Below are 144,179 nucleotides of genomic sequence, written 5' to 3' on the forward strand. Positions count from 1 at the left end.
GGGCTCTGTGGATGACACACTGTTATGGGGGCTCTGTGGATGACACACTGTTATGGGGGCTCTGTGGATGGCACTGTTGTGGGGATCTGTGGATGACACTGTTGTGGGGGGGGGATCTGTGGGTGACACATATATAGCACCTTATGCTATGTATGTGTCATCCACAGATCCCCCCATAACAGTGTCCCTGTGAGTAAATGATCCCCAATACACTGTGCATGCGCGAAAAAGACGACTTGGCGCAGGCGCAGTAGAGGTTAACAAAATGCAAACAAAAATAAAGGTTAACAAAATGCAAATATCTAGACCTCTTCAGCACCTCTGTGACGTTTAATTGACAGTATTATGTCTATATCATGGAAAATAGTTTTAAGGAAATGAAATAAAGATTTAAAATTTTATATTAGTCAGCACTTCAAGCTAGACGTAATGTAAAACTATCTCCCACGATATAGACATAATACTGTCAAGTAAACGGAACACCGGCATCTGGTGTTGTAATGGCAGCGGGGCCCGGTGCAGTCACTGTATTCTATTACATCGGGCCCCGCTCACTGTAATACTAATATTCATATGTGAACAACTTGAAATCCTCTGCGATCCTCTCCCTCTTCCTCTCTGTACTCACAACCTCAGTAGCAGGCCGGGCGGCAGCGCAACTCACTGACGTCACGCGCCTGCTCCTCCCACTTTATGAATGAAGTAGGAGGAGCAGGCGCGTGACGTCAGTGAGTTGCGCTGCCGCCCGGCCTGCTACTGAGTTTTAGAGATGGGAAGTTCGGATCTTTTTCATGAATCGGATCTTCGGTTCACTTCCTGAGCCGGCAGAAGCAAGTGAACTGAAGATCAATGCGCATGCTCAGTTCATCGAATCTTCGGTTCACTTGCTGAGTCGGCTCTCAAGTGAACCGAAGGTCTGGAGGGACTCGCTCCTGGCAAACACAGCTCTGCTGCAGTGGAGCAGACTGGGATGTAATTACACTGTATAGTTATTGCAGGGATTTAGATAATGGTCTAAGAGTTTATTAGTTAAAAGAATCAAATGAGTCAGAGACTCATTTGATTCTTTGAGTTAAAATAATCCTGTCACCGAGTCCCTGCCAGGCTTCCTGCTCTGCTACATTGCTGCAAGCACCCTGTACACACACAGCTCTGCTACATTGCTGCAAGCACCCTGTACACACACACAGCTCTGCTACATTGCTGCAAGCACCCTGTACACACACAGCTCTGCTACATTGCTGCAAGCACCCTGTACACACACAGGTCTGCTACATTGCTGCAAGCACCCTGTACACACACACACAGCTCTACTACATTGCTGCAAGCACCCTGTACACACACAACTCTGCTACATTGCTGCAAGCACCCTGTACACACACACAGCTCTGCTACATTGCTGCAAGCACCCTGTACACACACAGCTCTGCTACATTGCTGCAAGCACTCTGTACACACACACAGCTCTGCTACATTGCTGCAAGCACCCTGTACACACACAGCTCTGCTACATTGCTGCAAGCACCCTGTACACACACAGCTCTGCTACATTGCTGCAAGCACCCTGTACACACACAGCTCTGCTACATTGCTGCAAGCACCCTGTACACACACAGCTCTGCTACATTGCTGGTGTCAGACGATTCTCTGAGTCCCTGCACGACTCCCCTGTGCTGTGAGTCAGTGCTGGACTGCTGGTTGCCTCTGATTGGTTGGAGGGCGGGGACGGGCGGGGCTAGCTTCCACTGTCGGCTCCTATTACACTGCCTGCCGCTGACTTTGTGAGTACAGAGAGGGAGAGGATCGCAGGGGATATCAAGTTGTTCACATAGGAATATTACTATTAATTACAGTGAGCGGGTGTTATGTTATTCTGGGGCGGGCCCCCAGTTATGTTATTCTGGGGCGGGCCCCCATCCCGACCGGTCAGTCCGCCCCTGCTAAAAGGTTAATCCACTAAAAGGAACATCAGTAGCTACTGCAATAAGTGGCTTCAGGTAGTTCCAATCGTGCAATAAAGTGTCACCACAGTATTAAAGTAGATGTCTTTATCTGGGATACATCGATAGTTGTTGCAATTTTCAGCAGTTCCTGTAATTGCAAGTGATCAAACTGGATGGCAATGTCCGTACTTACAGTTTGATGTTTTCGACCGGAACACAGCCTGGCAGTATCGTAATGCAGCCAAGGATAGCCACTGTGCTACGTGTCTGCCGCTGATGATATTTGTAATCCTGGTATTCAGAGCAGTAGATTTAGTAACATAAATCTACTGCTCTGAATACCAGGATTACAAATATCCTGACCCGAATGTTTTTAAGACTACACACATTGTCATATAACTATTGGATTACATTTTAATCAATATATCCTATATGTGTAAGCTGCATTATTACAGATGAGGTGTGCACAACTATATTATATTCTACATTGACTCTTTTATATAGACTGGGTGTGTCTATATCAGTTGGAGCACCCAATCCATACACAACAGTGCGGTGAGCCACCACAAACCAACATTAACCTCCTTCCTATGTGGGATGCATCCAGGATAGTGGTGGTAGTCGGGTATAAGGTAGTCAAAGTATTCTGGGAGTATTCAGCAAATATTACCAACAGCTGTATACCACCAGACTACAGCATACCGGAGACGAGATCAAAAAGTTTTTAGAACCCCTGCAATAACCGGTTTTAACTGCGGAGCAAAGGGATAGTTTGGAGGCACCTTTGAGTCTGGAAGAACTAGAAGAAGCGGTAAAAGGGCTTCCTAACGAAAAGGCACCCGGGGCGGATGGGATTCCTGGGTGATTCTTGAAAAAATATGGAGATTTTATTTTGCCACAGGTTCTCACGGTGTTCGAACAGGCGGAATTACACGGCACCTTACAAAAATCTATGGGAGAAGCCATTATAATTGTACTGCCTAAACCAGGTTGAGATCCCTTGGATCCGATCTCATATACACCCATATTGCTTTTACGTACAGATGTCAAGCTGCTGGCTAAAGTTTTGGCCAACAGATTGTCTACTGTTATCCTCAACTTGATTCACGGCGACCAAACTGATTTTATGCCTGGTAAGTCAACAGCTATTAATATTAGACGCCCGCAGCTTAACCTGCAGATGTCTAGAGACACGATTGGACATAGGGCGATCCTCTCACTCGACGCGGCGAAGGCTTTCGACAGCGTTGAGGGGAGGCTTCTATGGGAAGTAATAGAGGCTATGGGTTTTGGGCCTCGATATACGAAGTGGGTCCAACTCCTATACAACCAACCGAGGGCACGGGTACGTACTAATGGGTTACTGTCAGAGATAAGTTCATAGAAGAGGGGGGTTGAGACTCACCTGGTCTGTGTTGAAGGAAGATCCGGACATACGCCAGGAACCGGGCGATGAGCAAATGCAAATGCAAATAAAAAGGTAGAATCCAGCTTCTAAACCACGTGTTAAACTTTAATAAATAAGTGCTTTAAAGTCCAACATGTACATCTAAGTCTACGCATTTAAGATCATTCCATACAGATCCTTACTCATGACAAAAAAGGAATGTAAGACTCTGACCCTAAATAAAGGACAGGTCAAACATGTCAGGTGGAAATAATTAGCAACAGCTCCACCTCTGAGATACTAAATCATGTATTAAGAACCAAAAACAATGCATCAGGATCAGTAATACAATATAAGATCGTGTCTATGAGTTAAAACCCATTGGTACACAAGTGTTCATAGAAAAAATCCAATAGGATTCTCTATTTAAAAGAACCCTCCTATGGTCTCCTCCACATTTAGCATAATTAACTCTTTCCACCCCCTGCACAATTAGACCTCTAGTATCTCCTGCATGACAAGCCGCATAATGTGAACTGACCGCAGACACATTTCTTGTTAGCGCATGGGGAATATCAGAGATGTGTCTGCGGATTCTGGTTTTGAGGCTGTTAGTAGTGCAACCTATATATTGCAACCGACATATCGTGCAGGTGATACAGTAAACCACAAAATTTGTGTTGCAGTTAACATATTGTTTGAGTGAAAAGGTTTTTTGATTGGCCAAAGAAACAAGTGTTTGGCCAATTTAAATATAGCTGCAACAAATACAGACTCGATGCCCGCATTTAAAATTACCCTTAACCCCTTAAGTACCGGGCTCATTTTCACCTTAAGGACCAGGCCATTTTTTGCAAATCTGACCAGTGTCACTTTAAGTGCTCATAACTTTAAAACGCTTTGACTTATCCAGGCCATTCTGAGATTGTTTTTTCGTCACATATTGTACTTCATGACACTGGTAAAATGAAGTCGAATTTTATTATTTTTTTTTCACAAAAAAATACCTAATTTACCAAAAATTTGAAAAAAATTAGCAAATTTCAAAGTTTCTCTACTTCTGTAATACATAGTAATACCCCAAAAAATTGTGATGACTTTACATTCCCCATATGTCTACTTCATGTTTGAATTGTTTTGGGAATGATATTTTATTTTTTGGGGATGTTATAAGGCTTAGAAGTTTAGAAGCAAATCTTGAAATTTTTCAGAAATTTACAAAAACTCAATTTTTTTTAGTCACTTTGCGAGGCTTACATAATAGAAACCACCCAAAAATGACCCCATCTAAGAAACTACACCCCTCAAGGTATTCAAAACTGATTTTGCATACATTGTTAACCCTTTAGGTGTTGCACAAGAGTTATTGGCAAATGGGGAGGAAATTTGAGAATTTCATATTTTTGTCAAATTTTTCATTTTAACCCATTTTTTCCACTAACAAAGCAAGGGTTAACAGCCAAACAAGATTGTATCTTTATTGCCCTGACTCTGCCGTTTACAGAAACACCCAATATGTGGCTGTAAACTACTGTACAGCCACACAGCAGGGCGTAGAGTGAAAGGTGCGCCGTTTGGTTTTTTGGAAGGCTGATTTTTATGGACTGTTTTTTTGACACCATGTCCCATTTGAAGCCCCCTGATGCACCCCTAGAGGAGAAACTCCCTAAAAGTGACCCCATCTAAGAAACTACACCCCTCAAGCTATTCAAAACTGATTTTACAAACTTTGTTAACCCTTTAGGTGTTGCACAAGATTTAATGGAAAATAGAGACACAATTTCAAAATTTCACATTTTTGGCAGATTTTCCATTTTAATATTTTTTTTCCAGTTACAAAGCAAGGGTTAACAGCCAAACAAAACTCAATATTTATGGCCCTTATTCTGTAGTTTACAGAAACACCCCATATGTGGTTGTAAACCGCTGTACGGGCACACGGCAGGGCGCAGAAGGAAAGGAATGCCATACGGTTTTTGGAAGGCAGGTTTTGCTGGACTGTTTTTTTTGACACCATGTCCCATTTGAAGCCCCCCTGATGCACCCCTAGAGTAGAAACTCCAAAAAAGTGACTCCATTTTAGAAACTACGGGATAGGGTGGCAGTTTTGTTGGTACTAGTTTAGGGTACATATGATTTTTGGTTGCTCTATATTACACTTTTTGTGCAGCAAGGTAACAAGAAATAACTTTTTTGCCACGTTTTTTTTTTTTGTTATTTACAACATTCATCTGACAGGTTTTATCATGTGGTAATTTTATAGAGCAGGTTGTCACGGACGCGGCGATACCTAATATGTATACAATTTTTTTTATTTATGTAAGTTTTATACAATAACTTCATTTTTAAAACCAAAAAAATGTTTTAGTGTCTCCATAGTCTAAGAGCCATAGTTTTTTCAGTTTTTGGGCGATTATCTTGAGTAGGGTCTCATTTTTTGTGGGAGGAGATGACGGTTTGATTGGCACTATTTTGGGGTGCATATGACTTTTTGATCGCTCGCTATTACACTTTTTGTGACGTAAGATGGCAAAAAATGGCTTTTTTTACACCGTTTTTGTTTTTATTTTTTTACGGTGGTCACCTGAGGGGTTAGGTCATGTGATATTTTTATAGAGCCGGTCGATACGGACGCGGCGATACCTAATATGTATACTTTTTATTTTATTTATGTAAGTTTTACACAATGATTTCATTTTTGAAACAAAAAAAATCATGTTTTAGTGTTTCCATAGTCTAAGAGCCATAGTTTTTTCAGTTTTTGGGTGATTATCTTGAGTAGGGTATGATTTTTTGCGGGATGAGATGACGGTTTGATTGGTACTATTTTGGCGTACATGCAACTTTTTTGATCACTTTTATTACCTTTTTTGGGAAGTAAGGTGGGCAAAATTTCAATTTTCTCATAGTTTTTATTTTTTTATTTTTATGGCGTTCACCGTGCGGGGAAAGTAACATGACCGTTTTATAGATCAGGTCGTTACGGACGCGGCGATACCTAATATGTGTAGTGTATTTTATTTTTTAAATTTTTATTCAGTGATAAATGTTTTTTTTTTATCTTAACTTTTTTCACTTTTTTTTACATTTTTGTGACCCAGACCCACTTGGTTCTTGAAGATCCAGTGGGTCTGATGTCTGTATAATACAGTACAGTACAATATATATTGTTCTGTACTGTATTTTACTTACACTGAACAGATCTATGCTTTTAGCACAGATCTGTTCAGCACCATGGACAGCAGGGCTCTCTGGGGGCTCTCTCCCTCTCCATCGGGGGGCTGCAAAGGCACAGCAGCCCCCCGATGGAGAGGGAGGGAGCTCCCTGACCGATGACAGTTAACTTTTTCCATACAGCGGTCCGTACGGACCGCGGTATGGAAAGGGTTAAACGGCTGACATCTTCACAGATGTCAGCCGTTTATACCAGGGTGCCAGCAATGTGCTGGCACCCTGGTATAACCACTAGAAGCCAACAATCATTCATGGGGAGGCGGGCGGGGGATCGCGATCCCGCCTGCCGCACCGCCCGCCTCCCGCAACGCCCCCACCGCATGCGACACCCCCCGCACCACCCTCTGGCATAAAATCGTGCAGGGGTGCAGGGGGGGGTGAAAAATATTTATTTTAGCCACTCTAAAGTTTCTGATCCCCGCGGTCAGGGACCGCAGCGATCAGAAACTGCAAAAAGCGCAGCAAACCGCAGGTCTGAATTGACCTGCGGTTTGCTGCGATCGCCGATACGGGGGGGTCAAATGACCCCCCCCTGCATTGTTACGGGATGCCGGCTGAATGATTTCAGCCGAAATCCCGTTCCAATTAACCCCTGGGGTGCCGGAATACAGATTTTAAGTCAGGACGTACCGGTACGTCCTGGGTCCTTAAGGACTCGGGAAATAGGGCGTATCGGTACGTCCTGGGTCCTTAAGGGGTTAAAGCGTAGCCAGCTCAGTTGTTTCTGAGGATCATCAAGAAACAAACTAGGGCTGACTCGCTGAGCCAGTGTGGGCGCTCCACGGGCAATGCATTTGACACCCAAATGTACTGTATCCATCCATTGTTCGTCAGCACGCAACAATGACAGATGTTTTTTTAACTATTTGGCAAATCTTCTTATGTTCAAGACTGTAATTAGTAACAAAAACTGGGGCCCTATTCTGGGAGGCCCTACTGGTATTTTTAAAAGTACCTCTAATTCTACTATTAGGAAAAACCAATTTAGTTGATACGAGTGCCCTGGCTTGTTTCAGAAGGTTGTCACTATAGCCACGGACAGCTAAACGGTCCATGACCAGACTCAACTCTTCCTGAAAACCAACTTCGCTAGAACTATTTCTTCTGAGGCGTATGAATTCACCTCTAGGAATAGTGCGAACATGAGCAGGATGACATGATGAAGAAAAAAGCATGCTGTTCCCAGCAGTTTCTTTGCGGTAAGTATGGGTAATAATGGTTGATTCAATGACATCACCCTCTAAGGTGAGATCTAAAAATGAAATAGATGTACAATCAAAATTACTTGTAAATTTCAACTTTAGAGAGTTATCATTCAAATACTTCCCAAACAGTGGCGCGGCAGCATGGTCATCAGACCAAAAAAAACTATAAATCGTCGATATAAGGACCGTACCACTGTAGGAAAGCTGTCCATACATTGTCTTCAGAGAGGAGCTATCGATGTTCCCACCATACCGTATAGATGTTTGCCATGGAGGGCGAGAATTTCGAATGCGTTGTAGAAAAAAGCGGTGGTTGAAGATAAACACATTGTGCTTCAACAAAAAATAAACAACATCACAGATGAAATCCTGGAATTCAATACTATAATCTGCATACATTTTCAAAAACCATCGCAAAGAAGAAATGGCTAAATCATGGGGAATGACAGTATATAAAGTTGTCACATCCGCAGTGATCCAGGCATATTACGATTTCCATGTAAAATTATAAAAAGACTGCAAAACTGTTCTTGTATCTAAAAAGAAACCAGGAATAGTCTGAAGCAATGGTTGTAATAAACTGTCAACCCATGCAGAAAGCCGTTCCGTGAAAGACCCTAAGGAGGGCTCTTTTAAATAGAGAATCCTATTGGATTTTTTCTATGAACACTTGTGTACCAATGGGTTTAAATCGTAGACACAATCTTATATTGCATTACTGATCCTGATGCATTGTTTTTGGTTCTTAATACATGTTTTAGTGTCTAAGAGGTGGGGCTGTTGCTAATTATTTCCACCTGACATGTTTGACTTGCCCTTTATTTAAGGTCAGAGTTATACATTCCTTTTTTGTCATGAGTAAGGATCTGTATGGAATGATCTGAAACGCGTAGACTTGGATGTACATGTTGGATTTTAAAGCACTTATTTATTTAAGTTTAACACGTTGTTTGGAAGCTGGATTCTACCTTTTTATTTGCAATGGGTTACTGTCAGAACCATTTGCCATGGGAAGGGGCACACGCCAGGGCTGCCCGTTGTCGCCGCTGCTTTTTGCGTTGGCTATTGAACCTTTGGCCCAAATGGTGTGTAGAGACCCCCAGGTGACAGGTCTTCGGTACGAAAATATAGAGGAAAAAATCGCACTGTAGGCCGACGATATGTTGATGTTTCTTGATAACATTTTAATTTCAGTACCTTATGTGATGAGGTTGATAGAGAGTTTTGGATTGTATTCGGGACTTTCTATAAATTGGGATAAATCTGTTATGTTGCCCATAGACCCTATATCATAAAATCCTGCCCCTGCGAGTGGATATGTCCTTTAAATATTTCTTACAGGCCACAAGAATATATTGTGTTAAACCTGAACCCATTAATAGATAAAGGGGCACAAAAAATAAATAGCTGGTGTAAACTGCCTCTCTCAATCATAGGTAGGGCCAATTTGGTGAAAATGGTGCTCATGCTGCAGCTCCTGTATGTACTTCCTAACAGTCCAATTTGGATACCGATGAAGTATTTTTATAAAATACAAGGATTATTTAGGTATTTAATTTGGAATAAAAACTCTCCAAGAATTAGGTTAGAAACGCTACAAAAGGGGTAAAGATAATGGGGGGCTTGCAATCCCCAATCCGTGGTTGTATTTTTTGGCATTGCAGGTGCAATAATTCCAATCGTGGGGGAAGGACGGTGCTTTTAATTCAGTGGGTATTTTAGTCTCACACTTAATGGGGGGTAAGCCACCAAATTATATTTAGGAGCTCAGCTCAGATACCCGTCCACCAGACAGTCTGCCGAGTATTTTTTTATTCTGTAAAGTTTGGCAAAAATTTTAAGATATCACAAAAATCTCAGGTTGCAATGCGCTCACCCCGCTATGAAATCATAATGGCTTTGGGAAGTGGTGGGATACAGGAGTGATGTGGCTATCACAATTACCGTATTATTCGCCGTATAAGACACACTTTTTCTCCCCCCAAAAAGGGGGGAAAATTCCCCTGCGTCTTATACGGCAAATGCTGTCAGTTTTACATCGCAAGCTGCGATGTACAAGTGAGCGGGGACTCGGGGAGGGACTGGGAGGAGGAGCTGGGGGCCGGCAATAGCGGCGGGGCGGTGCAGTCACTGTACTATAGCCCCACCCCGCCGCAATGGTATACTAATATAAAATGTCTTATTCAATTAATAGTTATTAAATATGCCCCTTCATTCCTAATAATACCTTAAATCCTAACTGCTTCAGTACAATGCAGACCGGGCAGGCGGCAGCGTAACTCCCTGATGTCACGTGCCTGCGCCGCCTACTTTATGAATGAAGCAGGCGGCGCAGGCAAGTGACGCGCCAGCCGCCTGGCCTGCCTGCCTCCATTGTACTGAAGCGGTTTGGATGTAAGGTACTATTAGGAGTTGGGGGGCATGTTTAATAACTATTAATTGAATAAGACATCTTATATTTGTATACTGGAGCGGCGGGGGATCTGTGGATGACATTTTTATGGGGGACATCTGTGGATGGCACAGTTATGGGCTGGGAGGGTCTGTGGATGGCACTGTTATGGGCTGGGGGGTCTGTGGATGGCACATATATAACAGTGCCACCCACAGATCCCCCCTCTAACAGTGCCACCCACAGATCCCCCCCTCTAACAGTGCCATCCACAGATCCCCCCCTGTAACAGTGCCAGCCACAGATCCCCCTGTAACATTGCAAGCCACAGATCCCCCCATAACAGTGTCCATCACAGATCCCCCCCCATAACAGTGTCCGTCATCCACAGACACACAGCACACCTTTTGGTTAAAAAAATTTTTTTTCTTATTTTCCTCCCCAAAAACCTAGGTGCGTCTTATACGGCAAAAAAATATGGTATATGCCAATAGCACCCTTAATAGCTTTGAGCATCTCAAGGAGGAGTTTAAAATTGAGAACTCCAGTTTTTATCAATATCTCCAACGGTGACATGCGCTGGCTGCGCATGGGAAGGTTACTGATATTTCCATAAAAGTTTCTCTCATAGTGGAACAGATCAGAATGGGAGGGAATACTAAAGGGGCAATTTCCACTTTTTATAAAGTGTTACTCTCAATTTATCAGGACCGCTTCCCTCTAAAAGTTAAGGATGCATGGGGTGCAGATGTGGGACCCTTAACTGATGTACAATGGGCGGAAGTACTGTAGAACGTCCCTAGGTTATCACTCTGCGAACCTCAGAGATTATCACAGCTCTATTTGGTCCATATAGTATATAGGACACCCATGTTTCTTTAGAAGGTGGGACTGCGAGACACTTCTCAATGTCCTAAATGTGGTACTCATGATGCACATATTATACATATGTTCTGGGAGTGTACGGCTCTGGGCCCCTTTTGGTGGGATGTCTTAGACATCATCCTTAAAGTATATAATATCAGACTCCAGGCTAGTCCTTTAATTTGCATCCTGGGCCTCCTACAAGATGAAGCAGTGGAGGGAGTAGCTATTGGTATTGATAGATTATTATACAATGCCAGAAAACTGATTGCAAAGTATTGGATTAGTACTGAAGTAACTAACAAGGTGGAGTTTATTGCCTGTTTGAACACGCTAATAGAGTTGGAGAGAGGAATATATACCAAGAGAAATGCTTTTAAGAAATTTGAATCTATTTGGGGGCAGTGGTTATCAGCACCAGGGCTACCATCTGGGCATCTTTTGCTTATGAGTGAGAGAAGTAACAGTCTAAGATAAGGAGTTAAGAGGAAAGGGGGGTGAAACATAACATGGTTAAAAAAGATGACATACACTGTTTTTGTTATAACCACTGGTACAGTAAGATAAGAGACTGTTAAAAGGTATAATTACTGCATAAGGTTATCTGCGGTTCAGGGGGGGGGGGTTAAGGTTTGTTTACATCTGTATGTAAATGTACAATTATTTTGTATTTCTTTTTAATATGTGTATTATGCGTTAACCGAACCGGGCGTGTGTACATCTGATTTACTAAAGCATATATTTATACAATTTATGTATATGTACTGTATATGAAAATAAAAATAACAATAAAAAAGATCTGATAAAAAAAAATGGCCTAATGACATGGTGTTGAGGTGGCAGGAGCATAAGGAGACCACAGAGCAGTGATGTGGCAGCAGCATGAGGATATCACAAAGTGGTGAAGTGGCAGCAGCATGAGGAGACCACAGATTGGCCCAGTGACATAGTGTTGAGGTGGTAGCAGCATAAGGAGACCACAGAGTAGTGATGTGGCAGCAGCATGAGGAGACCACAGAGTGGTGAAGTGGCAGAGGCATGAGGAGACCACAAAGTGGCCCAATGACATAGTGGTGAGGTAGCAGCAACATGAGGAGACCACAAAGTAGTGATGTGGCAGCAGCATGAGGAGACCACAGAGTGATAAAGTGGCAACAGCAAGAGAAGACCACAGAGTGGCCTAGTGACATAGTGTTGAGGTACCAGCAGCATGAGGAGACCACAGAGTAGTGATGTGGCTGCAGCATGAGGAGACCACAAAGTGATGAAGTGACAGCAGCATGAGGAGACCACAAAGTGATGAAGTGGCAACAGCAAGAGAAGACCACAGAGTGGCATAGTGACATAGTGTTGAGGTGGCAGCAGCATGAGGAGACCACAGAGTAGTGATGTGGCAGCACCATGAGGAGACACAAAGTGGCCCAGTGACACAGTGTTGAGGTGGCAGCAGCATGAGGAAACCACAGAGTAGTGATGTGTCAGCAGCATGAGGAGACCACAGAGTGGTGAAGTGGCAGAAGCATGAGGAGACCACAAAGTGGCCATATGACATAGTGTTGAGGTAGCAGCAGCATGAGGAGACCACAGAGTAGTGATGTGGCAGCAGCATGAGGAGACCACAGAGTGGCCCAGTGACATAGTGGGGAGGTGGCATCAGCATGAGAAAAGCACACAGTGGTGATGTGGCTGCAGCATTAAGAGACCACAGAGTGGTCATGTGGCAGCAGCATGAGCAGACCAAAGAGTGGTAATGTGGCAGCAGCATGAGGAATCCACAGAGTAGTGATGTGACAGCAGCATGAGGAGACGACAGAGTGGTGAAGTGTCAGCAGCATGAACAGACCACAAAGTGGTCCAGTGACATAGTGCTGAAGTGACAGCAGAATAAGCAGACCACAGAGTGGCCCGGTGACATATTGTTGAGGTAGCAGTAGCATGAGGAGACCACAGAGTGGCCCAGTTACAGAGTGGGGAGGTGGGAGGCAATACCAGTACCAGCTGAAGATGGTGGCTGGCAGTAGGAGCACCTGGCAGAAGGTGTGGCATCAGGAGGATGGGCAGCATCAGAATAGCAGCTGAAGCAGGTAGCCAGAAAAAAGCATGTCTCTTTTGTCAAAGTGTTGGTTTGGCACAATGGATGATCTAGTCTGATGCATCAGGCACTGGTGTATGAAAATCCTGGCTGATCCACGCCTGATTCATCTTCACAAAGGTCAGATTCTTCACATTTTGGGTAGACAAGCGAGTTCTCCCTGGGCACTAAACACCCGTTCTGCCACATTGCTGGCCGGGCAGGAAAGCTTGTCCAGGGAAAACTCAGCCAGTTTGCGGCCACAAATCGAGTTCAGCTGCCCAGTAGTCCAGGGGATATTCGATGTGGGATGGCAGGGTGCACTCCAAGTATGCTACAACCTGCTGGTTTAGGTTCTGCTCTATATCTAGCTGCTGCTGGTGGTGTGTAGTTTCTTCAGTAGGTGGGGGAAGAAAACTGATCATTAGTGACTCTATACTTAAGTTGATGCTGATGGAGATGGTACTGCTCCTGCCCGACCACAAACCCACCCAGCAGCTAAGGCAGTGGAACGTGAGCGCAGAGGGTCCCCCTGGTCAGACCTGCATGAGGATGGGCGACGGCGCACATAGGCAGCGGCCAACTGACTACATAGGAAGTCTCGATAGTAGTTCAGTTTGTCCTCCCTCTCAGCAGGTGTAAAAAAGGCCCCTATTTTGTACCTGTAGCGAGGGTCTACCATGGTGGAGAGCCAGTAGTCATACCTCAGCAGAATGGTGACAATTCGGCAGTCACTAAGCAAGCAAGTGAGCATGCATCGGGCCATTTGTGCAAGTGACTCGGAGGGACTCCATGCCTCCATCTCCACTGCATACTGTCACCATCTGTCTGGGTCCTCTGCCTCGTTTTCTTCATCGCCCTGTATCTTCTATGGCTGGTCCTGCACCTCCTGCTCCTCCTGTCACCTGTGTGGAAAAACCACACATTTCTCTACACATTGCTTGTGCTCCAATTTCCTCCTCCTCCTCCTCCTCTAGTTCAGCCCCTACAGGGCTCATGTGGCCATTAGATGTAGTCGCCACGTCTTCTGTTCACTGGCCAGTCAGATTTAGCAGCATGTGCCCCAGGACATGAATCAGTGGAATGACGTTGCTCATCCCATAGTCCTGGCGACTGACAAATAAAGTGGCTTCCTCAAAGGGCTTGAGCAGAAGGTGTCACGCATGAGCTGCCACTGGCTAACATCAAAGTTACACAGGGGAGTACCTCTGTCCGCCTGTATCATCAATAAATAGTTTATGACCTTTCTCTGTTAATATAATCAGTCCAACATATGGTGGGTGGAATTCCAACGGGTGGAAACGTCACATGTCTGCCTATGTTGGGGGACGCCATTCTGCCACTGCAGCTAAAGAAGGGCGTGCTTTGCGGTGTACGAGTGGCTGAAGGGCATGCAAAGTTTCCTGGCCATTTTCAAGATGTCTTTAGGAAGACTTCAGGAACTGCTTTACAACCAGATTGAACACGTGCTCCATGCAGGGCGCATGGCTCAGCCCCCCTTGACGCAGCGTAGACACCATGTTCTTCCTGTTGTCGGTCACCATGGTTCCATTTTAGAGTTGTCGAGGAGAAAGACAGTATTCAATTTCTTGATGAAGGATGCAAAACAGTTCATCCCCTGTGTGACTCTGTTCTCCCAGGCAAACTAGGTGCAGAACAGCAAGAGACCGCCATGCACTGCACATGTGGTAAGAATCTATGTCCCTTTTGATTGCAACTAGAGTTGAGCGAACACCTGGATGTTCGGGTTCGAGAAGTTCGGCTGAACTTCCCGGAAATGTTCGAGTTCGGGATCCGAACTCGACCCGAACTTCGCCCTGAACCCGAACCCCATTGAAGTCAATGGGGACCCGAACTTTTCGGCACTAAAAAGGCTGTAAAACAGCCCAGGAAATGGCTAGAGGCCTGCAAAAGGCAGCAAAATGTAGGTAAATTCCCTGCAAACAAATGTGGATAGGGAAATGAATAAAAATAAAAATAAAATAAATGCAAATTAACCAATATCAATTGGAGAGAGGTCCCATAGCAGAGAATCAGGCTTCATGTCATAGCAGAGAATCAGGCTTCATATCACCCACCACTGGAACAGGCCACTGTTAGATATTTAGGCCCCGGCACCCAGACAGAGGAGAGAGATCCCATTGCAGAGAATCAGGCGAGAATCAGGCTTCATGTCATAGCAGAGAATCAGGCTTCACGTCACCCACCACTGGAACAGGCCACTGTCAGATATTTAGGCCCCGGCACCCAGACAGAGGAGAGAGGTCCCATTGCAGAGAATCAGGCTTCATGTCATAGCAAAGAATCAGGCTTCACGTCATAGCAGAGAATCAGGCTTCACGTCACCCACCACTGGAACAGGCCATTGTCAGATATTTAGGCCCCTGCACCCAGACAGAGGAGAGAGGTCCCATTGCAGAGAATCAGGCTTCATGTCACCCACCACTGGAACAGGCCACTGTCAGATATTTAGGCCCCGGCACCCAGACAGAGAAGAGAGGTCCCATTGCAGAGAATCAGGCTTCATGTCATAGCAGAGAATCAGGCTTCACATCACACACCACAGGAACAGGACATTGTCAGATCTTTAGGCCCCGGCACCCATACAGAGGAGAGAGGTCCCATTGCAGAGAATCAGGCTTCATGTCACCCACCACTGGAACAGGCCACTGTCAGATATTTAGGCCCTGGCACCCAGACAGAGGAGAGAGGTCCCATTGCAGAGAATCAAGCTTCATGTCACCCACCACTGGAACAGGCCACTGTCAGATATTTAGGCCCCGGCACCCAGACAGAGGAGAGAGGTCCCATAGCAGAGAATCAGGCTTCATGTCATAGCAGAGAATCAGGCTTCACGTCACCCACCACTGGAACAGGCCATTGTCAGATATTTAGGCCCTGGCACCCAGACAGAGGAGAGAGGTCCCATTGCAGAGAATCAGGCTTCATGTCACCCACCACTGGAACAGGCCACTGTCAGATATTTAGGCCCCGGCACCCAGACAGAGGAGAGAGGTCCCATAGCAGAGAATCAGGCTTCATGTCATAGCAGAGAATCAGGCTTTATGTCATAGCAGACAATCAGGCTTCACGTCACCCACCACTGGAACAGGCCATTGTCAGATATTTAGGCCCCGGCACCCAGACAGAAGAGAGAGGTCCCATTGCAGAGAATCAGGCTTCATGTCACCCACCACTGGAACAGGCCACTGTCAGATATTTAGGCCCTGGCACCCAGACAGAGGAAAGAGGTCCCATAGCAGAGAATCAGGCTTCATGTCATAGCAGAGAATCAGGCTTCATGTCATAGCAGAGAATCAGGCTTCACGTCACACACCACTGGAACAGGCCAATGTCAGATATTTAGGCCCCGGCACCCAGACAGAGGAGAGAGGTCCCATAGCAGAGAATTAAGCTTCATGTCATAGCAGAGAATCAAGCTTCACGTCACCCACCACTGGAACAGGCCACTGTCAGATATTTAGGCCCCGGCACCCAGACAGTGGAGAGAGGTCCCATAGCAGAGAATCATGCTTCATGTCATAGCAGAGAATCAAGCTTTACGTCACCCACCACTGGAACAGGCCACTGTCATATATTTAGGCCCCGGCCCCTAGATAGAGGAGAGAGGTCCCATAGCAGAGAATCAGGCTTCATATCCTAGCAGAGAATAAGGATTCATGTCACCCACCACTGGAATAGGCCACTGTCAGATATTTAGGCCCTGGCACCCAGACAGAGGAGAGAGGTCCCATTGCAGAGAATAAGGCTTCATGTCACCCACCACTGGAACAGGCCACTGTCAGATATTTAGGCCCCGGCACCCAGACAGAGGAGAGAGGTCCCATAGCAGAGATTCAGGCTTCATGTTATAGCAGAGAATCAGGCTTCATGTCACCCACCACTGGAACAGGCCATTGTCAGATATTTAGGCCCCGGCACCCAGACAGAGGAGAGGTACATTCAACTTTGGTTTGCCCCGCAATATAATGTTAAAATTAAAAAAAGAGGATTGAATGAAATGCCCTGGAGTACAAGAATATATTGTTAAGGGGAGGTAGTTATAAATGTCTAATCTGCACCAGGGATGGACAGGTCCTGTGGGATCCATGCCTGTTCATTTTTATGAACGTCAGCTTGTCCACATTGGCTGTGGATAGGCAGCTGCGTTTGTCTGTAATGACGCCCCCCTCCCGTGCTGAATACACGTTCAGACAAATTGCTGGTCGCCGGGCAGGCCAGCACCTCCAAAGCATAAAAGGCTAGCTCTGGCCACGTGGACAATTTGGAGACTCAGAAGTTGAATGGGGCCGAACTATCAGTCAGTACGTGGAGGGGTGTGCACATGTACTGTTCCACCATGTTAGTGAAATGCTGCCTCCTGCTAACACGTTCCGTATCAGGTGGTGGTGCAGTTCGCTGTGGCGTGGTGACAAAACTTTTCCACATCTCTGCCATGCTAACCCTGCCCTCAGAGGGGCTGGCCATGACACAGCTGCGTTGGTGACCTCTTGCTCCTCCTCCTTCACCTTGGGCTTCCACTTGTTCCCCTGTGATATTTGGGAATGCTCTCAGTAGCGCGTCTACCAACGTGCGCTTGTACTCGCACATCTTCCTATCACGCTCCAGTGCAGGAAGTAAGGTGGGCACATTGTCTTTGTACCGGGGATCCAGCAGGGTGGCAACCCAGTAGTCCGCACACGTTAAAATGTGGGCAACTCTGCTGTCGTTGCGCAGGCACTGCAGCATGTAGTCGCTCATGTGTGCCAGGCTGCCCAGAGGTAAGGACAAGCTGTCCTCTGTGGGAGGCTTATCGTCATTGTCCTGCGTTTCCCCCCAGCCACGCACCAGTGATGGGCCCGAGCGGCGTTGGGTGCCACCCCGCTGTGAACATGCTTCATCCTCATCCTCCTCCACCTCCTCCTCATCCTCGTCCTCCTCGTCCTCCAGTAGTGGGCCCTGTCTGGCCACATTTGTAGCTGGCCTCTGCTGTTGCAAAAAACCTCCCTCTAAGTCACTTCTAAGAGACTGGCCTGAAAGTGCTAAAAATGACCCCTCTTCCTCCTCCTCCTGGGCCATCTCCTCTTCCATCATCGCCCTAAGTGTTTTCTCAAGTGGACATAGAAGTGGTATTGTAACGCTGATAACGGCGTCATCGCCACTGGCTATGTTGGTGGAGTACTCGAAACAGTGCAACAGGGCACACAGGTCTTGCATGGAGGCCCAGTCATTGGTGGTAAAGTGGTGCTGTTCCGCAGTGCGACTGACCCGTGCGTGCTGCAGCTAAAACTCCACTTTGGCCCGTCGCATATGAGGCGGTGAGCGGGAAGGCCGAAGTTACGCTGTAGCGCAGACAGGCGAGCAGCGGCAGGATGTGAACGCCGGAAGCGCGCACAGACGGCCCGCACTTTATGCAGCAGCTCTTACATGTCGGGGTAGTTGTGAATGAACTTCTGCACCACCAAATTCAGCACATGCGCCAGGCAAGGGATGTGCGTCAAACTGGCTAGTCCCAGAGCTTCAACGAGATTTTGCCCATTATCGCACACCACCAGGCCGGGCTTGAGGCTCACCGGCAGCAACCACTCGTCGGTCTGTTGTTCAATACCCCGCCACAACTCCTGCGCGTTGTGTGGCCTGTCCCCCAAACATATGAGTTTCAGAATGGCCTGCTGACGTTTACCCCGGTCTGTGCTGAAGTTGGTGGTGAAGGTGTGTGGCTGACTGGATGAGCAGGTGGAAGAAGAGGAGGAGGAAGCTGAGTAGGAGGAGGAGGCTACAGGAGGCAAAGAATGTTGCCCTGCGATCCTTGGCGGCGGAAGGACGTGCGCCAACCAGCTCTCCGCCTGGGGCCCAGCCGCCACTACATTTACCCAGTGTGCAGTTAGGGAGATATAGCATCCCTGGCCGTGCTTACTGGTCCACGTATCTGTGGTTAGGTGGACCTTGCCACAGATGGTGTTGCGCAGTGCACACTTGATTTTATCGGATACTTGGTTGTGCAGGAAAGGCACGGCTCTCTTGGAGAAGTAGTGGCGGCTGGGAACAACATACTGTGGGACAGCAAGCGACATGAGCTGTTTGAAGCTGTCTGTGTCCACCAGCCTGAATGACAGCATTTTATAGGCCAGTAGTTTAGAAATGCTGGCATTCAGGGCCAGGGATCGAGGGTGGCTAGGTGGGAATTTACGCTTTCTCTCAAATGTTTGTGAGATGGAGAGCTGAACGCTGCCATGTGACATGGTGGAGATGCTTGGTGATGGAGGTGGTGGTGTTGGTGGTACATCCTCTGTTTGCTGGGTGGCAGGTGCCAACGTTCCTCCAGAGGCGGAGGAAGAGACCGAGGCAGCAGCAGAAGAGGTAGCAGGGGGAGCCTGAGTGAGTTCCTTGTTTTTAAGGTGTTTACTCCACTGCAGTTCATGCTTTGCATGCAGGTGCCTGGTCATGCAGGTTGTGCTAAGGTTCAGAACGTTATTGCCTCGCTTCAGGCTCTGATGGCACAGCGTGCAAACCACTCGGGTCTTGTCGTCAGCACATTGTTTGAAGAACTGCCACGCCAGGGAACTCCTTGAAGCTGCCTTTGGGGTGCTCGGTCCCAGATGGCGGTGGCCAGTAGCAGGCGGACTCTCTTGGCGGCGGGTGTTCTGCTTTTGCCCACTGCTCCCTCTTTTGCTACGCTGTTGGCTCGGTCTCACCACTGCCTCTTCCTCCGAACTCTGAAAGTCAGTGGCACAACCTTCATTCCATGTGGGGTCTAGGACCTCATCATCCCCTGCATCGTCTTCCACCCAGTCTTCCTCCCTGACCTCCTGTTCAGTCTGCACACTGCAGAAAGAGGCAGCAGTTGGCACCTGTGTTTCATCATCAGAGACGTGCTAAGGTGGTATTCCCATGTCCTCATCATCAGGAAACATAAGTGGTTGTGCGTCAGTGCATTCTATGTCTTCCACCGCTGGGGAAGGGCTAGGTGGATGCCCTTGGGAAACCCTGCCAGCAGAGTCTTCAAACAGCATAAGAGACTGCTGCATAAGTTGAGGCTCAGACAGTTTCCCTGATATGCATGGGGGTGATGTGACAGACTTATGGGCTTGGTTTTCAGGCGCCATCTGTGCTCTTTCTGCAGAAGACTGGGTGGGAGATAATGTGAACGTAATGGATCCACTGTTGGCCACCCAATTGACTAATGCCTGTACCTGCTCAGGCCTTACCATCCTTAGAACGGCATTGGGCCCCACCAAATATCGCTGTAAATTCTGGCGTCTACTGGGACCTGAGGTAGTTGGTTCACTAGGACGTGTGGCTGTGGCAGAACGGCCACGTCCTCTCCCAGCACCAGAGGGTTCACTAACACCACCACGACCATGTCCGCGTCCCTTACTAGATGTTTTCCTTATTGTTACCGTTCACCACAGTAAGAAAAAAATTATTTTGCCCAATTTATTGAATTCAAATTCAGGCCTTTTTTTACAGGCACCTAACACTATCTATTTAGGTACCGTATTACACTAATACAGGCACAGCAGTAACCACAGATTTAGCTGAATATAAATTGTAGGCCTAGTATTTAGGCCCTAGGCCCTGGATGACAGGTATCCCTTTTACGGACAGAATTAGACTTGGAAATGCACGGTAGCGTGTGAAGTTATTGAGGATGACCCTATCAGCACCTTCAATCTAATATACCCTTTTATGGATAGATTTAAAATTGGCCTGATACAGCAGAAACCACTGATTTATGAAATTGCTAATTTCGAAATTGAAATTCAACCCAGAACAAAAACTGTGCTTTGACGGACACTAAATAACTTTACTAGCCACAGCAGTAACCACAGATTTAGCTGAATATAAATTGTAGGCCTATTATTTAGGCCCTGGATGACAGGTATACGTTTACAGACAGAATTAGACTTGGAGATGCACGGTAGCATGTGAAGTTATTGAGGGTGACCTATTAGCACCTTCAATCTAATATACCCTTTTATGGATAGATTTAAACTTGGCCTGATACAGCAGAAACCACTGATTTAGGGAATTGCTAAGTTGGGAATTGTATTTCAACCCAGAAAAAAAAATATCCTTTGCCAGACAGCAGACAGTATTACAATTGGCTAGCCACAGCTGAAACACCAGATTTAGGGTACTGCTATTTTGGCAATTGTATTTCACCCCTCAATAAAATAGCAAGCACAGCCAAGCCCCTGATGTAGGATATAGCAAAAAAAAAAAAAACACACTATTGATGGTTAAATGTACTTGGTGGCAGCTTGTGCTGGCGCACCACAAGACACGAAATGGCCGCCGATCACCTCAGAAAAAAGTGACAGAAAAACGCTCTGGGCAGCCTAAAAACAGTGAGCAATTAAATAGTAGAGGTTGAATGATTCACAGCTGTAGATCGATCACTTCATTAAGTGTTTTTGAAGAGTAAATCATTGCCTAATCTGGCCCTAACAGCAGCAGCTGCATCCTATCCCTACACTGATCAGAGCAGAGTGACGTGCGGCGCTACGTGACTCCAGCTTAAATAGAGGCTGAGTCACATGCTGCACTGGCCAATCACAGCCATGCCAATAGTAGGCATGGCTGTGATGGCCTCTTGGGGCAAGTAGTATGACGCTTGTTGATTGGCTGCTTAGCAGCCTTTTAAAAAGCGCCAAGAAAGCGCCGAACACCAAACCCAAACCCGGACTTTTACGAAAATGTCCGGGTTCGGTTCCGTGTCACGAACACCCAAAAATTCGGTACGAACCCAAACTATACAGTTCGGGTTCGCTCATCCCTAATTGCAACCCATTATCTTATTGGCCTTGGCAGCAGCTGCCTGACACTGGTTTCTACAGCTTAGTTTGCTGTTCATTAACCACCTCCGGACCGCCTAACGCAGATTCGCGTTCCGGAGGTGGCAGCGCTGCGCACAGTCACGCATATACGCGTCATCTCGCGAGACGCGAGATTTCGCTCCAAGCCGGCCCGCGCATGCGCATCGCGGGCCGGCAAAAGTTAAAGAACAAGTTAGTCACCAGCCTGCCAGCAACGATCATTGGCTGGCAGGCTGGCGATTTTTAAAAAATCCAATCACAAGCCATATAACAGATCATATTAGTAAATATGATCTGTTATATGGCTTGTCTGCTCCTGTGCTGGTCCTTTTCGTCGGTTGGATCCAGCACAGGAGCAGACTTCACAGTGAGTAGCACCAACACTACACCTTAGCCCCAGATCACCCCCCTGCACCCCAATTAACCCTTTGATCACCCCTTTGATCGCCCCTGTCAATCACCAGTGAAAGGAAAAAAAGTGATCAGTGTAAACTGTCACTTTTTTTTTTTCACTAGTATTGGCTGTTAGGTTTTAGGGATAGTTTAGGCCCCTTGGTTAGGTAGTTAGCGTCAGTTAGCGCCCACCCCACCGCACCGCAGTCACTTTTATTCGCTGAATAGCGTATCGCTAATCAGCATTTGTACTTTTATAGTATCTGTAAGTGATCAAAACTGATCACGGTCAGATCTATAATAGTATTAGTGTCACTTTAGTTCGCCCTCCACCCAAAACGCAGTGTTTGCCCGATCAGGCCTGATCGGTCGCCCACACGTGCGTTCACCCACGCCCGCCCCACCGCAGTGACAAAAAATATATATTTTTTGATCACTGCACATTCATTTTACACGCACTGCGGCGATAAAAAAATCAGTTTTGATATTTTTTATCAACCGCAGCGGCCTCCGGTACTTCGCTAGCCTCCCCTTTGTAAGACAGGTTTGCTTTTTTTCTTGGGTAGTCTCAGGGAATACCCCTAAATTTAGTAGTCCAAAATGTCAAACAGGGGGTATTCTTCTGAAGAGGCCTACAGGATTCTGACCCAGTCGGATGAGGAGTGGGAACCCTCATCTGATGAATCTAGCGGGTCAGAATATGAACCTGTGGAAAGCAGTGGCTCTCTGACCCAAAGTTCGGACGAGGAGGTGGAGGTCCCTGGCAGCACCAGGCGTACCCGGCCCCATGTCGCTAGACCACAGGTTATGCAGGATCCGCTTCAAGAGCAGCAGAGTGGGGCTGTCGCTGCCGGATCACGTGGTGAGGCATACACCAGCAGCGCAGCCCTCCCTGGACCTAGTACCAGCACTGCCGTACAACATGGTGACGTGGCGAGCACCAGAAGGGCAGTTGAAGCTGGTACGGTGGCACGTGCACTAGTTACCCCGTCGCAGCCACCGCAAAGACAGGCCCGTAGAGCCCCTAGAATCCCTGAGGTGCTGGCAAACCCTGATTGGCAGTCACCAACTTCAGCCGCACCTGTAGTTCCCCCTTTCACCGCCCAGTCTGGAGTTCGGGTTGAGACGGCTCAAATCGGTTCGGCCCTGGGATTTTTTGAGCTGTTCTTGACTGCGGAGCTCTTGGACTTAGTCGTGGCAGAGACCAACCAGTATGCCACACAATTTATATCCGCCAACCCGGGAAGCTTTTATGCCCAGCCTTTCCGGTGGAAACCAGTCCAAGTTTCCGAAATTAAAATTTTTTTGGGCCTTCTCCTCAACATGGGCCTGACAAAAAAGCATGAATTGCGGTCATATTGGTCAACGCACCCGATTCATCACATGCCCATGTTCTCTGCTGCTATGTCCAGGGCACGATTTGAGGCCATCCTCCGTTTCCTGCATTTTAGCGACAACACCACCTCCCGTCCCAGAGGCCACCCAGCTTTTGACCGGCTCCACAAAATTCGGCCCCTCATAGACCATTTCAACCAGAAATTTGCAGATTTGTATACCCCCGAGCAAAACATCTGCGTAGACGAGTCCCTAATACATTTTACCGGGCGCCTTGGCTTCAAACAGTACATCCCAAGCAAGCGTGCCCGGTATGGGGTCAAATTGTATAAGCTCTGTGAAAGGGCCACAGGCTATACCCACAAATTTCGTGTCTATGAGGGAAAAGATCAGACCCTGGAGCCGGTCGGTTGCCCTGACTACCTGGGGAGCAGTGGGAAGACAGTCTGGGACTTGGTGTCACCCTTATTCGGCAAGGGGTACCATCTTTATGTGGACAATTTTTACACAAGTGTGGCCCTCTTTAGGCATTTGTTTCTAGAACGGATTTGCGCCTGTGGCACCGCGCGAACTAGTCGCGTGGGCTTCCCCCAACGGCTTGTAACCACCCGTCTTGCAAGGGGGCAGAGGGCTGCCTTGTGTAACGAAGAACTGCTCGCGGTGAAATGGAGAGACAAGCGTGACGTTTACATGCTCTCCTCCATTCACGCAGACACGACAATCCAAATTGAGCGAGCAACCCGTGTCATTGAAAAGCCCCTCTGTGTCCACGACTATAATGCGCTCATGGGAGGGGTGGACTTCAATGACCAGATGTTGTCTCCGTATTTAGTTTCCCGCAGAACCAGACGCTGGTATAAGAAGGTGTCTGTATATTTAATTCAATTGGCGCTGTACAATAGTTTTGTTCTCTACAGTAAGGCTGGGAGAACACGATCTTTCCTCAAATTCCAGGAAGAGATCATCGAGAACCTCCTTTACCCAGGAGGTTCCGTGGCCCCATCCCCCAGTGTAGTTAGCCGTCTACACGAGCGACATTTCCCCAGTGTCGTTCCTGGTACCTCAACCCAACCGTCACCCCGAAAAAGATGTCGTGTCTGTAGCAGGAGTGGAATAAGGCGTGACACCCGCTATTTCTGTCCTGACTGTGCTGACCACCCTGCCCTATGCTATGGAGAGTGTTTCCGGAAGTACCACACACAGGTACACCTAGCATAGGGATTGCATCTCACAGGACAGGCACACAGGGCTATTAGGGCCCTTTTACTCTCAGCTGCTGCAAACCTCTCCTTTCACCTGGGATAAAGTGCATAACGTACTTCGCCACATCTTTGGGCGATTTGCGCTTTGCACATTGTCCCATGGGGAAGGAGAGGTTTGTTCTATAAAGGTAAAAAAAACTAAACAAAAAAAAAATTACCGGTAAGTAAAAAAGTTAAAAAAGTTTAAAAAAGTTAATATGTTCTGTTCTAAAGTTAATAAAGTTATTGCTTTGCGGCCTGGTTTTTTCTTTTTTGTTTTGTTTTTTTTACCTTCCAGGTGGACCAACCGATCGACCAGCTGCAGCACTGATGTGCATTCGGACAGAAGCATTGTGCTGCTGTCAGATTACACGCAAGTCGGTGTATGCGGCGCTGCAAGACGAGATTTCTCCTCTGCAGTAAAAGATATGTTTGCCGAGGCATATGAGCTGAGGAGGTGGCGGTGTTCATATACTTTGGCAAACACTTTGTATATATAAAAAAAAAAATCCCGGCAATGATTTATTCATCCACATCGATTGATGTGAATGGAGAAATCTGGTTTGCCAGGGCATACGAGCTGAAGTGGGTATGGATGTTGGGCGGAGCTCCTATGTCCTGGCAGACGCCTTTCCCCTCCTTTTTCTTTTTTTGGCAGAGATTTTTTCATCCACATTGATCGATGCGAATGAAGAAATCTGTGCCGTTCATTTTTTTCTTTCAGCCCAGAGGCTGAACGGAAAAAAAAAATCTCATTACCCGTATGCTCAATATAAGGAGAATAGCAGAAACTCCTAATGCTGGGCATACATGTAATGATTGCGGAGACCCTCAAATGCCAGGGCAGTACAAACACCCCACAAATAACACCATTTTGGAAAGAAGACACCCCAAGGTATTTGCTGAGGGGCATATTGAGTCCATGAAAGATTGAAATTTTTGTCCCAAGTTAGCGGAAAGGGAGACTTTGTGAGAACAAAATCCAAAAAATCAATTTCCGCTAACTTGTGCCAAAATTTTTTTTTTTCAATGAACTCGCCATGCCCCTCATTGAATACCTTGGGGTGTCTTCTTTCCAAAATGGGGTCACATGTGGGGTATTTATACTGCCCTGGCATTTTAGGGGCCCCAAAGCGTGAGAAGAAGTCTGGTATCCAAATGTCTAAAAATGCCCTCCTAAAAGGAATTTGGGCCCCTTTGCCCACCTAGGCTGCAAAAAAGTGTCACACATGTGGTATCTCCGTATTCAGCAGAAGTTGGGGAATATGTTTTGGGGTGTCATTTTACATATACCCATGCTGGGTGAGATAAATATCTTGGTCAAATGCCAACTTTGTATAAAAAAATGGGAAAAGTTGTCTTTTGCCAAGATATTTCTCTCACCCAGCATGGGTATATGTAAAATGACACCCCAAAACACATTCCTTACCTTCTTCTGAGTACGGAGATACCAGATGTGTGACACTTTTTTGCAGCCTAGCTGGGCAAAGGGGCCCACATTCCAAAGAGCACCTTTCAGATTTCACAGGTCATTTACCTACTTACCAGACATTAGGGCCCCTGGAAAATGCCAGGGCAGTATAACTGCCCCACAAGTGACCCCATTTTGGAAAGAAGACACCCCAAGGTATTCCGTGAGGGGCATGGCAAGTTCCTAGAATTTTTTATTTTTTGTCACAAGTTAGTGGAAAATGATGATTTTTTTTTTTTTTTTTTTTTTTCATACAAAGTCTCCTATTCCACTAACTTGTGACAAAAAAAAAAAATTTCCATGAACTCACTATGCCCATCAGCGAATACCTTGGGGTCTCTTCTTTCCAAAATGGGGTCACTTGTGGGGTAGTTATACTGCCCTGGCATTCTAGGGGCCCAAATGTGTGGTAAGGAGTTTGAAATCAAATTCAGTAAAAAATGACCTGTGAAATCCAAAAGGTGCTCTTTGGAATATGGGCCCCTTTGCCCACCTAGGCTGCAAAAAAGTGTCACACATCTGGTATCTCCGTACTCAGGAGAAGGTGGGGAATGTGTTTTGGGGTGTCATTTTATATATACCCATGCTGGGTGAGAGAAATATCTTGGCAAAAGACAACTTTTCCCATTTTTTTATACAAAGTTGTCATTTGACCAAGATATTTATCTCACCCAGCATGGGTATATGTAAAAAGACACCCCAAAACACATTCCTCAACTTCTCCTGAGTACGGCAATACCACATGTGTGACACTTTTTTGCAGCCTAGGTGGGCAAAGGGGCCCATATTCCAAAGAGCACCTTTCGGATTTTACTCGTCATTTTTTACAGAATTTGATTTCAAACTCCTTACCACACATTTGGGCCCCTAGAATGCCAGGGCAGTATAACTACCCCACAAGTGACCCCATTTTGGAAAGAAGAGACCCCAAGGTATTCGCTGATGGGCATAGTGAGTTCATGGAAGTTTTTATTTTTTGTCACAAGTTAGTGGAATATGAGACTTTGTATGAAAAAAAAAAAAAAAATCATCATTTTCCACTAACTTGTGACAAAAAATAAAAAATTCTAGGAACTCGCCATGCCCCTCACGGAATAGCTTGGGGTGTCTTCTTTCCAAAATGGGGTCACTTGTGGGGTAGTTATACTGCCCTGGCATTCTAGGGGCCCAAATGTGTGGTAAGGAGTTAGAAATCAAATTCTGTAAAAAATGATGAGTGAAATCCGAAAGGTGCTCTTTGGAATATGGGCCCCTTTGCCCACCTAGGCTGCAAAAAAGTGTCACACATCTGGTATCTCCGTACTCAGGAGAAGGTGGGGAATGTGTTTTGGGGTGTCATTTTATATATACCCATGCTGGGTGAGAGAAATATCTTGGCAAAAGACAACTTTTCCCATTTCTTTATACAAAGTTGTCATTTGACCAAGATATTTATCTCACCCAGCATGGGTATATGTAAAAAGACACCCCAAAACACATTCCTCAACTTCTCCTGAGTACGGGGATACCAGATGTGTGACACTTTTTTGCAGCCTAGGTGGGCAAAGGGGCCCATATTCCAAAGAGCACCTTTCGGATTTCACTCGTCATTTTTTACTGAATTTGATTTCAAACTCTTTACCACACATTTGGGCCCCTAGAATGCCAGGGCAGTATAACTACCCCACAAGTGACCCCATTTTGGAAAGAAGAGACCCCAAGGTATTCGCTGATGGGCATAGTGAGTTCATGGAAGTTTTTATTTTTTGTCACAAGTTAGTGGAATATGAGACTTTGTATGAAAAAAAAAAAAAAAAAAAAAAATCATCATTTTCCACTAACTTGTGACAAAAAATAAAAAATTCTAGGAACTCGCCATGCCCCTCACGGAATAGCTTGGGGTGTCTTCTTTCCAAAATGGGGTCACTTGTGGGGTAGTTATACTGCCCTGGCATTCTAGGGGCCCAAATGTGTGGTAAGGAGTTAGAAATCAAATTCTGTAAAAAATGATGAGTGAAATCCGAAAGGTGCTCTTTGGAATATGGGCCCCTTTGCCCACCTAGGCTGCAAAAAAGTGTCACACATCTGGTATCTCCGTACTCAGGAGAAGGTGGGGAATGTGTTTTGGGGTGTCATTTTATATATACCCATGCTGGGTGAGAGAAATATCTTGGCAAAAGACAACTTTTCCCATTTTTTTATACAAAGTTGTCATTTGACCAAGATATTTATCTCACCCAGCATGGGTATATGTAAAAAGACACCCCAAAACACATTCCTCAACTTCTCCTGAGTACGGGGATACCAGATGTGTGACACTTTTTTGCAGCCTAGGTGGGCAAAGGGGCCCATATTCCAAAGAGCACCTTTCGGATTTCACTCGTCATTTTTTACTGAATTTGATTTCAAACTCTTTACCACACATTTGGGCCCCTAGAATGCCAGGGCAGTATAACTACCCCACAAGTGACCCCATTTTGGAAAGAAGAGACCCCAAGGTATTCGCTGATGGGCATAGTGAGTTCATAGAACTTTTTATTTTTTGTCACAAGTTAGTGGAATATGAGACTTTGTAAGAAAAAAAAATAAAAAAAAAAAATCATCATTTTCCGCTAACTTGTGACAAAAAATAAAAAGTTCTATGAACTCACTATGCCCATCAGCGAATACCTTAGGGTGTGTACTTTCAGAAATGGGGTCATTTGTGGGGTGTTTGTACTGTCTGGGCATTGTAGAACCTCAGGAAACATGACAGGTGCTCAGAAAGTCAGAGCTGCTTCAAAAAGCGGAAATTCACATTTTTGTACCATAGTTTGTAAACGCTATAACTTTTACCCAAACCATTTTTTTTTTACCCAAACATTTTTTTTTTATCAAAGACATGTAGAACTATAAATTTAGAGCAAAATTTCTATATGGATGTCGTTTTTTTTGCAAAATTTTACAACTGAAAGTGAAAAATGTCATTTTTTTGCAAAAAAATCGTTAAATTTCGATTAATAACAAAAAAAGTAAAAATGTCAGCAGCAATGAAATACCACCAAATGAAAGCTCTATTAGTGAGAAGAAAAGGAGGTAAAATTCATTTGGGTGGTAAGTTGCATGACCGAGCAATAAACGGTGAAAGTAGTGTAGGTCAGAAGTGTAAAAAGTGGCCTGGTCTTTCAGGGTGTTTAAGCACTGGGGGCTGAGGTGGTTAAAATTCCTAGGTCCTTTGCCATGTCAGTGTTACCCAGTGTTTTACCATTTAGTATGTACTGGTCACTTGCATTATTCCTTCCCATGTGCATAACCTTGCATTTGTCAGTGTTAAACCTCATCTGCCACTTCTCTGCCCAAGCCTCCAATCTATCAAGATCCATCTGCAGCAGTATACTGTCCTCTTCTGTGTCAATTACTTTACACAGTTTAGTGTAATCTGCAAAAATTAATATTTTACTGTGCAAGCCTTCTACAAGGTCAATACTGACCCCTGAGGTACTCCGCTAGTGACAGTGACCCAATATGAGTGTGTACCGTTAATAACCACCCTCTGATTTCTATCACTGAGCCAGTCACTTACCCACATAATAATTCATCAATAAATACAAGAGAACCAGTTCCATTGGCAGCCATACATGCCGACGCCATGACACTACCACCCCCATGCTTCACTGATGAGGTGGTATGCTTAGGATCATGAGCAGTTCCTTCCCTTCTCCATGCTCTTCTCTTTCCATCACTCTGGTACAAGTTGATCTTGGTCTCATCTGTCCATAGGATGTCATTCCAGAGCTTTGAAGGCTTTTTTAGATGTCGTTTGGCAAACTCTAATCTGGCCTTGCTGTTTTTGAGGCTCACCAATGGTTTACATCTTGTGGTGAACCCTCTGTATTGACTCTCTTGATTGTTGACTTTGACACACATACACCTACCTCCAGATGAGTGTTCTTTATCTGGCCAACTGGGTGTTTTCTTAACCAGGGAAATAATTCTTCGGTCATCCACCACAGTTGTTTTCCATGGTCTTCCGGATCTTTTGGTGTTGCTAAGCTCACCTGTGCGTTCCTTCTTTTTAAGAATGTTCCAAACAGTTGTTTTGGCCACCCCTAATGTTTTTGCTATCTCTCTGATGGTTTTTTTTTTTTTTTTTGTCAGCCTAATGATGGCTTGCTTCACTGATAGTGACAGCTCTTTGGATCTCATCTTGAGAGTTGACAGCAACAGATTCCAAATGCAAATAGCACACTTGGAATGAACTCTGGACCTTTTATCTGCTCATTGTAATTGGGATAATGAGGGAGTAACACACATACCCCGCCATGAAACAGCTGAGAAGCCAATTGTCCAATTACTTTTGGTCCCTTAACAAGTGTGAGGCACATATGCAAACTGTTGTAATTCCTACACCGTTCACCTGATTTGGATGTAAATACCCTCAAATTAAAGCTGACAGTCTGCAGTTAAAGCACATCTTGTTTGTTTCATTTCAAATCCATTGTGGTGACGTATAGAGCCAAAAATGTTAGAATTGTGTCGATGTCCCAATATTTATGGACCTGACTGTATATACGCATTTCACTTCTGCAGTTATTATCGGTCGAAAAACAAAATATATTCAACGTTCAGCCATGCAGTAATATTTGTGGTAAAATCTTTATTGACGTATTTCGGTGGAAAAACTAATTTTATTCAGTGTTCAGCGCTGCAGTTATGTCGTAAAATCTTTTGTGACTTATTTCGGTGGAAAAACAAATTGTAATCAGCGTTCAGTGCTGCAGTTATATGTGGTAAAATCTTTTGTGACGTATTTCGATCGAAAAACTAATTTTATTCAGCGTTCAGCGCTGTAGTTATATACGGTAAAATCTCCATAATGGCCCCGTGTGGCTTCTACACACTTTCAAAATAATTCTTCAGCGTAGCGAATAGATGCCAGATGACGAGATGCTCTATGACCTTCCCAGGAGATGCTGTCGGGAGCAGCGGTTCATTTCTGAGACGTCCGTATCGTGCAGTGGGAATCTGAATACCCTCTCCATCTCCGTGCTCCGTTATATGCACTAAAATCTTTTGTGACTTATTTTGGTGGAAAAACGAATTTTATTCAGCGTTCAGCCTTGCAGTTATATGTGGAAAAATCTTTTGTGACCTATTTCCTATTAACCATAATTAGCAAAAGTTATGTTTTAATATTATAAGCCAAGGTTTTTGAGGAGTTGTGTAATATTTGAGGGCTTTTAATTTATAATTTATATGCGTTAAAATCTTTTGTGACATTTCGGTTGAAAAACAAATTTAATTCAGTGTTCAGCGCTGTAGTAATGTGTGGTAAAATCATTATTGAAGTATGTCGGTTGAAAAACAAAATTAATTCTGCGGTCAGCGCTGCGGTAATAAGCAGTAAAATCTTTAGTAACGTTTCTTGATGAACTTCGCGACTCTTCCGGCCTCAAAGATATTTTTACGCTTGGTCTTATCATTGTCTGTAGCTACTAAAGGCCTGTTCATGCCAGGCAGGTTCCCCCAGAAGTATCTTGGTCGATCGACACTCTGTCATTGTGCCATTCTATTGCTTCCTCATGCTGCTGACACCTCCACACTCTGTGATTGTGCCATTCTGTGGCTTTCTCATGCTGCTTCCACCTCCACACTCTGTGATTGTGCCATTCAGTGGCTTCCTTATGCTTTCGGCAACCTCCAGACTCTGTCATTGTGCCACTCTGTGGCCTACTCGTGCTTCTGCCACCCCCTACTTGGTCAATGTGCCGCTCTGGGGCCTCCTTCCGAAGCTGCTGCTGCCGACACCTCCAGACTCTGTCGTTGTGCCACTCTATGGCCTACTCATGCTGCTGCCACCTCCAGACTCTGTCATTGTGCCACTCTGTGGCCCATTCATGCTGCGGCCACCTCCAGACTCTGTTTTTGTGCCACTCTGTGCCCTACTCATGCTGCTGCCACCTCCAGACTCTGTTGTTGTGCCAGTCTCTGGCCTACTCATACTGCTGCCACCTCCAGACTCTGTCGTTGTGCCACTCTGTAACCTACTCATGCTGCTGCCACCTCCAGACTCTGTCGTTGTGCCACTCTGTAACCTACTCATGCTGCTGCTACCTCCAGACTCTGTCATTGTGCCACTCTGTGGCCCACTCATGCTGCTGCCACCTCCAGACTCTGTCTTTGTGCCATTATGTGGCTTCGACATGCAGCTGCAACCTCCAGACTGCCATTCTGTGGCCTACTCATGCTGCTGCCACCTCTAGACTCTGTTGTTGTGCCACTCTGTGGCCTATTTATGCTGCTGCCACCTCCAGACTCTGTCATTGTGCCACTCTGTAGCCTACTCATGCTGCTGCCACTCCAGACTCTTTAGTTGTGCCACTGCGACCTACTCATGCTGCTGCTACTTCCAGACTCCATCATTGTGCCATTCTGTGGCCTACTCATGCTGATGCCACCTCCAGACTCAGTCATTGTGCCATTCTGTGGCCTACTCATGCTGCTGCTACCTCCAGACTCTGTTGTTCTGCCACTCTGTAGCCTACTCATGCTGCTGCACCTCCAGACTCCATCATTGTACCACTCTGTGGCCTACTCATGATGCTGCCACCTCTAGAGTTTGTCGTTGTGCCACTCTGTGGCCTACTCATGCTGCTGCCACCTCCAGACTCTGTTGTTGTGCCATTCTGTGGCTTCGACATGCTGCTGCCACCTCCAGACTCGGTCATTGTGTCACTCTGTGGCCTACTCATGCTGCTGCTACCTCCAGACTCTGTCATTGTGCCACTCTGTGGCCTACTCATGATGCTGCCACCTATAGACTCTGTCGCTGTGCCACTCTGTGGCCTACTCATGCTGCTGCCAACTCCAGACTCTGTTGTTGTGCCATTCTGTGGCTTGTTGTGCTTTTTCATAAGTTTAAACAGTTATATCTACTTATTTTAGTTATAATGGGTATTCATTGCCTTTAAGAGCAATGTTGATTTATATTCACTGTTTTGTATGGATTTTCATGTAGGCCAAAGTAAGTCCATGAGAAGATTACTGTGCTGTTCAAAAGCTAGTGTTATTGTAACAATATATTATACGTTTAGAAAGATAGATGATACACCACACCTGCAGATTCTGAGGCTTCATTGTTTTTCCTATCTGAACATGAATTCCACAGTGTGAGAATTGTCTAGATGTTCCTCAAAGTATACATTCATGTATCAAAGTTTGTCCCTCGGCCCTGAGACAAGGCCTCAAGATGTCAGAGGTGTGAAGTATTGAAAATACCAGGCATGTATGAGTTAACCCTTAATGGTATGATGCTTATTGCTTATACAACAGTGCCACCTAGATATGAGCAGTTAATACTACATCAATAGCAATAGTGCATTCTGGGAAGTATTATGACATCATGCTCCTTATCAATGCACACACCCATCCAACAATGATTGGAAAGTTCCAAACTCGGAGGGCGTGTTCATCTGATAAGTTTTGGGTTAAGAAACCAGATACCAGAAGAAAAAAAAAAAGGAGGAAGGAAAAAGAGAAAGAAAAAAACCATTTGGATTATAGATCTCTGGAGAATCATTTGGATTATGGGGAAAAACTCTTGAGAGCTGGCTGCCCCAAGACTCTGCACATCACTTGACCCTTGGGTAATGTATATTTTTGTTTTATGTAGTATTGATCTAAATTAATTGGCTTGATACTTAGCCAGATACCCGCTCATTTGCGGACGTGTAACGTTAGTTGCTACATCAGTATTTTCTCTGATTTCAGCTACAATGCATATAACTGAATAAAGGGGACAATATTGGAAAAACTCTCTGTTGGGAATCTTTATATTCCCTAGTTTGATATCAAGCCAATAATTTATAAGTTTTGTTGCAATACTACCATTACATGAGTTTGGTCATCAATTTTGGGCGGAGCAAGGGCTCGTATCTGTCATCTTCTTGATTGAGTTTTCCGCATAATCCATTGATTGCATATCTCTCACAAATTTAAAGCTGTATTGCATAATATTCTTGTGTTGGTTGAGTAGTGTTTTGTTGGTATCATATAGTAGGGAATTCTGGGTACTGCATATCATTGTATTTTATTGAAATTTATGTTGATACATTTTTGATTGTATTTTAAACTATTGTATAATAAACCATTTATATTTTGGCATAGACGCTTGGACCCTGCTTTACTGATTGCACAAAATAATCAGGTTCTCGATTGAACTCTTTTTGAGATGTTTATGTCCATCTCACAGGTCAATATCGTTTGAACTATTTTTCTTTTGATCCGTTAAATTTTTTTATATTTATATAAAGCATCTGCTTTATATACCCGACATAAAATGGAGGTCCCGGTAGCGAGATCGAGTTAATTCTTTGATTATTTGTGCAAATAGTAAACCGTTCCATACGTTTCTTGGCTAACCAGATTATTCATAGATCTGTGTATAACTTTATTGTAAGAAAATGAGTGAAGCCGTTAGTGATGTTGCAACAGGAGATTGTCCATCTAGCCCGGAGCAGTTAATCCATAACGTTGTTGAATATGTAAATTCACATTTAGATTTGGATCATGATGTGGCTGCATGGATAAGTGAGTTGCAGGCAGAAGCCAAGAGAGAATGTGTGGATGTATGGACGCCACTTGGCACAGCCTGGGCTAACAAAAACCTTGAACTCCCTAAGATGGTGAAGTGGGGAGATAGGAGCAGTCTGCTCGCACAGAACCTGGATGGACAAGAAGACACAAACAACCGAACTAGCAATGACACTTATCTCTGAGAGCAGGAACTGACAGCCAACCTTCTCTCCAAGCTTCCCAGACCATAATGAACAGTATAATCCGCTCAGGACACTGGACAGTGTGCTATTTAAACTAAAGACCACACCCAGTGAACCTGAGAGAGGCAGATCCAGCACGGCTGCAAAGCAATCACTAAACTCGTGCTGCTATCCTGGCTGACCTCTGCACATCGTCAGAGTGGGGCATGACAGTACCCCCCCTTCTACGGGTGACCTCCGGACACCCCGGACCAACCTTATCCGGATGGGACCTATGAAAGGCCCTCACCAGTTGGCTGGCATTGACATCAGACGCCGGAACCCACATCCTCTCTTCAGGACCGTATCCCCTCCAGTGCACCAGGTACTGGAGGGAGCCCCGAAGAACTCTCGAGTTGAGAATCCTGGAGATCTCGAACTCCAAGTTTCCCTCGACTAGAACAGGAGGAGGAGACAATGGCGATTTTTTTAGCAAAGACCTGTGGAAGACATCATGGATCCTCCAAGTCTGCGGAAGTTCCAGCCGAAACGCCACCGGATTGATCACCGCAGAAATCTTATACGGACCAACAAATCTTGGACCCAGTTTCCAAGATGGCACTCCCAACTTGATATTCTTAGTGGACAACCACACCAGATCACCCACACACAGGTCCGGACCAGTCACACGTCTCCTGTCAGCCATTAGTTTATACCTTTCACCCATCCTCTCCAAATTCCCTTGAATCCTCCGCCAGATAGAGGACAAGGCAGAAGAGAATCTCTTCTCCTCTGGCATCCCGGAGGAACCAGACCCAGAAAAGGTACCAAACTGAGGATGGAAACCGTATGCGCCAAAAAATGGCGACTTACCCGTGGACTCCTGCCTATGGTTATTCAATGCAAATTCTGCTAAGGACAAGAATGAGGACCAGTCCTCCTGATTCTCAGCCACAAAGCACCTCAAGTAGGTCTCCAGGTTTTGATTGGTACGCTCTGTCTGACCATTCGACTGTGGATGAAAAGCCGACGAGAAAGAAAGTTGAATGCCAAGCCGAGAGCAGAACGCCCTCCAGAACCTGGAGACAAACTGCGAGCCCCTATCAGAGACCACATCCGAAGGAATACCGTGCAATTTCGCAATATTATCCACAAAGATTTGCGCAAGAGTCTTAGCGTTAGGCAGACTCGTTAGTGGTATAAAGTGAGCCATTTTACTGAAACGGTCGACTACCACCAAAATCACTGTTCTCCCGGAGGAACTCGGCAGGTCCGTAATAAAGTCCATGGACAAATGCGTCCAAGGACGAGATGGAATAGACAATGGAAGAAGTGAACCAGGCGGTCGAGTATGGGCAACCTTTGACCGAGCGCAGGTTTCACAAGCTGTCACGTAATTCTCAATACTCTTACGTAACCCTGGCCACCAGAACCTCCGGGACACCAGATCACAGGTGGACTTACCACCAGGATGTCCAGCGAGAACAGTATCGTGATGTTCCTTGAACACCTTGTATCGTAGCCCCTCAGGAACAAACAACCTCCCTGGAGGACACGAACCAGGAGCCCCCTCCTGAGCTCCCAATACCTCCATCTCCAATTCAGGGTACAGAGCGGAGACCACCACCCCATCCGCCAAAATCGGCGCTGGATCTTCTGAATCACCTCCCCCAGGGAAGCTGCGAGACAAGGCATCTGCCTTGACGTTCTTGACCCCTGGGCGAAAGGTAACCACGAAATTGAACCTGGTAAAAAACAATGACCATCTGGCCTGTCTAGGGTTCAGACGCTTGGCAGATTGCAGGTAGGCCAAATTCTTATGGTCTGTATACACCGTAACGGGATGGGACGCCCCCTCTAACCAGTGACGCCATTCCTCAAAGGCCAACTTGATAGCCAACAACTCCCTATCTCCAACATCATAATTCCTCTCGGCGACCGAGAGCTTCCTGGAGAAGAAGTCACACAGGATCCACTTGCCAGGAGAAGAACCCTGCGAAAGCACCGCCCCAACCCCCACCTCTGATGCATCAACCTCCACCACGAATGGCTGAGATACATCCGGCTGCACCAGAATGGGAGCAGACGCAAAACGCTCCTTAATAGCCGAAAAGGCCTGCAATGCCTCATCCGACCAGACAGAGACATCAGCGCCCTTCTTGGTCATATCAGTAAGGGGTTTGACTAGGGTGGAATAATTCGAAATAAATTTTCTATAATAATTCATAAACCCCAAAAACCGCATCAAAGCTTTCTGATTCTCCGGTCGGTCCCACTCCAGAACTGCCCGGACCTTTTCGGGGTCCATACGAAAACCGGAATCAGAAAGCATGTATCCCAAGAACGGAAGCTCTTGCACCGCAAACAAACATTTCTCCAGTTTAGCATATAACTTATTCTCCCGAATCGTCAAAACCTGTCTCACATGATCCTGATGGGTCTTCAGATCAGGAGAATAAATTAAGATGTCATCTAGGTAAACTACTACGAACCTCCCCACCAAGTGATGAAAAATATCATTGATGAATCGCTGAAATACCGCTGGCGCATTCGTCAACCCAAAAGGCATTACCAGGTTCTCAAAATGACCCTCGTGCGTATTGAAGGCCGTCTTCCACTCATCCCCCTCTTTGATCCTGATCAGATTGTATGCTCCCCTCAAATCCAACTTGGAGAACACCTTGGCTCCAACAATCTGATCAAAAAGATCAGAGATCAAAGGCAGGGGATATGGATCCCGGACTGTAATACGGTTCAACTCCCGGAAGTCAAAACACGGTCTCAGTGATCCATCTTTCTTCTTCACGAAGAACAAACCTACTGCCACTGGAGACTTAGATGGTCTGATATGACCCTTTGCCAAACTCTCGGCGACATACTTTCGCATGACCTCTCTCTCGGGTTGAGAGAGGTTGTAAAGCCGAGACTAAGGCAACTTAGCCCCCGGAATGAGATTCACTGGACAATCATAGTCTCGATGAGGGGGCAATTCCTGAGCCCCACCCTCCGAAAAGACATCCGAAAAATCCGAGAGATACTGAGGCAAGGCCGTAATGGACACTTCAGCGATAGATGTGACAAGACAATTATCCGAACAAAACTTGCTCCAACCAATGATTTGTCTTGCTTGCCAGTCAATAATTGGGTTATGTCTAGACAACCATGGCAACCCCAACACTATTGGCGCTGACAAATCCTTCATGACAAAACAAGAAATAATCTCAGCATGTGAATCACCCACCCTTAAATGAATACCATGAATAATGTGAGTAAGGCTCCTTTGAGAAAGAGGGGAAGAATCAATTGCAAAAACAGGAATCTCGTTCTCTAACGTGCAAGTACTTAGTCCCAGGCCCTGAAGAAAAAGAAAGTCAATTAAATTCACCCCAGCACCACAATCAAGGAAAACATCAACAAACACATTTCTAGACTCTAGCGCCACCATAGCTGAAAGGAGAAAACGGGAACTGCAGGGAGCTTGCATACCCGTCTGCTCCACCACACCATTCATACAACCAAGTGTGAGGGGAGTTTTTTTTCCTTTTTTCTTTTTCTCTTCCACCTGTGGTTTAACATAAGGACAAGAAAAAATAAAATGACCCTTCTTCCCACAATAGAAACATAGATTGTGCACTCTTCGAAAGTCTCTACTATCAGAATGGCCAGAAATCTGACCTAACTGCATGGGTTCCTCCCCTACCCCAGAGTAACAAGCAATATCATCCTGGGCAGCTGGTGAAACAAAACCACAGGCGGGAGGAATCCCCTGCACAGAGGGACCCTTACACCTCTCTCTGATACGTCTATCCAAACGTATAGCCAAAGACATTGCATTCTCCAAAGTATCGGGGTATTCATGAAAAGCCAGGGCATCTTTCAACCTTTCAGATAACTCCTGACAAAACTGACTACGTAACGCGGGGTCGTTCCACCTCGACTCAGTAGCCCACCTCCTAAACTCTGTGCAGTAAACCTCAGCAGTATGTTTACCCTGTAGTAAGTTACGTAATGTTGATTCTGCCATCGAAACTCGATCTGGGTCATCGTAAATCAATCCCAGGGCTTTAAAAAATTCCTCCACCGACCGGAGGGCCAGAGAACCGGGCGGCAGAGAAAAAGCCCAGGATTGCGCGTCCCCTTTAAGCAAAGACATGATGATACCCACCCTCTGATCTTCATTACCTGAAGAAAATGGGCACAATCTAAAGTACAACTTACATGACTCTTTGAAGCGGAAAAAATCATCAGTACCCCCTGCAAATTTCTCAGGAAGAGCGACTTTAGGCTCCCCAACAATTTGACCTGTACCTGTTGCCAGCACCTTCTGACACTGTGTGACCGAACTTCGCAGATCCGCAACCTCTAGGGATAAACCCTGCATGCGGTCAACCAGTGCATCAATTGACGCCATCACAAAAGCGCTGAGCAATGGCCGTCACAGTATGGCGGATTATAATGTCACGGCGGACGTACACTTTGTACCAAAGATAACACACCAACCAGGCTCTGGACGAGAGACAGGGGAAGGGTCACCTCCTAGCTTATCCCTGACCTCTTTCCCTGCACTGCTCAGCCCACAGCAGACCTTGAAGGTAGGTGTGCTAGTGTCCTCCAGCCTGGGCTAACAAAAACCTTGAACTCCCTAAGATGGTGAAGTGGGGAGATAGGAACAGTCTGCTCGCACAGAACCTGGATGGACAAGAAGACACAAACAACCGAACTAGCAATGACACTTATCTCTGAGAGCAGGAACTGACAGCCAACCTTCTCTCCAAGCTTCCCAGACCAGAATGAACAGTATAATCCGCTCAGGACACTGGGCAGTGTGCTATTTAAACTAAAGACCCCACCCAGTGCACCTGAGAGAGGCGGATCCAGCACGGCTCCAAAGCAATCACTAAACTCGTGCTGCTATCCTGGCTGACCTCCGCACATCGTCAGAGTGGGGCATGACAGAAAACTTGTAAGCCCGAGGAAGCCGTCAACGGGGCGCACATACCATAACCATCCAGAAGGACAGAATTGAAAAGGTAACCCTGGATGGGGATGCATTAACTATTTATCTTAAAGGGAGAAGTTACGAAGTCGTGGACCTGACCAGGCATACTCAATCAATGGTACGGATTGAGAAGGTTAATGATAACTTATTGATTCCCGTACAGGTGAACAATATGGCTCGGGTTAAATATGACAAGTTGGATCTGAAATCTGAAGCCAGTTACATAAGCCTAAGTCTCTTGAAACAGATCTCTAATACTAAAATGATTAAAGTTTCCTCTCCACAGGACCAATGGGTTCATGATCTGGATGGAGATTCCCAGAGTCATAATGTGATTGCAAGATGTCTTTTGTCTATTTCCATAGGAGATAAAACCACAGAACATTTATTCATTGTGTTGAATGAACCACGGTACCAGCTGTACATGGGTAATGACATTCTACACCGATTTGCCGTGCAGATTGATCTGGTCAACAATGCTCTATGGTCCAGATTACCTGGGAACCCGGAGGGATTCCAGGATGAAAAGCAAGCCTTGAGATGGGGACAACAGATGCCCTATGCCGTGAGTATCATGGTTGCAGATAAGGTTAAAATCCCTGAAGGCTGTTAACCATTTCTTCTTCCCATTCAAATAAAGAAGGGGCAACGACTGAAGAATGCAGATGCTTTGACCTGTTTGTCCAACCGGATGCAGCAACTCGGCCTGAAGGTAAAGCCAACTCCTATGATAAACATCCATCAGGATCCATTGCATATGGTAATTCATAACATGGCTCCCCATAGTATATCTCTACAAAAAGACACTATAATTGGTCTGGCTATGGATTTGGAGTATTACACTTTTGGTTTCCAAAATGATGTCATTGGACTTATTCCTGATGAATACTTGACAGAAGAACAGGTAGTGGAGCAACATTTTTCCTCAACACCTGAGGGGTTATTTAATATGCACTCTGTTAATCCTTTCAGCTCTGAAGAAGGTACATGCCACATTGAAGAATCATCATTGATTTTCAACCATGAGATCGATGAGAAGGAGTACGAGTCATGCCAACCAGAAAAGGATAAGGTACGCAATACTCAAAACAATTTAACTAGTGAGCTTGAAGAAGCTTATGAGTTAAGTCAACCTGAAATCTTTCCAGAATTTCAGGAACGGATGGAAGAGCAAATCTCTATAGCTGACGCATGTTTCGAGGAGTCAGAGCGTCAAAAGCTAAAGGGGCTCTTCGCCGAATTCCAGGACATGTTTGCTAAGGATTCTTACGACTGTGGGGAAACTAACCTACACGTTGCAAGAATCCAAACGGATCCCAATGCACCCCCTGTATATGTTAAACAGTACCGACTTCCGCTGGCGGCATATGAGTCGCTATCGGAAATCATCAAAACTTGAAGAAGCGGGGGATCATCCGTCCAGTGCACAGCTTGTTAAACCATCCTGTGCTTGGGATCCTCAAACCCAATGGTCAATTCCGTCTCTGTTCGGACCTAAGGCAGTTAAACAAACGTGTATACATGTCCGGATGGCCCGTGCCGTATATTGACCAGAGTTTGGCGCAAATACAGGGATCCAAAATTTTCACTGCTCTGGATTGTGCGCAAGGATATTGGACAATTAAAGTGGACGAGAGGGATCAATACAAACTCGCCTTTACATTTGGAAAGCAACAATATGCATGGACCCGATTACCTTTCGGGAACATAAATGCGGGTCATGAGTTTGCTGTGTTCATGCATAAGGCAATGCCTGATGCCACTCAACGAGGTACCTTATCCTATGTGGATGACATCCTAATCAAAAGCACAACTTTTGAGGAGCATATTACGGAACTGAGGCATGTACTAACCCAACTAAGAAACGCTGGTGTAAAACTTTCTTTACAGAAGGCTCAATGGTGTCGTACCAAAGTCAATTTTCTAGGTCACGAAATCACTGCCGATGGAATTAACCCACAGAAGAAGAAAGTTGATGCAGTGATCAACACAAAGTCCCCTACAAATACCAAAGAGTTGAGATCCTTCCTGGGCATGATGAACTATTCACGTAAGTTCATAGATAACTATGCCGAGATTGCAAAACCTCTTTTGCAGTTGCTGAAGAAAGGAGTAAAATGGGAATGGAGTGAGCATCACGAGCAAGCTGTGAATGAGCTCAAGACCAGACTTATCCAGGCCCCATGCCTTGCCTATCCAGAAGGTGGAAAACCCTTTTACATTGAAACAGGCTTCACCGACAAAAGGGTGAGTGCAGTTCTTTTCCAAAAACAAGAAAACCTAAACAAGATCATTGCCTATGCCAGCAAATCCTTGTCACCGGTTGAGGTAAAGTTCAATGACTGTGAAAAAGCATTACTGTCAACTGTGTGGGCTTTGCAATATTTCAGGAGTTTTATCCAGGGTGAAAAGATCATTGTGGAAACTGCACACCAACCCCTGCAATATTTGCAGAGTGATAGAATCAAGGATGGGAATTTATCAAACAGCAGGATAACCGCCTGGATGATGTCCTTAATGGGATGGCCATTGGAAATCAGGTACAAACAAAATAATAAGAATCCAGTTGCTCAAGGATTAGCCGAACTGCATGATTGTTCCAATTCAGGACATAAAGGTGAATCACCACAAAATGATTTCCTGGAAGAACAATCTGCATCTCCATACAAGTCTTATGAAGAAGAATACTGCAAATCCTTACCATGTGTATATGTTGATGGCTGTTCTTTCCATACCGATATAGGAACTGAACGCACATTGGTTGCAGGTATCGGAATCGTATGGAATAACATATTCCCAGACATGTCCGTCGGATACAAAATTGGTTCCAAAAGTAGCCAGTTCACGGAGCTCACCGCTGTGTTCAAAGCTGTACAAATGGCTATTGATTCTGGTCTTAAAGAGTTTGTTATAATCACAGACTCTAATTATGTTCGCAGTAGCTTCGTGGAGTACTTCCCTGGATGGAAAAGGTCTAATATGGCAAGAAGTAACAATAAGCCTGTCAAGCATGGTAAAATGTTTTGTAAGATCGACGAGATGGTTACCACCCAAGGTCTCACCATTTACTGGAAAAATGTAAGAGGTCACTCAAAATCTCCAGGTGTGGATAAGGATGGGAATGATTTGGTAGATTCCCTCGCTAAACAAGCAGCCATTAATGGAGAAGTCTTGGACGTGGATGACCTCATGGGAACTATCCAAGTGGATGCAATGACAAGAAGACAGGCCCAAAAGGAAACCGAAGCCAAAGTAGCACAATGGAGCCAAGATTCCCCTAGTGAGGATCTCATCACGAGTCAAAATGGGGATCCAGTCATTGGTATGTTTTACAAACACATTGAAGATCCGCAGAATTGTCCCGTAACTATGGAAGACTGTGCAGGCAAAGAAGAGTTACGAATTTTGATGAAGGGTAAGTCCCAATTCTCGTTACAGGATGGATTGTTGGTAAGAACCTCGAAGAATGGTATCTCACAATGGGTGGTAACCACAGCATACTGAGGTTTGATGTTACAACACGCCCATGACGCCCCAACGGCTGGTCATCGAGGTGAGAAGTTAACGTATGAATTATTACGGGATTACGCTAATTGGCCTCATATGTTGCACGACGTTCGCACATATTGTCAAGGATGTTTAATATGCCCTCAATTCCAGCCGCAAGCACCCACTCATTGGGCACCGCTGCTGAAAAGGGAGATGTCCATGCCATGGTCAGACATCCAGATTGACTTTATTGGACCAGTAACAACTTCTTCAAAAGGCAACAGATATATGTTAACTGTGACTTGTCTATTCACAAAATGGGTAGATTGTTTGCCTTGTAAGACTTGCAGTTCAAGTGTGTGTGCGTCTCTTCTCATTAACCACGTGTTTTCCAGGTTCGGTCTTCCCCAACGCATCGAGTCCGATCGCGGAAGTCATTTCACTAGTAAAGTGATGACAAAAACGTGGGAGATACTGGGAGTAAAAAGGAAGCTACATATAGCTTACCGGCCAGCCTCTAGTGGTGGAGTGGAACGCTACAACCAAACAATTGTCAACATTCTAAAGAAATTTGTAAGGACTGGGATGTAAAGTTGCCTCTGGTTCTCATGGCCATCAGGGCCACTCCAAGCACAGCAACCAAACTTTCTCCCTTCGAAATGATCACAGGAAGGAAGATGGTGTTAGCCCAGCATTTACTCTACCGGACAATAGACCAAATTTGATAAATGCTTCAACAGCCCATCAATACATAGAGAATCTACATAAGCACCTTCAACATGCTTTTGCATTTGCCCAGAAGAACCTGGAAAAAGCAGCCGTAAGTGCCAAAACCTACTATGATCTGAAGACTACTCAAAAGGAGTACCAAATTTCTGATCAGGTTTATCTCTATAACTTCGCCCGGGATCAGGTGAAGGAAAATAAGTTCCTGCCTTCCTGGAAGGGACCCTATGTCGTCATTGACAAATTGTCACCTGTGGTCTACAAGATCAAAATTCCTAAGGGGGGTGAATTTATAGAGAAATGGGTGCATATTAATCAATTACGTGTTTGTCATACTAGGTCACAACTTCGCCAAATGGAAGGATTGCCGGATGATGAAGAGTAAAGAGATATCAAGGTTCCAGCTAAAGACGGAAACCCAGGATTGGTATAGTATGAACATACAAATGTACTAACCTATCCTCATGTCTTTTCCTCTGTAACTAATTATCTCTTGACTCACTTTTGTATCGAGAACTTGCTCTGTCCAAGAAAAGAAACAATGCCAAATCAAAGATGTATGGTAGTATTCTTTTTTTTTTCTTGCAGGAGTGATAAAAAGTGGAAGCTGTATGCAGGATGGCATCGGGTGTTGTTGCCGTTATCTTCATCGTCCTGATCTTGGGGAAGGAGTTCCAGGCCGAGCCAATTGCTGTACCAGGCCCTTCATCTGTGATCATGCTACAGGATACCACGGGATTCATCTTGACGAATAAGAGGATTCTATCCCAAAAGATCTAAGTCAGTTTGGATCCACGTGTCTTCGTCGAGAGACAGTTCAACATTTCTGAGATTTCGTCTCCGGAGATAAAGATTTGGTATCAAATGCACATCGGCTATTCCCAAGAAAGGATTACACAGATCCTGGAACAGACAAGGAAAACCATGACCAGAGAACAGTTTTCAACAAGTCGACAACCTAAGCGGTTCATTTCTGCAATTACAGCCGCCATAATCTTTGCCGTAGTGGGCACTGTCATTGCCACCGGTGTATCAGCTGTTAATTCCATCTCTATTAAGACATTGGAACTTGAGATCGGTTCACTGAAAAGGAATCTAATGAGTATTCATGCAGAGATGGAGAATCCGAAAAATCATTTATCGGACTTATAGTCCGTTGTAGAGGATACTGTCGTTACCGCCGACTTACACTCAAAATTATTGACTCGTTCAATAAATCTTCATGAGAGTCACGAACAGTTTAAACAAGAACTAATGTCTCTGAAGAATCCGAATGAAAAGCCCTTTGTGACATTCCAATGTAGTCCAACTTCTCTATTGGATTGCATTGTAATGAAGGGGGATTTGTTGTGCTTTTTCATACGTTTAAACAGTTATATCTACTTATTTTAGTTATAATGGATATTCATTGCCTTTAAGAGCAATGTTGATTCACTGTTTTGTATGGATTTTCATGTAGGCCAAAGTAAGTCCATGAAAAGATTACTGTGCTGTTCAAAAGCTAGTGTTATTGTAACAATATATTATATGTTTAGAAAGTTAGATGATACACCACACCTGCAGATTCTGAGGCTTCATTGTTTTTCCTATCTGAACATGAATTCCACAGTGTGAGAATTGTCTAGATGTTCCTCAAAGTATACATTCATGTATCAAAGTTTGTCCCTCGGCCCTGAGACAAGGCCTCCAGATGTCAGAGGTGTGAAGTATTGAAAATATCAGGCATGTATGAGTTAACCCTTAATGGTATGATGCTTATTGGTTATACAACAGTGCCACCTAGATATGAGCAGTTAATACTACTGATTGGAAAGTTCCAAACTCGGAGGGCGTGTTCATCTGATATGTTTTGGGTTAAGAAACCAGATACCAGAAGAGAAAAAAAAAAAAAGGAGGAAGGAAAAAGAGAAAGAAAAAAAACATTTGGATTATAGATCTCTGGAGAATCATTTGGATTATCGGGAAAAACTCTTGAGAGCTGGCTGCCCCAAGACTCTGCACATCACTTGACCCTTGGGTAATGTATATTTTTGTTTTATGTAGTATTGATCTAAATTAATTGGTTTGATACTTAGCCAGATACCCGCTCATTTGCGGACGTGTAACGTTAGTTGCTACATCAGTATTTTCTCTGATTTCAGTTACGATGCATATAACTGAATAAAGGGGACAATATTGGAAAAACTCTCTGTTGGGAATCTTTATATTCCCTAGTTTGATATCAAGCCAATAATTTATAAGTTTTGTTGCAATACTACCATTATCTGAGTTTGGTCATCAATTTTGGGCGGAGCAAGGGCTCGTATCTGCCATCTTCTTGATTGAGTTTTCCACATAATCCATTGATTGCATATCTCTCACAAATTTAAAGCTGTATTGCATAATATTCTTGTGTTGGTTGAGTAGTGTTTTGTTGGTATCATATAGTAGGGAATTCTGGGTACTGCATATCATTGTATATTATTGAAATTTATGTTGATACATTTTTGATTGTATTTTAAACTATTGCATAATAAACCATTTATATTTTGGCATAGACGCTTGTACCCTGCTTTACTGATTTGCACAAAATAATCAGGTTCTCGATTGAACTCTTTTTGAGATGTTTATGTCCATCTCACAGGTCAATATCGTTTGAACTATTTTTCTTTTGATCCCTTACATTTTTTTACATTTATATAAAGCATCTGCTTTATATACGCGACAGGCTTCGACATGCTGCTGCCACCTCCAGACTCGGTCATTGTGCCACTCTGTTGCCTACTCATGCTTCTGCCACCTCCAGACTCGGTCATTGTGCCACTCTGTGGCCTACTCATGCTGCTGCCACCTCCAGACTCTGTCGTTGTGCCACTCTGTGGCCTACTCATGCTGATGCCACCTCCAGACTCTGTCGTTGTGCCATTCTGTGGCTTCACTTACTCTATTTACATTTGACCCACTAACATGTGTTGAGACATATTAATGTGTTTATTTACAATTGGTCAGTGAGACCAGTAATTATCTCTGGGTTAACACGTATTATTAAATGCTAAAATTTTTTGTTTAATGTTTGTCCTTAAAATTACTAACTTAGAACTAATGTGATTTAAAATTATCAGCCATATATGTCTTGTTAATCAATATGATCTGAGTGTCGTGTCTTCGACATGCTGCTGCCACCTCCAGGCTCAGTCATTGTGCCACTCTGTGGCCTACTCATGCTGCTGCTACCTCCAGACTCTGTCGTTGTGCCACTCTGTGGCCTACTCATGCTGCTGCCACCTCCAGACTCGGTCATTGTGCCACTCTGTGGCTTACTCATGCTGCTGCCACCTCCAGACTCGGTTATTGTGCCACTCTGTGGCCTACTCATGCTGCTACCACCTCCATACTTTCGGCCTGGCTGACATCATCATTTATTTGACAAATGCAGGAGTGGGTAGAAAACACAGAAGACATGCAAATATTCGGTTCACCTGTTATCTCTGTTTTAGATCCACTCCTGTTTTTTTTGGCATTAGCAATACTGATGGATTACTGACCAAATGCTGACTGAGTGAATGCAAATGCTCAACAGACAGAATCCTTTCTTTTTAAGGGGTTATTGTTGTGACAGATCAGAGGAAGTGCAAAATAATCAGTGACGTCAACACAAACTTACTGCTGACACCCTCTTCACTCTGTCAGGGGGGACTCTACTAAGCGTTTAATAGAACAGATTCTGTAGACATCTATGTGGAATCAGCTGACAAATGTGTAAAAGGAGTGCGCTTCTTATTGAAGCTATCAGCTACCTGTAAGGAATACTTCAGTTATTTTGTCGGTTTTGGCCCCTTGACTGCCCAAATAAGTGAAGTATGCAGTGTTTCTAAGAGCGACACCTGTCATGTGCTTGTCATACTGACTCACAGTATTGTTTCACTACCACAGCAGACTCCCTATGCGTGTTACTGCAAGGCACAGTGTTCTACACCACTATAAAGGCTCTCTGCAACGTGGTAATAGCTATTTTCTTATGCGATTTTCCGCAAATAAATTCGAAGCAAAGCAAACTTTTGCTAAAAATTCTAGAACTTACCTCCTCATAGAAACTGATTAAATTAGTTTGACATGACAGATCCCTTATGAAGCCATGCTGATATGGCATTATTTGTTTATTTTCATTGAGGTACTCCAGGATAGCATCTCTTAGAAAACCTTCAAACGGTTTACCCACGACAGATGTTAAACTTACCAGCCTATAGTTTCCGGGCTCTGTTTCTGGACCCTTTTTGAATTTTTGGCATTGCATTTGCTATGTACCAATCCTGTGGAACACTTCCTGTCAGTATAGAGTCCTTAAATATCAGAAATAAGGGTGTGGCTATGACATTACTTAATTATTTTAGGATACGGGGGTGTATGCCATCTGGTCCTGGCGATTTGTCTATTTTAATCTTTTTAAGATGCCACTGTACTTCTTACTGGGTCAGACAGGGCACTTTTAATGGAGAATTTACTTTTATATTCTAAATTTCATCTGACAGTATATTTTCCTTAGTGAATACCCTATGATTTTTTTATTTCTACAATAATACAATGAAATACTCATGATAGCCTAATAGGTCTTATGCGTTATGCACGGCCTAATAGGCCCTGGTAGATTGTAGACATAGGGCGATTGTTAGGCCCATAGCTGTCATGGAAACCCATTGGCACCCTGTGATTGCATCATGGATGCCCTGATGGGTTTATATAGGGTGCCCCTGCCTCTGGAAAATGACAAGTGCTGCCATCAGCATTGACTGCAGCATTTGAATTGTCAAATTGTTGAGTTGTGGAGTCAATAAATAACCTCATTAGGTGCACAGGAGCGATTAGATGATCACTATCAAAACATCTGAGAGAAAGTATGCATTCTGTGCCCTCATATGGCAGAGAGCAAGTATGGATTCTGCTTGATTAGGTGAGCGATAACATTAACAAAGGTCCATGTTTCTATTTCCCCTGGGATGATATGAAACCATACAGGACATGAGGAGGATTCCTGCATGCTGACTGCACATATCCTGGTGGCCTCTTCTTTTCACACAAGCTGAAGTAAGAGTGGCAAGAATATGGAGCTCCCACTTTAAGCTGCTCTAAATTGGGCTATATCAGCTTTAACTTTGATCTAGCCTGAGGTAATGCCTTAAGTAGCCTCTCCTTTTGCAGTCACGAAGCAGTACTGTCCTTTTCCATTGTCCAAGCACAATATGGGATAATCAGTTATGGGGTTAAAGAGGATTATTAGAGAATGATATTGTTATTAAATAATACAATTTGAAAATATTAGGGGTTGGATACTTTTCAAAATTATTTTTATTGAAGTATAATCAAGAAAACAATGAATTAACATCTTCATATAAAACTAGTCCCAATACATGAGCAAATAGAATAGAAAAGGTGTACAGTGTTGTAAAGAAAGTGACAAGATATTATCCACAGAGTATAGTAATATGTGTGAGACCAATATGTGCTCATAATATGCAAGAAAACCACATAATAAAAATACCTATTGCAAAACCTACAGTATAAAGTATATTATATATGTATATATGTGCAGTGAGTTCCTGAGGAGCCGATGGAGAGGATTGGAGTGGTAATGGCCCTGATGAGATGTTGTGTCACTGTATACTCCCTCAGGCCATTGCTCCCTGGAGATCAGTACAGTAGAAATATGGTATTGAAGATTAGAATGAGGCCAGAATTAAATATATAAAAGTAAATTTTTACAAAGTGCAAAATAAAACTTGTGGTATATCCAGCAGCAGCAAATTCAAAGTGCAGTATTTAACACCAATTGAGCAGGTATGGTGGCAGATTGGATGGCAAAAAGATTTGTAATTGTAGGGACTTGTGGATATAGGTGTCCACTGTAAGATTCTGACGAGCTTTGTCTGGCCTAGTGGTAGTACTTGTCTGTGCTGTAGTTCCTCACCTTGCAGCTGTTTCTGTAAAGCTGCACTTAGCTGATCACTCTGCTGCCTTATTATATAGATACTTTCTTGAAGCTGAATGTTGCTGGTCTCTCTGTATTGCTGGTCTCATAGGAGAATGATATTGGGTTCCAAGAGCAGGAGCTCTGGCATGTGCTTCTTCTCCTCTCAGTTGATGCGTATAAACTCCCTCTCCTGTCAGGAAGTGGAACCATCCAACTCCTACCAAGAGGGGAGGAACAAGGTGGTTAGCCCTGTTCCTGCCAACCTTTGCTAATCATACTTTTTCTTACTGGTAATCATGGCCAAAGCAATAAAATACTTAACATTATACAATACATAACTATTTAAAATTTCAATCACTGCTTGAAAAAGGTTCCAGTGTATGAACTGAAACATTGCTATTGGTGAATAAACTACATGTTTTTACTTAAGGAATTGCCGTGAATTTTCTGGGATTAGTTAAAATTGCAGATACCCCAGGTCTGGGCTACTGCAAATGTCATGCACACAAAAACACAAAGGCGGCAAAGAGTTAAAGAGCTAAAATAATATAATATTAGGAGATGGTGGAGGAGAAGGGATGGGGAAAGGAATGGGAATAGCTTGTGAAAAGTATCTATCTTTCAAAAAATAGATGTCAGCTAGTATGACATCAGCTGACATTTGCAGGAATAAAAGTAACATCTCTATAGACAGAATGTGACCGCAGATGTAATTATGGAGCCCCAAGGGACTGGAATAAGGAAGACAAGTACATTGAGCAGTCTGTTTTTCAATTTTGAGTCTGTATGTACAGATCAGATTAAAAATCACGGATATACACTATAAAGGAAATTTGCCATGATAAAATTATTTATTCCAAAAATCACATCACGATGTATTGTTATATATCAGGGCTGGCCAACCTGCGGCTCTCCAGTTGTTGTAAAACTACAATTCCCACCATGCCATGCTGTAGACTGATAGCTGTAGGCTGTCTGGGCATGCTGGGAGTTGTAGTTTTGCAACAGCTGGAGAGCCTCAGGTTGGCCAGCCCTGTTATATATCAATAAATGCGTGATGAATGCTGTAAGCAAAAGTGATTCAATTCATTTTGCTCATTGTTGCCAAATTGTTTCCCTCTTACAGTAGAGTTTCCTCTATAATCTCGCTACCAATCTCTTTTTTATCACCAGTGGTTTCTTTAACCAGTGATACCATCATTGACATTGTTGTGTTGGGATCCAGTAGTTTGACCAGGGGTATGTTTAATTTTTTGTCTTTGAGGATACGACTTTGTAATGTCATAGCCAACATTGAGTCAATCCCCAGAGAACTGAGAAGAGTGCTCATAGTGATGTCACTTGGGCTGACTCCTGTGAGTTCAGTAACTACTAACAAAATGTAATCTTCACATGTTTCATTGTTACTATTGGAAGATTGGTTTTCTTTGGATATTTGGTCCCAACTATTCATCTCTTCTAGTACCATACTGTAGAACCGCTTTTTCAGTGCTGGAATTTGTGACATCTGGGTTTCATACATGGTTTTAAAGTTAAATTTGACAATTGCTTGACTTGAATTATTTAGTTGAAGACATGTCTTAAGATGCTCGTGAATTTCAACAGTACTCAAGAGAAGTATTCCTTTTGCTTCTAAGAATTTATGCACATAAGGCTGATTGATTAATACTCCAAGATTGAGGCCACCCCAACTGATCGATTGTCCACAGAGGCCCATATTCCTTCTATATTGGCAGAATATATCAAGAAAGGAGTTGGCAGCGGCATAATTTGCTTGTCCAGAATTTCCAACAAATGAACTAGTAGATGAATAGCAAACAAAATAGTCAAGTTTCATGTTTAATGTGGCAAGGTGAAGATTCACAACTCCATCGACTTTTGGGCTAAGAACTTTCTCAAATAGGGACAAGTTTAGATTCTGCAGAATCTTATCATTATAAACAACAGCACTGTGGAAGACACCTCTCACCGGGATATTTGGAAATATTGTTTTTATGAAATCAATGGCTTTTTTTATGTTTTGGTAACAGGAAATATCACATGGTACACTGATTATCTTGGTTCTTTGCTTATGATTCTGAACTTTAGTTAACTGTTGTTCTATTTCAGGTGTTGGTTTTCTTCTAGATAGAATTACTATGTGGCCACCACCATTATTCCCAATAAATTTCACAGTTTCAAATCCAAGACCAGTCAGACCACCTGTGACAATGTAAACAGCGTTATTTTTGAAGAGCATTGGATTGGGTGATGACATTGGTATCAATGAGACAGTACTGTTGTCCAGCTCAATTACAGGTAAGGACTGGGTAGTAAAGTAGCTGGTTTCTCCACTGTAAAAGTCAGATTCACTACATGATGGTTGTATCAACTGTTTTGGAATAATAATGGCGTTTTCTGAAGTAATGGAATAAAGCCACTTATGCAGATATTTTGCATGCTGTTGTAAATATGCCTTCTGGAAAATGTCAGAAATAGCAAGCAAGTGGACATGAATCTTTTGGTTGCTGCTAAGATTAAGAATTTGCCAGTTTGTAACATTTTTATGATCAGATAGGAAAACCACCTCTTTGAGGAGTGGTAATGCATCAAGAACCTCTCTAGAGACATCTCCTACTGTAGGAAGAACAACCATTGAAGTGCACTGCTTATCAACCACCCTACTCCCAACAGATATTACAGGTTGCCATCCACTCTGTTTTGCTGTCTTGGACAAAACTGTGCATAAGACTGACTTTATATCAGATGTTAGAATGGCAAGTTTAGGCTTATTTTTTGCACTTGGTAGTTGATTGTGCAGAATTTCCCAGGCTAAGACAAAGAATGAGATGCAAGGAGCGTTTTTTATCACTAGAGCTTTTTTGACTAAGTAGCAAACATTTTCTGGAAGAGTGACATTAGAGGTTGCTGTTATTGGATAACATGTGGCAACTCGATCACCAACTTGGATTTTCTTAACATCTTTGCCAATTGCAGTCACAACACCTGCAAAATCCAGAGCAACAATCTTATGCTTATCACTGGTCAAAGAGTTCCAGTACAAAGCATTCCCATATTTCCAGCTTGAAAGGCTAATAGGAAAATAATCATCTGTGTGGATGCAAATTTGATCAACACAAATCTTCAAGTCTTTGCTTTGACGCTCAGATAATTTGTGATTGGACTGTTCAGCAGAAATGTTAGTTACCGTATAAGGCTCTGAAGTGTAAAGGGTGAAATTATCAGATTTCTGTAAAGAATCTATTTGCCTTGTTTTCCTTTCAGTGTCAGTGAAAATTATTTCATTGGTATAAATAGAACCATCATTAATCCAGATCTCAGGATGGTCCTTTGGGTTATGATTAAGAATAACCTGGGCTAGTGCCTTAACATCTTGGGGACTTGTGGAGCTAATGTCAATCAGCTGAAATAATAGGTCAGGTATTTCAAAGAGACAAGCTCTTGTCATTCCGACAAAAGCAAATCCAGGGTTAATGTTATCTACTGTACTGTCTACTGTTCTGAATGTCACTGTACGGATAGAAGGCTTAGGGGATTTTTTACTCACTGCTAAAATCAGCTGTCGATAAACTTCACAGCATTTTGCTAGATATTGTGTAAGGTTGTTTGAAATGTTTTCAGATACTCTTTGGATTCCCCACATAAACACAACATCAGTCCATTCACTATTGAGAATCTTTTGGTCTTGAAAATCTGAATCCCAGCTGTTGAATATAATGTAGCTGGGTTCATTCTGCATGTACTTTGATAATTTTTCACCTATTCCAAGAGTGTCAGAAAAAATCAACATTTTTGGCTCACTTTCTGATGTCTGACTGGGATGTGAACACTGTGTCCATTTAACCTGGTAAAATGCTTTGACTTGTTTGTTCATTGTTTGTTTTAGAAATGACAACTTAGCACTTTTTATTTGTACCAAAATTGAACCAGTGTTATCTGCAAAACATCCACAAAATTCAATATACTTCTCTTTTGTTTTTATTGTTTTTATGTAGATGATCATTTCTTCTTGAAGAGGCTGTAGAATCGTTAAGTTTCCTATGGATGATGGGAAGATTGCTGAGTCTATTGCCCTTGATCCCACACAGACTCCCATTTGAAGAAAGCAGTCTAAAATGACTGGATGGATGTGGTACTCATACATTGTTTCTCTGACTTCTTCACTTACTTTCATTTTGGCAATCGCTTCTTTGAGATCATTTCCATAATGAACATCACCCAGATGTTTGTAAGCTTTCCCATATTCAAATCCAAATATGGAGAGCTGCTCATAGATCCTTTCAATTTTAAAAACAGAGGTACATCTACTGAATATCTGTTCAGCTGAGATTCTTTTGACTGAATTTACTATAGAGTTATGTTTTTGGATTTGCCCACTTGCAAAAACATGTGATGTTAGAACTTCAAAATTAGTTACTTTGCCTTCTTTATGTAACTTGATTTTCAGGTCAACAGAGTCTTGGTGAAGAACACAAGGGTTGGAAAATGTTACACTGATTTCTAAAGAGCTTAAAGGTAGTTTAGGTTTTAAACTGATAGCTGCAGCTGCCAATCCAAGTTCTACATAGAATGCACCTGGAATGAGGGCAGAACCCCAGTTTGTATGTTGATAGACATAGGGTGTAATGGTTTTAGACACTATACATTGGAAGTCAGTGAAATCTTCACTCAAGCTACGAATTAATGGGTGGTTGGGACTGGATGCTGTTTGGTTCCCCTGTCTAATTTTTTCAAATTTAATATCTTGCTTGATGTGATCAAATTGATATCTTGGAATTGTTGAGGGAGAAGACTTGTATGCTTCAAATACATTACACCAGTCAGGATTGTATCCTTGTGTAAAAAGTGCAATCAGCATGGAAAATATAGTATCATACTCTTTATTGGATTCTATAGCAGGTACTACTATTGTTTTGGGTCCTAAGGTTTCAATTATGTTTCTTTGTAGTGCCCTCCGAGGGCCTATTTCAATAAAAAGAGTGTGTTCTTTATCTTTTGCTGAAGCTTCTATAGCTGGTTGAAAGGCAACTGGCTCCCGAATATTTTTAGCCCAGTAATCACCAGTGGTGAAATCTCCTTTGGACGCAGGTTTTCCTGTCACTGTTGATATAATATCAACATCAATATCATGTTCCTGTAAATCCTTCAACATCTCTTTTATCTGATTCAATATAGGATCCATCATGTGGCTGTGGTATGCAGCAGGGACATCAAGTACATGTAGAAATATATTATTTGAACTGTAATCTTTTGACAGTTTTTTATTGAGTTGGTCTATTGTCTCACCATCTCCAGAAACTGTGCATGAGGTAGGACTGTTATAAGCAGCAATGCAAATTTTTCCCTTGTAGGGCATAATTAATTTTGATATTTCAGTGACTGTAATATTTCCAATAACCAACATTTTCCCTCCAACAGCTTTGCATTGCAGTGAGCTCCTGTAATAAATGACTTTAACAGCATCTTCTAGCGAAAGAAGTCCAGAACAATGTGCTGCCGCAACTTCTCCAACCGAGTGTCCTAGAACACCATCTGGCCTCACCCCCCAATGTTTCAGGAGAGTCACTAAAGACACTTGAACTGTAAAGAGCATCAACTGTGCCACATCTGGCCTTAAAAACTCATCAAACTCTTGTTCCAACAACTGTACCACAGAAAGATGAGTGTATATTCTGATGATCTCATCTATCTCTATACATTTCTTTCTGAACACTGGCTCAAGTTGTAGTAACATCTTACACATCCCTTTATAAATAAGTCCATTCCCACAAAACACAAATACAATATTGGGACTGGATATAGCTTGGGCAGTGTCTTTTTTCATAATTTGAAGCTGTTGTTGTAATTGAGTTAAGGAAGAGGCCAGAAATCCTATTCTGTATTTGCAATTTAGATGACTTCTTCTGCAAGATGCTGTGTAGACCAAGTTCTCCAGAGTTAAGGAAGTTGACTTGCTTAACATTTGTTTTGTATCTTCAATACAGAGGTGAAGTGATTCGCTGGAAGCTGCAGACAAAATAAAAAGTTCAACTGGTCTTTTTGAATGATATTGAGAATCTTTTTGTTTATATTGTTTAACAACAACGTGTGCATTGGTTCCTCCAAATCCAAAACAATTTATTCCTGCCATTCTTCCAAATATAATGTCCTCTTGCCATTTTTCAGGCCTGGTTGGAATCTCTAGATTCGACTCCTCTATGATTTTTATGCCATTTTCTTTAGAATAATGTAGAGATGGAGGAATAATTTCATGATGCATCATGAGAAGAACTTTTATCAACCCAGCAACCCCAGCAGCAGATTCAGTGTGGCCAATGTTCCCTTTAACTGATCCAATCTTCAGAGGCTTCTTTCCAATAGGACGTATTTTCCCAAAGATGTTTCCTAAGCTGGCAGCTTCTGTTGGATCGCCAATTGGTGTTCCAGTACCATGAGCTTCAACATACTGCACAGAACATGGATCTATTGTTTTATAAATTTGCTCCATTAATTTCTCTTGTTGGTATTGAGATGGTTTGGTGATTGGTGACACCGACCGTCCATCTTGGTTAATTGCAGTTTTATATATTATACCCCAGATTTTGTTGGAATCTTCGATAGCCTATAAAATATAGGAAAAAATAAATAAATAAAAAGTAGATACCGGCAGGTATATCTTATGTACTGTATAACGATAGGTCACTGTTAAAGGGGCAGACTGCTGTGGAGGTCACTGTTAAGGGGGCAGGATGCTGTGGAGGTCACTGTTAAAGGGGAGGGCACTGTTAAGGTCTCTGTTAAGGGGGCAAGGAACAGTGAAGGTCACAGTTAGGGGACGGTCTGCTACGGAGGTCAGTGTTAAGGGGCAGGGTGCTGTAGAAGTCACTGTTAAGGGGGCGGGGTGTTGTGGAGGTCACATTTTAAGGGAACAGAGCTTTGTGGAGGTCGCTGTTAAGGGGGTGGGTTATTGTGGAAATCACTGTTGTCACACATATATATATATTTTTGTGAGGCAAGGTAACCAAAAAATGGCTGCTCTGGCACAGTTTTTTTTTTTTTTTTTACAATTTTTGCCTGACAGGTTAGATCATGTGATATATTATAGAGTAGGTTGTTATAGACACGGCGACACCTAATATGTCTATTGTATTTATTTTATTTTGGTTTTACACAATAAAAGCATTAAAAAAAAAAAAAAAAATGTTTTTGTGTCTCCATTTTCTCAAAGTCATATTTTTTTTATTGTTTTGGCCGATTGTCTTAGGTAGGGCCTCATTTTTTTCACAGGATGAGATGACAGTTCTATTAGTACCATATTAAGGCACATAAGACTTTTTGATCGCTTAGTATTACACTTTTTGTGATGTAAGGTGATAAAAAATGGCCTTTTTACACAGTTTTCATTATTTATTTTTTTTACAGTGTTCACCAGACGGGTTTCATGACATGATATTTTTATAGAGTAGATTGTTACAGACACGGCAACACCTAATATGTCAATTTTATTTTATTTTTTTCGGTTTTACACAATAAAAGCATTTTTGACAAAAAATTATTTTTTGTCTCCATTTTTTTGAAAGCCATATTTGGCGATACCAAACATGTTTAGTGTTTTTTTTATTTTTAACCAATTATATTTGTGGATATAGGAAAAAGTTCGATTTTCTTTTTTACATTTTTCATTTTTTTTTTTTTTTACCCAGACCCACTTGGTTCTTGAAGATCTAGTGGGTCTGATGGCTCTACAATACACTGCAGTACAATGTATAGTCAGATATACCATGGCATCCGGTTGCCATGGTAACCATCAGGATGCTGCCACAGCAGCACTTTGTCCCAAATGGGGAGGAAGCTCCCTCCCTCTACTAACCCTTCAAGCATTGGGCCGCTGCCATGGCAGAGAAGCGGCCCGATGGTTATTCCCTTTCCATAAAACGGTCCCTAAGGACTGTGGCATGGAAGGGGTTAAACGGCCAACATCAGTGCTATCGTGAGAATGGAGGGAGAGCGGGAGGGAGCTCCCTCCCTCTGGTAACCCTTTAAACATCAGGCCCCTGCCTCGAAAGAGCATGGCCCGATGGTTAGCCCCTTCCATACAGCACACTGTCTCTCTCTCCCTCCCCCATTCAGGATGTCCAGCGGTCCTCCCTTCTGCCCTCCACCCTCTCCCCCTCAACAGAATGGCCGAGCGGTGCAAAGTGTCCCCATCGGGATGCTGCCACAGCAGCACAGCGGCCAATGGGAGAGGGAGCTCCCTCCCTCTGGTAACTCTTCAAGCATCGGGCTGCTGCCACAGCAGAGCAGCGGCCCGATAGTTAGCCCCTTCCATACAGTGGTCCCTAAGGGCCACGGCATGGAAGGGGTTATGTCGACCTTTTTCAAGCAGAGTGTCATCTATATGTTACAGCTGACACTCTGCATTGTTCAGTGATCCTGTTGAGGGGGAGAGGGTGGAGGGTGGGAGATAGGACCGCTGGCCATCCTGAACGGGGGGGGAGGGAGAGAGTTACAGAAAATCCGTCAGATGATGGATTCTCTGTAAATCCACAGAGAGCATCCTGCTGTGCGGAGGAAGCACATGCAGCTGTAGAACAAAATTGAAAAAATAAAAATAAACAACCAATTGGAGAAATGATTTGTGCAAATGTTTCCTTAGTCTTCAAATTAAACGTATAACAGTCTACCACCACCTCATGCAATGCCTCCTTCATCTGCACTTTTGGTCTTGTTGACTTCTTAGCACTGTAGAGGCCTCTATATTCAGTACAGGTCAGTGTTATTTGCACAGTGCGTTATATACCCTGAGGAGTCTTCTGATTTGCATTTTTACATGAGGAAACACAGACTAGAGCAGGGTTACTCAACTGGTGGACTGTGGTAGCCAACTGTCCAGACCCCTCCTCTCAACTGTATCTGTGTCCTCAGGAGGGGCATCATAGTGTGGAGGAGGCATTAAGGATGTATCATACTGTGAGAGGAGACACTAAAGAAGGCTTCATACTGTGAGAGGAGGCACTTAAAGGGCCCATCATATTGTAAGAGAAGGTACTAAAGGGGCATCATACTGTGAGGGGTGGCACTAAAAGGGCATCATACTGTGAGAGAAGATACTAAAGGGGGCATCATACTGTAAAGGGAAGTACTAAGAAGGCATCAAATTGTGTGAGGAGGTACTATGGAGGCATTAATTTTGTGAGTGGAGGCACTATGGGACAATATACTCTGTGAGGGGAATCAAACTGTCTGAGGGGCTCTAAGGGGCATCAATATTGTGACGTGGCACTCATGGTACACTCTTATTGTGTTGGAGCCCTAAGGAAATTGGTTGGGATTAAATGTATTGCTATTTTCAGAGCACTACACGCCACTGTTGTCCCTCCTTACATTTTTTTGGGACCTTTTTTTGTGGACCTTTACAAAAGAACTTTAGTACTCCTGGACCAGAGCATCGAGAGAAGGGAGGTAAAGAAGGCAGAGCTACTTTCTTGGAAACACCCACTGAGCTCTGAACTAAATTACCCAAGAAAATAGATATATGTATAAAAAACATGAGAAAGGTGCACTTATCCTTTAACGTTCTAATTTAGTTATGTCAGGCAATAGCTGGCTTTAGTGCTGACACTGGTTAGATAATTTTGCATCTTTCCCTGTGTCAAATTCAATAGTACTCTTTTGGGTATGTATTTAAAATTAAAGTATCTGTCATGCTGTTACTTTTAGCTATACCTGTTATCTGACACAAGAAGGGCCAAGTGATAAAATCAAAAGCTGTTTGGTTTACTTTGTGCTATGCCTCCAAAAGTTACGGCATAACTCTTATTTGCCTTCACACAGGGTGCACTTGAGTGTCAAATTAGCTCCACAGAACACTGTGAGTTTATTCTAAGGAATATCTTTTCTGTAGTTACCACAAGATGAAACTGTCAATACAATTTCTATTGTGATTTATTAAAATGTCAAAAATCATACCTTTTTCAAAGGTTTTAAGATAACAACACCACACCCTTCTCCTCTTCCGTATCCATCAGCTTTGTTGGAAAATGGTTTACTTGTCCCTTCCGGAGAAATCATCTTTGCTTTACTAAGAGCAACATAGATGCGAGGTTCAATTATACAACTGACTCCTCCGCAGATCGCCATACAGCAGTCACCTATTTAAGAAAGGTATTAGCCTTGGTAACAACAAGAACCATTTCTGTTTACATTTATTTCAGAAATAATGTATTTCACTTTATCCTTACCATAAAAGTTTTTAATATTGGAGTGGATCTCTCATGAGAACATGCTTCTCATGATCGATATACTGTAGGTTAATGATAGAATCCATTAGCTTACTTTTTCCCTTTGCTCGACTTATAGTGAGATAAACCGTATCCACCCTTCAAAAACAGGTTTACTCACAATGCCCAACAGAGCAACGTAAAATAATTTTCTTTCAAAGCTGCTTATCTCACATGAGTCATCTCAGATATCTTAAGCCAAGAGCAAAGGAAGAAGACACCAAATGGCAACAATAAAATTCAGCTACATGGCTAGTAGCTGATAGGAAAAAATACTGTGGACTCCTTTTGAGTCCTCTATTATGAGCCCATTGCTCCCCTCTTCGCCATCACCTTGACAGCAGATATGTATCTACCAGTATCCTTTGGTGAGGCAGACTTTGGTGGGGAACCCAAATGAAACCCAGCATATCCCTATTTATGTCTAACTGCCTTTTGCTAGGATTGCCTAGACTAGATATAACTGTAACCTTTCTAGGGTGCAGACTGTCTTGCTAAACCAAGTGCAGAAAATACAGAGCTTTGAAGAAATGAATAAACTACAATGGAGCAATCATTGGGACATGAACTCTATTTATCGCCATATTCTGACCACCATAACCTTTTTATATTTACGTCTATGGAGAGGTGTGAGGGCTCATTTTTTGTGAGACGATCAGTAGTTTTCATTGATACCATTTTGGGGTGAATATGACTTTTTGATCACCTTTTATAAAAATGTTTTGGGATTTGATGAAAAATTTCCATTACTCTGTTAGCCGTATGGTATAAATATTTTTATATTGTAATAGTATGGGCGTTTTTGGACGCAGCAATGTCTATGATGTTTATTTTTTATTGTCTATTTTTTTATTTAATTTTGAGGAAAGGGTGGTGATTAGAATTTTTATATTTCTATTCAGTGACAGAACTCCTATTACTGAATAGAAAATTCAGTATATTATAATGCAGTGCTGCTACCCGCAGGTCTGCATTGGAACATGCCAGTAATAGGCATAAAAGCTTTGTACAGGCTTAGGCCTATAACTACTAAGGAACACCTTCCACAATTTCAGAAAGGGAGCGCATGTTCCCTTTTTTTTAGCTCTCAGATGCAGTGGTAAAATTTTAGGCACTATAGGGCACTATAGAGGACATAACAGAGCACTTAAGAGGCATTTATTAGTCCTAGTAGAATTATAGGGGGCATTATTATTATTAGGTGCACTATAGGGGCTATTATTACTACCAGAAGCCCCATTTTTTGGCAGTATGGTATTTGGGTGCATTGAGGACCACAGCAGTCACATTATTAGGAGTGGAAATAGGATTACACTGTTGGGGCACCAGGATAGGGAGTTTGTGTTGAGTAGATAGGAGGAGGATAGAAACCTGAGGAACCTAGGGTGTATGTGTGAAAAACTCTGGAGAGGTGAGATGTGGCTAAAAAAAAGTTGTCATGGTGGTCGGGACTGAATGGAGAAGATAAAGAAAGGGGACATTTACATCTGGAAAGATTTAACTAGATGTAATATGTATGTAGTGCTACATTCTTCTTAATGTTTGGTAGCACTGATAGACCAGGCAGAATACTTAAGGTCAGGACTGGACTGTGACTGAAATTGAGCCTTGGCATTTTATAAAAAGACAGGACCACTTGTTGTGTGGACAATGTTAAATATGTTTGTTTCCATCCCCCTCCCCCATTTCTGGCCCCAGTGCTAATGGTATATATATTTTTTGTAATATAATCTTTCTTAAAGTTTTTTACATTGTTAATACAAAATATGTGAAAACAAGTACAATTGGTCATCTACACAAGACCGTGTTTCTTTGGCATCTTCTCAGTACAGATTATATGTGCTGAGGGAGTCCCGAATCTGTCCTTCTGACAGCTAGCAAATACAGCCAGGATTTAAATATAGCCCTCATTAAGGCTGAGTATTTAGCCCAGCGCAAATGACCAAACATAACAACTTAACTACATTTCGGGGGCTAGGGAAATCGATAGCCCCAGATGGCGTTTAATTTGGGACCGGATAAGCCTCCAAAATTTTATCGATTCTGGGCAAGACCATACTCCATGACATAAATCAGAGCCTCCGAGGTGGAATTAGTCAATCTGGACTGGGATGGAGTTCGGGAAGTAAACTGAAAGCCGTATATGGCTTTATGGATCATTCTGTGTTTCCCTCCACCCCTTGTTAATAACTACCTTCTTTACCTTATCCCATCCTTGTAGAATCACTTTCTTAGTGTCAATGGAGGGGAAATCTATCCTCCATTGGTAGAAGAGCTGTTTTTCAATATTCTTCTGCTTGTTATGTCCCTAAGTCCCTGATATAATTCCGTCAGTGATTTTTTTCCTTTGTCCCTGACCTACTAGGAGGTCAAAGTTATTGGAAATGTATTCCTTAGAAAGATTTAGAACTCTAGTTCTGAGGATCCCCATAAGTTAAAGGTAAGCTAGCAAGTGTTCATTCCCTAGCTGATGTATCTCCCTAAATTCAGTAAATGAATAGTCAAATTTTTCTTGGATATTCCAAACATCCTTTACATATTTAATGCCCACTGCCCGCCATAGCACAAAATGTTTAAATTCTAAGCCTGCCGGGAATTCCGGATGGCCCCAAATGCTCATGTTCTTTGAGAGCATGAAAGGTAGGTTGAATATTTTATGGGGCCCTTTCCAAGCAGAAATAGTATCTTTCATTAGTAAACTGGTCCTAACTTAAGAGGGTATTGCCGCATATTTGGTGTGTAGTAATGTAGTAATAATGCCCCCTAAATTGCCCCAAGTAGTAATAAGGCCACTATATAGTGCCCCAATAGTTATCAAACGTTTCTCTGTAGTGTCACCAGTAGTTATCATAGGCTCCTCTATAGTGCCCCAGTACTTAATATAGACCACCTATAGTGCCCCCAGTAGTTATCATATCCTACCTCTTTAGTGCCTCCAGTATTTATCATATCCCCCTCTATAGTACCCAAGTAGTTAGCATATGCCCCTCTATTGCACCCCTAGTAATTATAGGCCCGTCTGTAGTTCCCCCAGTAGTTATCATATCCACCTTTATAGTGCCCCCAGTAGTGACCATATCTCATTCCATAGTACTCCAGTAGTTATAATAGGCTCTTCTATAGTGCATCCATTAGTTTATATAGAACCTCCTATACAGCCCTAATTCTTATCATATCCCCATTATAGTGCACTCAGTAGTGATCATATACCCATATATAGTCCCCCAGTAGTTATTATAGACCCCTCTATAGTGCCCTAGTAGTTATTATAGGCCCCTCTATAATGCCCCAAGTCATTTTTATAGTCCCCTCTATAGTGTCCCAGTAGTTTTTTTTAGACCTTTCTATAGTGCCCTAGTAGTTATTATAGGACCCTCTATAGTAATCCTAGCAGTTATTATAGGCCAGTCTATAGTGCCCCAGTAGTTGTTATAGGCCGCTCTATAGTTCCCCAGTACTTACTATAGGCCTTTCCATTGTAGTTATTATAGGACCCTCTATAGTAATCTTAGTAGTTATTAGACGCCCCTCTATATTGCCCCCAGTAGCTATAGTATTCCTAAAAGTCTCTTCTGGCCTGCTGTCTAAGTTCCAACTTTCCTGTGTTCCGACACAGGCAGCTGCTATAGAGACGTTGTGCCGCCTTGATCATGACATGATGACATCCTCATGACCGCCTAAGACCCGCACAGTTGGTCATGAATATGTCATCATGACCACTTATGTTGCCCTATAGGCTTCAGGCCTGGTGGCCTGTGGCTATAAGAGTCAATGGCAGGGTGGGGAGCCATTGGTTTCCATGCCTTGTCGCATTACTCAGCTGCAACTGCAGCAGTAGCTACTTTCAGACTCACCACAGCACCAGCCCACCTGGCATTTCCCAGAATTGCAAGATGGATAGTCCGGCCCTGCTGAATCTAACTTAATCTAAATTACAACTGGAGGAGGAGGGGAACAAAACGTGGTAACTGGAGCTGGCCACCACAGAAGGGCAGCTTATGTGGAGGTATTTGGTGCTGCTGGGGCAATATGAAGTAGCTCATGTGTTATAAAATAAGTAATCGAGTCAGGTTATTTTCTCCTTTGGCACAAAAAAGTTTAATAGGAAAAAAAACACAACTATCACATGTCACTAGTATCAATCACTGTTACTAAAATGAGCCCCCCACAAAAAAGAAAAAAAGAAATGACATTGAACATGAGCCTTAAAAAATAGTACCACAGAAAACAGAATACATATGTCAGCCATGATGTTAGCAAATCCAATGATGCAAAAACTGAAATATGAATTTACTTATAAGTTGTACTGCATATAAAAAATCAGGATACATGTACATATGGAAGATGAGCAAACCTTTTGAGATTCGTTTCAGTTCCGATTAGCCAAATTTTTGAAAAAACATGATTCAGACCCGAATCAATTCAGTTCAGACCAAAGTGGATTGTAAAACACATACTGCACAAGCAAAAAAAAAACACTTCAACTGTCTGGAGATGCCCTGTAAAATAGTTCAGCCTACTATTTAGGGTGTTTTCACTCAGAGATTTAAAACGCTACCTGCACATTTGTATTGGTATTTTTGTTAAACAAAAAAATCCTTGTTGTACTGTCTGGAGAAGACCTGTAAAATAGTTTGGCCTATTATTTACGCTATTTTCATTTAGAGATTTAAAACACGACCCTATATATTGTAAAACATGTGTTGCACACTTGTATTGCTATTTTTGCAACAACAAAAACCCTAGAAATGTGTGAAGATGCCCTGTCCCAGATTTCAGACTAGTATTTTGGTGTTTTCACTGAGGTTTAATACGCTACCCTGTGGATTGAAAAACACACTTGTATTGCTATTTTTGCAAAACAAAAGAACACCTGAACTGTCCAGAGATGCCCTGTCCCAGATTTCGAACTAGAACTGAAAGGAGGTGCCCTAAAAAATTTCAGTCTGCTGTTTACAGTGTTTTCACAGATTTAAGATACTACACTTTGGTTTGAAAAAAATGCGTTGTACACTTATATTGCTATTTTTGAAAAAGAAAAACCCACTGGAGCTGTGTGAAGATGCCCTGTCCCAGATTTCCGACTACTATTTATGGTGTTTTTAATGAGATTTAAAAAGCTATCTTCACCCAAATACAGGTACAGACAGCAAACAGTGACACGAGAACCCCACTGCTCCCCACGATCTACGCGTTTCGAACGCTATCGTTCTTACTCATGATCTAAAGTGTCTGGCGTGCTCCCCGCTGAAATAAGGCCCAACCTCAAGAAATCCGCCCATAAGGAGGAGTCTCAACCCGGGTGAGTCAAAAATCAGCACGGCTAACGCAAGACACCTGTGCACACAGGTTCACCCGTGACATAAAAACATTTCCATACCTGCAGTGCTACAACATGATTATATAATACAATACAACAGATAAAAAGTAGCAAGATGTGATTACTCAACTCCAAAACAATGAACAACTGTGTTATACAAAAATACATGTATACATAAAATTCATAATTTGACATTCCAGCAATTAAAATTTAGACACTGGGAATAAGCGAGTGGTATATATCATAAGGAAAAGCATGTCAGGGGGACTATGCATATATGCACGGACGCACACAAGCACATACACACACGCATATACGCATATATATACATATACATGCGTGCGTCCCCACAGAGACGCACACATATAGCACTCACAGGGTTAATGTGGAGGGAGGTTGGTAAACTTCCATGGCTCTATGTCTGCAAGGCCCCGGCGCAACAGGTTTCCCACAATAGGTTAAATGGGTAAACCATTGGAATATTAGCTCTCAATTTCGTAATGTGTGAACAAAATCAAATTTATATGCAGAGATCTATCCAATATGTTGTAACATTTATGGTGCACAAGGGCATTTACCGACAGAGAGCACTCCTCCACATCAGTCTATTGAGAAAAGACGCCCTGTCTGAACTCCGTCATATTTTCCCAAAAGACGGATTGGTCTATAAAGAAAGACTAGACATGCTGTTTCAATATATTGTGATTTTGATGTTTTTTATATATATATAGCCCTAGCATTATTAAGGCACTATAAAATAAAACTGAAGCCCTGTAGTGTACAGCTGAGACAAGTAGTTCATAAAAATTATATACCGATGTGTTTTGTTATTATTATCCATAATTTAGTTCTCAGTATGGTTGTATTATCTCACTGACATGCTATGCTTGGGACAAATATTAATATATCACTAGTTTTTATATATTTTTTTGTCTATTTATATTTCTGTGTTTTTATGTACACATGTATGTCTCAATATTGTACGCTGCTGCGGCTATCCTCCCGTCCCCGTTGTCTCCATGCTCCCGTACACATTTTTATTTTTATCTATCCTTACAATATTTCAATGTTATCACCTTCTTTCTGGTGATTACTATGTGGGGAGAATGGAGAAAAGGGAGAGAAAATTATAACAAAATAAACTAAAATAAACGAGCAGCAGCAACATACAATATATCTGTCTAAGTGTTCGCCATTCAGTATGGTAAGTTCCCATATATGCTGGAACACAAGAATCAATGATACTGAGCCTCACAGCTGTGACATCACATCGTCTGTCTCCTAAGAGAGCCATAAGAGACATTCTGATGATATTATACATGTCCGAATGACATAACAGCTGTGAGGCAGTTGGATCATAGTTATTGGAGCGAGTGCATACAATTAATTAAAAATGACTATAAAATAAGATGTCCACATGTATGGTAAATATAAAAACAAGGCGAAACCATGTTTAGCTGCATGAGAATATTAGTATAAGTACATTAATTCTCTTTTTAAATTGAGACCGTATGGGACTCTGGTTTTGAGTCTCCAGATCCAAAATGCTTCTCTGAGAAGAATTTTTTGTTTAATATCACCACCTCTCTGGGGTAAAGTGACACGTTCAAAAGCAAAAGTGTTTAATGTATCTGTACTGCGGTTATGTGTATATATAAAATGATATGCCGCATTAGATACTCCTGTAGCTGTTGGATTGTGTATATAATTGAGATGTTCACGCAATCTATCCTTAAATTTTCTGGTAGTGCAACCCACATATATTAAATCGCAGGTGGTGCAAGCAATAATATAGATTACTCCCATCGTGTTACAATTTATAAAACTCTTGACAGGGAAAGTCTCAGTGTGCGTGGAATTATAAAATTGTTTGGTGTTTTTAGCGACTTTGCATGTCTTGCATCTTGTGTGTCCACATTTCGAAAAGCCAGTATATTTTAACCATGTAGATGGATTTTTGGGGCATATCGAGGTGTACATAGAGGGGGAGAGTGTTTTTCCCAAGGTGTCGGGTCTTTTATAAACTATCCGACAACCCTGTTTTAGAGTGTCCCTCAGGATGTCATCCTCGTATAAAATGGGTAAACATCTGTGAATAATATTCTTGATTTCGGCAAACTGTCTGCTGTATGTAAGTACTATTGTAGGTACAATATTACTTTTATTTTTTTCACAGATGACATCGGGTTTGACACCATTTTTTTCACTACATCCCTCACACTCATCATTAATGGTAAGATTTGTCAGTTCTTTTTTGGTATTAAGATTGAGAAGTTTGGCTCTAGATTTATTTTTCGCAATTTTGAGACCCCTGTGTAACATCCATTGGGGGTAATCTCGCATCTGTAAACGTTTCCACACTTCAATACATTCCCTGTCAAAAGCTTTTTCTGTACTGCAATTGCGCCTGGCTCTTGTAAATTCACCAACAGGAATGCTTTTGATAGTATGGAGTGGGTGATGAGAGTTGGCCTTAAGGATGGTGTTGCCAGACACCTCCTTGCGGTAGGTCTCCGTCAACACCACCTCGCCTGCCACTCCGCTCAATGTCAAATCCAAAAAGTGAATGGTTGTAGGATCATATGCCTGTGTGAATCTAAGGTTATATGTATTCTGGTCAAGATATCGGGCAAAGTCTGGTATGGCAGACACATCACCCCCCCAAATGAGGAGCAAATCGTCGATGTATCTGCCATACCAGACAATGCACCCAGAATAAGGGTTATCTACCGAGAAGATGTACTTTTCCTCCCAGAATGTCATAGCTATATTAGCCAGGGATGGGGAGAATTTGGCTCCCATAGAAACACCTGAGATTTGGACATAAAAGACGTCATCAAATACAAAATAATTGTGTGTTAGAAGGTACATAGTAACCTCCAACACATAATCAATGAAGACGTCAGAGTAGCCACTATATTTATACAGGCTATATTCTAGGGCCAGGAGAGCATATGAATGGGGAATGGAAGGATACAGTGCTACAACATCCAAAGTCAACCATGTATATTCTGTGGACCAAATAAAATCATACATGTATCTGAGTACATTATTTGTATCCCTAATGTATCCAGGTGATCTTTTCGCTAAGGGTTGCAGCACTGAATCCAGCCATTCTCCCAATTTCTCCGTCAGTGAACCAATGCCCGACACTATAGGTCGTAGAGGAGGGGGGTTGAGCCCCTTATGCATCTTAGGAAGAGCATGGATTATGGGAGTGACGGGATGTTCTACATTCAAAAAGTCAAATTGTTTTTTGGTTATGTGTCCTTGATCCAGGCCCTTGTTTAGAATGAAAATTAATTCCTTTTTGTATGCTGTGAGAGGGTTTAGTTTTAAAATATGATATGTGGTGATGTCAGACAATAACTCCAACATCAGTGAGTGATAACATGACTTGTCAAGCACCACCACAGATCCTCCCTTATCTGCCATTTTTATTATCAGATTTTTATTATCTTCTAGTTGTTTTAAGGCAGTTTTTTGCAGCATATTTAGATTATGTTTTTTGGCCAGAGGGATCGAGTCCTGGATCTTCAACAATTCTTTTTCTATCACCTCCTGAAATATATCCATACTGGCAGTACGGAATTTCAGGGGGTAGTAGTTTTTATTGGTGGTCTTGAAACTATGCTGTTTGTTCTGATCATGTGGCTCTCGCCCCTCCCCATGAAGATCCACAAGACAAAGTAAGGACTGTTGTTCTTTAAAAGACAGATCGGTGTATATATTATCATCTGTCAGTTTGTCCTCATTTGTCCTTGAGTCTTCATGTGGAGGGGGGGCCTCAGAAAAGCACCTTCGTAATGTAAGGTTCCTGATGAATCGATTCACCTGTAAGATCGTAGTAAAGGGATCAAAATTGTTGTTAGGTACAAAGTTTAAACCCAAGGAGAGTACATTTTTTTGGTCAGGGGTTAATTCCTGACTGGACAGATTTATTACATCTAACGTTGTACTACTCTCTAAAAGTCCAGCATTCATTTTTTCTGCAGGCGGGTTGACATCTGGTGGGGTCTTTTTGTGTTTACGGCCCCCCCTCCTGCGCCGTTTTTTGGTTGTTCCAATTTGTCCCTATTATTTCTATTTTTTTGATAGTAGGATAATTTGGGTTGGTGAGATTCATGGATCCGTGATTCGTTATTTGAATCTTCACCTGTAGATTCACAGGATTCAGAGGTTTCAAGTTCAGAATTGCTGAAACTAACCCTTCGGGGTAAGTCCTGTTTAGTGGAGGTTTTTTTGCTTTTAGTATATTTCTTATTGTTGGTGTATTTCTTTTTTAAAATGGATCTGGGAGTACTATGCGGATTTTCCCTTCTTCCCCACTCATATACTTGGTTGTGACCATAATCATAGAGATCCCTCTGAAATTTGCGATGCTTCATCTCCATTATATTATCTTCCATTTCCTTAATAGATATCATAATTTCCTCTTCTTTTTTAACGAAATCTCCACATGTTTTGTATTTTTCAAGAGTTTCTCTACATATATCCATTTCCTTTTGTATGTGAATGAGTCTCTCTGCTTCATGCTCTATAATTAAGGACATCAGCTGCAGTGAGCAATCGCTGAGTGCTTTATTCCAATTTAACACAAATGAATCCGAGAAAATTGTGGTTGGGATCTTTTTTAGTCTCAGACCTCGTGGTATCATTTCTTTTTCCACATATTTTATCAGGGTCGTGTGATCCCACCAAACTTTAATCTCATGAGTTAAAAGTCTTTCCAGTTCTTGCAATTGGAATTTCATACCACTTTCATCATTCAATGGTAGTTCACAGGTTGAGAAGACTTTGTCCGCTTTGGACTTACGGTCTGTACATGCAGCAAAAGCCATGTTTGGCTCAGGGGATAGTGGGTCGGTGTTCACACTGTGCTGTTTTTGAATACAGGATAAATAATATACGTCCAATTGAAATGTGTATAATAATAACTTAGGATCAGGTGAGCACGAGCACTTGTGGTAGTATATATAGAAAGAGGTTACAGCCAGCTCACCTTCCGATCCTATATAGCGGTGCACGGGGCGGACTCAAGCCAGTCCAGTGGTAAATAGATGATCAAAAAATGCTCCGGCACTCGAGGACGTTCTGTGCAAGAAATCCCGATCTTTATTATCTTCACCCAAATACAGGTACAGACAGCAAACAGTGACACGAGAACCCCACTGCTCCCCACGATCTACGCGTTTCGAACGCTATCGTTCTTACTCATGATCTAAAGTGTCTGGCGTGCTCCCCGCTGAAATAAGGCCCAACCTCAAGAAATCCGCCCATAAGGAGGAGTCTCAACCCGGGTGAGTCAAAAATCAGCACGGCTAACGCAAGACACCTGTGCACACAGGTTCACCCGTGACATAAAAACATTTCCATACCTGCAGTGCTACAACATGATTATATAATACAATACAACAGATAAAAAGTAGCAAGATGTGATTACTCAACTCCAAAACAATGAACAACTGTGTTATACAAAAATACATGTATACATAAAATTCATAATATGACATTCCAGCAATTAAAATTTAGACACTGGGAATAAGCGAGTGGTATATATCATAAGGAAAAGCATGTCAGGGGGACTATGCATATATGCACGGACGCACACAAGCACATACACACACGCTTATCATCAGAATGTCTCTTATGGCTCTCTTAGGAGACAGACGATGTGATGTCACAGCTGTGAGGCTCAGTATCATTGATTCTTGTGTTCCAGCATATATGGGAACTTACCATACTGAATGGCGAACACTTAGACAGATATATTGTATGTTGCTGCTGCTCGTTTATTTTAGTTTATTTTGTTATAATTTTCTCTCCCTTTTCTCCATTCTCCCCACATAGTAATCACCAGAAAGAAGGTGATAACATTGAAATATTGTAAGGATAGATAAAAATAAAAATGTGTACGGGAGCATGGAGACAACGGGGACGGGAGGATAGCCGCAGCAGCGTACAATATTGAGACATACATGTGTACATAAAAACACAGAAATATAAATAGACAAAAAAATATATAAAAACTAGTGATATATTAATATTTGTCCCAAGCATAGCATGTCAGTGAGATAATACAACCATACTGAGAACTAAATTATGGATAATAATAACAAAACACATCGGTATATAATTTTTATGAACTACTTGTCTCAGCTGTACACTACAGGGCTTCAGTTTTATTTTATAGTGCCTTAATAATGCTAGGGCTATATATATATAAAAAACATCAAAATCACAATATATTGAAACAGCATGTCTAGTCTTTCTTTATAGACCAATCCGTCTTTTGGGAAAATATGACGGAGTTCAGACAGGGCGTCTTTTCTCAATAGACTGATGTGGAGGAGTGCTCTCTGTCGGTAAATGCCCTTGTGCACCATAAATGTTACAACATATTGGATAGATCTCTGCATATAAATTTGATTTTGTTCACACATTACGAAATTGAGAGCTAATATTCCAATGGTTTACCCATTTAACCCATTGTGGGAAACCTGTTGCGCCGGGGCCTTGCAGACATAGAGCCATGGAAGTTTACCAACCTCCCTCCACATTAACCCTGTGAGTGCTATATGTGTGCGTCTCTGTGGGGACGCACGCATGTATATGTATATATATGCGTATATGCGTGTGTGTATGTGCTTGTGTGCGTCCGTGCATATATGCATAGTCCCCCTGACATGCTTTTCCTTATGATATATACCACTCGCTTATTCCCAGTGTCTAAATTTTAATTGCTGGAATGTCAAATTATGAATTTTATGTATACATGTATTTTTGTATAACACAGTTGTTCATTGTTTTGGAGTTGAGTAATCACATCTTGCTACTTTTTATCTGTTGTATTGTATTATATAATCATGTTGTAGCACTGCAGGTATGGAAATGTTTTTATGTCACGGGTGAACCTGTGTGCACAGGTGTCTTGCGTTAGCCGTGCTGATTTTTGACTCACCCGGGTTGAGACTCCTCCTTATGGGCGGATTTCTTGAGGTTGGGCCTTATTTCAGCGGGGAGCACGCCAGACACTTTAGATCATGAGTAAGAACGATAGCGTTCGAAACGCGTAGATCGTGGGGAGCAGTGGGGTTCTCGTGTCACTGTTTGCTGTCTGTACCTGTATTTGGGTGAAGATAATAAAGATCGGGATTTCTTGCACAGAACGTCCTCGAGTGCCGGAGCATTTTTTGATCATCTATTTACCACTGGACTGGCTTGAGTCCGCCCCGTGCACCGCTATATAGGATCGGAAGGTGAGCTGGCTGTAACCTCTTTCTATATTAAAAAGCTATCCTCTGAATTGTAAAACACACGTTATATACATGTATTGCTATTTTTTGCACACAAAAAAAAAACACGAATTGTCTGGAGATGCCCTGCCCCAGATTTCAGACTACTATTTTCAGGTGTTTTCACTAAGATTTAAAATGATACCCTCTGTAAAACATGTGTTTTACAGTTGTATTAAGCTTATTCCCCCGACACGTAAAAATAAATAAAAAATAAGCCGTGTTTCTTTTCAAATAGGGGAAAAAAGAATTGTTATTGCAGGTAGCTGCTTTTGAGGTGATGCAGCAGCTGCAGCCTCAGCTCCTCACTCCTGACTCCCTGGCTGAAATCTTTCCTGGCCTTTCCTTGTTGTACATTATTATTCTTCAACAAAATGACTAGAATCTAATAATATGCAATATATTATCTTATTAGTGACTTATATACCTTGTCTGATGGACTGGCAGGCATAATGTAAAGCAACAAGAGAAGAAGAACAAGCAGTGTCAATTGACAACGATGGTCCAGTCAAATTGAAACAATATGATATCCGATTGGCAGCTATGGATGTTGATGTGCCAGTTCCATTAAAATGTACAATATTATCAGGACATTGATTGTAGATGCTTTCTGAATCTCTATTCATGAGACCTGTAAAAAATAGATATTTTATATACATGTATACAGTATTATTAGTTCCTATAGATAAAATGTTTTATACCTGTATTTCATGTTGTGTCCCTTGACTAAAAATTAAACATTATAATCACCTACTCAAAAGAAGTGGCCTCAGCATGAGGAATGCTAACTTGAACATTGTCTGAGCTTCCTCGAGTAGAGCGATAGCCATATCAGAAACATAGCAAAATTATTTTAACAGTTTATCCCACAAGTCAAGTTCATAAAAAAAAGCTCCATTAACCACAATTTTTCTTTTCAAAGTTCTTTTTATTGACGTTTTTGCCAAACAAAATATGCATTAAGTTACATTTACACATTGTCTCATGTAAAAATGCTGTCAGTTGTCACATTGATCGGCGGATCCGGCAGGCAGCGCTGACGACGGAACTGCCTGCCGGATTACACTAACGCTAGTGTGAAAGTACCCTTAGTCAGGATTTGAGGGGTAGTATCTCTTCTTGTGAGTGCCTTAGACCAAGAGGATAAGATCTGTTTTACATTGGTCAGTAAAGATGGAAATTATTTTTAGAGAAATGTGAAAAGTCTGAGGAGATATTAATGCCTAGAAATTTAATAATGGGTTGTTTGTGACCAATCAAATGGGGAATTACTGGCAAGATATGTAGAGGGAGAGATATATTAAGATATATTAATGATTATGAATCTATCATTTTCCCATGTTTACTTTCAAATAAAAGATACTTTGAAAATTGTTCTATACTAGGAAGAGAATCAACTGGATAGCAGATCTTCTGAATATGCTGCAGCCTTAAGCTCCCCACCACCACATTCAATCCCTCGTATATGGGCTTAAGTCTAATTTTTTGTAAGAGGGTTTCTAAACAATAATGGTGATAATGGACAACTTTGACGGGTCTATTAGAGATAGAAAAAAGGAGGCTATAAGACATCATTGACAAAGACTTCTGCTTAACTGCTAAAACTGCTAAACAAATGCCTTCTTGGCATCAGTGCCAAGAAGAATTAGAGGAGCAGAATAGGTTTTAGCATGGCATATCAATTGAAGGACTCTGTATGTATTGTCTTTGCCTTTCCAATTGGGAACAATCCCAACCTGATCTGGGGCTTTAAGTCGAGTCATCATTTCCTATGTTTGAGTAAAGCATTGCTAAAATAACCAAACCAATAGGTGTGGTTTGTAAATGGGAAAAGGAAAAGGAGGAGGGGCTTATAACAATGGGAAATAAATAATCCAATAAGAAATCAGCTATATATAAGTAGTAATAATAATAACGGGTAGCCAAGAACAAGTAATATGTAAAATAATAAGTAGTGATGAACGACGTTTCAAAAAATTTGATCTGGCTGCTATGTTAAACTTCGCCAAGAAATTAAATTAATTACAAATTACTTTGCCACAAATCGCATTCCATTGTACAGAGCGAGTGCAATGCTGTTTTTACCACTGATTGCGGCATCTGAGACTCACATTCAGGTGCTCAGGGGTAGAGTTGAGCGAACACCTGGATGTTCGGGTTCGAGAAGTTCGGCCGAACTTCCCGGAAATGTTCGGGTTCGGGATCCGAACCCGACCCGAACTTCGTCCCGAACCCCATTGAAGTCAAGGATAGGGGCCGCGTGAGACCCTATCCAGTTTCATGGAATATCTCAATTCTGCTGTTGATGGTTTGCAGTTTACAGTTACCAGTGACACCAATATGGTGAGTTTCCTAGACACTATGGTCGTTAAGGACCCTAGTGGTCATTTGTCCACTGATATTTATCGCAAGGATACTGATAGAAATAGTATTCTCCATTTTAAGAGTGCCCACCCTGTGTCCCTAAAAAAAGCGATCCCTAGATCGCACTATCAAAGGGTAAAACGAATAGTCTCAGACCCTATTACGCGAAATATAAGAATAGCAGAAATGACAGAAAGATTCTTGGAACGTGGTTATCCACTGACCATTCTGAATGAAGCTAGGGAAGGGATACAAGTTGATAGGACACCAAAAGATGGGGCTAATATGTCTAGAATAGCTTTGATACATAAACATCATCCATTTAATGTGGGCATTGACAATATTGTCAGGAAACATTGGCATTTGTTGAATAAATCATATCCGCAGGTTGAGGAATTTAAAAACCCCCCTCTTATTTGTAATAAAAAGAATTCTAGTTATAGTGACAAAATAGTACAAGCAGATTTAGGTAGTACTAAAGCCATATTGAAACAGCAACGGATATCCACGCCACGGATGGGTACTTCCCCCTGCCTCTCATATAATCAAAGGCCCTTCATTTCACCATCCATATACTGGGAAAAGCTTTGGAGTAAAAGGTTTTTTTACCTGTGACTCAGCAAACGTAATATACCTCATTAAATGTCCTTGTGGCCTTTTGTATGTGGGCGAGACAATGCAGGCAGTGAGGGATCGTATTAGTAAGCATAAATCCGACATAAGGACAAAAAACTTATGTTACCGGTCCCATATCATTTTGAAAAATTTAAACACACAGTTGCACAATTGCGGTTTCAAGTGTTGGAACAAATAAAGAGACCTAGAAGAAGAGGTGATATCAAAAGACTTCTCCTCAGAAGAGAGGCCTTTTGGATCCACACCTTAGATACGCTGCATCCAAGGGGTCTAAACAGAGACTATGAGGTCACACATTTATAAGATTGTTGTGAACAGATTAATACGTTTATTATAGATAATTGATATACACTTTTATGCACTTTCTGTAGACCTCAGCCTTATGATTGAAATATGAACAAATATGAACATTTAGATTTTTCAATAAGGTAGAATATAAATTTCAGTTATATGTTACTTTGTCTCACCTTGTTTAATCAGTTTGATTGATCATTAATTGAATACCACACATTAGAATGGGTGGAGACGTCCCTAGATGGGCGGTACTATATGTTATATATAGCTTGATTTTTCTGTTTTGGATGTATCTGTTGAGAAAGGCTTGTATGCCGAAACCGGTCCTGGTTGTAGGACATTCTACTTTGAGAAAATAAAAAGAGGCTTATTCACAAAGACACAGCAGCTGGGATTCCTTTATCTTTGATACATTGGAGGTTGCTCCTCTCCCGTGCAGCGTGCAATACCAAGGTGAAGTGCTGACCTGTTTCCTTCTTTCCATAGCAGAGAATCATGCTTCATGTCACCCAACACTGGAACAGGCCACTGTCAGATATTTTTAGGCCCCGGCACCCAGACAAAGGAGAGAGGTCCCATAGCAGAGAATCAGGCTTCATGTCATAGCAGAGAATCAGGCTTCACGTCACCCACCACTGGAACAGGCCATTGTCAGATATTTAGGCCCCGGCACCCAGACAGAGGAGAGAGGTGCCATAGCAGAGATTCAGGCTTCATGTCATAGCAGGGAATCATGCTTCTTGTCACCCAACACTGGAACAGGGCACTGTCAGATATTTTTAGGCCCCGGCACCCAGACAGAGGAGAGAGGTCCCATAGCAGAGATTCAGGCTTGGGTGTGTATGGTGTCTGCAGCTGAGGTGAAAGGGTGTGTCTGCAGCAGCTCCTGAACCTCCACAGCACAGGCTTCTCCGGGGAGTTTCCTACCATCTGCTCCCCAGGAGGAGTTCCAGGCTTGCGGGGGAGTGTGACACCTTTTCCCCCAGCCCAGGCCCTGCCTCTCCCTAGGGAGCTGGTGGGGTCCTGTGGCCATGGCATCTCGGAGGGACGCCCCTGCTCCCCGGCTTGGGTCGGTGGGGAGTAAGGGGTCTCAGCGACCGACCCTGAAGGATGGCGGCGAGGGGGCAACTACACCAGGACACGGTAGTGGCAGCCGAGTCCCCCCTGAGGACCCAAAGACGCCAGGAGGAAGGAGTCAGCCTGCGGAGGGCCTGGAGGTGTCGTCCCAGGTAGGTTGGGGGTCTCGGCGGGAGGGAGAAAATACCTCCGCCTACAGCTCTCACTTGGCCGCCCACCTGCGTGAATATGATGAGCTGGGACGGCACCTCAGAGCCCTGAGGAAGGAGCTAAAAGAAACAAGGGCTAAAGCTACTATTTCTGCAAAGAAAAAGAGGCCCCCCCTAAATGAAAAAATTAGGGGATTGAAGGAGGAGTTGGAGGTCTCCCAGAGGCGGCATCAGCAGCTGCTGGAAGGCAGTGGCCCCTTCAGGGAGAAACTGGAAAATGGGGACTGATTCAGGGAAATGGAGGCAGTGAGGAGAGGGGAGCCATGCGGGGGTGTGGAGAGTGAGAGTGAGGAGTTGGAGGGCTCCGAGTCTCAAACACCCCTGGCAGGTCCCCAAACCTTACAGCATGAAATGGCCCCCCCACCTGTGACCCCGATGCAGGAAGCATACAGTGACATCCCACCAGAGCAGGAGTGCTTGCCTTTACCAGATGAGGCCTCAGCCATGGAGGAGGAGGGCAGTGAGGAGGACGACGGTGGGCTACTGAAGGAGATCAGGATGCTGGAATCACCTAAAGTGGACTTTCAAAACTTTGCTTTTGGAGACGATCTGCTGGACGAAAGTTGCGGCAAGAAAAAAAAGAAAAAAGAGAAAAGCACAGATAGAGTGGAAATTCGCTATGTCTATGTATCTAATACACGCTTGGTGGGGGCTGAAAAGTCCACACCAGGCGTGTATCCCGCTAAACTCCCAGGCTCGGCATCTGTGGTGGTGTCTGAGCGGAGGAGCGGGGAGATGAAGGGATCCAAAATGGCGCCGGTCGCCGTCCCTGCTTGCGGAGGCGGGGAAGAGGTGCCGGCAGGGAGAAGGAGCCAGCGGTTACCTATTGAAAGTGGAGGGGGCGGGCAGGAGCATCGGGAGGCCCCGCCCACCACTCCACCTGCCGCTTCATCCACCGCTCTGGCCGCTGCTCTGCCTGCCATTCCGGCGTGTAGGGTGGTGCTGGGGCGGTGCAGTGGGGTTGCCATCCCTCCCACACAGGGCGGTGATGGCCCTGAGTCTCTGTCTGCAGCCGTAAGTGTGCGGCGGGGATCAGGGGGGGTGGCGGTGGGCGGGGTTGAGAGCGCGGCCGGGGGTGTGTCTGGGGGTGTGTCCGGGCGTCCTCCTATCGGCGCGCATGTTGGCGTGGCGGGGGGGTGCCCGGCCGTGCCTCTGGACGCACTCCCGGAGTGGAGAAAGAATGCGCGGGCGCAGTAAACAAGCGCCTGCGCATTGAAGAACCAGGGGCCGGAGCTTCCGGAAAAGACAAGTCTGCGGCGCTCCGGTCCTCTGCTAAGAAAGGTGTTATTGCGCCGGAACATGTGGGGATGTACATCGCCGCTGGACACGCCCCCTCTGTCTCTGCCTCCTCCTCCAGCTCTGAATTAAGTGCTGGGGAGGGGAGGAGCATGATCATCAGTGCCCAGGTCTTAAGGGCAGTAGGAGGGGGCGGGGGCTTGGCCGGTGGCGATGAAAGTGTCTGTGTAAATAATAATAAAGTAATTAATAATAAAGTTAAGGAAAATAAAGACAAAGGTAATAAAGATAATAAAGGAAATGTGATGACATATGCTGCACCAGCTGTCCCAGCAGGGGGAGAGGGTGTATGTGAGCAGGGTGGTGGTAGGGGTGTTGGTGAGGGTGCTGCGTTGGGTCCCAAAGGTGGGATGGATGCTGGGAGTCGGCGGGCTGTCGCTGGAAAAGTGGCAGCTGCGGCTCCTGGTGTTCACCTTCCGGAGGGATCCGACGTGGCATCCGGTACTAGTGTAGTGGGGGGGGGCGGTTCGGTGTCCCCTCCCGCGGCCGTAACACCTGGCAGAAGTTATGCCAGTGTGGCTGCGGCTGTGGGGGGGGAGGGGCTGACTTCTTTGGCTTCCTCGCTCTCAGGGTCTGGTAATGGTGACTTGCAGCGGCGACTGCTGGAGGCCCTCAAAAAGGGGGAGAGCTCCTTTTCCGTAGAGGGGAAGAAGGTGGATTGTTCATTCTGGTTCAACAGACATGGCGTTCGGACCTTCCGAGAACAGGACGGGGGCGAGACCACCTGGTCTTCACCCACAACCGGCCCTGGAGCCAGACGGAATGTGGTCTGTCTCAAGTGGAGTAGCGGTGATGCTTGCCCTACTAGAAAGAGGGTGGTGGAGCTCCTGCTTGGGATGGGTTTCAAGGCTACTGAAATCTTTGCCTTGATCCATCCTTTTGGCTCCAAGGAGTTTGACATCAGCTTTGTCCGTCCGGAGGGGCTTGAGCTCTTCTGGTCCGGATATGAGCTGGTGAAGAACATGCCGGACTGGCGTGGTTTCGTTGCAAAAGCGATAACCCGCCAGAATGAGGTCAAGAGAGTGACCGTGCTGACCCGTAACGAGTCGCTCTCTTGTATTGACATCATGACCTGGCTGGGTAGGTACGGAGAGGTCCAGGGAATACCAGCTAAAAACCTGGACGAGTTTGGCATTTGGTCGGGTGCCTGGACGTTTAATATCAAGCTTAAGCGTCTGGGCAGTACAGTTTCCCACATTCCATCATCTGCCTTTATCGGCCGAGACAGGATCTTGGTTTTCTACAGGGGGCAGCCTAAGCTCTGTCACAAGTGCGGCAGCCCCACACTTCAGCGCCAGCTGCCAAGTGCAGAAGTGCACGTTGTGTGGGGGGACAGGTCATCTAGCTGCATCTTGTGAGGAGATTAGATGCAACCTGTGTGGGGAGCTCGGGCACCCCTTCAGTCGCTGTCCTCTCTCTGAGGCCAATGCGGCCCGAGCTCATGCAGGAGCGGGCCGGGAGGTCCCTTCGGCTGAGGCGGGTACTGGCAAAGGCAGTGGAGTTAAGGGGTCAGTGAGGAACCTGAACAACCCGTCCCGGCAGAGGCGGAGAGAGAGGCGTCAGGCGGAGAGGGAGGGGGAAGAACCCCGTCCTGGGGTGATGTCCGCTCCTTCCCAAACGACTGCCCCTCCTGAATCCGAGACCCTAGGGGGCAGAGAGCTGGAGGAGGAGATTAAGAGACTGGATCGGGCCGAAGAGACTCTGTCCTCGCACTACGAAAGTTCTGCAGAGGGTAGTGGGGCAGAGTCCCAAAGTAGACGGAAACGGCGTACTAAAAAAAGATCTAGCCCGACCAGAGTTGCCAAGGAAGGTGTAACCGGCTCCCCTCTGGAGCTCTCCAACCGGTACCTCATCTTGGATGAGACCTCTGCCTCCTCTGCTGAGGAGGGGGTTGAAGGTGAGGGGCCAGGGGCGAAGGAGGGAGAGCCTTCAGGGGGCCCCGCGCCCCCCTCTGGTGGGAATGCAAGGTCCTCAGGAGGGGTGGCAAAATCGGGCCCTGAGACTGAGAAAGCCAGGAGCGGTGCGCAGAGGGAGGTGGTGGTGGCAGAGATGGATACCACTATCTCCCTCAAGAGAGGTCGTGCTGCTCTAGAAGGCAGCCCCGGGAGGGGGGAGAAGGATGGAAAGAAGGCCATCTAATTTAACTACTCTTTATGGCGGTACCCGCTCTGCTGACTCTGGCGACCATTAATGTCGCCAGCATTAAGTCGGATGCGGTTCGTTTCACAGCCTTCGATTTTCTCAGCCGTGTTGAAGCTGACATTTTGTTTTTGCAAGAGACCAGGCTGCCAGATTTGGCACTGATTTATAAAGCCAAGAGGGAGTGGAGACCAGGGCCCTCCTACTGGTCTCTTGCGGCTGAGCCGTATAGCGGAGTGGCGGTCCTTTTTACCGCACCGGTAGAATGCCGAGTAATTGAATTAGAAATGGGGAGGTGTTTGATCTTGGACATCCTCATGAGGGGACAGGAACTGCGCCTGATCAATATCTACCGGCCCCAGTCCAGGTGGGACAGGAAATGTCTCTTTATGAGGATTAAGCCTTTCCTTTTTACAAGCCGGCAGGTGGTTTTTGGAGGGGACTTTAATACTGTCACAAGGCCCCAAGACAGGGGAGGCACCAGAAACCAGCTGACTTAAGATAGTATTTTTCTGAATAGAGTAGCTAGTGAGGCTCGTCTGGAGGATGTCCACATTAGGCATACCCAAGGCCACGGGGGTTTCACTTTCTATAGAGGTAGTCAGATCAGGTCTAGAATTGATAGGTTTTATTTGAAAGAGGAGGCTACCTTTTTCGCCCTTAAGGGTTGTGGAGGTGGAATTCTCCGATCACTGTTTGATTATGTTTTCTCGGAATATTTCAGAATCCCCCCAAATGGGAAGAGGTTATTGGAAGCTGAATTCGGGTGTCTTGGAGGAAGCAGAGGTGAGACAATCCTTTGAGGATGACCCAATAGTAGGCATGGCTGTGATGGCCTCTTGGGGCAAGTATTATGACGCTTGTTGATTGGCTGCTTTGCAGCCTTTCAAAAAGCGCCAAGAAAGCGCCGAACACCGAACCCGGACTTTTACGAAAAGGTTCGGGTCCGTGTCACGGACACCCCAAAATTCGGTACGAACCCGAACTATACAGTTCGGGTTCACTCATCCCTACTCAGGGGCTTTATCCGGTGCCCAAAAAAATAAAATATATATATACACACAGTATATATATATATAAATATATATATACAGTACAGACCAAAAGTTTGGACACAGCTTCTCATTCAAAGAGTTTTCTTTATTTTCATGACTATGAAAATTGTAGATTCACACTGAAGGCATCAAAACTATGAATTAACACATGTGGAATTATATACATAACAAAAAAGTGTGAAACAACTGAAAATATGTCATATTCTAGGTTCTTCAAAGTAGCCACCTTTTGCTTTGATTACTGCTTTGCACACTCTTGGCATTCTCTTGATGAGCTTCAAGAGGTAGTCACCTGAAATGGTTTTCACTTCACAGGTGTGCCCTGTCAGGTTTAATAAGTGGGATTTCTTGCCTTATAAATGGGGTTGGGACCATCAGTTGCGTTGTGGAGAAGTCAGGTGGATACACAGCTGATAGTCCTACTGAATAGACTGTTAGAATTTGTATTATGGCATGAAAAAAGCAGCTAAGTAAAGAAAAATGTGTGGCCATCATTACTTTAAGAAATGAAGGTCAGTCAGTCTGAAAAATTGGGAAAACTTTGAAAGTGTCCCCAAGTGCAGTCACAAAAACCATCAAGTGCTACAAAGAAACTGGTTCACATGCGGACTACCCCAGGAAAGGAAGACCAAGAGTCACCTCTGCTGCAGAGGATAAGTTCATCTGAGTCACCAGCCTCAGAAATCGCAGGTTAACAGCGGCTCAGATTAGAGACCAGGTCAATGCCACACAGAGTTCTAGCAGCAGACACGTCTCTAGAACAACTGTTAAGAGGAGACTGTGTGAATCAGGCCTTCATGGTAGAATATCTGCTAGGAAACCACTGCTAAGAACAGGCAACAAGCAGAAGAGACTTGTTTGGGCTAAAGAACACAAGGAATGGAAATTAGACCAGTGGAAATCTGTGCTTTGGTTTGATGAGTCCAAATTTGAGATCTTTGGTTCCAACCACCGTGTCTTTGTGCGACGCAGAAAAGGTGAACGGATGGACTCTACATGCCTGGTTCCCACCGTGAAGCATGGAGGAGGAGGTGTGATGGTGTGGGGGGTGCTTTGCTGGTGACACTGTTGGGGATTTATTCAAAATTGAAGGCATACTGAACCAGCATGGCTACCACAGCATCTTGCAGCGGCTTTGCGTTTAGTTGGACCATCATTTATTTTTCAACAGGACAATGACCCCAAACACACCTCCAGGCTGTGTAAGGGCTATTTGACCATGAAAGAGAGTGATGGGGTGCTGCGCCAGATGATCTGGCCTCCACAGTCACCGGACCTGAACCCAATCGAGATGGTTTGGGGTGAGCTGAACCGCAGAGTGAAGGCAAAAGGGCCAACAAGTGCTAAGCCTCTCTGGGAACTCCTTCAAGACTGTTGGAAGACCATTTCAGGTGACTACCTCTTGAAGCTCATCAAGAGAATGCCAAGAATATGCAAAGCAGTAATCAAAGCAAAAGGTGGCTACTTTAAAGAACCTAGAATATGACATATTTTCAGTTGTTTCACACTTTTTTGTTATGTATATAATTCCACATGTGTTAATTCATAGTTTTGATGCCTTCAGTGTGAATCTACAATTTTTATAGTCATGAAAATAAAGAAAACTCTTTGAATGAGAAGGTGTGTCCAAACTTTTGGTCTGTACTGTATATATATATATATATATATATATATACACCCTCACCTCATCCATTTGATCGTATTGCAGTCATCGCAGCCATCTTGATTGAAGAAAACACACATATTGGGATCACTGCACCCACCTAGTGTGATGATGTGGTGATGTCAACGCACGCAAGAATTGACATGTTTTCTTTTCTCAAGATGGGCACAATGGCCTCCGGGCTCAAATGAGTATTTTTTTTTTACTGCCATTTTAGTAAAAATGTACTTGTTACCACATAACGCCTGGAAATTTGGATTCGTGGCAAAGCAAATTTTTTTTCTGAAATTTGGATTAAAGTCAATTTGTTTAACTTTGATTCGCTCAACACTAATAATAATCATGGCGAACAGATCAATAAAAAGTGGTCTGATCAAATGAAGATGCCATTTTTGCATGGCTTCAGCGACCCAACATGTGATACTAGAGTTAAGATTAAATAAAAGTGGAAAAGAAAAATTAAGAAGTCTAGGGGAGAACCAGTCATTTAATGGAGCGACTCTCAATATAAGATAATAATAATATAACGTGAATAACAGAACCATAGCTATAGTTCAAGATTCAATCAGCAGTAACAAAAAGTGTGACTACTACTACCTTTTTCTTGTTCTTCGTATTGCGGCTGTACAATGCCTCTTCCCAGCAGAGCAACAGCAGAAAAAGATTCTGGAAAGCCTCTAATTCGAAGGTTGTTTCTGTGGCACCTATTCTCTTGGTCTTCTGAGGCCTCAAAAGCAATGCTAAGGTAATGTTGACAAAACGTTAGGCTCACTGTGGTATAACTGCATAGTACTGACCGTGTAGTTTACAAAAGCTCGACTCTAGACCCGATTTGTTTAATTTCTTGTTTGATATTCTGCAAGTCTTTAGACAGTGGGTCCAAAGCTTCGGCAAGTGCTTTCTGCAGAAAGGAGCGTGAAATGGGAGAGAGTCTTGGTGGGAAAAAATATCCATGTCGCTATCAGTATCTTCTCCAGATTCCATTTGTGTGGCAGTGACTCTTTAGGTGGAGTTGTCATTTTTTTGTGTAGCAGCTTTGGATTTGTGTTTTTTAGTGTACCTATCAATGTCACCACTAGTGTTGATCGAGCACCAAAGTGCTCGGGTGTTCGGGTTGTACCCCTTGGGATGCTCGGGTGCTCGAGTCAATGGGAGAACCCGAGCATTAAACCAGGAACAACCTGCTCTGAAGAGGGGAGGGTGTCTGGTTCATAGGAAAAGGTCAGAAATTGATGGAAACACCACCGAAATGGTTCGGGAACAGCATGGGGAGGATGTCTGGATGCAACTTGGACTCCTAGGTCGCTGCTGGGAATGATGTTGTCCGAGTAGTATGCCACTTTTACAGACTGACACTAATACTCACAAAACCGAAGATAAAATCGATTTTAGAGGAAAAATTGTTAGGAAGCATTCTTTTATGTATATTTACTTGTATATAAATTGCAAGTGCTGCCAAAAATGACAAGGAAGAAGCACTCCGATACAACCTGTATATCACATAATGAAAGGCCTCATTTACATTGTGGTACAATTGTTCAGGTAGTGGGACTCCTACACTCATAAAGCCTATGCACTAAGTGAAAGGGCTTCCTGAAAATTACAAGGAACCGGCACTCCAATATTACACATAAAGGAGGACATCATGCACCCCTGAAAAATTACGATTGATGGCCTGCTGGTGACCCTAAAAAACATTACGAGCAAGGGCCTGCTGGTGACCATCTAAAACATTACGGGCGAGGGCCTGCTGCTGAGCTGACTATCTAAAACATTAGGGGTGAGGGTCTGCTGCAGAGCTGACTCTCTAAAACATTAGGGGAGAGTGCCTGCTTCTGATCTGAGAATCGAAAAAATTATGACGAGGGCCTGCTGGTGAGCTGACCCTGTAAAACATTATGGTTAAGGGCCTGCTGGGGAGCTGACCCTCTAAATCATTATATACGAGGGCCTGCAGGTGAGCTGACCCTCTAAAACATTATATACGAGGGCCTGCAGGTGAGATGACCCTCTTAAAGATAGTAGCTGAGGGCCTGCTGGTGAGCTGACTCTCTAAAACATTACATGCGAGGTCCTACAGGTGAGCTGACCCTCTAAAAGATTGTAGGTGAGAGCCTGATGGTGAGCTGACCCTCTAAAACATTATATGCGAGGGCCTGCAGGGGAGCTGACCCTCTAAAACATTATATGCGAGGGCCTGCTGGTGAGCTAACCCTTTAAAACATTATATGCAAGGGCCTGCTGGTAAGCTAACCCTGTAAAACATTATATGTGAGGGCCTGCAGGTGAGCTGAGCCTCTAAAAGATTGTAGGTGAGGGCCTGCTGGTGAGCTGAACCTGTAAAACATTATGGTTAAGGGCCTGCTGGTGAACTGACCCTCTAAAACATTACATGCGAGGGTCTGCAGGTGAGCTGACCCTCTAAAACATTATATACGAGGGCCTGCAGGTGAGCTGACCCTCTAAAAGATTGTAGGTGAGGGCCTGCTGGTGAGCTGACCCTCTAAAAGATTGTAGGTGAGGGCATGCTGGTAAGATGACCCTCTAAAACATTATATGGGAGGGACTGCAGGTGAGCTGACCTTCTAAAAGGTAGTACGTGAGGGCCTGCTGGTGTGCTGACCCTCTAAAACATTATATGCAAGGGCATGCAGGTGAGCTGACCCTCTAAAAGATTGTAGGTGAGAGCCTGCTGGTGAGCTGACCTTCTAAAACATTACATGCGAGGGCTTGCAGGTGAGCTGACCCTCTAAAAGATTGTAGGTGAGGGCATGCTGGTGAGCTGACCCTCTAAAACATTATATGCAAGGGCATGCAGGTGAGCTGACCCTCTAAAAGATTGTAGGTGAGAGCCTGCTGGTGAGCTGACCTTCTAAAACATTACATGCGAGGGCTTGCAGGTGAGCTGACCCTCTAAAAGATTGTAGGTGAGGGCCTGCTGGTGTCATGGCCTTTGCTGTGTGCGCCGTGACACTTGTGCCATGCTTGCGGTTGCCGGTGGCAACGTGTTGCTGTTATGGCATGTGGTGGCAGTGTCTTGGCTTTGGCTGTGTGCGCCGTGACATTGTTGCCATGCATGCTGTTGCCAGTGGCAACGTGGTGGCTGGTGTGTGCACTTCCCCTTTAAGGTGTAACCTTCCCCTGTCTGGTGCTGTTAGGGTTAACCCCCTGATTGGGTGTGGTCACTAGGTGCTTCTTATACCTGTGGCCTTTGGCCAGGAGTCATTTGTACTCCAGCCTTGGTGTGTGCTGGAGTTATGCTCCATGTCTGGATGTTCCATCTTCCTGTGTGAGGGCCACCTAATGGGACATCGACGTCTCCAGCGATGTCTTCCTTATGTTTACTCCATTTTCCCTACCTTACCTGTGGTTATGTTTGGTGTGGGTATATGTTCTGAAGTGGTTGTTCGTCTAGTTGTTGTTCTGTGTCTGGTCAGTGTTTGGTGTATTATTCTGTCTGGCATGGATGCTAGATGTTCTCCTGTTTGTCTGTCGTGGCCTCCGGAAGGAGGTCTCATGGTTTCCTAGAGGGGTAAACCAAATGTAAAGTTTGTGAGCTGTTGCTGGAGTGAGACATAAGGAAGACATCGCTGGAGACATCGATGTCCCACTAGGTGGCCCTCACACAGGAAGATGGAACATCCAGACAAGAAGCATAACTCCAGCACACACCAAGGCTGGAGTACAACTGACTCCTGGCCAAAGGCCACAGGTATAAGAAGCACCTAGTGACCACACCCAATAAGGGGTCAACCCTTACAGCACCAGACAGGGGAAGGCTACATCTTAAAGGGGAAGTGCACACATCAGCCACCACGTTGCCACCGGCAACAGCATGCGTGGCAACCATGTCAGGGCGCACACAGCCAAAGCCAAGACACTGCCACCACATGCCATAACAGCAACATGTTGCCACCGGCAACTGCAAGCTTGGCACAAGTGTCACGGTGCACACAGCAAAGGCCGTGACAGCTGGTGAGCTGACCCTCTAAGACATTAAATGCGAGGGCCTGCAGATGAGCTGACGCTCTACAACATTAGGAGCGAGGGCAGAGTAATAAGCATGTTTATATGATGGAAGAGGAGGAGGACGAGTAAGGAAGATTGAACCATATACCCTTTTTTTGTGGTGGAAGGGGTGCATGGGAATACATTGTATTCAGTACATTCTAAAAAAAAAAAAACATTTAAAGTGCTTTTATGTTCAGACGCTTTCCTCTGGTGGAGTAGAGAAGTCAGGGGCAATCCAGGCCTTGCTCATTTTTATAAGAGTCATCCTGTCAGCATTTTCAGTTGACAGGCGGATGCGCTTATCAGTTATTATGCCCCCAGCAGCACTAAATACCTGCTCGTCAGGGAAGGCCAGCACCTCCAATGCGTAGAGTGCCAGTTCGTGCCACAAATCCAGCTTGGACACCCAGTAGTTGTAAGGCACAGAGGAATCATTGAGGACGCTGACAAGGTCTGCTAAGTACTAATTCACCATCTTCCAAAACTTTTCTCTCCTTGTGACACTAGGCCGCTCATCAGGTTGAGGGTGTTGGTGGGGTCTCCCTGGCCTTGGAGAGTGTTGCCTTGCCTCTGTTGGAACTGCTGTGTGTTCCCCCCGTCTCCCCTCCTCGGTTGCCCAAGGAACTAAGTACTCTGCTAAAAGCGTTGTCAGCCTGGAAATTTTTGGAGCAATTTTTCCACAAGGACCTTCTGGTATTGCACCATTTTGCTCGTCCTCTCCACCACAGAAATTATAGATAAGAAGTTCTCTTTGTAGCGGGGGTCGAGAAAGGTGAACAACTAGTAATCGGTGTTGTCCAAAATGCTTAAAATGCATGGGTCACAGGAAAGGCAGCCTAACATAAAGTCAGCCATGTGTGCCAGAGTCCCAACAGGTAAGACTTCGTTGTCGTCATCAGGAGGATAACTCTCAATCTCCTCATCTTCTAGGTTGCTGAATTTTATAAGTGCATTGGAGATATTCAGAAGACTAACTTAGTCTAACTCAGAGCTTTTCCACTGTAGCAGAACTTCAGTGGTGTTTCTGGTGGATACTCAGACACTTTGGTTCAAAACAGGTAAGGAATTTGTTAGACAGGTTATCACTATTGTCTGATTGCAAATGAGCATAGGCGAGTAAGGTGTTAAATTGCTGTTGGGGGAGGAGATTTTGTGGGAGTATGTGTATATATAGCAACATAGTATTAGCTTGCCTAATTATAGCTTGCTGAATTTTCAAAGTGCTGATTTTTATAAAGTGCATTGGAGATATTCAGGAGGTAATCTGGAGGTGGATACAATCTAAACAAGTAAGATTTGTTTGTTTAAAATCTTTCCCCTCTTTACAATGGCAGACCTGGTTCTGTGCAGGAATTGTTGTGCTTTTATTTCAGGTTCCACTCTTCGGAGGTTCGGATACTGTCTGATCTGTAGACAGCTCTCCATAATGCAGCAGGAAATACCTTTTTGAAATATGAGATTTGTAAATTAACCGTTTAACAAACTCAGGCTGAAAACGTTGCAATGCCACTGCCACAGAAGCCCCCTAGAAATGGAAGATGGGTTACTGCAGGTTCTGGTAGACTGAGAGTTGTGGATCGAAGACATGTCCCACAGTCTGTGGCTCTCCATAATTCGTTTGCAGCACTTTCAGAGAGCAAGAGCAACATGGAGGATGGCTCAAGCACAGTGGGTGAGGAACAATCATCTCCCATGCCTAAAGTATGCAAGACTGCAGCCAAAGACAAAAAGGAGAAGGTGAGGACTGATAGTAAGCAGCTGTTGGTCAGCAATTCCATCATAAGAGTTTTGAAGTTTTAAGAGAATGGTAAGATGTCTCCCTGGTGCTACCGCTAGCAGGGATAGATGACGGATCCTTAATATTGTTAGGCAAGCAAAGCAGGAAAGGGAGGTGGATGTTATTGTCCATCTCGGAACAAATGATCTGGCTTGCAATGAGGTTTCAAAGGTGAAAGAAACTTTTCACACACTTGGAAAGGATATACAGGAGGTTGCATCAACTGTTTCATTCTCTGCAGTTTTGCCTGTGCATAACCATCAGCATGACAGGAAAATGCACATTAAGGAATTCAATGTATAGCTTGGTGAATGGTGTCTGAACCAAGGGTTTGGCTTTGTGTCTAATGTTAGCTCTTGTTGGAATGGAAAAGGACTGTACAAGAAAGATGGTTTGCATCTTTCTCTCAAGGGAGCGAATGTCCTCGGTGAACAGTTCCAAGTATTTGCTAAGGAGCATATAAACTAGGAAAGGGGGGCAAAAAAATGATAATCCAGCAGTCCAACTGCCCTCGGAACAATGCCAGAAGATGCAGTAGCACAAAGGTTAAGAAATGACAAGCTCAGATTGTCTACAAATGCTCACAGTTTAGGGAATAAGATCAATGAACTTGAGGCTATAATGGCATCTGAGAATATATATTTAGTGGCTGTTACTGAGACGTGGTTCAATGGGAGTAATGACTGGGATATAACAATACCAGGGTTCTGTCAATACAGGAAAGACAGAGAAGGCAAGAAGGGGGAGGGGTGGCCCTGTATGTGAAAGATAGCATAAAATCTAATTTGATACAAGTTAGCGAGAACAATTTAGAGTCAGTTTGGGTAACCTTGCAGCTTGATAATCATAAGGTAACTCGTGTAGGTGTGATATATAGACCACCTAGCCAAGTCAAAGAATTAGATGATCTACTAGTTGAGGAAATAGCTAAAATGACATTGAAGGGGGAAGTTATCATTTTTGGGGGACTTAAATCTTCCTGATGTAAACTGGAAAACCAAACTAACTAGTTCTACCAGGAGTACAGATATTCTAAATTCCCTACTGGGATTATCTCTACAGCAAGTAGTTGAGGAGCCAACCTGGAAGGAGGCCATTTTAGATTTAGTATTCACAAATGGGAATTTGGTATCTGATATTACTGTAGGGGAAAGCTTGGTATCTAGTGATCACCAGTCAGTGTGGTTTACTATAAGTACAGTGACTGAGTCACACCACACAAAAACAAAAGTTTTAGATTTTAGAAAAACTGACTTTTGTAAAATTAGAGTAGTGGTATACGAGCCCCCATCAGATTGGGACAGTTTCATTGGAGTCCAGGAGAAATGGGACTACTTAAAAGCGGCACTATTGAAGGCAACAGAAAATTACATTAGGCTTGTCAGTAAAAGCAAAAAAAGGAAGAGACCACTGTGGTACTCAGCAGAAGTGGCCAAAATCATTAAAAACAAAAAGATAGCATTTAGTAATTATAAAAAAAAAACATGAGGATGACAGGCAAATTTATAAGATTAGGCAGAGAGAGGCCAAACAAGTTATAAGAGCTTCTTAACCACAGGCAGAAGAGAAATTAGCTCAGTCAGGGAAAAAAGGCGATAAGGCATTCTTCAGATACATAAATGAAAAAAGGAAACTAAAGCAAAGAATTACAAAATTAAAAACAAAAGAAGGAAGGTATATGGAATAAGTTAAAGAACTAGCTGACTGCCTCAATAAATACTTTTGTTCAGTTTTTACAAAGGAAAATGAAGGAAAAGGACCTCAGTTAGAAAAGAAGACTAATGAATATTTTGATGCATGTGTCTTTACAGAGGAAGAGGTTCTAAGTCAACGGTCTAAAATTAATACAAATAAGTCACAGGGGCCTGATGGGATACACCCAAAGCTATTAAAAGAGCTCAGCGGTGAACTAGCAAAACCATTAACAGATTTATTTAACCAATCACTGGCAACGGGAGTCATCCCAGAAGATTGGAAATTAGCAAATATTGTGCCCATTCACAAGAAAGGTAGTAGGGAGGAATCGGGCAACTATAGGCCAGTAAGCCTGACATCAATAGTGGGGAAATTAATGGAAACCATAGTTAAGGAGAGGATTGTGGAACATCTAAAGTCCCATGGATTGAAAGATGAAAAACAGCATGGGTTTACTTCAGGGAGATCATGTCAAACTAATCTTATTGATTTTTTTGATTGGGTGAATAAAATAATAGATGGCGGAGGTGCAGTAGACATCGCTTATCTAGACTTTAGTAAGGCTTTTGATACTGTCCCACATAGAAGGCTTATCAATAAATTGCAGTCTTTGGGCTTCGACTCCCATATTGTTGAATGGATTAGGCAGTGGCTGAGGGACAACAGAGTTTTGTAGTCAATGGAGTATATTGGAGTCCATGGGGTATATTCAGACCATGGTCTTGTTACCAGTGGGGTACCTCAGGGATCTGTTCTGGGACCCATATTGTTTAATATCTTTATCAGCGAAATTGCAGAAGGCTTCGATGGTAAGATGTGTATTTTTGCTGATGACACAAAGATTTGTAACAGGGTTGATGTTCCTGGAAAGATACACCAAATGGAAAAGGATTTAGGAAAACTAGAGGAATGGTCAAAAATCTGGCAACTAAAATTTAATGTTGATAAGTGCAAGATAATGCACCTGGGACGTAAAAACCCAAGAGCAGAATATAAAATCAGTGATACAGTCCTAACCTCAGTATCTGAGGAAAGCGATTTAGGGGTCATTATTTCAGAAGACTTAAAGGTAGATTTCAGAAGACTTAAAGGTAGGCAGACAATGTCAGAGCAGCAGGAAATGCTAGCAGAATGCTTGGGTGTATAAGGAGAGGAATTACCAGTAGAAAGAGGGAGGTGCTCATGCCGCTCTACAGAGCACTAGTGAGACCTCATTTGGTGTATTGTGCTCAGTACTAGAGACCATATCTCCAGAAGGATATTAATACTTTGGAGAGAGTTCAGAGAAGAGCTACTAAACTGGTACATGGATTGCAGGATAAAACTTACCAGGAAAGATTAAAGGACCTTAACATGTATAGCTTGGAAGAAAGACGAGACAGAGGGGATATGATAGAAACTTTTAAATACATAAAGGGGAATGACAAGGTAAAAGAGGAGAGAATATTTAAAAGAAGAAAAACTGCTACAAGAGGACATAGTTTTAAATTAGAGGGGCAAAGGTTTAAAAGTAATATCAGGAAGTATTACTTTACTGAGAGAGTAGTGGATGCATGGAATAGCCTTCCTGCAGAAGTGGTAGCTGCAAATACAGTGAAGGAGTTTAAGCATGCATGGGATAGGCATAAGGCCATCCTTCATATAAGATAGGGCCAGGGGCTATTCATAGTATTCAGTATATTGGGCTGACTAGATGGGCCAAATGGTTCTTATCTGCCGACACATTCTATGTTTCTATGTTTCCTTCTCTTCTGCCAATCCAGGCTCAACAGATGGAATTAAACATCCATGGGTACTACCCTTTGTAGCGGAGGCAACCGTATCCTGCTCCTCCTCATCATCATCCAATTTGCGCTGAGAAGACAAACTGAGGGTGGTCTGGCTATCACCCTGTGTAATGTCTTCCCCCATTTCCACATGTAAAGCGTCGGCCTTAATTGTGAGCAGCGAGCGTTTGAGTAGATACAGAAGTGGGATGGTGACGCTGATAATAGCGTTATCGCCGCTCACTATCTGTGTTGATTCCTCAAAGTTTTTTAAAACCTCACAGAGGTCCGACATCCATGCCCACTTGTCGCTTATGAAGAGAGGAAGCTGACTGGAAAGGTGACGACCATGTTGTAGCTGGTACTCCACTACTGCCCTCTGCTGCTCACAAAGCACGGCCAACATGTGGAATATCAAGTTCCAGCGCGTGGTCACTTCGCACAACAGTCGGTTAGATGGCAATTGTAAGCGCTGCTGCAGTGATCACAGACTAGAGGAAGCTGTCGATGGCTTGAAGAAATAGGCACAGATGCGGCGCACCTTCACCAGTAGCTCAGGCAAATTGGGGTATGTTTTTAGAAACCGCTGAACCACTGTTTTGAAGAAGTCGGCTAGGCATGGGATGTGTCTGATCCTCCCGAGCTCCAAAGCCGCCACCAAGTTACGGCCATTATCAGACACAACCATGCCTGGTTCTAGGTTGAGTGGCGAGAGCCACAGCTCAGTCTGGTCTCTTATCCCCAGCCACAGCTCTGCGGCGGTGTACTGTTTGTCACCTAAGCAGATCAGCTTAAGCACGGCCAGTTGACAGTTCCCCACTGCAGTGCTAAATGCATCCAGTTGCCGACTGATGGCTGACTGGTGCTGCAAGAGGGTAATTCTGAGGTGGAAGTGGAGGAGGAGGGGGAGAAGTGGGGGTTCGATCCACTAACGTAGGTGATGGCGGAAAACCCTGATGGAATTAGGGCCCGCAATCCTTGGTGTCTGTAGCACCTGTGCCATCCCAGAGTAAGACTCGCTCCCAGCCTCCACAATGTTCACCTAGTGTGCCATCAGGGAAATGTAGCATCCTTTGCAACAAGTACTTGTCCATGTGTCAGTGGTTAAGTGGACCTTCCCAGTAACTGCGTTGGTCAGGGCAGGGTTGATGTTACGGAACACATGCTGTTGTAAGGTGGGCACGGCACACCGTGAAAAATAGTGGCTGCTGGGGACTGCGTAACAAGGGACGGCCGCTGACATCAGGCTGCAGAACGCCTCAGTGTCCACAAGCCTAAATGGCAACATTTCCAGGGCAAAATAAAAAACTAAAATAAAAAAAATCTATTGTAATCCAACATGAGGTACAGTTGTAATCCCTATGAGGTATGGCTTGGCTGATAGATGAAGTCCATGAAGTCCAGGCACAAAAAGGATAGATGAAAAAGGCCAAAATGTAAACAATAAACGGTAGGCAATGTTTTGTACCAGTCAAAATGTGTCTATGGCTTGGTTTCTATCGTCCAATTGATGGGTTTTCCTCACAGCACAGGGTCTCTTACATGAAGCGCTGGAAGTCTTCCTCCTGGGTCCCATATTTGAAGGCGCAAAAGTCCTTCTTTAACCGCCTCCGGACCGCCTAACGCAGGATCGCGTTCCGGAGGCGGCAGCCCTGCGCACAGTCACGCATATATGCGTCATCTCGCGATACGCGAGATTTCCTGTGAACGCACGCACACAGGCGCGCGCGTTCACAGGATCGGAAGGTAAGTGAGTGGATCTCCAGCCTGCCAGCGCCGATCGCTCGCTGGCAGGCTGGAGATGTGATTTTTTTAACCCCTAACAGGTATATTAGACGCTATTTTGATAACAGCATCTAATATACCTGCTACCTGGTCCTCTGGTGGTCCCTTTTGTTTGGATCGACCACCAGAGGACACAGGCAGCTCAGTAATAAGTAGCACCAAACACCACTACACTACACCCCCCCCTGTCACTTATTAACCCCTTATTCACCCTTGATCACCCCTGATCACCCCTGATCACCCATATAGACTCCCTGATCACCCCCCTGTCATTGATCACCCCCCTGTCATTGATCACCCCCTTGTAAGGCTCCATTCAGAAGTCCGTATGATTTTTACGGATCCACTGATACATGGATCGGATCCACAAAACACATACGGACGTCTGAATGGAGCCTTACAGGGGGGTGATCAATGACGGGGGTGATCACCCCATATAGACTCCCTGATCACCCCCCTGTCATTGATCACCCCCCTGTCATTGATCACCCCCTTGTAAGGCTCCATTCAGATGTCCGTATGATTTTTACGGATCCACGGATACATGGATCGGATCCGCAAAACACATACAGACGTCTGAATGGAGCCTTACAAGGGGGTGATCACCCCATATAGACTCCCTGATCACCCCCCTGTAAGGCTCCATTCAGATGTCCGTATGTTTTTTACGGATCCACGGATACATGGATCAGATCCGCAAAACACATAAGGACATCTGAATGGAGCCTTATAGGGGGGTGATCAATGACAGGGGGGTGATCACCCCATATAGACTCCCTGATCACCCCCCTCTCATTGATCACCCCCCTGTAAGGGTGCATTCAGATGTCCGTATGTTTTTTACGGATCCATGGATACATGGATCGGATCCGCAAAACACATACGGACATCGGAATGGAGCCTTATAGGGGGGTGATCAATGACAGGGGGGTGATCACCCCATTTAGACTCCCTGATCACCCCCCTGTCATTGATCACCCCCCTGTCAATGATCACCCCCCTGTAAGGCTCCATTCAGACATTTTTTTGGCCCAAGTTAGCGGAATTTATTTATTTTTTCTTACAAAGTCTCATATTCCACTAACTTGTGTCAAAAAATAAAATCTCGCATGAACTCACCATACCCCTCACGGAATCCAAATGCGTAAATTCTTTTGGACATTTATATTCCAGACTTCTTCTAACGCTTTAGGGCCCCTAGAATGCCAGGGCAGTATAAATACCCCACATGTGACCCCATTTCGGAAAGAAGACACCCCAAGGTATTCCGTGAGGGGCATATTGAGTCCATGAAAGATTGAAATTTTTGTCCCAAGTTAGCGGAAAGGGAGACTTTGTGAGAAAAAAAAATAAAAAATTTCCGCTAACTTGTGCCAAAAAAATATATATTCTATGAACTCGCCATGCCCCTCATTGAATACCTTGGGGTGTCTTCTTTCCAAAATGGGGTCACATGTGGGGTATTTATACTGCCCTGGCATTTTAGGGGCCCTAAAGAGTGAGAAATAAGTCTGGGATCCAAATGTCTAAAAATGCCCTCCTAAAAAGAAATTTGGGCCCCATTGCGCATCTAGGCTGCAAAAAAGTGTCACACATGTGGTATCGCCGTACTCAGGATAAGTTGGGCAATGCGTTTTGGGGTGTCATTTTACATATACCCATGCTGGGTGAGATAAATATATTGGTCAAATGCCAACTTTGTATAAAAAAATGAGAAAAGTTGTCTTTTGCCGAGATATTTCTCTCACCCAGCATGAGTATATGTAAAAAGACACCCTAAAACACATTGCCCAACTTCTCCTGAATACGGCAATACCACATGTGTGACACTTTTTTGCAGCCTAGGTTGGCAAAGGGGCCCATATTCCAAAGAGCACCTTTCGGATTTCACCGGCCATTTTTTACAGATTTTGATTTCAAACTACTTTGCACGCATTTGGGCCCCTAAAATGCCAGGGCAGTATAACTACCCCACAAGTGACCCCATTTTGGAAAGAAGACACCCTAAGGTATTTCGTGATGGGCATAGTGAGTTCATGGAAGTTTTATTTTTTGTTACAAGTTAGTGGAATATGAGACTTTGTAAGGAAAATAAAATAAAATAAAAAAATCATAATTTTCCGCTAACTTGTGACAAAAAATAAAAAGTTCTATGAACTCACTATGCCCATCAGCGAATACCTTAGGGTGTCTACTTTCTAAAATGGGGTCATTTGTGGGGTGTTTGTACTGTCTGGCCATTGTAGAACCTCAGGAAACATGACAGGTGCTCAGAAAGTCAGAGCTGCTTCAAAAAGCGGAAATTCACATTTTTGTACCATAGTTTGTAAACGCTATAACTTTTACCCAAACTATTACATTTTTTTTTTACCCAAACATTTTTTTTTTATCAAAGACATGTAGAACAATACATTTAGAGAAAAATTTATATATGGATGTCGTTTTTTTTATCAAAATTTTACAACTGAAAGTGAAAAATGTCATTTTTTTGCAAAAAAATCGTTAGATTTCGATTAATAACAAAAAAGTAAAAATGTCAGCAGCAATGAAATACCACCAAATGAAAGCTCTATTAGTGAGAAGAAAAGGAGGTAAAATTCATTTGGGTGGTAAGTTGCATGACCGAGCAATAAACGGTCAAAGTAGTGTAGGTCAGAAGTGTAAAAAGTGGCCTGGTCATTAAGGGTGTTTAAGCTAGGGGGGCTGAGGTGGTTAAGCTGGGTGACATCATCATCGCTGTCACTGCTAGCTCTGGTGCTTTCTGCAGCTGTAACTCCGGCAGAAACTTCATCTGGGATTTCCTGGTGACCTTCTGTGGCAGAACTATTAATTGCCAGAACACCCTCTTCTGGAGGATCCTCTGCAAGCCTTGGCTTTTTCCTGGTAGGTGACAGATTCTCCGGACAGCAATAAAGGATAGACCCTTGGTCTTTCATAGCAAGAAGCTCTGGATTCGGTGGTCGTTCCGGAGTGCATGGAGCAGTCTCTATGGATTCCTCTTTATCCTCGCATTACTCCTGTTTAGTAAGCTCAGGCTGTACAGCAGCATTAGTAGTAGGCACAGAGATTTCTGTAGTGGCAGTGATAATGGCCACAGACTGGCTCTTTTCTGGCTCTGCTACTCCAGTAGTCATGGGCAACGGTGATAACGTTCGCCTGGCAGATGGCCTGCTGCTCCCTACTGGAGGGACTGGAAGTCTTCTTTGCTGTTGTTGCAGTGGTTGAAAGTCCCTAGTGGCCATGACAATGGCCACAGGGCAGTCCTTTTCTGACCCCATTATGGCAGTAGTTAGAGGCATGATGCATATGGCTGCAGCTGCTGCTGATGGATCACTGTGGTCCAAGTGGGTGCTATTTTTGCTGTCAGACATGACTCTTGATACCCAGGACCAGACTAAAGGAGTCAGTATTGACGAGAATGCAATTTAGGTGCACGTTGCTATGGGCGACCGCAGCAGAATTGGTGCGTGGCTCTTTTAAGAGTCGCTGCAACTGCTCAATTTCGGGGAGTATGGTGCTCTGGCAGACAGATTATAACCCCTAACAGTCGGAAGCAAGGGTATTTTCATAGCAGTACTCACTCAGATCCACGGATGTTTTTTTTCAGAATCCAGGGCAGAAAGAACTGTTTTCCCTTTTCCAGGATGGCCGCCGCTTCACTACCTGTATGGGCAAACTCAGCGATTTCTTTATCCTCCTGGGAACTTGTATTTAGAACTTTAGTTCCTGCTGCTGTAGGAAGGATTTCTCTGTGTAGGCGGGCTGTTTGGTTCCCTCCCCTCTGCTGGGTGGATGTATTTCTTCTTCAGAGCTGATGTCCACATCTAAGATGGCCAATTAACCGCAGCAGAATTTGTGCGTGGCTCCTTTAAGAGTTGCTGCAACTGCTCAATTTTGGGGAGTATAGTGCTCTGGCAGACAGATTATAACCCCTAACAGTCTGAAGCAAGGGTATTTTCACAGCAGTACTCACTCAGAATCCCGGATGGTTATTTTCAGAATCCAGGGCTGAAAGAACCGTTTTCCCTTTTCGAAGATGGACGCCGCTTCACTAGCTGTATGGGCAAACTCAGCGATTTCTTTGTCCTCCTGGGAACTTGTATTCAGCACTTTAGTTCCTGCTGCTGTAGGAATAATTTATACGTGGAGGCGGGCTGTTTGGTTCCCTCCCCTCTGCTGGGTGGATGTATTCCTTCTTTAGAGCTGATGTCCACATCTAAGATGGCCGATTAACCCCTGCTCTGCCACAGTGCTGCGACTGATGCAGACCCACACTCTTCGCAGTAAGTACATGCAATAAAAGTCTCTTTTTCTGGGGGTTTAGAGATTACTGTAGCCTACTGTATATTATAGGCAAAAAGGTAAATCCTGTTCGCTGATGCCACTTTTATGCAGTGACAAGGAACGGGTGGATAATATTCTGTATTTGTCATGACGCCAATTGCAGCGTGCGCAGGGTACTATCCCAGGGCCCTTCCATAGAAACATAGAAACATAGAATGTGTCGGCAGATAAGAACCATTTGGCCCATCTAGTCTGCCCAATATATCTGAATCCTATTAATAGTCCCTGGCCCTATCTTATATGAAGGATAGCCTTATGCCTATCCCATGCATGCTTAAACTCCTTCACTGTATTTGCAGCTACCACTTCTGCAGGAAGGCTATTCCATGCATCCACTACTCTCTCAGTAAAGTAATACTTCCTTATATTACTTTTAAACCTTTGCCCCTCTGATTTAAAACTGTGTCCTCTTGTGGTAGTTTTTCTTCTTTTAAATATGCTCTCCTCCTTTACCGAGTTGATTCCCTTTATGTATTTAAAAGTTTCTATCATATCCCTTCTGTCTCTTCTTTCTTCCAAGCTATACATATTAAGGTCCTTTAACCTTTCCTGGTAAGTTTTATCCTGCAATCCATGTACTAGTTTAGTAGCTCTTCTCTGAACTCGTTCTAGAGTATCTATATCCTTCTGGAGATATGGCCTCCAGTACTGCGCACAATACTCCAAGTGAGGTCTCACCAGTGTTCTGTACAGCGGCATAAGCACTTCACTCTTTCTACTGCTTATACCTCTCCCTATACATCCAAGCATTCTGCTGGCATTTCGTGCTGCCCTATTACATTGTCTTCCCACCTTTAAGTCTTCTGAAATAATTACTCCTAAATCCCTTTCCTCAGATACTGAGGTCAGGACTGTGTCAAATATTCTATATTCTGCCCTTGGGTTTTTACGCCCCAGGTGCATTATCTTGCACTTATCCACATTAAATTTCAGTTGCCAGAGTTCTGACCATTCTTCTAGTTTTCCTAAATCCTTTTCCATTTGGTGTTTCCCTCCAGGAACATCAACCCGGTTACATATCTTTGTGTCATCAGCAAAAAGACAAACCTTACCATCGAGGCCTTTTGCAATATCACTTATGAAGATATTAAACAAAATTGGTCCCAGTACAGATCCCTGTGGAACCCCACTGGTAACATGACCTTGTTTTGAATGTTCTCCATTGACTACAACCCTCTGCTGTCTGTCACTCAGCCACTGCCTAATCCACTCAACAATATGGGAGTCCATGCTCAATGACTGCAGTTTATTGATAAGTCTTCTATGTGGGACAGTGTCAAAAGCCTTACTAAAATCTAGATATGCGATGTCTACTGCACCTCCACCGTCTATTATTTTAGTCACCCAGTCAAAAAAATCTATAAGATTTGTTTGACATGATCTCCCTGAAGTAAACCCATGTTGTTTTTCATCTTGCAATCCATGGGATTTTAGATGTTCCACAATCCTATCCTTTAATAGGGTTTCCATTAATTTGCCTACTATTGATGTCAGACTCACTGGTCTATAGTTGCTCGATTCCTCCCTACTACCTTTCTTGTGAATGGGCACGACATTTGCCAATTTCCAATCTTCCGGGACGGCTCCTGTTACTAATGATTGGTTAAATAAATCTGTTAACGGTTTTGCCAGCTCACCACTAAGCTCTTTTAATAATTTTGGGTGTATCTCATCAGGCCCCTGTGACTTATTTGTCTTCACTTTAGACAGCAAACTTAGAACATCTTCCTCTGTAAAGACACATGCATCAAACGATTTATTAGTAATCCTTTCTAGTGGAGGTCCTTCTCCTTTTTCTTTTGTAAAAACTGAACAGAAGTATTCATTAAGGCAGTCGGCTAGCCCTTTATTCTCTTCTACATACCTTCCGTCCTTTGTTTTTAATTTAGTTATTCCTTGTTTTAATTTCCTTTTTTCATTTATATATCTGAAGAATGTCTTATCCCCTTTTTTCATAGACTGAGCTAGTTTTTCTTCTGCCTGCGCTTTAGAAGTTCTTATAACTTGCTTGGCCTCTTTCTGCCTAATCTTGTAGATTTCCTTATCTTCATTGCTCTGGTTTTTTTTATAATTACAAAATGCTAGCTTTTTATTTTTAATGATTTAAGCCACTTCTGCTGAGTACCACAGTGGTCTCTTCCTTTTTTTGCTTTTACTGACAACTCTAATGCAATTTTCTGTTGCCTTCAATAATGCACCTTTTAAGTAGTCCCATTTCTCCTGGACTCCATGTAATCCGTTCCAGTCTGATAAGGACTCATTTATGACTAATTTCATTTTTGAAAAGTCTGTTTTTCTAAAATCTAAAACTTTTGTTTTTGTGTGGTGGGACTCTTTCACAGTTCTTATATTAAACCACACTGACTGGTGATCACTAGATCCCAAGGTTTCGCCTACAATGACATCATATACCGAATCCCCATTTGTGAATACCAAATCCAAAATGGCCTCCCTCCGGGTTGGCTCCTCAACCACTTGTTGTAGAGATAACCCCAGTAGGGAATTTAGAATATCTGTACTCCTGGTAGAACTTGGAATTTTGGTTTTCCAGTTTATATCTGGAAGATTGAAATCTCCCATAATGATAACTTCTTCTTTCATTGTCATTTTAGCTATTTCTTCAACTAGTAGATTATCTAGTTCTTTAACTTGACCAGGTGGTCTATATATCACACCTACACGAGTTACTGCATGGTTAGCAAACTGCAACGTAACCCAAACTGACTCTATGTTGGCCTCACCAACTTGTATTAGGTTAGATTTAATGCTATCTTTCACATACAGGGCCACTCCTCCTCCTTTCTTGCCTTCTCTGTCTCTTCTGTAAAAAGAGTACCCTGGTATGGTTATGTCCCAGTCATTTCTTTCATTAAACCATGTCTCCGTAACAGCCACTAAATCTACATTCTCAGATGCCATTATTGACCCAAGTTCATTGATTTTTTTTACCTAAACTGCGAGCATTTGTAGACAGGACTCTGAGCTTATCATTTCGTAACCTCTGTGCTTCTGACCTGTTCTGGCATTGTTTCGGGGGGCAATTGGACTCTTTTATTTTCACTCTTTTGCCCCCCCCCTTCCTAGTTTAAATACTCTTCCGCAAATTCTTGGAGTTGTTCACTAAGTACATTTGTTCCTTTGAGAGAAAGATGCAAACCATCTTTTTTGTACAGTTCCTTTCTATTCCAAGTAGAGCTATCATGAGAAACAAAGCCAAATCCTTGCTCTTGACACCATTTACCAAGCCATATGTTAAACTCCTTTATGCGCCTCTGCCTATCATTCTGAACATTATGCACAGGCAGAACTTCAGAAAATGAAATAGTGGATGCAAAATCCTGTACACATTACCAAGTGTGATAAAAGATTTTTTCACCTCTGACACTTCATTGCAAGCCAGGTCATTTGTCCCTAGATGGACAAGAACATCCACGTCCCCTTCCTGCTTTGCTTGCTTAACAATATTAATAATATGTCTTCTATCTCTTCTAGCAGTAGCCCCAGGGAGACATCTCACAAAACCATTTTCTTTAAGCTCCACACTTCTTATGATTTAATCACCCAGCAACAGCTGCTTCCTTTGAGACTTCACTTTATCATTTTTGTCCTTGGCTGCAGTCTTGCATACATTAGACATAGGAGTCGATGGTTTCTCACCCTCTGTGCTTGAGTCCATATCCATGTTGTCCTTACAATCTGAGAATGCTGCAAATGAATTATGGAGAACCACCGACTGTGGGACATGTCTTCTATCCACCACTCTAAGTCTTCCAGAACCTTCAGTAACCCATCTGCCATTTCTGGGGGTCCTCTGTGGCAGTGGCATTGCAGCAGTCCTAGCTGGAGTTTGTTTAACAGATAATTTAAATATCTCAGATTTCAAAAATGCAATTTCCTGCTGCAGTAAGGAGAACTGTCTACAGATCTGACAGCATCCGAATCTCCAAAGTGTGTAACATGAAATAAATGCACAACAATTCCTGCACTGAACCAAGTCTGCCATTTTAAAGATGTCGTAACGCACGTCCGAGCTTAGGTATGCCAGAATGATGTAATGGCTATAATGTTGCTATAGTTTTGTGGTAGTTGTGTCACTGTGTCTCCTACCTGGGTATGGCCGGACTCCTGGCTCGTGGCAATAAATTTGAGTGTAGTGATAGTAGGAGTAATAGAGGAACTTTGCAGAATAAATCATGTCCAGACCCTTTAGATGAACTTCAAACGTTGCTTTTCTACTGTTTGCATCCAAACAGTATACAGCTTTTGTCTCTTGTTTCCAGTAGGTTTTGGCAATGATTGGCAGGAATGAATACTTCTGCTTTAAATGTGGAGCTTGCAGGATAAACGTCGGATAGCTCTGTAAGGGCTGTTTCACACGAGCGGATGCCGTGCGTGACATCCGCTCCGTGAATGACAGCCAAGACCCGATGCGGACAGCAGAAGCACGGAGCATAAACATGATTGATAATGCTCCGTGCCTCTCTGTGACCTCTTTACTACGAAATCACAGTGAGATAAAGGTGTCACTGTGATTTCGTAGTAAAGAGGTCACAGAGAGGCACGGAGCGTTATCAGTCATGTTAATGCTCCGTGCTTCTGCAGTCTGCATCGGCTCTTGGCTGTCATTCACGGAGCGGATGTCACGCACGGCATCCGCTCGTGTGAAACAGCCCTAACTGTGGCAGGATTAGCTTCTGCACTTATCTGTAGCTTCTGCTGTGTGGGGACAGACTAGCTGAGGAGGAGTCTGTCCCCACACCTAGGACTCTGGACTTCTGACAGATGGATTCTCAGGGGATGCTTTCTTCCTGGAACTCTGGAGTTTGCCTGTAGTTTCTGCTCTCTTCATCCAGCAGAGCTGAAGGTGCTCAGACTGGGTATATGGCCACATCTCTTGTGGAGATGTGCCCCTACTTTCTTCCCTAAGGAGGGAGTACCACTCAAAACCCTCCTTTCCCCAACAGGGGTTAACTATAACTGGTTTTAACTGGTTTTTCTCTCCCTTGCTGCAGGAAGAGGGACTCGTCCACCTCTCTCCAGAAAAGGGGGGGGGGGGCAGAATAGAACAGGATTGTTCCACTCTGAACTGCCATAACATTAAGATCATCTGCCAATGATGCTGCCACCCGCTGGTAACCAGGATAATTACATGAACCATTACATTTAACATAGTTTTATGCACATTTCTGGAGGAAATAAGCAAAATCACATCTGATGACCGTATAAAGGCTCTTAGAAGATAGTAGCTGAGTAGAGGCGTGTAGTAACACAACTCTGGGGTGTTACAGATGTCACAGATATATTTTGGATGTGCACACATTACACAGGAGATGTAGCGCAGCTAATGTCACTGTCCGCAGTGGACACAGTCTATGGAAAAAGTACACTGGATGTCACAGATACTTTTGGGATGCGCACAAGTTACACAGGAGATGCAGCACAGACAATGTCGCTGTCTGCAGCGGCCTAACAATTGCATGCTATTTAGAGCAGGTTGCGCTGAAAAAATATATATTGCTGCCACACACAACAATAGTCCTTTAAAGGACTTTTGGGTCTCTGACAAATTTTTCTACTGAAAAAAATAATAATAATTCACTCCCTACACTATCTTTCCCTTCCTCAGCACAGCTCTCCCTGACTGTCACCGGGTCCTATGATGCATTCCGGACAGCCAATCACTGTAATGCCAGTAACCAACATGGCTACAGGGCTGTACTTACCTGCATGTTTATTGGCTGCGTAGCAGCCAACAAACGTGCGGGGAGGAGACTCGAGCATCGGCCGAATACCACCATGTGCCAAGCATCGAGATCGGGCTCTTGTTCTAATTGTGGCCTGTTGCTGTGATAGCACCGGATATACACCTTCTCAGCGCACCAGACAGTAAGCAATATTGTTGCTTGGCTCCGCCAGTGGGGTTGCACGGTCACGGAGTAGCAAGGATCATCAGGTAAGGCCGTGGTCACTGGCTGACTATGCCTCAAGGCTGGAGCATGACTAAAAGGCAGTCTGCCTGGTTAACCCCTTAGTGACCACCCATCCGCCTTTTTACGGCGGTCACTATGGGGCCTTAGGCTGGGCTGCCGCTTTTTTACTGCGGCCCAGTCTAAGCGCTGCACGGGTCATCACATGAGAGTCGCGGCCCTGCTCTAACAGTCCAGACCAGCAGGAGTGCTGATCCGAGCTGTTCAACACTTTACATGCAGCGGGCAATGGTTCCTGCCGCATGTAAAGTGCTGACAGAGGGAGCGGACTCCCTCTGTCTCCCATCGGCACCCCGCAAATGCGATGGCAGGGTGCCAATGTGTGTGATGGCTGGCTGGGGTCTCGTGAAGGCACCAGACCAGCCTTGAGTAATTTCCAGCAGGCTGCGCCTCTCTGGAATGTCAGAATAGCACTGACATTAAAATGTGATGCACTATAGGGATAATGCATTGCATTTTTAAATCAATCAAAAAGCTGTCTGTTATAGTCCCCTAAGTGGTAAAAAAAGGGGAAAAAAACACATTTACTCAATAAAAAAAATCCCATTAAAATAAATTAAGTTTATTTTCCCATTGAAAATACGCTTTTCAATGAAAAAAATTGCCAAAAAAAATCTTCCCCATATGTTTGGTACTTCAGCGTCCGTAACGACTCAGAATACATAAATACCATGTAAATTATCTCCTACGGTGAATGCTGTAAAAAAAAAAAAAAAAAAGACAGAATTGCTAATTTATTCTTAGTTCCCACCGAAAAAAACTTAACAACAAGCGATCAAAAAGCCGGCGTCCTTTCGGTGCGCAGGCGCAATACCGGCCCTCCCCCTTTTTTAAAGACCCTATTTGGCGCCCGATCAGCGCTGCCAAACTGAGTACTACAATGCTACAACGTGGACACATCTACCCTACATTCCTTTTATGGGATTGTTGTCATACGCGCCCTAGGAGCTTCTACTGTAAGTGTCATTGCTTGCTCTGAATTATTTGTGCTTGCAGGGTTGTAGCGATGGCATCCTGACTGGGTCCCTCTTGCTTTTTGTATCTGTTCTTAGGTCACACTGCAGTTTTACGCCATACACCCTTCAGCAGTTTTATATGTACTCAGCCCTAAGCCCTGTGTCCCCTGATGATTCTTGGGGCTTAGTTGCATTTTTCTCCCTATATATTATGGTATGTTCAGTTGATGAAACGCGTTGGGCATATGAACATACCCTTGTACCAGCACCTGATCGGGTCACTATCCTATAGCCTCCTAGTCACTTTCCAGTAGGACCTTATAGGGATCCCAGATCAGGGCAAGGTTCCAGGTGGGGTCACCCCTTGCGGGGCACGGACTCCGTGTTAGGAGGTCACTAGGGTTAAAGTAGGTCAAGTAGGGCGCAATAGGGTGAGTTTCTCTTTTCTGAGGCCTCCCCTCCCTGATGACCAATTATTTTTTTTGACAAGGCTACAGTGAAACCGGGTATCGAACCCAAAATCCGAATTACCATCCTCGTCATTAACTGTGAACAGTCTCGACTTGCTACCGAACCTTTATTTCTTTAAGACGCACCACCAGACCCAAAGAGAGTCCTTGTGACTTGGGCATAAGAATCAGAACCTGATGATTTACTGTTTTGTATGGTTTAGGGTCCATCTGTAAAGTTCTGCAGAATACGTCAGAATACGTCAGTGCTATGTAAATGAGTAGAAATAAGTAGTATAATTACCCCTCCACAAGGGCAGCTCGACTGGTACATAATTTTCCTGGCTTATCATAATCGGGATCATACCAATGTTTGATATTAAATCTTTCTTCTGGAATCTCTATAGAAATTTTTTTTTGCGGGACCATGGAATGGAAGTACGGGTAAGGGTGCTGTCTGCATCTTTTGCGGCCCCATTGAAATGAATAGGGATGTGGACCCGTAAATACGGTCATGTAAATGTACCCTTAGACTTTGGAAAGATACACAGGTTCCATCATTACTGGACTGCACTATTATTGCCTTAAAAAAATAGATGGTCTCCAGCTTCCATATATACGGTATGCGTGGGATATATATATTTTAAAAAGATCTGGGGAAGTTGGATGACAACTGGGACCCTTACTAACATGTAGATGAAGAATGATTTCCTATATGTTAAGATGGGTGTTCGGCAGAAATGTTTCCTTTTGTATTTAATAACTTTGATACCTGGCAATTCTCTTTCCTTCGTCTATTCTTTCTCCTTTATTATCATTTCCCCTTTTGGTAATTCTTAAATTCATAAATAAATACTGTACAAAAAAATTAAAAGCAAAAATGAATATGTTTAATTTGTAATCAGACAAAATTACATGTTAGCGTCTTTCTTGCCTTACCTATAAACACTCCAGTTTGACTTCCACTGATGCTTTCCGTTGGGTAGCCTCCATCTTCCAGAGCCCTGTATGTGCACTCAAGCAGTAGTTTTTGCTGTGGATCCATAATCTCAGTTTCTGACTTGTAGATTCCGAAAGGTTTATGATCAAATTCATTAATGCTATGAAAAAGGGGTTTGCATGAAAATGTTAGCCATCGGATATTAAAACATAATTAAGCTTTAAACTTTAATAAAAAATAGTGCTGACCCAGTTACAACTGGGAAAGTGCTTATTGGATAATATATTGGAGGATGTCACTTTATATCTCAGTGATATGGCAAAAAAAATTAAAATAGACCTAATTACAATCTATCAAGTAACTAAAAATCTAATCTTTAAATCATATGCTGGTAAAATAATAGTCACTATTATACTATGCAGACTGCAACATTATGTACATAAAAAGTTCATTCAGAAAAAAGCTTAGAAAATATTGCTAATGCAGGCTGGATTAAAAACCATAAAAGAAAGTCAAAATCTTCTTCACTAGATGCAGTAACTCACAAGTTGACCATGTAAAACAATAGTATAATATAGTACTATACATAGTAAAAAGATTTAAAAAAATCAGCTACATAGAGGCAAGGGATAGAATTAAACAAAAGATATCAAGAAATGTAGCTAAATATGAGTTGGTGATAAAAAGAAAGATGTAGTAGACATATTTTCATACCCCCAAGCTTGCATTATTAACAAAATATCTAGCAGACTAACAATCAGTAGATCAGTTGACAGAGCAAAAAAAAAATTGTGCAGGAAACTTATTAATTAGTTTGTACTTGATACCATTAAGATCAAGGAAAGCAAACAACTTGTCTAGCATGACCTTCCACTTCCCTTTTGGTTTACTGGCGGATTACCTAATTTAGACACCACTTATCATGTATTAAAGGGGTTCAGCTCTGAACCCAGACATATCCCCATTTTTACCCAGGCAGTCCCCCTGACCTGAGCATCGGTGCAGTTTTGCATTTTCTGGAGTTTCGGTGATGTACCGGGCTCTCCTTAGGGCTGCCAGGCGGAGGCTTCCGCCCAGCAGTGAGCCCAGTGACGTCACCGGCACTGATGGGCGGACTTTAGTGCTGCCCTAGCCTGTAAATGTAAAAGAGCCTGTGATGTCACCAAATACACTACTGGGCGGAGGCCTCCGCCCAGCAGTGTGTTATGGTAAATAAAAGAGCCTTTGCATGAAATGCTCCGATGCTAACATCAGGGGGGCTGCCTGGGTGAACCCGGACAACCCCTTTAAGTTACAGGATGAGACCCTACAACATTCATGCAATACATGTGCTATTTGTGTATATTGCAGTCCGCAAAATGAAAAGTAAAATTTTGCTGTTTAATAAAGTTAGCCTCAATGAGCTGATATAGAGGAGCAGCACAGTGGCTCAGTAGTTAGCACTGGCATAGTCCTGGGTTTGAATCTGACCAAGGAAAACATCCGCATTGAGTTTGTATGTTTTCTCCAGATACTCTGGTTTCTTCCCACACTCCAAAGACATACTGATAGGGAACTTAGATTTTGAGCTGATTGGAGACAGCAAGCAATGATAACATCTGTAAAGTTCTGCAGAATACGTCAGTGCTATATAAGTGAGTAGAAATAAGTAGTATAATTACCCCTCCACAAGGGCAGCTCGACTGGTACATATTTTTCCTGGCTTATCATAATCGGGATCATACCAATGTTTGATATTAAATCTTTCTTCTGGAATCTCTATAGTACAGTTTTTTCCCTCAATAAGAACTTTCCAAAAATTTTCAATTCCTTCGCCTGTTCAGTAGAAATATGACAGTTGTTAAACATGCATTATAAAAGATTTATAAATTTATTATATTATATACTGTACATAAAAATAGTTAGAGGGTCTTAAAAAAGAGCAAGTCCAGCAATGAAACCCTTAATTCGAAAATATAGCTAATATTTAATAAGAATAACAACAAACTAACCTATATAGTTACCTAGGTAGGTCCACAATTGGCTGGGTGAGCTATCTAATGGGTGGGGGAGAGGTGTCCCTAAACTGCTACCTGGATCTACACCTCAGCCCAGGGACGTCCCCTGGTGGTGGAGACTCCCTGTCCTCGAGCCTAGCCTCGCCTCCTGTCTAACCCTAGGATGGTGACAGGTGGTGAAAGCTGGCTCCGGAGTGGCCTACCGATCGACAACTAACACACACACATAAAGATAGAAAAAAAGGTGCCCACTGTATACAGCCCTCGTGACGGTACGCCAGGAGGTACACGGTACACCAAGTATTTCATAAAAACACCCTCTAGTATGATAGTTGAAGATGATAATCTAGAATGATAGTCAAAAGAAACCCCGACGCGTTTCACCCACGGAGTGGGATTATCAGGGGGTGATGAGAGGTAGATATATAATGATATTCGAAGGACCTCAGTAATCAACAAACGGAGAGCGGATACGTCAAACAAGCTCCGTTAGACGGGTGTAAATAGTATTGAGTATTTGAATCGGACCCAACCTTGATGAATAAATAAATAGATAAATATATACAGGAGGCAAAGTACATACGGTCAGTTGTCTACAACCTGAGCAGTTGCGGGTCATATAGCGGTCATACACAACATGCGGGCCTTGAATTTCTGCGGTGCCCAATGCCCAATTCGGTATAGTCGTACTGGATAGGTACCAGTGCGGTGGGATATGGTTATAACAATCACAGGGCATCAATGTTGGTCGCCCTGCACGTCACGGTGCCGCCTAGGTCATGTGGTTGAAATATAACTCAATCACAGAAGTGTGCAGAGGGGAGAGGAGCGCAGACGCCAGGCGCATGCGCGGCCGACGCGTTCATATTGCCAACATTGGTGGAGACTGAGGGAGGGACGGAGAGAGGGAATCCATCCCTCCCATCAGTGGCGTAACTATAGGGGTCGCAGTTGCGACCGGGCCCCTTGCAAGTCCTAATGATCGCGGTCTCCACAGCCCCGCATGCAAGTGATTTAAAATTTGTTAATCTTACTTTAATAATGGCCAGTCAGGTCGTGCCTGACCGGCAGCACAGCACTGCGCTCTCACAGTTAATTACATCGCGCCCCACTCCCGGCCCCGCCTCCACCAATCCGGCGCTGCTTTCTTGCTGTTATCTCGCCGGATCACTCAGGCCCGCAGCGCACGCCGGATGACGGGAGTGGAGCAGTCTCCTCAGAGAAGTTGTGTAAATGTGCACACACCGCTGGCTTCATAACTCACAGAGGGGCACCTGGCAGCGTGGCACAGTGGCAATACACAAGGGACTGGCATGGCAGCAAATCCTTCATAGGGGCCCAGCCTGGGGGATAAAATCATGACAGATATAGGGGCAAAGTGAAAAAAATATATATATATATACAGAGCGGGCAAAAAATTATATATATACACAGGGAACAAATGTAATATGTACAGAGGGGGCAAAATGGATTTATAAAAAGACAGGCGTAACGATCGCAGTCGCAGAGGGTGTATATATATACATTTTGCCCCCTCTGTATATATTACATTTGTCTCCTGTGTATATATTAAATTTTTTGCCCGCTCTGTATATATTTCATGATTTTGCCCCCGAGGCTGGGCCCCTATGAAGCATTTGCTGCTATGACAGTCCCCTGTGTTTGACTGGGGGGGGGGGGGTCGGGCCCGGTGGGGGGGCCCAATTCAAAGTTTGCCCCGGGGCCCATAGAACTCTAGTTACGCCTCTGCATCCCATGACGCGGCCGCTGCAGAGCCCAATACAATGAGCGGGTTCTGAGGCGCCGCACCACTGCCACCAATGAATATGTCTAATATTAAAGTAGGAGGCGGGACGGGGGAGCGTTTACCGCTGCACCGTCTCAGCTAGTGCGCTCGGCAGCCTCCTCCTTCTGACTCTTGTGTTCTCAGACCAGTCCCCAGCTCAATAGTGATCTGGAAAGCGCAGGTACCCACACACTGTCCCACAGATGGGGTCACCTATTATTAATCTGAGGTACATGGTGCTATTACATTAGTACCCCATGTACCTCAGATTAAAAGTATCTGGCCCCCAAGCACATCATCAAATAATGGGCAACATTGGGTTAACCATTAATATGAGGTACACATAATGAGGTTTCTTACTATTAATGTGAGGCACATGCAGGTCCAAATTGATAAAACAATGTGCCTTATGTTAACAGCATGTACCTGATGCCATTAACCCAATGTTGTCCAATATGTTAAGCGGGGTACTTGACGAGGTTGCTATTAATATGTGGCACATGGTTTCATCAATTTAGACTCCATGTGTCTCACATTAATAGCCAGTAACCTTATCATACTGTAGTACCCAACACCAGCCTACACATTAACCCCATGCTGCTCAATGTTCATTATGTCAGGAAGTACTCGCTGGTGTTACTATTAATATGAGGCACAAGGCTTCATCTATTTAGACCTCTATTTGCTTCACATTAATAGTAAGTGACCCCATCAAGTACCTCCTCACATAATGGGCAATTGATACTTTGCAAAAAGTTAAAAATACTCACACGTTAACCCATGCAACATGTGGTTAACGTGTGAGCATTTTTTTTCTTCATGGTATCGAATTGGTGTTGAAATACTTTTTTTTGGAGTCACATTTAAATAATAAATGTAATCGTTATATAGTGTTTTATACAGTATTAGTTATACCAACACACAATAAAATGCGTTTGCGGTATATGTTCACACCCAGATAAAGCTGAAATGTATTGTGAATAGGAATTTAAAACATAACATTTACTAAATCATTTAAAATAAATGCCACTTGGTGAGAAACATTAAAGACATACACCTCCATTATAGCATAAGGTGAACAACGGGTGGATCTTACCACGTTTGGTGGGTTCCACGGCCTGTGGAGGATGGTTCAGGTGATGGATGGACAACCGGAACCTGTGTGACCAAGGTGCTGATGTCTATAGGCAATATGGCACTCCTATGCAACCCTATTATGTCTTTCCTACCTAGGTTAGGTGGGGGGCTGTTTGAGCAGCTGCCTAGCACACATGGAGCACCCGCCCCGACAGGGGCGACCCCATACCGATCCTGTCCCTCAGTATGGGCCTTGTGCTATACTTAACCCTAATTACAAAGCCCTACATGCCATGTTTCGGTCCTAGACTCCAGACCTCATCAGGGGACTTCACAGAAGTATTCAGGGATAACTAGAAACAAATTAACAAACACACACTAAATATAGGTCAAATATAAAACTGAGTGTCCAATGTTAATAAATTGGGTTCAAACTCGGATTACTTACTGAAAGAAGATCGTTTTAGCCTCCTACTTTCAATCCGGATCTATGGTGTATCTTATCCGAGTCTTAGCATGAGAAGTGTCCCAAGCAAGTGCTGTGTCTCACCTCAAATAGTGGCGATTTGGGTGAGCAATTTGTGGTTATTACTCACCTCCTTTTATTACCCCACTTCCTAGTGGGTGTACGCCCCCCTGAATACCTAACTCACCTGTCCATAGCGGTCACAGCATCTGTGATTGCCTGTGGAACGCACGCCGCTCGCGTGCGTTCCACCGGACCGGAAGTTGGCATCACATGGTGCGGCCTAACCGGAAGTGAGGTAAGGACCTGCTTCCAAGCGTCGCCCGTTACATGGCAACCACTGAAACACAGCCCTGACGCCGCAAATGATAACTTGCAAGCAATTTTTATTCTTGCTGAATCGCAATATGGATATTTACTGGCAGGATATCCAAATACATGCCCCGGCTCCGCCGCAATTGTGGCAGCAAACCAAGGGGAAAATTCTATTCTGCTACACATAGCAGTATTTTATTAAGTGACATCTACCTGTTCATTAACCCCAACATACCCAACATGCTCAATCTCCGGAGCACGTGCGCATATAGGGTGATTTGAACAAACAGATATCATCACATATAGTTAAACATGGCCCTCATTCTTGCATATAATATGAGAATATGTCACGCCAAATATATGTGTGGCACAAAGTCATATAAAGCAGCTATAATTTTGTTGCTCGTTTAGACCGGAGGGGTGGACTGTCTTGAGATAGAAAATCCACTTTGCTTCACATTGAAGGATTCTCCTATCTAAATCCCCGCGTCTAATGCCCGGCTTGATTTTTTCAATACCCATGAAGGAAAGACAATCAAGTCTACCATCATGTTCAGTATTCACATGTCTCGACACAGGTGTGTCTCTAGCATTTTTAATGTCACCGACATGTTCTCCTATCCTCCTCCTTAATTCTCTTTCCAACGTATTCTTTCCCGCAAATGCATGTAATTTTATAGATTACTCCCATACTTCTGCAATTGATAAAATCACTTACAGTGTATGTTTTACCCGTGTTATTGCTCCTAAATGTTTTAGCCTTGGTCACAAAGGGGCACGCCACGCACCCTCCACATTTGTGGTTACCACTAATCCCTCTCTCAAGCCATGTTTTTTTGGATGCTGCTGGTATATGGTGGCTATGTACCACAGGGTCATGGATACTTCTACCGCGCCTGTAGGTGATGCTGGGGTGCTCCTTTATGACCTTGCAAATATCACGGTCCATCCGTAGTATGTGCCAGTGTCTCGAAATGATGTCTCTAACTGCAGACGAGCAGCCATTATACGTACTAATGAGACGGATCTCTCTGTCTTCCTTACTACCATTATTCATGGGAACCTCTTTTCGGGGGGTGAGAAGTGACACTCTATCACTACCTAAGGCATTCTGGTATGCTGGTGTTAATACGCCTGCCGGGTAGCCCCGATCCAAAAATCGAGTTTTCAGATCTTTGGCCCTTGTGACAAAATCCGAGCGTTTGGAGCAACCTCAGGGAGTGGGAACCATACCGGCCCAAAAATAATCAATCTATCATCTCACATCTTAACAAATACGGAAACAAGGGTTCTTGAAAGGGGTCTCTCCTTTGTCCCAACGTCTAAATATAATCCTTTTAAAACCACAGTGGACTTGCATCTCTTTGCACGGAAATTGCGGTGGTACAAGCACTTCTGTAATCTTGAGAGGAAACAAAGCATAGAGATGGGTGTCCCTGTGGACATGGTAGCAGATGTGAAACTTTTACAAAGTTTAACTACTGCTAACGAACCGGCTCCAGGTGAGGGACCCTTTTCATGTTTAAAGAACAAGAGTAAAAGGATGCCCCCCATAGGTGAGACCAATTGTGTGGATGTGTTCCTCAAATTGGTTAGCACCGACCTGGAGATTACTCATTTGTACTCAGCACCAAACAATTGTACTCAAGATGAATTGTGTGGATTGGACAATTTGTCCAAAAATAAAAACATTGTTATTAAACCATCGGACAAAGGTGGTAACACCGTCATCTTGAGTACAAAGGCTTATGAATCAATGTGTATGAACTTACTGGCCCCTCGTGATTGCTATGAAATCCTTCATGTGGACCCTACTGTGGTTTATAAAAAAGAACTTAAAAGCATTTTAGATAAAGCAAAATCTGCTAAATTAATCAATCAGGAAGAATACGATTTCCTGTATCCCCAGTGTCCACAAATTGCTACGTTTTATAGCCTCCCGAAGGTTCACAAGGGCTGTGTGCTCCTCAAAGGGCGACCAATAGTATCGGGGGTGGACAGCCTTAGTCAAAACCTGGGAGTATACATAGACAGAATCCTGGCCCCTTTTGTCCTCTCCCTCTCCTCCCATGTTAAAGACACGGGTGATCTCCTCAGGCATTTGGAAGGGATCCATCTTGATGAGGGCTGCATACTAGGAAGTGTAGATGTGGAGGCACTATACTCCTCTATCCCACACAAGTGGGGTCTGTATGCGGTATCATATTTTTTATCTACAAGAGGAAGACACTTCCAGGCCCACTGTGATTTTGTACTTGAACTACTTCTCATTGACGAGGAATTATTTCCTATTTAATGGGCTATTCTACCACCAGCTCAGGGGCACTGCGATGGGGAGCCCCTGTGCCCCATCGTATGCAAATCTGTTCCTGGGCTGGTGGGAGAATACCATAGTATTCAAAGATGAGTCTATGGTAGAACTGCAGTGTGTTCAAAAGTGGGCACGCTTCATAGACGACGTTTTTGTCATCTGGAAAGGGAGTATGGAGACCTTCTCTGATTGGGTCCAACTATTAAATAAGAACGAGATAGGCCTACACCTTACATCAGAATGCCACCCATCCCAACTTCAATTTTTGGATATTCGCGTGGGCATAAATCCGAGTGGGCGATTGGAGACTACAATCTATCGCAAACCTACCTCCACTAATTCTCTCCTGAGGTGGGAAAGTAGTCACCCATACCCCCTCAGGAAGGGAATACCGCGGGGTAAATACCTGCGACTAAGGAGGAATTGCTCCAAACGCGCGGATTTTGTCACACGGGCCAAAGATCTGAAAACTCGATTTTTGGATCGGGGCTACCCGGCAGGCGTATTAACACCAGCATACCAGAATGCCTGTCGGGGCGGGTGCTCCATGTGTGCTAGGCAGCTGCTCAAACAGCCCCCCACCTAACCTAGGTAGGAAAGACATAATAGGGTTGCATAGGAGTGCCATATTGCCTATAGACATCAGCACCTTGGTGACACAGGTTCCGGTTGTCCATCCATCACCTGAACCATCCTCCACAGGCCGTGGAACCCACCAAACGTGGTAAGATCCACCCGTTGTTCACCTTATGCTATAATGGAGGTGTATGTCTTTAATGTTTCTCACCAAGTGGCATTTATTTTAAATGATTTAGTAAATGTTATGTTTTAAATTCCTATTCACAATACATTTCAGCTATAGTGTTTTATAGCTTAATATGCACCTTGTGTTTTGTCGTGCGCGTGAATAGGTCAGCACCGACCAGCACCCCCATAAACCCCTCCCACCCACTAAGCCCCGCCCCAGAACCCCCCCACCCCACCCAATCCCTGGAAAAATTGTCTTACATGAAACTGCTCCTTGGTGCAAAAAAGGTTGGGGACCACTGCTTTAGAACATATAACTGCACCGCTGAACGGCAAATATATATATATATATATATATTCTTCTTTTTTTTTGCCACTATTACACGCCACAAAAGGCTTTAGAACATATAACTGCACCACTGAACGGCAAATATATTTCTTTTTCCACTAATACATGCCAAAAAGGGATTTAGAACATATAACTGCTTCACTGAATGGCAAACAGGCCCTTATTTTTTTCCACTTATACATGCCACAAAGGCTTTAGAATTAGTGTTGAGCGAGCATGCTCGGCCGAATACCTGTTCGGCTCGAGCATCACTATGCCATGCTCGAGTCTCCTCCCCACACATTTTGCGGCTGCTAATCAGCCAATAAACGTGCAGGGAAGTACTGCCATCACTGTAATGCCAGTAGCCATGTTGGCTACTGGCATTAGAGTGATTGGCTGGCAGTAACGCGTCATCGGGTACTATATAGTGACTTGTGACATCTGTTCAGCAATACCTTCTGTGTGTCAGCGGCAGAGATAGGAAGAATATTATTGAAAACAATTATATTTTTTCCATAATTTACCCACATTTTTCCAATAAACGGTCCCTGCAGTGAATTGTCACATCTGTGCTGCAATAGCGTCTGTGTGTCAGACCCAGATATTGGGAAAAATATTAACGAAAACAATTATATTTTTTCCATAATTTATCCACATTTTTCCTATAAATGGTCCCTGCAGTGAATTGTCACATCTGTGCTGCAATAGAGTCTGTGTGTCAGACCCAGATATTTGGAAAAATATTAGCGAAAACAAATATATTTTTTCCATAATTTATCCATAATTTTCCTATAAACGGTTCCTGCAATGAATTGTCACATCTGTGCTGCAATAGCGTGTGTGTGTCAGGCCCAGATATTGGCAAAAATATTAGCAAAAACAATTACATTTTTTCCATAATTTATCCACATTTTTCCTATAAACGGTCCCTGCAGTGAATTGTCACATTTGCGCTGCAATAGCGTCTGAGTGTCAGGACAAGAGATAGTAAAAATATAAGTGAAATCTATTTTCCTTTTTCCATACTTTTACGTACTTTTTCCATATAGTGTGCTTGCTGTGAACTGTGACATCCGTGCCACATCTTGTGTGTCAAGCGTGCATATAACATTTAATTTGAAGAAAGTGGCCGTGATGCTGATTGTGCACACAGAGGCCTGCTGCCAGAGCACAAGAAAAACAATCATCCAAAATACCTAGCTTCATGTCCCAGTTTGCAGGGCGGCGCAGGACACCACTCTTGAAGTCAGCCCAGTGTGAGCAGGTGGTCGTTTCACCAAGTCCAGTCTCAGTAGCCAGCAGTCTGGTCCACACAATCCTCACCCTGATCCTCCTTCCTCCCACCATTTACAGTCTGGCCAAACAAGTGATCCCACACTCGGCTACGGCTATTCCGAGGACCTCTTTTCATCGCCATTAATTGATTTGGCCCTCTCGCCAAGCACGCTTGAACAGGGACCTGAGATCTTGTGCCCCGATTCCCAACCTCTTGAGCATCCAGAGTCACAAGAACATGATGCTGGGTTACGGCAATTAGTGTTTAATGAGGTGGATGATGATGAGACACAGTTGCCAATGACTCAACCACAATTATTGTCTCAAGAGGTTGAGGAAGAGGATGACACAGAGTTGTCAATCACTGAGGTTGTGGTTAGGTCAACAAATCAGGAGGATGATCAGAGTGGAAGAGGAGGTGCTGGACGATGAGGTCACTGACCCAACCTGGGAAGGTGGCAAAAAGCCGAGCGAGGAGAGCAGTACAGAGGGGGAGGGATCTGCAGCACTGCAAAAGGCTGGAAGAGACAGTGGGGTGGCAAAAGGTAGAAGGCAGGCACCACTGAACAGGCCCGCAACTGTTCCATGGAGCACCCCCTTGCGTAAATCTCCCTTGCCAAAGGGTAGGTGTTCGGCAGTATGGCGCTTTTTTGAGGAAAGTGCGGACGACAAAAGAATAGTAGTTTGCAACCTGTGCCACACCAAAATGAGCCGGGGCATGAACACTAGCAACCTCACCACCACCAGCATGATCCGCCACGTGGAATCAAAGCACCCTAATAGGTGGGCCGAATGCCTGCGGGTCACACCACTGCCTCCTCTTCCCCTGTGTTACATGCTGGCCAATCCCCTGTCCAAGACGCAGGCGCGGATGCCTCCTGCCTTGCACCTGGAACTTTGCAAGCACCATGTCACGCTGGACGGGATCTCAGACATACAGATAAACCAGCAAACCAGGCTCTAGGCGAGAAGTAGGGGAAGGGTCACCTCCTAGCAAATCCCTGACTTCTCTCCCTGCTCTGCTCAGCCCACATTCAAACCTTGATGGTAGGAATGAAGTGTCCTCGTGCCTTGGCTAAAACACCCTAGATTCCCTGAGATGGTGAAAAGGGGAATAGGAGCAGCCTGCTCACAAAGAACCTGGATGGGAGAGATGACACCAACACAACCAAGATAGCAAACAACAAAAACTGAAACAACACTTATCTTTTCTGAGCTGGAACAGACAACCTTCCCTCCTTGCTTCCAAGGCCAGAATAATTTCTATAACCCACTCAGAGCACTGAGGGCTATTTAAACTAATGACCCCACCCAGTGCACCTGATGGTAGGCGGATCCAGCACGGCTCCAAAACAGAACACTAAACACGTGCTGCTATTCTGGCTGACCTCCGTACATAGTCAGAGCAGAACATGACAGTACCCCCCCTTCTATGGGTGACCTCCGGACACCCCGGACCAACCTTATCAGCGCCGGAACCCACATCCTCTCATCAGGGCCGTATCCCCTCCAGTGTACCAGGTACTGAAGGGAACCCCAAAGAATTCTAGAGTCGAGAATCCTGGAGATCTCGAACTCCAAGTTTCCATCGACCAGAACCGGAGGAGGAGGCAATGGCGATGGTTCCACCGGTTTCACGTATTTTTTCAGTAAGGACCTGTGGAACACATCATCGATCCTTCAAGTCTGCGGAAGATCCAGCCGAAACGCTACAGGATTGATCACAGCAGAAATTTTGTACGGACCAATAAATCTTGGACCCAGTTTCCAAGATGGCACTCTCAATTTGATATTTTTAGTGGACAACCACACCAGATCACCCACACACAGGTCCGGAGCAGTCACACGTCTCTTGTCTGCCATTCGTTTATACCTCTGACCCATCTTCTCCAAATTCCCTTGGATCCTCCGCCAGATGGAGGATGAGGCATAAGAAAATCTCTCCTCCTCAGGCATCCCAGAGGAACCAGCCCCAGAAAAGGTAACAAACTGAGGATGAAAACCGTATGCGCCAAAAAATGGCGACTTACCCGTGGACTCCTGCCTACGGTTATTCAACGCAAACTCTGCTAGGGACAAGAATGAGGACCAATCCTGCTTATTCTCAGCCACAAAGCACCTCAAGTAGGTCTCCAGGTTTTAAATAGTACACTCCGTCTGACCATTCGACTGCGGATGAAAAGCCTTGGCGTTAGGCAGCCTAGTTAATGATATAAAGTGAGCCATTTTACTGAAACGGTCAACTACCACCAAAATCACTGTTCTCCTGGAGGAACTCGGTAGATCCGTAATAAAGTCCATAGACAAGTGCGTCCAAGGACGAGGCGGAATAGACAATGGAAGAAGTGAACCAGCCGGTCGAGTATGAGCAACCTTTGACCGAGCACAGGTTTCACAACCTATCACGTAATCCTCAATGCTCTTACGTAACCCTGGCCACCAGAACCTCCGGGACACCAGATCACAGGTGGATTTACCACCAGGATGTCCAGCAAGGACAGTATCGAGATGTTCCTTGAACACCTTGTATAGCAGGCCCTCAGGAACAAACAACCTCCCTGGGGGACAAGAACCAGGAGCCCCCTCCTGGGCTCCCAACACCTCCATCTCCAATTCAGGATACAGAGCGGAGACCACCACCCCATCCGCTAAAATCGGCGCAGGATCTTCTGAATCACCTCTCCCAGGAAAACTGCGAGACAAGGCATCTGCCTTGACGTTCTTAACCCCTGGGCGAAAGGTTACCACAAAATTGAACCTGGTAAAAAACAGTGACCATCTGGCCTGCATCTGGCCTGTCTAGGGTTCAGACGCTTGCAGATTGCAGGTAAGCCAAATTCTTATGGTCTGTATATACCGTAACGGGGTGAGACGGCCCCTCCAACCAGTGACGCCATTCCTCAAAGGCCAACTTGATAGCCAACAACTCTCTATCTCCAACATCATAATTCCTCTCGGCGACCGAGAGCTTCTTGGAGAAAAAAGCACACGGGACCCATTTGCCAGGGGATGAACCGTGTGACAGCACCGCTCCAACCCCCACTTCTGATGCATCAGCCTCCACTACGAATGGCTGAGACACATCCGGCTGCACCAGAATGGGAGCAGACGCAAAACGCTCCTTAATAGCCGAAAAGGCCTGCAATGCCTCATCCGACCGAGACGTAGGCGCCCTTCTTAGTCATATCCATGAGAGGTTTTACTATGGTAGAATAGTTCAAAATAAATTTTCTATAATAATTCATAAACCCCAAGAACCGCATCAAAGCTTTCTGATTCTCTGGTCGGTCCCATTCCAGAACCGCCCGGACCTTTTCGGGGTCCATACGAAAACCAGAATCAGAAAGCAGATATCCCAAGAACGGAAGCTCTTGCACCGCAAACAAACATTTCTCCAATTTGGCATATAATTTATTCTCCCGAAGGATCGTCAAAAAAGCCTGTCTCACATGATCCTGATGGGTCTTCAGGTCAGGAGAGTAAATTAAAATGTCATCCAAGTAAACTACTACGAACCTCCCCACCAAATGATGAAAAATGTCATTGACGAATCGCTGAAATACTGCTGGCGCGTTCGTCAACCCAAAAGGCATAACCAGGTTCTCAAAATGACCCTTGTGCGTATTGAAGGCCGTTTTCCACTCACCCCCCTCCTTGATTCTGATCAGATTGTAGGCCCCTCTCAAATCCAACTTGGAGAACACCTTGGCTCCAACAATCTGATCAAAAAGGTCAGAGATCAAAGGCAGGGGATATGGATCCCGGACCGTAATACGGTTCAATTCCTGGAACTCCAAACACGGTCTCAGCGATCCATCCTTTTTTTTTTACAAAGAACAAACCTACTGCCACCGGAGACTTAGATGGCCTAATATGACCTTTTGCCAAACTCTCGGCGATATATTTTCGCATGACCTCTCTTTCGGGTTGAGAGAGGTTGTAAAGCCGAGACTTTGGCAACTTAGCCCCAGGAATGAGATTAACTGGACAATCATAGTCACGATGAGGGGGCAATTCCTGAGCCCCACCCTCCGAAAAGACATCCGAAAAATCTGAGAGGTACTGAGGTAAAGCCGTAGTGGACACACCAGAGATAGATGTGCCCAGACAATTATCCGAACAAAACTCACTCCAACCAATGATCTGTCTCGCTTGCCAATCAATAATTGGGTTATGTCAACCATGGTAACCCCAAAACTATAGGAGCTGGCAAATCCTTCATGACAAAACAATACATAATCTCAACATGTGAATCACCCACCCTTAAGTGAATACCATGAGCAATGTGAGTGAGACTCCTTTGAGAAAGAGGGGAAGAATCAATTGCAAAAACCCGAATCTCTTTCTCTAAAGTGCAAGTACTTAGACCCAAATTTTTAAGAAAAAGGAAGTCAATTAGGTTTACCCCAGCACCACAGTCAAGGAATACTTCAACAAAAATTTCTCTTGACTCTAGTGCCACCCTAGCTGGAAGGAGAAAACGGGAATTGCAGGGAGCTTGCATACCTGCCTGCTCTACCACACCATTCACACTACCTAGAGTCAGGAAAGTTTTTTTTTTATTTTTCTCTTCCACCTGCGGTTTAACAAAAGGACAAGCCAAAACAAAATGACCACTTTTCCCACAGTAGTAACACAGTTTGTGCAATCTCCTAAAGTTTCTACTATCAGAACGGCAAGAAACCTGACCCAGCTGCATGGGTTCCTCCACTACCCCAGAGTTACCTGTAACATCACCCATGGAGGCCGTCGAGACAAAACTACTCACAGAAGGGATCCCTTGCGCGGAGGGAGCCCTACTCCTTTCTCTGATAGGTCTATCTAACCGTACTGCTAAAGACATAGCATCCTCCAAAGAATCTGGGTACTCATGAAAAGCAAGGGCATCTTTTAATCTCTCAGATAACCCCTGACAAAACTTACTACGTAACGCGGGATCATTCCACTTTGATTCGTTCGCCCATCTCCTAAACGCAACACAGTAAGCCTCTGCAGAATGTTCACCCTGAAATAAATTCCGCCATCGAGACCCGGTCTGGGTCATCGTAGATCAATCCCAGGACCTTAAAAAATTCCTCCACCGACCGAAGGGCCCGAGAACCAGGCGGCAGAGAAAAGGCCCAGGATTGCGCGTCCCCCTTAAGCAGAGAAATGACTATACCCATCCTCTGACTTTCATCACCAGAAGACGATGGACGCAGCCGAAAATATAATTTGCAAGACTCTCTAAAACTGATAAAATCATCCGTACCCCCTGCAAATCGATCAGGAAGAGCAACCTTAGGCTCCACATAAATTTGACCTCCTCCTGATGCCAGAGCATTCTGACACTGTGTGACTGAACCACGTAGCTCCGCAACCTCTAGGGATAGCCCCTGCATGCGGTTAACTAACGTATCAATTGACGCCATCACAAAAACCGCTGAGCAATGACAGTCAACGTATGGCGGGTTATAATGTCACGCCGGACGGGATCTCAGACATACAGATAAACCAGCAAACCAGGCTCTAGGCGAGAAGCAGGGGAAGGGTCACCTCCTAGCAAATCCCTGACTTCTCTCCCTGCTCTGCTCAGCCCACATTTAAACCTTGATGGTAGGAATGAAGTGTCCTCGTGCCTTGGCTAAAACACCTTAGATTCCCTGAGATGGTGAAAAGGGGAATAGGAGCAGCCTGCTCACACAGAACCTGTATGGGAGAGATGACACCAACACAACCAAGATAGCAAACAACAAAAACTGAAACAACACTTATCTTTTCTGAGCTGGAACAGACAACCTTCCCTCCTTGCTTCCAAGGCCAGAATGATTTCTATAACCCGCTCAGAGCACTGGGATAGAGTGCTATTTAAACTAATGACCCCACCCAGTGCACCTGATGGGAGGTGGATCCAGCACGGCTCCAAAACAGAACACTAAACACGTGCTGCTATTCTGGCTGACCTCCGTACATAGTCAGAGCAGAACATGACACACCATCAGCGACCACATCCACTTCCCTGTCCCAGCGCAGCATCCAAATGTCATTACCCCAGGTCATAGCAAGCGCAAATAGCCAGCCACCCACCCACAGGTCATAGCACTAAATGCGCAACTTTCCAAATTACTGGCTTGTGGACACTGAGGCCTTCCGCAGCCTGATTTCAGTGGCCGTCCCTCATTATGCAGTCCCCAGCCGCCACCACCTTGCACCAACATGTGTTCCTTAACATCACACGTGCCCTGACCAACGCAGTTACTGGGAAGATCCACTTAACCACAGACAAGTGCTTTCGGCCAGGGACGCTACATTTCCCTGACGGCACACTGTGTGAATGTTGTGGAGGCCGTGAGCGACTCATACCATGGGATGGCACAGGTGCTACCGACGGCAAGGATTCCGGGCCCCAATTCCCTCAGGGTTTCCGCCACCACCTACGTTAGAGGCTCCAACCCCCACATCTCCGCCTCCGCCTCCTCCTCCACTTCCACCTCTGAATTATCCGCGTGCAGTACCAGTCAGTCATCAGTCGGTAGCTGAAAGCAGTGTAGCACTGCAGTGGGGAAGCGGCAACAGGCCGTGCTGAAGCTGATCTGCCTAGGTGACAAACAGCACACCACCGCAGAGCTGTGCCAGGAGATAAGAGATCAGACTGAGCTGTGGCTCTCGCCACTCAACCTAGAACCAGGCATGGTTGTGTCTGATAATGGCCGTAACTTGATGGCTGCTTTGGAGCTGGACAACCTTTGACACATTCCATGCCTTGCCCACGTATTCAACCTTGTGTTTCAGCGGTTTCTAAAAACATACCCCAATTTGCCTAAGCTACTGGTGAAGGTGCGCCTCGTGTGTGCACATTTCCGCAAGTCACCGACAGCTTTAGCCGGTCTGTCATTGCTGCAGCAACGCTTGAAATTTCTAGCTCACCGACTGTTGTGCGACGTGAGCACGCGCTGCAACTCCACGTTCCACATGTTGGCCAGGCTTTGTGAGCAGCAAAGGGCAGTTGTGGAATACCAGCTGCAACATGGTCGTCTCCTTTCAAGTCAGCTTCTGCTATTCACAAGCAGGGAGTGGGCATGGATGTCTGACCTCTGTGAGGTTTTACCCAACTTTTAGGAATCAACACAGAGGTGAGCGGTGATAATGCTATTATCAGCATCACCATCCCACTTCTGTGTCTTCTTAAATGCTCTCCGCTCACAATTAAGGACGAAGCTTTGCATGTGGAAGAGGTGGAAATGGGGGAAGACATTACACAGGTTAATGATAGCAAGACCACTCTCAGTTCGTCTTCTCAGCGCAAGTTGGAGACTGAAGAGGAGGAGGAGCGAGAGACGGTTGCCTCAGCTACAGAGGGTAGTACCCATGGAAGTTTAATTCCATCTGTTCTGTGTGGGTGGGCTGAAGAGGAGGAAGAGGATGAGGAGATTGGGAGTGATCCTCCTGATGACGACAGCGAAGTCTTGCCTGTTGGCACACATGTCTGACTTCATTTTAGGCTGCCTTTCCCGCAACCCACGCGTTATACGCATTTTAAACAACATAGATTATTGGTTGTTCACCCTTCTCTACCCCCGTTACAAAGAGAACTTATCTCTTATTCCTCTGGTGGAGAGGACAAGCAAAATGGTGCAATACCAGAAGATCCTTGTTGAAAAATTACTCCAAAATTTTCCATCTGACAACGCTTGCGGCAGAGTCCGTACTTCCTTGGCCAACCAAGGAGGGGAGACAAGGGGGACACACAGCAGTTCCAACAGAGGCAGGGCAACACTCTCCAAAGCCTGGGACAGTTTCATGACACCCCCCAGCACCCTCACCCTGATGTGCGGCCTACTGCCACAAGGACAGAAACATTTTGGACGATGGTGAAGGAGTACATAACAGACTGTGTCGGCTACCTCAATGATCCCTCAGTGCCTTACAACTACCGGGTGTACAAGCTGGACACATGGCGCGAACTGGCGCACTACGTTTTGGAGGTGCTGGCCTGCCCTCCCGCCAGCATTTTGCCTGAGCGTGTATTTAGTGCTGCTGGTGGCATTATAACAGATAAGTGGGGGCGTGGCCAAGTAGCCGAGGGAGATGGAAGTCTGAACCTGAGCTCCTGCTCCATTACAGCGTTGCAGACCTGCTAATCCCCGTTAGCATCCACCTAACTGACGTCCGCTTCTCCCTCTAAGTCCCTGTATGCCTCCATGATGACCAGAGGCAGGAAGAGCCTGAAACAGCAGGGCAAACTGGACTTTTTCTTTGCCCAGGAAAAGACCAAAGATGGCGCCGGCGGAGACGGTGCACGCAGCACGCCGGGCTCCAGCCCTTCCTTCTCATCAGGATCGCACTCACCGTCCGGACCCCAGCAAAATCGGTCTCCTTCCAGCGCTTCTTCTGTGGAGTCCCCCCCTGCAGCGGCCTCATACCGACTGCAGAGAATGACAGAGGAAGCCCTTCCCGCTCCCCCTGAGAACACCATTACCCAGGCCTCACCGACTGCTAGCCCAGATAAACAGCGACCAAGGCATCGCGGTCCCAGCAACTCTGGTGAGTGTATATCTTCCCCTGGGGGTCAGTCGGGCTCTCCCTCTATACATGAGGCGCTACAAAATCTGCAGACATCAGACCAACCAGCCTCTGGGACCCTACTAAAGGACATGCTACTAGCATTTCACCACTCCATAACAGCACAGATTGCAAAATCGATTGTCCCGATCCAGGCTACAGTTAAAGAGCTGGGGGATAAAATGGTGCACGTGGAGACCAAAATGGGAGAATTTGCTACCTCCCATAATACATTAATTGACTCCCATGAGCTCCGCCGGAACAACCTCAAACTGCGGGGGGTCCCAGAAGATATTGCCGCATCTGAATTAGCAGTATACATACAAAAGCTGATACGATTGCTCCTGCCTAACTGTGCAGAACGCGACTTAATAATCGACAGGGCACACAGAATTGTCAAACCCAAGCACCTGCCTGATGATGTCCCAAGGGATGTATTAGCCAGGGTGCATTTCTTCCACATTAAGGAGCGACTCCTCATGGCGAAAATGGAGACTCTCCCAGCCCCATATGAGGGGGTTAAATTATTTGTGGACCTCTCAGCAGCGACACTACAGTTCCGGAAGTCTCTTGCCCCTATTACTAATGCTCTGAGAGCACATTCCATTGCTTACAGATGGGGCTTCCCTGTTAAGCTCTTAATTCACAAGGAGGGCTCATTGGTAGTGATCCGATCAGTAGCTGAAGGGAAAGCAACCCTTGCTTCATGGAACATCACCGTGGAACCTATATGTGATCCTGATGCTCCTAGACGTCACCATGCATCTGGAGAATGGCAGTTGGTGGAGAATAGAAGACGCAAGAAAGCGCATTAAAGGGGACCTTTTTCTGCTTATACCTTTATGGAGCAGCAGTCTTATAATCCTCTGTTTTGGCATTTGGCAGGACTTTTTCCCCAATAATTGCGGAGGCGCAAACTTGTGCCTTACTAATCTGTTGTGACTCCCCAGTCACGGTTTTTGTTTATTACCTTTCAGTTCTAATCCTTTACATGTTCTTGGCAGAGTACTACTTTACGCTATGCTTACTTGTGTACGTCCTTGGCTGTTGGGGCCGCGCTTCCCTCCACCTCAGGGTACTTAATCACTGATTAATGATGGTACTGAAACTTAGCACTCTAAATGTTAGGGGGCTGAATAGCCCTTACAAGCGCAACCTGATGTGGAGGGAGGCCCTCTCCCTACAGTGTGACATATTCTGTGCCCAAGAGACACATATAATAGCTGCTGATGCTGATCGCCTTAAACATAGATGTTTCCCAGTTATTCTCCAGGCTCATTGCACCAAAAAAAAAAGAGGGGTGCTGCTAGCAATCAAAAATACTGTAGCGTATACTGCGGTATCTTCTATTGTCGACTCCGGAGGGCGGTACATTATACATGTCTGTTATCTAAACAATATCCTATACACCCTGGTAGGTCTTTACGCTCCCAATGCGCATTCACAGCGTTTCCTCCAAAACCTCCTTAATAAGGCCCAGTCCGTTCAGCAAGGATGGGTCCTTCTCTGCGGAGATTTTAATTTGGTCCCGGATGCAACTGTAGACTCCTCCGACCCCATGAGACGGAACCCCAATACTCTGATGAGCCTTCTTTCCAAAATGGCATTATATGATATCTGGTGCCTACACCCCGCCATGGAACGACACTATACCTATTTCTCCCCTTCACATCTGTCATATTCCCGCATAGATCTTGTGCTGGTAGACAGAGCTTCCCTCTCTATTATCACAAGCTCAGACATAGGAACAATATCATGGTCAGACCATGCTCCCGTTTCGGTGACAATTTCAGAACAATATAACAGCCCTCCGAACCCGACTTGGAGAATAAATTAATACTTATTGGCTGACCTAGACTGTCAATCAGAGGTGAAAGTCGCGTTGTCTGAATATTTCCAGAATAATGTGAACTCAGTGGACAATCCGTCTATTACCTGCGTAGCGCATAAGGCCTACATTAGGGGTATTTTTTTATCAAACTGGGACACAAAGCTAAAAAGAAAAGAGAGCACCTCATTACATACCTATTGAACAAAATCCGAGCACTAGAAATTCTGAATAAAGCATCACCTACTCCTAGTCACTCAGAGGAGCTACGCTCTCTCAGGGCTCAGTTAGGGGAGCACATGCTGCATAGATACGAATTGTCTTTGAAAAAAGCCAAAGCTATGTATTATTCACAGGCAAACAAAGCAGGGAAACTACTGGCAAGTAGGATTAAATGCAGAGCCCAAAATTCCCGGATCGCTTTTCCCTGGAACCCCTCAAAAACTCACAAAATATATGATCCAAAAGAGATTGCGAATAGGTTCATGTCCTTTTATTCACAATTATATAATCTAGCTGACAACAATGAGGTGGTTCAGCCTTCTGACCACGACATTAGTAATTTCCTTGACTCCCTCTCACTGCCTTCCATGTCTGAAGAACATAAAACTAAGATATGCTTACCCATCACACTAGAGGAAATATTGCGTATCATCAAGCAGCTACCCCACCACAAGAGCCCCGGACCGGACGGCTTGTCTAACTCCTACTATAAACTTTTCTCTGAGATCCTAGGTCCGCATCTTCACTCATCCCTAGCGAGGATTATGTCCGATGGTCACATGCCTAGAGAGATGCTAGAGGCCACTATTGTCACTTGACCAAAACCTGGTAAAGAACCAACTATTCCCCAAAATTTTCGGCCTATCTCCCTCTTCAATACTGACCTAAAAATCTACGCCAAGTTATTGGCAAACAGGATGGCGGAGATTATCCCGACCCTGATCGCCCCTGACCAGGTGGGTTTTGTCGTGGGTAGGCAAATCACAGACAACTCTAGGAGAGTGTTCAACCTACTCGATAGAGTCAACAAACTGCGACTGCCCATGGTGTTCCTCACGCTGGACGCTGAGAAGGCATTCGACCGAGTGAATTGGTCGTTTGCCTTCTCGGTGCTCAAAAAAATGGGCTTCCCTGTCACCATTATCAGAGCAATAGAAGCACTATACAAGGGCCCTGCTGCCCGAGTTTTAACTAACGGTGTGTTGTCGGACCCCTTTAACCTCTCAAATGGTACGAGGCAGGGCTGCCCCCTTTCCCCCCTCATTTTTATACTGTCCCTAGAGCCGTTAGCGCAGGTTATCAGACAAACTGAGAATATATCAGGAATCCAGATTGGAGACAGGCAACACACCCTCCCATTATATGCGGATGACATAATTCTTTCCTTAACCAACCCAACGTTGTCCCTTCACGAGGTGAGAAAGGTCATCCACACTTACGGCACATTGTCATTTTACAAACTAAATGAGAGTAAGTCCCAAGCCCTCCCCCTTTTTATTCCCAGCCACACCCTAGACCAGTTAAAACAAACCTACCCTTGGGACTGGCAGACAATAGGAGTCCAATACCTTGGGGTTCAACTTACCCCCACTATTCAAAAACTGTATGATGCAAATTTTCCTAGTTTCCTCCTAGATCTTCAGAAAGAATTGGATAGCATAGCGAAAACAGAAATATCGTGGTTGGGCAGAGTGGCAGTCTTCCAGCAGCATGTGCTCCCTAAGCTTCTCTATTTATTCAGGATTCTCCCAATGGACCTTCCCAGCTCCTTTTTTAACGCTGTCAACAAACTACTTAATAGGTTTATTTGGAAGAAAGGTCCACCCTGCATTGCCAAGTCAATAATGTCTAAATTTAGAAAAGTGGGCGGCTTAAACCTCCCAAATATTTATGATTACTACCTAGCTACTAGGGTACACCAACTCAAGGAATGGTGGACCGCTGATAACCCCAAACACTGGGTCCACATTGAGCAGACCCTTGCCCCAACACACAACTTAAAAACAATACTGTTAGCTTCCCTCTTCAAGGAGGTACCGTCACAATCCCTCCCGTATTTACTTTCCACCTCTTTGAAAGCCTGGAAAAGATACCACAAAGCTGGTCACGGAACGACCGCTTCCATAGCGAAAGTCACACCGATAGAGGCGCTGCACTACCTCATTCCTGATCTCTCTCTAGAGGGATGGAGGGTTGGAGGAGTAGCAACGGTTGCTGATTTGCTCCACCTGGAGGGTTTAAACTCCTTTGAAAACTCGCAAAACCGTTTGAAGATACACAAAAGTGACTTCTATAAGTATCTGAGGATTCGCCACCTACTAGCTTCCAACCCTACGCTCATTGTAAACTCACACTCTGAGCTCCTGAACCAATGGAACATGACGCACTCTAAGTGGAAGGGAATACGCCCTCTCTACACGTTCCTGGGCAACAAAAACGCCTTTGTAAAAACCACCCCCATTATCTTATCGGAACAAGAACTGGGTCATGGTATCCCCCCAGCGCAGTGGTCCACAGCTATTAACTATGCGACTAAACTACTGAAATGCGTGTCTCACCTTGAAGCATACTCGAAAACATTACTCAGATGGTATTTTACCCCTCTGAGACTGAGCCGCATTTATCCTGGCTTGGAGCCACTGTGCTGGCGGGGATGCGGCGGTAGGGGGTCCCTTATACATATACTCTGGAGCTGTCCCTTGTTAAAAGAATTGTGGTCTAGCATTTTCCAGTTGGTTGAAAAGGCAGCAGGCTGCGAGCTGATTAGAGACCCGGCTCTGGCCTTACTTTTTATTAATATTACGGAGATCCCTTATAAATTTAGGACCATTGCCATGCATCTGTTCCTGGCCACAAAACTGGCCATAACTAGGCACTGGAGAAGCCCAATTATTCAGACTACACAGGAAATCATTATCTCAGTGGATACCACTAGATCGTTTGAAAAGATGATAGCACACAAGGGTTTTGCGTTACGCAGATTTGAAATGGAATGGGCGCTGTGGACCAATCCACCCCATGATCGATAAGCTGACATAAACAAGCTCTGCTCACAAGTGTCGGATACTAACATATCATACTGTTCACACTTATTGATGCCTGTGATGTACACCCCAAAGCCTTGGTTTAGGCACAAACTCTGCCATTTCCCTTTTTAATCTTTGGTTATTTTTCTCATGTTTTACTTTGTTAGATATTGCCACTTGAATGTACCGACGCTATATCAAGCCGTCTTTTTGACGCAATCATTGGAGGGCATATTATCACCCTGCTCCTGCGAACTATAATAATTATGTACACTAATGTAATATGACCCGTTGTACGTGTATTCTGTACCAATCCTTTGTTCATCGAATTCTTTGGATAAATGAAAAAATCTTCAATAAAGATATATTGAAAGATAACAGATAAGTGTATCCGTCTGTCAACTGAAAATGCTGACAGGTTGACTCCTATAAAAATGAACAAGGCCTGGATTGACCATGACTTCTCGACTCCAGCAGAGGAATGCTGATGAACATAAAAGCACCTTACATGTGTTGTTTTAATGTAGTTCTCTGCAGTTTTGCCTGTGCATAACCTTCAGCATGACAGGAAGATGTGCATTAAGGAATTCAATGTATGGCTTGGTGAATGGTGTCTGAACCAAGGGTTTGGCTTTGTGTCTCATGATAGCTCTTGTTGGAATGGAAAAGAACTGTACAAGAAATATGGTTTGCATCTTTCTCTCAAGGAAACGAATGTCCTCGGTGAACAGTTCCAAGTATTTGCTAAGAAGCATTTAAACTAGGAAAGGGGGGCAAAAGAGTGATAATCCAGCAGTCCAACTGCCCCCCGGAACAATGCCAGAAGAGGCCAGTAGCACAAAGGTCAAGAAATGACAAGCTCAGAGTCTTGTCTACAAATGCTCGCAGTCTAGGGAATAAGATCAATGAGCTTGAGGCTATAATGGCATCTAAGAATATAGATGTAGTGGCTGTTACTGAGACGTGGTTCAAGGGGAGTAATGACTGGGATATAACAATACCAGGGTTCTCTCTATACAGGAAAGACAGAGAAGGCAAGAAGGGGGGAGGGGTGGCCCTGTATGTGAAAGATAGCATAAAATCTAATTTGATACAAGTTAGCGAGAACAATTTAGAGTCAGTTTGTGTTACCTTGCAGCTTGATAATCATAAGGTAACTCGTGTAGGTGTGATATATAGACCACCTAGCCAAGTCAAAGAATTAGATGATCTACTGGTTGAGGAAATAGCTAAAATGACATTGAAGGGGGAAGTTATCATTATGGGAGACTTCAATCTTCCAGATGTAAACTGGAAAACCAAAATAGCTAGTTCTGCCAGGAGTACAGATATTCTAAATTCCCTACTGGGATTATCTCTACAGCAAGTAGTGGAGGAGCCAACCCGGAAGGAGGCCATTTTAGATTTAGTATTCACAAATGGGAATTTGGAATCTAATATTACTGTAGGGGAAAGCTTGGGATCTAGTGATCACCAGTCAGTGTGGTTTACTATAAGTACAGTGACTGAGTCACACCACACAAAAACAAAAGTTTTAGATTTTAGAAAAACGGACATTAGTGGTATACAAGTCCCTATCAGACTGGAACAGTTTAATTGGAGTCCAGGAGAAATGGGACTACTTAAAAGTGGCACTATTGAAGGCAACAGAAAATTGCATTAGGCTTGTCAGTAAAAGCAAAAAAAGGAAGAGACCACTGTGGTACTCAGCAGAAGTGGCCAAAATCATTAAAAACAAAAAGATAGAATTTAGGAATTATAAAAAAAAAAAAACGAGGATGACAGACAAATTTATAAGATTAGGCAGAGAGAGGCCAAACAAGTTATAAGAGCTTCTAAAGCACAGGCAGAAGAGAAATTAGCTCAGTCAGGGAAAAAAGGTGATAAGGCATTCTTCAGATACATAAATGAAAAAAGGAAACTAAAACAAGGAATTACCAAATTAAAAACTAAAGAAGGAAGGTATATGGAAGAAAATAAAGAACTAGCTGACTGCCTCAATGAATACTTCTGTTCAGTTTTTACAAAGGAAAATGAAGGAGAAGGACCTCAGTTAGGAAAGAAGACTAATGAATCTTTTGACGCATGTGTCTTTACAGAGGAAGAGGTTCTAAGTCAACTGTCTAAAATTAATACAAATAAGTCACAGGGGCCTGATGGTATACACCCAAACCTATTAAAAGAGCTCAGCGGTGAACTAGCAAAACCATTAACAGATTTATTTAACCAATCACTGGCAACAGGAGTCGTCCCAGAAGATTGGAAATTAGCAAATGTTGTGCCCATTCACAAAAAAGGTAGTAGGGAGGAATCGGGCAACTACAGGCCAGTAAGCCTGACATCAATAGTGGGGAAATTAATGGAAACCATACTTAAGGAGAGGATTGTGGACCATCTAAAATCCCATGGATTGAAAGATGAAAAACAGCATGGGTTTACTTCAGGGAGATCATGTCAAACTAATCTTATTGATTTTTTTGATTGGGTGACTAAAATAATAGATGGAGGAGGTGCAGTAGACATCGCTTATCTAGACTTTAGTAAGGCTTTTGATACTGTCCCACATAGAAGGCTTATCAATAAAGTGCAGTCATTGGGCTTGGACTCCCATATTGTTGAATGGATTAGGCAGTGGCTGAGGGACAGGCAACAGAGGGTTGTAGTCAATGGAGTATATTCAGACCAAGGTCTTGTTACCAGTGGGGTACCTCAGGGATCTGTTCTGGGACCCATATTGTTTAATATCTTTATCAGCGAAATTGCAGAAGGCCTCAATGGTAAGGTGTGTCTTTTTGCTGATGACACAAAGATTTGTAACAGGGATGATGTTCCTGGAGGAATACACCAAATGGAAAAGGACTTAGGAAAACTAGAGGAATGGTCAAAAATCTGGCAACTAAAATTTAATGTTGATAAGTGCAAGATAATGCACCTGGGACGTAAAAACCCAAGAGCAGAATATAAAATCAGTGATACAGTCCAACCTCAGTATCTGAGGAAAGGGATTTAGGGGTCATTATTTCAGAAGACTTAAAGGTAGGCAGACAATGTCACAGAGCAGCAGGAAATGCTAGCAGAATGCTTGGGTGTATAGCAAGAGGAATTACCAGTAGAAAGAGGGAGGTGCTCATGCCGCTCTACAGAGCACTAGTGAGACTTCATTTGGAGTATTGTGCTCAGTACTGGAGACCATATCTCCAGAAGGATATTGATACTTTGGAGAGAGTTCAGAGAAGAGCTACTAAACTGGTACATGGATTGCAGGATAAAACTTACCAGGAAAGTTTAAAGGACCTTAACATGTATAGCTTGGAAGAAAGACGAGACAGAGGGGATATGATAGAAACTTTTAAATACATAAAGGGAATCAACAAGGTAAAAGAGGAAAGAATATTTAAAAGAAGAAAAACTGTTACAAGAGGACATAGTTTTAAATTAGAGGGGCAAAGGATTAAAAGTAATATCAGGAAGTATTACTTTACTAAGAGAGTAGTGGATGCATGGAATAGCCTTCCTGCAGAAGTGGCAGCTGCAAATACAGTGGAGGAGTTTAAGCATGCATGGGATAGGCATAAGGCCATCCTTCATATAAGATAGGGCCAGGGGCTATCCATAGTATTTAGTATATTGGGCAGACTAGATGGGCCAAATGGTTCTTATCTGCCGACACAGTCTATGTTTCTATGTTTCTATGTTAATAGACTGTATTCCCATGCACCCCTTCAACCACAAACAAAGGTATATGGTTGAATCTTCCTTTTCTCATCCTCCTCCTCTTCTTCCGTCATATCAACATGCATTGCTTATTCGTCACATATAATGCCCTCGCATATATGGCCTTTGAATATAATTTTTTAGAGGGTCCACTCACCAGCAGGCCCTCACATATAATTTTTTAGAGGGTCCGCTCACCAGCAGCTCCTCACATATAATTTTTTACAGGGTCCGCTCACCAGCAGGCCCTTACATATAATTTTTTACAGGGTCCGCTCACCAGCAGGCCCTGACATATCATTTTTTACAGGGTCCACTCACATGCAGGCCCACAACTCAAATCTTTTAAAAGGTCAGCTGACCTGCAGGCCCAAATTTAAAATCTTTTACAGGGTCAGCTCACCTGCAGGCCCGCAACTCAAATCTTTCACAGGGTCAGCTCATCTGCGGGCCCAAACCTAAAATCTTTTACAGGGTCAGCTCACCTGCAGACCCGCAACTCAAATCTTTGACAGGGTCAGCTCACCTGCAGGCCTGCAACTCAAATCTTTTACAGGGTCAGATCACCTGCAGGCCCGCAACTCAAATCTTTTACAGGGTCAGATCACCTGCAGGCCCGCAAATCAAATCTTTTACAGGGTCAGCTCCCCTGCAGGCCCGCAACTCAAATCTTTTACAGGGTCAGCTGACTTGCAGGCCCACAACTCAACTCTTTTACAGGGTCAGCTGACCTGCAGGCCCTCAGCTAATCATACCTAATAGGTAATTTGCGCGCATGCTGCCTTGCTTGAATGTGGTAGCCGTAGCCGTTTCTCAGGCTCCCTCTCCGGAATGAAACACTGATTCCCCGTTACCCGTAGTTACAATGGTATTGAGCTGACAATTACATCAAAAGTTGATAGGCCAGACATCCGAATGGGCCCCATTCGGCCCCAGGTTAACTAGAGTCACCAAAGTGGCAGCAGGTCACCGCCCATAATGTTTCAGATGGTCAAATCAGCAGGCACTTGCTCGTAATGTTTTTGAGGGTCACCAGCAGGCCATCAATCATAATTTTTAAAGGGTGTGTATGATGCCTTTTTTTATGTGTAACGCGTCTCTGTGGCGTGTGAGTCATATCCAGAACACGGCGGCGGATGGTGGAACGCAGTGTCACCTGACTCTGCATTTCACCGACCGGAAGTAGGGTGAATGGTGAAGCGCAATTGCGGTTCAGACAGACGCATGTGCAATGTGAGTGGACAGAATTGAGGTGGTACAGGTCAACAGAAAAGGTAGAGAAAAGAGGTATGGGTGGTAAATTTTGTTAAAAGATGATACATGCTAATTTTTTTAATTATTTTTACTGCACTCTAAAGAAAGCCACAAGGCCGAAACGTTACGTTAAAGCCGCAGTAATCTCATAAAAATAAAGGAAATCAATCTAATATACTATCTTTTGCCACTAATACACGCCAAAAAGGGCTTCAGAACATATAACTGCACCGCTGAACGGCAAATAATATATATTTTTGCCACTAATGCACGCCAAAAAGTCCTGTAATTTCTGCGCTTCAACACAACGGCTAATAAGCCTTTTTTTTCCACTAATACATGCCAAAAAATGCTTTAGAACATATAACTGCACTGCACAAGGGCAAATATGACATATAAACATTATCTTGTAATAAACCCTGTTAATGGCTGTATCAAAGAGCGCTTGCAACCCAATAACAAGAACAGTTTGCTGGAATTGCAGAGCTGTATAATGGCAATTTGGAGACGCAGTCAGTGTAGCAAGGTGTAATAGGATTGTTCCTATTACCCACGCTGTAAACACCGCTATTGGACCCTGTTTTGCTTCAATACTGTGTATTAATTCTTCCCTATAGGGAAAGGATAGGGAGGAATTAATACACACTTCTCATACTTATACTAATCTTTCCCAGTTCTTGTAAATAATTTTTTCAGCACAATTAAGTCTTTCCTAGCACTGTCCCTAGCGCCTGCTGACGTCTCTCCCTGCACTAAGCACACTGGAAAATGGCAGAATCCAAAATGGCAGTACGTGTGTAAACGTTTTCGGCTATGCAAAGCCTTCCTCAGACACTGAAAGATTACAAAAATTGACAATCAAGCCCTATGTAAATACTATATTAGGTTAACAGCATATAGTTCTAGCAAATAATATATAAATAATATAAATAAATAATATACGAAAATAGAATATGAAAATAATACAAATGATAGTAATAATGATATAATATAAGATGCAAGATACAGTGGCTGACTATCTAGTAAAACAAGCTTGTCCGGATCTCGAGGTCATCTCTGGTCAGAAGTCACTTTTCTATGTGAAGTGGACACTGCGTCGGCCTATACCATATTGCTGGGACGTCATATCACTTGAAAAAATGCATTTAAGGAAGAAATGTCCAGTTCCAAATCCCAAAATTTAGCTCTAATACATATTTTGCTCCTAATGGAATATCGCTGTATTAACTGAGGTTACGTAACATCATAGTGACTGTGTTACGTAACCTCAGTTAATACAGCGATATTCCATTAGGAGCAAAATATGTATTAGAGCTAAATTTTGGGATTTGGAACTGGACATTTCTTCCTTAAATGCATTTTTTCAAGTTATATGACGTCCCAGCAATATGGTATAGGCCGACGCAGTGTCCATTTCACATAGAAAAGTGACTTCTGACCAGAGATGACCTCGAGATCCGGACAAGCTTGTTTTACTAGATAGTCAGCCACTGTATCTTGTATCTTGTATTATATCATTATTACTATCATTTGTATTATTTTCATATTCTATTTTCGTATATTATTTATTTATATTATTTGCTAGAACTATATGCTGTTAACCTAATATAGTATTTACATAGGGCTTGATTGTCAATTTTTGTAATCTTTCAGTGTCTGAGGAAGGCTTTGCATAGCCGAAAACGTTTACACACGTACTGCCGTATGTTATTATACTTTATTTTTGAAACAAAAAAAAATAAAAATAAAAACAGAAAGAATATCCTACTTATCTGCTGTGATCTTTGTAAATATACTACCCTGGGTGGGAACCCTATACACAGCAGCAACCGACTGTTTGCAAAAACTAATTTTTGTTTAAAAAATAAAAAGAATCCAAAATGACTGAGGCTATTTATAGGGCTGTGACATCACAGGGCTGGCTGGCTGCTGATTGGCTGCACTCATGGCATTATGGGTGCTCCCGCCTTCCCAGAGTTCCTTGCTCCATGTCCTCACACATGCAGCAGCTATTTTAGATTCTAGATTTTAGAAAAATGTGATTCATTACCACGAAGCGTGAGGAAATTGGTATTCGGTGCAAATAGAATTTTTTCGGATCGAATACCACCTTGTCAACTTCGATTCGCTCATCTCTAATGATAACCAATACCATCCAGTCTGCACCCCTTAGAGGGACTAGTGATGAGCGGCATAGGCAATATTCGAATTTGCAATATTTAGATAAAAAAATTGCTGAATATTCGCCATAAATTAGCAAATTCAAGAATTTGTGATCTCCAGTAATTGTTTACTTGATTGCGAAAATCGTCAATGTAATATATTCGCCATAAAATTGAGATAAATTTGCGATTAGAATATTCAACACTATTCGCGAATACGAATATATAGCACTATATTCTAAATATTCACGAATTCTCAAAGTGGTAATATTCGCAATTAATATTCGCAATTCGTATATTCACGCTCAACACTAAGAGGGACCAGGATTTAATAATGGCCATCCTCATCTTTTACTTCTTCTAAATCATCCTTCATATTCTTCGCTCTGCTTCAGACAATCGCTGGTTTGAGGACTGTATTTTTCGCCCTATAAGACGCACCGGCCCATAAGACGCACCTAGGTTTTAGAGGAGGATAATAAGAAAAAAATATTTTCCATTACACCTCAGGTCAGACCAGCAATCAGACCCCCAATGTTAATCAGACCTAAGATCAGACCCCCAATGCCTCAGATCAGACCCCCATTTCAGGCATCAGCACCCCATGTCAGCCATCATGCCCCCATGTCAGCCATCATGCCCCCCATGTCACATTTCTCCCCCTCAAGGCCTCCATGTCAAATTTCACCCCCTCAATGTCACATTTCTCACCCCTCAATGTCACATTTCTCACCCCTCTATGTCACATTTCTCACCCCTCCATGTCACATTTCTCCCCCTCCATGTCAAATCACCTATGTCACATCAGCTTTCACATTTCTCCCCCTTCACCCATGTTGTCACATTTCTCCCTCTCCATCCATGTTTTCACATTTCTCCCCACTCCATCCATGTTGTCACATTTCTCCCCCCTCCATCCATGTTGTCACATTTCTCCCCCTTCATCCATGTTGTCACATTTCTCTCCCCCTCCATCCATATTGTCACATTTCTCCCCCCTCCATCCATGTTGCCATAATTCTCCCCCTCCATCCATGTTGCCATATTTCTCCCCCTCCATCCATGTTGCCATATTTCTCCCCCTCCATCCATGTTGTCACATTTCTCCCCCCTCCATCCATGTTGCCATATTTCTCCCCCTCCATCCATGTTGTCACATTTCTCCCCTCCATCCATGTTGTTACATTTCTCCCCATCCATCCATATTGTCACATTTCTCCCCCTCCATCCATGTTGTCACATTTCTCTCCCTCCATCTTGTCACATTTCTCCCCCCTCCATCATGTCCATTTCACCCCCCCATGCCACATACATTTCTCCCTGCGGGCCGCACAGACTACTCAGAGACATTTGTCCACTCAGTTACTCACCACCAACAGCTCCGTCTCCAGTCTCCAGACCTCTGCTCCTCAGTCTACACCAGTTGCTGCTGCCTTCCTCCCGCCTGCGCCACAGCGCCACTCGGCAGTCACACCCCCCTGACACTGTGACTGTCTGTGTTGCTGATGCCGTGCTGCTGCTGAGCCTGCTTTCTGCTCTGTGAGGAGGTGAGGGCCGGGGCTGCATGGCACACCTGCAGGCTGGGGCCGGCGGCCGGGGCCCGGCGGGGCAAGTCCGCAAGTTATGTATTTAAAAAAATATATATAAATAAAAAATATATATATGTTCCGCCCTGGCGCCCTCAGGAAGCCGCTTGGTCTGCCTTATTATAGAGCCGGCCCTGGCCACAGCAGAAGGACAGCTTTTGGGGCAATATATTGTTCTGCTCTGTAGTATATGTTTCTGCTGGGACAGTATTTTGCGCTACGGTATTGCTGGCCCTGCCTATTTGTGTTTCCCTGCCTTCTGTCAATTTGGACACCCCTACAACTTGGGTCCACTTTTAGGTTTTTTTCCACGGCCACTTTAAGTTTCCAGTCCATCCCTGTGGACTGGCATGCTTAGTAGCTTTCCTCCTCCCTTCCTCTTTTCAGTGCCAAGATAGGGATCTCATAGTGAAGCAGGTGAAGTGGTCCACACACCTTTTCTTCATTTTTATTACTTCTAAACTCATAGAAATATATAGCTATATCTCTCTAGACAGTGGAGAAGGATATTGGGTGCATTGCATACTACAGTGCTATTTTTGTGGAATTGCTGAGGCTGTGTGGGAGGGAATATTTTTATGCAAGCCAGGGTTAGCAAGAACTGATGGCAGTACACTCTTGGGAGATGCAGTGCTTGATGGACACATTTGATAAGCTGCTGGACACCCATAGAAAGTGAAGAGAAAAGAGCTGCAAAGAGGTAAGCAAGGGTAAAGTTACACTGAAGTTACACTGCATTCATATAGTAAAAATGTTGTGCATTACTCCACATATTTTTAGCTGTTTTGTTAATTTACAGGATAATCCTTTTCGGACCACATTTATTGCATTGCATCAAACACTATGAAATAAAATACTTACCCCCTGGGAAATTACATCCTATTCCAACTACTGCTATTTGATCTTCTGGTTCACACATTGTACAGATTTTTCTGTAGACCTGCAATACAATTATAAATAATTGCAAACAGAAGCAACAGTGATAAGGCTAAAGTCTTTAATGACAACCTGACTCATTAGAAAAATAAACAATAATCATGTCACAGGTTTTATTTTACATAGATACGATCACACTGATCTGTTTTTTTTATTTTTAAACTTTTTCTGGAAGTAGTAAAAATAATATCGGAAATACAAGGAAGGTGGTACAATAAATAGAATAATACACAGTAACCCACTATAAGTCCTCATGCACGCGATCAAACCGCGGATCCGCAAAAAACGAAGAAGCCGCCCGTGTTGCCTTCCGCAATTTGCGTAACGGAATGGGCGCAAAGCGCGGACAAGAATAGGACATGTTATATTTTTTAGCGGGGCCGCGGAACGGAGCCACGGATGCGGACAGCACACGGAGTGCTGTCCGCATCTTTTGCGGCCCCATTGAAGTGAATGGGTCCGCATCCGAGTCGCCAAAATGGCGGCGCCGATGCGGACCCAAACAACGGTCATGTGCATAAGGCCTAAGGCTAGTTTTGAATGTTAGGTTTGTTTATGCAATTTTTTAGTTAAAAAATATGTAGGTGTCCTCCATTAATGATCTGTTCCTAGCTTAAAGGGGTTGTCCGAGTTATGGAAAAAAAAAGATATAGCACTGTAAATCTGATGGTCAGCGATATATAACTAAGCTAAGCAAGTTTTTGGAAAAAAAAAAATCTATTTCCTCATTTCCCTGGTTCTCTTCTGGCCCTTTGTTTACTTGCAATAAAAATAATCTCTGCGTCTCCCCCTGCACTGCTAAGGGACTGAATACAAGTACTGCCCTGAGTGAAATGTCTGCCTGCTGGGAGACTCAGCAGCATGTTGTATGTGTAGAACTATAAGTCCTAGCTGATGTGAACCTGCCCTTAGCAACAGCGAGATGAGACAACCCCTTTAACTCCAAGTAGTGTACTTGGTGCTGGGCTTTAACAAATAAAACAAAGCTAAAAAAAAAAGAAAAAGAAAAACAGCTATACTAACAAAAAATATCTCCATATTGGCCGCATGCACATGGAACTATGCATATTATATATTTTTAAAAATTATACAAAATAGAAAACCCTTTTTAATTATTTATTTTGGCATCAGTTTGCATATTTTTTTAAAAACAGCAATAGTTTGAAAACAAAATAAGTTTTTAAAATTTTTGCGCAATTTTCCCAAAATAAAAAAAGAATTAATAAAAAAAAGTGTCATGTAAAAATGTTGCAAAAATGATTTTGATAGTCCAACAAATAAAAAAAGTTAGGACCCTTAAACCATCATGTGCACTGAATTATTAACCTGTTTGCTACCAGTACCATAGCTGTACGGCGCTGCGAACTAGGTACAAAATATCAGTGCAGTATAGCTATGGCACGCTGATCGGGAGGGTGGAGGAGCTGCGCACGCTCGATCAGCGGCAGCGGTCCGGCTGTCACTGATAGCTGGACCCCTGCTTTATGCACCGGCATCGGTGAAATCACCAATGCCAGCGCATTAACCCTTGCACGGCTGCAGTCAGTGCTCACCGCTGCACGTGCGGAATCCTCACAGGTGCCGGTGTCCATGGGGTCCCTGCGCTGTGATGGGGACCCCATGGCAGGGAAGGCAGCCCGATGCCTTCCTTAGGCATCGTGGCTGCCTTCCAGGGGAGCTTGTGAGATCCAGCCCCCTGGATCACACAGGCAGGAAGTTGTAAGTTTATTACACTGAGTAATACACTTACAGCCAATGCATTACAATACAGAAGTATTGTAATGCACTGTAAAGGTGATCCGACCCCCAAAATTTGAAGTGGGACAAAAAAATAAAGTGAAAAAAAGTTTAAAAAAATAACGTTTTCATAATATTTTTAAGTTTCAAGTAAAAAAAAAGGGTCTTTTTCCCAAAATAAAGTAATAAAATAAAATAAAAATAGGGAAATAAAGAATAGTAGACATATTAGGTATTGCCGCGTCCATATCGACCGGCTCTATAAAAATATCACATGACCTAACCACTCAGATGAACACCATCAAAAAATATAAAATAAAAACTGTGCTAAAGAAACCATTTTTTTGTCACCTTACATCACTAAAAGTGCAACACCAAGCGACCAAAAAAGCATATGCCCCCAAAATAGTTCCAATCTAACTGTTACCTCATCCTGCAAAAACATGAGCCCTTACCTAAGACAATCGCCCAATAAATAAAAAAACAATGTCTCTCACACTATGCTTTTAATTGTGTTAAAAAAAAAAGGATACATATTGAATATCGCTGCATTCGTAAGGACCTGCTCTATAAAAATACCACATGACCTAAAAATTTAAAATAAAAACGGTGTAAAAAAAGCTATGTTTTTGTCACCTTACATCACAAAAAGTGTAATACCTCATCCTGAAAAAATGATACCCTACCTAAGACAATCGCCCAAAAACTGAAAAAACTATGGCTCTCAGACTATGAAGACACTAAAACATGTCAACCAATCAAACCGTCATCTCATCCCGCAAAAAATGAGACACTAGCTAAGACAATCGCCTAAAGAATAAAAAAAAACTAGGGCTCTCAGAATATAGAGACACTGAAACATGATTTAAAAAATAATAATAAATGCTATTATTGTGTAAAACATAAATAAATAATAAAAGTAGACATATTAGCTATCAACGCATCAATAACAACCTGCTCTATAAAAATACCACATGATCTATCCTGTCAGATGAACATTGTAAATAACAAAAAATAAAAACTGTGCAAAAACAGCTATTTTTTGTTATCTTGCCTCACAAAAAGTGTAATATAGAGCATCTAAAAATATGTACCCTAAAATAGTACCAACAAAACTGCCACCTTATCCCGTAGTTTCCAAAATGTGGTCTTTTTTGGAGTTTCTACTCTAGGGGTGCATCAGGGGGTCTTCAAATGTGACATGGCAGCTTAAAACTATCCCAGCGAAGTCTGCTTTCCAAAAACCATATGGCGTTCCTTTCCTTCTGCGCCCTGCCATGTGCCTGTACAGCAGTTAATGACCACTAATGGGGTGTTTCTGTAAACTATAGAATTAGGGCAATAAATATTGAGTTTTGTTTGGCTGTTAACACTTGATTTATTAGTGGAAAAAATTTATTAAAATGGAAAATCTGTCAAAAAAGTGAAATTCTGAAATTTCATCTCTATTTTCCATTAATTCTTGTGGAACTACTAAAGGGTTAACAAAGTTTGTAAAATCAGTTTTGAATACCTTGAGGGTGTAGTTTCTAAAATTGGGTAA

The 144,179-nt window shown here is 43.8% G+C and overlaps 1 protein-coding gene across 1 annotated transcript; it reads right to left on the reverse strand.

Annotated features, from left to right (window-relative positions):
- Positions 1-51,347: 51,347 nt before the first annotated feature.
- On the reverse strand, positions 51,348-111,829 carry LOC121002599 (highly reducing polyketide synthase PKS6-like). The gene is made up of 6 exons (XM_040434044.1): positions 111,754-111,829; positions 109,206-109,359; positions 107,544-107,704; positions 73,529-73,732; positions 60,176-60,357; positions 51,348-56,828 (listed from the first exon to the last, which is right to left on the reverse strand). The coding sequence occupies exons 1-6, from the start codon at positions 111,827-111,829 to the stop codon at positions 51,348-51,350; spliced, it is 6,258 nt and encodes a 2,085-aa protein (XP_040289978.1).
- Between the last annotated feature and the right edge of the window lie 32,350 nt (positions 111,830-144,179).

Source organism: Bufo bufo, chromosome 5, assembly GCF_905171765.1.
Source record: "Bufo bufo chromosome 5, aBufBuf1.1, whole genome shotgun sequence".
NCBI lineage: Eukaryota > Metazoa > Chordata > Amphibia > Anura > Bufonidae > Bufo > Bufo bufo.

Bases quoted from the DNA above. Each gene is read 5' to 3' on its own strand.
- LOC121002599 (XM_040434044.1), bottom strand. From the start codon at position 111,829: ATGTGCCACATATTAATAGCAACCTCGTCAAGTACCCCGCTTAACATA. The intron at 109,360-111,753 runs GTACATGCTGTT...TCTACTGAACAG, and splicing joins CATTGGGTTAATGGCATCAG to GCGAAGGAATTGAAAATTTT. The intron at 107,705-109,205 runs GTAATTATACTA...CCTTTTTCATAG, and splicing joins CGAGCTGCCCTTGTGGAGGG to CATTAATGAATTTGATCATA.